Below are 144,179 nucleotides of genomic sequence, written 5' to 3' on the forward strand. Positions count from 1 at the left end.
GCCTGACTCTCTACAGACAGCCATATACTTTGTTTTGTCAGTTTTCATGTCAGTCCGATTCTCGCAGCCTCGCTTTTTTCATAGAAATAAATTACTCTTGCACTGCTCTGCGATCAACGCCAATGATCTCGATGTCGTCCCCGAAACCAAGAAACATGCGAGATCTCGTGATGATGGTTCCGATTCCTTTCACATCAGAACTTTGAAGGTAATGAAATTTAAATATGCACCTTTGAGCGCGATGTTAAACAATAGATTAAAAAATAGATGCCACACACAGAATCGCCCAGCAATACCACAAGAACGTATCTGTTCTACATTCCGCATCTTGACGCAATAGTCATGGAGGTATCAGCGTCTTGCGTATAGTGCAAGATTCACCGAGGTAGTCCTCGAGTCCTACGAATGACACAGCTATCTATGCAGCGGTTAACACCAAATCTTCGCCCGTCTAGCTATACGGATGTGGTTTATTTGGCTCCGTTTGATGTGATTGTTGGACGTCGATGTTCATCTGCTTGGTAACCCGAGCAGTACTTTTTGAGGTGACCCACGGACTGTCTGCGAAGTCTTGATTGATGACGATTCACCGGTTCATTGGCCGCTGAGGTTGGCCGATAGAATTTCTGTCCGACAATGGAACGAACTCCCTATGGGCCAGTAAGGAACTGGTGAGAGTTGAACGATCAATCTTCGTTTTGGTTCCTCATATGGGAGGGATATGAGAGCGTCTCGTTTGAACAACTAAGGATGCATTTGTTTTATACAAAAAATACACACTACTTCCATCGTGATTCCATTGTTTAGAACCAGAGAAAATACGATTGTCGCTGACGAGACATAAATCTGTTGTAAAATTAGTCCGGAAGAGAAATACAACCCGTCTCACCTTCTCCCCTAGAAAATCAGTAAGACTCTGTAAGGGTGCTTACAGAGTGGCGGCGAGAAGCTGAGCTGGGGCTGGAACTGACATTAGAATGCGAGATGCGAGAAACCAATTTCAAATATATTTTTAGTTGAGACTGTGGTCGCCGATATCACTCGGAACATTTCAGTCGTTTATATGCATGTAAGGCATATGACTTCTTGAATTTAGCGTCCAGTTAAAGTCAACTTTGATGCTAGTTTAGATTTAGTTTCTAACTGACGCCAAGATGGTGCTAGTTACTGACGAGGAGAATCCGAAACGATAAATACTAACTTCACATTAGATTGTCACGACAGCGGTAAAGTAAAGCAACGAGGAAGTGTCAGACTATAAAAAACAAATCATTTTTGATCTGCATCCTAGAAGTAGGTAAGCTGAGCAGACTAAACTTCATCTTGGATAAAATAATGATTACCTCTCTTTCGTTTCCGCGGAGCAAGGACGCGAAATTACTATGGTCCATAAAAAATATTATATTTAATCCGGATATCTACGAAAAACCGGTTGCTGCCAACTCGTAACATCCAAGTTTCGTCTTTGGATGATTCGTTGAATACGGATCCCTTCTTGAAATATTGGACATGACAGACACCAGCTTATGTATGAGTTGCCTAGAACTTTTTTTCCTTTGTGGTGTCAGAATGACAGGCTAAGATCATAGTTGATCCATCTCGCCGCCTAGAACTTTTACTAGCTTGGCTTTAGTGGGGATTAGTTTCATTGAAATTGATATTTAAAGTTTCCACAAATTTAATTACCTGTGGATATTGCAAACTAGTGTTATTTAAAAACAAATCTTAAACTCAAACTGAATGTACGAAAAACGTCCCACATCTTTCACAAAAATTATCGATCGGTAGTTCAAAATTCTATTACAGAACGCTTTGTAATGTATGTAGTTGTTGAAACTTCGGTAACAAATAACTGTAAAACTGTGTATGATCCCAATCGCAATAACGTACCACTTATTGAATTAACTTTTCCACCGGTCATTATTCTTCACGTTATTTCCATTTACCAACTCTTAACACAGAAATAGTACCACAGTTTCGTAGATTTCCTAGAGAGCACGATAACCGGAGAGCGTCCAACGCGAAGAACGACCGGCAAAAAACTATCCGCCGATTATCTACATGCAAGAGCCTCGGGAGCCTTTAAGTCCAACAAGCCAATCGCAGACACTGCCGCCTCCGCCCGCTCAGTTGCGATAAGATTACAATGTAATACATTTTCTTCGAGTATTCGTCGCGTGAGATAAACCTTACCACGAACAGACGGTAGCTACGAGATGGGTAAATATTAGGGAAATAGAGTAGAATAACGAACTGTCTAGGAATTGTGTTCGATCCCCATCACCCAGGAAGTCAGGTAGTCCTACACGCTGTTACAAATGTGTGAATAATTAAAGTTGGCCGGAATAGAAGATCAAGTTCCGAGACGAATTGTAGTACCAAAGCTTTGCTTTGATTATATATTGATAGCGCGTCCGTCCACTCAGATAAGTAATAAAATGATACAAAGTATTTCACATACCGCTGTCCAAAGTAGTGTCTCACTTTGAACACCTGTTGGGGAACCAGTATCAGTTTTTGGCATGACTTATCATAAACCCGCTGCAACGGGCTAATCGCACAATTATTGTATTCGTCAATTCAATCAGCCGATTATCAAGTTGGCTAATCCATTTCAGTTTCCCAGTTTTGTGGATGAGAATGCTTTTAGAAGTCTTTACTTTTCTATATGTTTCGTTTTGTTAGCGTTACATACAGTTTGAGTATTGATAACTTTCTCCGTGATCAATTAATTCCGGATAAATTTTTACTGATGTTTTTCTTGCAAACTCAAAACCATTCTGTTCCCTGGTAAAGCTTCTTAAGTTAAAATCACGTTTTTTGAAAAGGGCCAATAAGCATACTGTCAAAATTCACTTTGAGAGGAAATTCTGGCCAAACCATCAATCGCCGATTATTAGTGACAGCATTAAACGAAAGAGAAAACTTTCTCTTTTATAAAATGCCTACGTCAACTCTTGGCGAGTTACGGTTTGTTCAGAATATTCTCTCAAAGTGAAATTTGACAGTATGCTTATTGGCCGTTTACAAAAAACACGCGAGAAATATAAAGCTGTTCATCCGCTTGTCTCGTTTAAGAATGTAGACGATGGGTCTCTTCTGGTAACACCCGCCGAAAAGATCAATGCGCTTGAATAGCAATTTGTGCGTTCTCATAATTTAGGGTTTGCCATAGTTAATCCACACGGAAGGACGCTACTGAAGGCCGCGTTTAGCCGATCTAACCGCTTGGTTCCAGAATATTCGAGAATCACTGCGGATGAGCTGATGATTCTTGTTCAAACTTCTCGATACATGATAGCCGTTTATCAACATGAACTAAAACATTTGAGTCCCGGTTCATTTGATTTCACAGCTAAAATATTGAACCGGTAGCTTAACTACTTCCTTTCAGTAACGACGTCAGCAAAAGTTATACCACAGATAACAGACGTTTAGACTCGATTAGAAATGTATGTGAATACCCGCTACTGAAATTCCGAATAAATTAGACGTCGGAAATACGTTTGTCAAACGTTTGTAGGTAGCGCAGTTATCGATGCAATGCAGTTGGAGTGCAGCTGTCAAACACGTGTAGCAAACAGTGAACAATAGTGAAAATTTTAATATTTAATATTGATTTCCAACGAAAGTTTACAGATTTTTGACGAAACTTTGTTCTAGCCCAATTGTCTGTTAAGTGTTATAATCGTATTTGTTCGAATTTGTATGTTCAAATACGCCTATCTGTGATACTTTAAATTGTTATTGACCTGGAGAACGAATCGCGAATTCAACGATTAAAATGCGACAAAACGACATTTATAATCTAATCTGTTTTCTAATGGCCATTTGGATGGTCAATAAGTAGAAAATAATCGTAAACAATTGAGCGAGCAAAAATAATAGCAGCAAAACAGACCATGCTTGCTAGAATCCGCTTTAACTAAACCTTAGTATATAAAAACCAGACAAAATTATAGCCGATTCTTACAAAGTATTATTAGCCAATCTTAAATAGGAATTTTCGGCTGCCCTTGCGCATGAATTATTTATTTTTAGCTCGGTTTTATAAAGAAATTTCATCCTTGCCGACTTTTCCGGGACGAACTTTCTAGAGTTCAAAAAAGAAAGCGGCTTCTTTTATAACGAAAAGAGCGATATTTTTTCACACCGTTCTATCAATGCCTCGAATACATTGATTGATTTTTACGAAGATTGTGAAAAGGGCAGCAAGAAAATTGCTTTTTTCGGTTCCAGAGATGGTCGCTTTTGAGCCATTCTCAGTTAAAGCTTAAGGAATTCTCATGTTAAAAAGGACCTCAGTTTGATGTTTACACTTGAAGCTTACATACGACTTTTATATTCTAGTGTAGCTAACGCGAATCCTGCGAAGCAATTTTATTTTACGGATTCTTCAATTTTATATTAATAATTCTGTTTCGTCAGAATTATATTAATAATTCTGAACGAAGCCTAAAAGCTTTTCGGCCACTGTATTATCGAAAGAAATAACGAAATTCTTGAGAAATAATCGACATGACTTTCAAATACTTTTCATTCACGCCTAGATGTAGACCAATTAAATTTATAATGTACCCCTCGCCATTGGTCGACATAGTCGACATCCAGTATGCTAGCGAGGAAGCAAACCCGGATTATTTTCTTATTCCGTGCAGCCAGATCTGCGTGATTTAAAAAATACGCCAATAAATAGATAAAATCTCGAAAAGTAGATGATTACGGCTTAAAAGCCAACTGTCAAAATTAACTTTGAAAGGAAATTCCGGACAAACTGTTACTGGCTAAACGCGGTTCATAACAGTTAATGAAAGAGAAAACTTGTCTCTTTCGTTTACTACCAAGATCTGTGATTGGCGAATAACGATTTGTCCGGAATTTCCTTTCAAAGATAATTTTGACAGTTGGCTTTTAACCCATTCATGCCCATGTTGTTTGTAGACAACAACGTTTTTAAACAGCTATAACTTCTGATTGAGGCAAGATTAGCTCACAAAAACAAGTAATGCTAACAAATGTGACTATTGCCTTTCAGTTGAGTAATAACAGTTACAAGGATCAGCTCTAGAACTGAAGTTATTGCAATTAGTCTGGTTGGATTCCGATGGAGCAGTGCTGCCAGGGACAGTTTATGTTAACGACAGAAAATGAATTTTTCATATATCTTCGTTATAGTGCAATGCTACTGAAAACTGATAAAACTTATCAATTTAGACTGTCTTTGGCTACGTTTTCCATGCAATTGGACTATTGTAAATATTCTAGAAGAATTATATTGAGCATTAGAAGGTAAAAATTGAGCAGCTTCTAGCACTGCGCGGGAAGCACCTGTCTTTATGAAAAAAGACTTTTTGTGTTTCTTGATACCACCGTTTTCAATTAAAAATAGTTTTGAAACCCTACCTACACTAGAAAAAAGTTGGGCATGAAAGGGTTAAGCCGTAATCATATACTTTTCGAGATTTCTCGACAAACATATGATTACGGCCTAAAAGCCAACTGTCATAATCCACATTGAATGAAAATTCCGGACAAACCGTTACATGCCAATCACAGATGTTGGTAGTAAACGAAAGAGAAAAGTTTTCTCTTTCATAAACTGTTGTGAACTGTGTTCAGCTAGTAACGGTTTGTCCGGATTTCCATTAAAAGTGGATTTTGACAGTTGGCTTTTAGGCCGTAATCATATGTTTGTCGAGATTTTATCTATTTATTGGCGTATTTTTTTAAATCACGCAGATCTGGTTGCACGGAATAAGAAAATAAATTTTACCCAGTCAAAAAGGGCAAGTTGCTGGTTAACGGGGAGCTATTTGCCAACTCGGATGCGCTATTTGCCCTTCAATTTGCCAGGAAATGGCTGGCAATTAGGGGGCTATTACAAATGCAACATTTGGGCGATTTGAAGCCGTAATTTTTTTGCCCCCCCCCTAAATCGCCCCCAAATCGCCCACGGAACGCGCCATTTAATCGCCCTTAATTGTCTAATATGAAAATTTAAAATAATACTTATTTTCGGATTCATTATCTACTCACATATACTTACCAGTATACTAGGTAATCATCACCAACTTATAAGAAGGATAAAAGGTGAAATTGTTATTGCACACCAAAACTTTTCACAATCTGACGTTAATTAAGACTTTAGGTCAGATATCTTGTTCTACTATACTTACACACGATTCCACAATTTTCTACATTCGTTGGCTAAATGAAGTGCACTAAACTAACAAAATACACGTGAGAACACACCAATTGTTCAAAAAACAATTTTAAGCTTAAGCCAAACATGAACCGCCATGTTTGAAAAACACAAAAAACAACCAAGTCCGTTTCAGCCGCCAGAAAATTTGTCTATGTATTGAAATTGCCTTTAAATCGAATTCGCAAATTGCATTTGTTCCTAGGGGCAATTAGCACAGGCGAGTTGAGTCAAACGTCAAACTTTTTAAATCGCCTGACCATGTTCGTCCGCATTTTTTTTGACAGGGTATTTTCTTATTCCGTGCAGCCAGATCTGCGTGATTTAAAAAAAAATACGCCAATAAATAGATAAAATCCCGAAAAGTATATGATTACGGCTTAAAATCCAACTGTCAAAATTATCTTTGAAAGGAAATTCCGGACAAACCGTTATTCGCCAATCACAGATCTTGGTAGTAAACGAAAGAGACAAGTTTTCTTTTTCATTAACTGTTATGAACCGTGTTTAGCCAGTAACGGTTTGTCCGGAATTTCCTCTCAAAGAGAATTTAGATAGTTGGCTTTTAACCCTTTCATGCCCAACTTTTTTCTAGTGTAGGTAGGGTTTCAAAACTATTTTTAATTGAAAACGGTGGTATCAAGAAACACAAAAAGTCTTTTTTCATAAAGACAGGTGCTTCCCGCGCAGTGCTAGAAGCTGCTCAATTTTTACCTTCTAATGCTCAATATAATTCTTCTAGAATATTTACAATAGTCCAATTGCATGGAAAACGTAGCCAAAGACAGTCTAAATTGATAAGTTTTATCAGTTTTCAGTAGTATTGCACTATAACGAAGATATATGAAAAATTCATTTTCTGTCGTTAACATAAACTGTCCCTGGCAGCACTGCTCCATCGGAATCCAACCAGACTAATTGCAATAACTTCAGTTCTAGAGCTGATCCTTGTAACTGTTATTACTCAACTGAAAGGCAATAGTCACATTTGTTAGCATTACTTATTTTTGTGAGCTAATCTTGCCTCAATCAGAAGTTATAGCTGTTTAAAAACGTTGTTGTCCACAAACAACATGGGCATGAATGGGTTAAGCCGTCATCATATGTTTGTCGAGAAATACTGTACGACTACGATTTTTTTCTCGATTAATGTCATGAGAAGAGACAGAAAGACTGCTGTCAAAGTACACTAGTAAAGGGTATTCCGGACACATAAGGTAAATTTTCCTTTTGTTAGCTGTAAGCAACAGCTTAGAATGTAACAAGTCTTTTCGAATCTTCCATTTAAAATATTTTAACAGTTGATTTCTATGCCTATCCAGCTTTTTACGTGCCATAATGGCGGTCTAAATTCTTTAGTTCGTAATACGTTTAATTGCATTTTTTGACAATAATCGTTTACGTCATCCGCCCAGTAAGAGGATGGCTACGTTAGTCCAATGCGTTGGATGATTATTCAATGAACACCCGGCATCCTCAACCGGGCGTTGTCGAGCTGGCGTAAACGATTAATGCAAAAACAGGCAAATAATCGTATTACGAACTAAACATAGCTCGAGTAGCTCGTCTGGATCGTTTATCCAAAAATGAATAAAGAATTAAAATGCTAGCGAAAAATTTTAATCTGCATGTTATTTCAAAATTAGTTGGACTCGTGAGAAAAATTATGAAGAGGGGATCCAAATAGAAAACTATTTCCTCAAATTTTCATTGCATACTACTGAAAATTGAGCAAGTGAAAGTAAATCTCCGCCTCATCGAAAACTTGTTTTTCGGTGCACATCATAAATCATAATCGCAAACGGCTTTGAAATTCTGCGCAGTTCTTCCACAGTTATCATCAAAGAATTCTTTATTTTTCTCGTTTTTTTTAATTTTTCGTAGCACTTCGAAACCAAAAAGGTGATTTTCACTAAAAAATCTGTTTTCTCTTTATTATAATAATAACAATAATAATAATTTTGTTCCTGTAGCTACCTGGACAACTATGCGAAGAAAACCTACGAAATTTCAAAGCGATTGTTCCAGGAAATTTTGAGTTATGATGCACAACGCCTTTTTCGGGTACCTCCTAAAGATTTACCATCACCCGCCAAGTTTTCAATATTCTGCATTGAAAATTTAGAAGAATGTTGTTCTAATGATGCATTATTGAATGAAAATTGACTGAATAGACACTGTTTCGCCAAAACGATTTTTTTCAAGAACGATATAATTTCATTTTTTTTTAATATCACAAGATGTAAAAGTTGTATTTAACCCTTTCATGCCCAACTTTTTTCTAGTGTAGGTAGGGTTTCAAAACTATTTTTAATTGAAAACGGTGGTATCAAGAAACACAAAAAGTCTTTTTTCATAAAGACAGGTGCTTCCCGCGCAGTGCTAGAAGCTGCTCAATTTTTACCTTCTAATGCTCAATATAATTCTTCTAGAATATTTACAATAGTCCAATTGCATGGAAAACGTAGCCAAAGACAGTCTAAATTGATAAGTTTTATCAGTTTTCAGTAGTATTGCACTATAACGAAGATATATGAAAAATTCATTTTCTGTCGTTAACATAAACTGTCCCTGGCAGCACTGCTCCATCGGAATCCAACCAGACTAATTGCAATAACTTCAGTTCTAGAGCTGATCCTTGTAACTGTTATTACTCAACTGAAAGGCAATAGTCACATTTGTTAGCATTACTTGTTTTTGTGAGCTAATCTTGCCTCAATCAGAAGTTATAGCTGTTTAAAAACGTTGTTGTCTACAAACAACATGGGCATGAATGGGTTAACATCACCTGCATTGGGAAAGACCACCCACTGAGACGTCCAAAAAATTGTTTCAAAATCGTTCAACACGGGTCCAACGATGGACGTTTGTTGAACGGTTATTTGGACGCTGTCCAAATTGGTCCAACAAACGTCCTTCATTGGACAATTTTGAAACCAACCGTTCTTAGAGGGCAGAAGTTGCCAAATGGTCCATAGATTTCATCTAGGACTTCATATTCACTACTGTAACAGTAACGGTCCATTTATTCACCTGGATGAAAACCGGTTTTCGTTGAAAACCGGTTTACAGCTAATTGGTGACCAGCAACCTGAAAACTGGTTTTCAGCGAAACCGGTTTTCATCCAGTGAAAAAATTGGCCGTAAGGTAAAAAGCAGCCCACTGCTAGGCAGCCATTTTGTACTAGCCAACATCTGCCTTTGTTAAAATCAAAACAACCCAATGCTATGGCACGGGCGACGTGGGCCTAGAAGCGCCTAGGCCCATCATATGTTGACTACTGTCAAAGTCTGTATATCCCCATAGCAGATGACAGGAGTGACACCCTCCTGGTAAAAAGGCTTTGAAAGAAAATTTATTCGACAAAAAAGAATTGCGACTATGGTATACGGCAACACTGTTATCTAGTCGTTTTATCGACTCGTCACGGAACGGAATGTTTTGACGTTTGTTTTTGTCAAAACAAACATCTTCAGCAATCGACACGAACGACATGAAAATTTTAATCTCTTGTTTCCTGATTGAATATTAAAAAATGGTGCATTGAGTGATTGTATAATTTCGTATTGATCGTCCAACGAACGACCCCATCATCGAAAGATGGCCCGCCATCGGCGTACGGTGAGTGATGTGTTCAATATCGAAATGGCGAACGGGTCGGGTTCGCAGCAAGAGCAAGAACCAGTCCAACAGCAGAGAAAAATAAACTTTGCGGATATTTCCAAGTGTTCGCCTTCGTCCTCGTCCAGCGATTTCCAAAACACTAGCGATAGTAATTTTCTGCTGCGAACGGATGCGGCCTACAGACGACAGTATTGTTACGGTAGTATTGAGAAACAAAGCCAGGGTACGGAAGAAAATGTGTATGACGGCACCGAGTGCGATGATGATTACGAGACGGAGGAGGGTGAAGTCGACGAGGACGAGATACGGGATTTCGAGAGCATACGAGACAGCCAGTTTGAAACAAGTGCCGCCGATTGCAGCAAAACGAGTCGAGTGGCAGTCGATGTAAGTGTTTACTTCCGTATAGGGGAAAGGTAACTGGAGTGGTTACCACAGGAAAGGGACACCATATCTCAAAAACTGTAATGCTGGTATAATAAAAATGCGATCTTTTGAATATTTAACTAAAGTAACATTCTCTAGAACTTTTAGATCTTAACCACAATGTCTTAAAAACCAACAATCAGTCGCATGTTATTTATTGAAATATCTATCGTTTCAGAGCTTCCGTAGATGGTCGGCGAATTTTGGTAAAAGCATAAAGAACAATAAACGTAATATGTACAATAAAACAATCAGGTTTATGCCATCACGACTACAGAAAAGTAAGTACATATTGTAACATATATGAAATATTTCATCCATCTAATAGTGTATGGTACAAAATGTTACCTAAAGTTTTACATAGCTTACACTCAACATTGCTTTTTCCAGCTTTGTCCATCAATGGGGACCTTATGACGAGTACTACCTCCGATGTGGAACATATAACTATGGAACTAGAACAGAGGGAGCAACTAATGGAAGACAATCCACTGTCGGAGCAACTTCGTATAGACGCAATCAAATCAATGGCACAAACGTTATCCATCAAACGTCAGATTCGAGCCAATCTAACTCGAACGGTTACCCGTCGTTCGGTTAGCCGATCGAAATCAATGAGCTTTCTACGAAAATGCAAATACAGTAGCAAAATTTACGCTAGCCGGTTTGTCAAATTCGTCAGGCATATCATCACAAATTTCGAGTTGTTCTACGGAAGCATGAAAGAGATCGAGGGACATTTCGGCAGTCGGATCAGTGCCTACTTCAAGCTTCTCCGTTGGCTGCTGGTGCTCAATTTAATCGTGGTTATTTTCGTATTTTGGTTTGTTACATTCCCACAGATCCTTTATACAGGGGTGCAAAATTCTGAAGCACGGGTGTTGAATACAACGGTTGACGATGAAGTTGAAGCAAGAGTACTTAGAAACACTCGATCAAACTTCCAACTAACCGATATTTTTACTGGAGAGGTAAGTTGAAAATTAAATCCAACACGAACAGCTTCAATCTATAGCATTTTTGTATTTCGCAAGCTATCAAAGTTGGAAAATCTGGGTTGGTAAATGTTTGTTTGTATCCATTCAAAAACACTAAATCGTTAAAAATATTTCAGGGCTACTTCACCGATTCCATCTTGTTCTACGGTTTCTACAGCAATTCTTCCTTCACGCTGCTTCCGGGGACATCGGAGTACAGTCTGCCTCATGCTTACTTTCTTACGGTCATCATAATGTACCTGGCAACGTTTGCATTCGTTTCACTCAGCATGGCCCGTTCCTATCGGATAAGCTTCATCGAAGCTAGTGGAGCCGTGCACAATGTGCTTACACACAAAATCTTCTGCTCCTGGGACTTTGGAATAGCAAATGAGAAAGCTGCTCAACTAAAACACTCCAGCATCTATCAAGATCTTCGGGAGTATTTGACAATAATCAATCGTTCCGAGGGACCGTCTGGCAAATGGCAAAGCGTTCGAAGTTATCTATTTCATCTGACAGCTCATTTGATAGTGTTAATAATGATCACTGCCGTTGGATACGGGATATGGATGCTCCTGCAACAGTTTGGTGAAACGGAACACTTCAGTACATGGTCAGCCCTGTACGTATCAATAGCCATCAACATTACCATGTTGGTGTTTCAATACGTGTTCAAGTTTATTGCCAAGTAGGTGGTTGCGGGTCCAGTTATCGCTGGTTTCGAAATTAACTTTTTGTTGATCTTTACAGAAAAGAAGACTACCGCCGATCATCAACAGCACTGAACATCAACCTGATGCGAAATTTCCTGCTCCAGCTGTGCATCGTCAGTGTTCTCTTGTTCTATTGGTTGACGCGATCATACGAGAGTTGCTGGGAAACTTCGATCGGGCAGGAAATCTACCGGCTAGTCATCATAGACTTCATCATATCGGTCCTTTTCTTAGCCTTCCTTCAGGCATCCCGCTACGCTATAAATCGCTTGTACTGGCGCACCGTCTCCCTGCCTGAATTTTGCCTCACCAATAATAGCCTTGGCCTAGTCTACAATCAAACGTTGTTATGGTTTGGATTGCTGTTTTCCCCTCTGCTATGCATCATCGTCACTGTTAAGTTGATTATGATTTTCTACGTTAAAAAGCTTAGTTTGATCTACTTTTGCAAACCACCAATCAAGCTGTGGCGCTCAAATCAAACCCAAACCCTCTTTCTGGTGTTAGTGTTTGTATCACTTTTCGGAGTAATCGTTACGCATGGATACATAATGACGCAGGTTGCTGTGAGTGACGAATGCGGTCCGTTCCGGGACAACACCTACATGTATCAACTATTCATGCAGGGAATTCTTAAGTTAAAGGAGGAACATTTCTTTTGGAAAATTTTTATCTACATAACCAAACCTGCTATCATTGGGGGTCTTCTGCTAACGATGGCTGTAGTTGCATACTATCTGAGGGCAAAATCTAAGGCGCAGATAGCGAAAGTCAAACTGTTGAAGGAAATGCTCTGTATGGAGGCTAAGGACAAAGAGTTTCTATTGGCAAATATAAGTAAGATAACCCGTGGGAAAGGCTGGACCTTTGACAATGAACTGCTGAACGGACGAAAGAATAGTGCCGATAAGTACTCTAGTGATCCAAGTGGAACGTGGCGTTATGCCGAGAGTCCCAGAAAAATTAGCGGGAACTCGGTGGCAATGGAGCACGATGAGAATCCCAGTGGTGATGGGTATCAACGTAAGTTATCTCCTATCATCTAACTTTAAATAATTCAATGAATTCGCGTCTTTCAGGCATTGATGAATCTGGCGATGGACAAGTTCGAATGAAACGATTTTGAAGATTTTACGACACACGGTGCCAAATATTTATCCGGATATTCACTTAAGTATTATATTATGATAGTTATTGATTGGTTTATAAATAAATATTTATAACAAGCTTTCAAAAAATTTTTAAAGTATAACTCCCAATCGTGTAAATAAACACAAGTGTTATTCCGTTTTTAAGAATGCCTTTGCCTGTTTTTGCCTGAGATCAAAGTCGGTTCTGTCAGATTTAATCCTGTAAAATCATAGAACCCAACATATTTATTTTCCGAAGTAAACTGCAAGTTGAGGTACCGTGACCTGCTCTAATTCCGCGCAGCCGTCTTCTTTTTCTAGTTCTAGTTATTTTCCGGTTTTCTCTACGAGGCCAAACACCGTCGCCAGAGAGGTGACCCACTATCTGGACTAGATATCGACCCGTCAACACATGGACCGGGACCAAGGGCTTTACTTCCCTTCCGAAGGAAGGCATGACCACAGATTTTTATCACCTCAAAAAGTCTCAGCGACTTTGGCTGGGACTGAACCCAGACCAACTGGGGTGAGGGGCGGTCACGCTTACCATCCATCCACCGGCGCCGTCAGCGCATCGCTCAATACCGACTTTTTTCTAAAACTTATTGTTGTGCCATCATCATGTCCAATAATTAGAATTATTCACTTCGCAATATTATTTAATTTTCGTTGCGTTATACACAACGTCGGAGCATAGCTATTTAGACAGTTTGGTACATATTGCGCAAAGAAAAAGCATAAACAAAAATTGATGCTCCGAACTGTCAAACGTAGCCCTCTGTTTAGCAACATGGCTAAAAGCGCGTAAAAATTTCAAAGTGATTTGTCATCTATTTTTTCAGTAACTTCAAGGTTATACTGCATTTAATTCTTCTCTTGGGTAAGAATTGTTAGGTAATCATCGAATTCGTAACATTTTTAATTATTTTTGTGCTTTTTTATTAGTAGACAAATTGTCACGGAATTCGTTCTTCACCATACTAATTTATGCGTAATATCGTGGTTGAATTTTAGTTATAAAGGCTACCAAAACGTATGCTGTACCATCTGAAGCAACTATACAAAACGGCGGATAATGTGACGAAAGGTGGTTCTGTCCGTGTTGTGTCTCATTTGTGTGAAGTTCCAGATAGTACCATCCGCGAAAAAATCAAACAGCGATACGCGACTTCTACACCAGGAGCACCGCCCATCATCAGGCTTAAATATGAAAAAGGAATGAACTTTAAATAATGAATTCAAACGATGTGGTTTACATCCATAGGATGTGGATGCAGTTAACTAATCGTCACACTTGTGTAAAGTACCAACATCTATAGATACTACTTTTGAGTACAGATCAAATGGCAAATTTGCAACAAGCCACTGACGTCCAGAAAAACATGCTGATAGAAATCATGTGACACATCAGCAAGTGGACGATTTTAATCGCATTGATTTCTCCCGTGAGGGGCTGGAGATACTGAGCTTATAAAAGTCTGGCAGAGGATTAAACACGTACAAAACAATTCCCTATTGTATTGGTACCAAGACAGGTACCAGTACAGGTACAGATGCAAAAGACGAAAACCGAGTTGATAAATTTTAATTAAATCCATTTTTCCAGAATCTCTTGTCGAAACGACACCATCAGACCTATCTCATCGTCCAGTCGTGTATCTGAACGTATTGGGTGAAGTGTTTTGCTCTCCTAAAATGTTACAGAAAGCTAAATCAAAACCAAGATCGAAGCCACATTCAACCTCGGTCGCAATTAGTGTTGCTTGCGATGAGTACCTGGAAAATATCGAGAACATTAAAATGATTGAGTCAAAGGAAAAGGGAAGAAATGAAACTACGACAAATCAAGAGAAAACTGCAAGCTGACAAAAAGGCTAAACTAAAATTTAAGCGTCCAAAACTGAAGGAAAGGTATGATAAGAAATAAATTCTGTAAGTTTTCACTCAAATTTCATTATTTACACAATTATTAGTTAATTTTATGGTAGACGGTATTAGGAATTATTTTTCGTGGTATTCGGAATAATCCCTTTTATGTTCGCATTAGGCGTATTGACAAGTCGTTCTTCGACGATTTTTTTTTCAAGTGTCTACAGCAATGAGCAGTGTAACTTACTTTCAAATATATTTAATGTGAAGTGAGCTAACGCGATAGTCACATCCATTTATCAAATATTTGAATTTTTAGAATTTTACATGACACGGTCTTAAGCTCACGGTATTAGGGAATATCACGGTTCAAAATTGTTTAACCTTAACTACCATTTAAGCTCGAATCAGACGATACATCAGCTTCCGCCAAAAGGAAAGGAACGGCAACGTTACATCACCGTTTCTTCAGGATAAGTTGAATACATTACTCATGTGCTCATTCACATATTCAAACCGTTCCATGTCGTTGATGTTGTGTGAATACCTCCATTTAACTGCATATAGCTAATTTTGACGGTCTGTTACCATGCTGCACTGGTGACAGAAATCTAACGTATTGTGTAAATCGTATTACAGCGGTACAGCGCGTCAATGACAAAATGAATCGCACGCAGGTATTCACTACACAACATCAACGATAAGGAATGTGTTAATAAACACACAATAAATGCATTCAACTTATCCTGATGGAACGGTGACGTGACGTTGACGTTCTTTTCTGTTGACGGAAGCTAATATATCGTCTGAATCGGGCTTTCATTGAGCAAAGCAACCCAGCTAAATCCAGACTTTTCTACGGCACATCATATGACACAAATACTACATCACTAGCTGGTGGAAAATTATAAACAAAGACAGCAAAAGCAAATGGGATTGCTTTCAACTAATGTGGTTTTTGTTTGAGGCGAAACTGAGTCAGTTCCTAACCCCAACTGCTGTCAAAATGTATGAACTGACAGCGGTTGGGGTTAGAACCTGACTCAGGTTCAGCACAGAGAACAGATATCCATGATCGAACAAAAATATTTAAAAAACGTGTGTAAACATTTGAATTAATATACGATAAACTCTAGCGCCGCCTATCCCAACTATTCGTCAAATCCATTCCGGAACCGGTGAGAAATCCTGAATGGATTCAGTATGGAATCTTACTCAAAGAAAACAACCGATTCCGACTCTGTCGGTTGATGCATTTGAGCTGGAATTCATGCTGGAAGTCCGAACCGGCTCCGGACTAGTTTGACTGGGTAGAGGAATAACCGCTGTCAGTTCTGTCGAACTCAGCCACAAAAAACATGACGACAGTAGCGCACCTGGTTTGGATATCCCAATTACCTTCGAAACCGTTAGAGATTTTACACAAGTTGAATGCTGAAGATGGACGTCTGTTCTCTGTGGTTTCAGGTTCAAGCGAAATCGCCATAAGAAACGTCATGAGTGTTCGTAAGACCGGCCGACAAAGACTCAATTCCGGAACCGGTTCGGATATCTGTATGGAGTCAGTTTGGATTCCAACTCATATACAACAACCGATTCCGACTCAATCGGTTTCGGAATCGTGGTTGTATTTCACTCCGTTCAGGATTCTGAATCATATTCCGAATAGTGCTCTTTGTTTACTTTATTTGCTGATCAGCTGTTCACAGATTGTCTAAATAACAGCTGATCAACAATAGTAAACAAGATGGTAACAAATGTCATCCCGGTCGAGCTGAGGCTCGGAAATGTAACGCTAAGTTACACTGTGCCCCGGTCAAACTCATTCCAAAATCGATTTGAAAGAAATTGAAAGAAATCAATATAGATTCCAGCTCAAATAAAGAACCGATCCCGACCCGATCAGTTCTAGAATACTGATTCCATTCAGGATTGCGAATGATTTGAAAGTCAACCAAAGCCGTCTTATGGTGGGCTAGCATAGTATTCACAAGTTTCCTATCACATGTCGCTACGTAAGTCTATTGATGACCTTTGGTCGTTAGACCGGTGTCGACTGGGAGCTATCAGTTCTCAGCCTTCTAAAATTGTAGTAGCTGCAGTAGCGAGATCTTAATCTGCCAACGGGCGGGCTTCAAAACTCGTACCGTAAAATTTATGCCCCAATCCAAGTTGTGACGCGACCCGTGCCGTGGAATGGATGGCGAGAGGGACTCAACCCTTCGAACCCCAGCCCTACGTAAAACTAGGACTGGAATTCGAAGTGATGACAAATACGAAGCCACGCGCAGAGACTGTGTGGCACCAGGGCGTACCCCGCAGTATTTTTGCCCTTACCCTGTCAAGCGGGGCTTTGACAGAGTTGACTTTCCCTAACTATTCCTGGAAACAAACGGAAAACACTAAGAACACTGTAAACAAGAGATAAGAGGAGATTGCAGCGATGGAGGTGGAAGAGAAGAGAGATTGTGTGGAGGGGAACTGCCGTATAGTAGCTCGTCGGAGGATGTTGTATCCTGCACTTCGTCCATTCTTAACTCTACAACTACAGACGAGGATCGTCTGCAGTTGTAGAGTTGTGTCTGTGGCCAAGGAGGACACAACCTAGGCCGGTGGAACAACCGCTGGGTAGAGCTCCGAGAAAAAACAAGAGGAACACGGGGAACACGTCACATAAGCACATAACACGTCACATAAGCGGAGCGATGGGTGGCTGCTGAGAAACGGCCACAAACCCACTGAAGCGCTAGTATTGGTTAATATACCAATAGGGAAGGCCCCAGTCAAGCAACAGCGTTTCACAGACATCGAGTCGCCAAACAATACTGGCTGCAGGAAGGAAGCCCAACCGAAAAAGATCAAAGAACAGAATCCTAAACAGACCCGAAAACTGAGCAGCGCCGAACCTTTAACGAAATAGTTGCAAGTTGTACTCGATGGCCATCATTCCGGTTGGATACCCTGCAAATACTCTCAGCCATGAACAGATGAATGCTACTCGAGGCGCTCTAATCGATTGCATCATGAAGCAGAACTCAAGCCATAGTAAACCTAAGTTTAGGAGGCGCACATGCAGACAAGGGTATCTGGAAATTGCCTGTGCAGACAAAGATACAGCTAAGTGAATGCAAGATTCCACAGCTGCAATAAAGCCCTGGGAAAGCGCTAAATTGGAAGCCGTTGAAGCGGCACAATTCTAAAACAAGCGCTTTACGTCGGGTATTTTCCCGACGGCATCGACAGATTCGATGCAAACATACTTCGCTTCTTCGCCTGGTGCAGAAGCAGAACAAGTTCTGCACAAAATCTGGAGTCGTGAAGAGAAATATGGTCCCCAAAATCGTAGGAGCGGCAGATGAGGCTTCAGTGAATCCGATATCCTTCCAACACACACAGCTGAACTACAAATTCGGAAAGGCGCCACTTGAAGGGTGCCCCGGTCTTCGCCGAACGTGGAAATTCGAGGCAAGCGTGTACTAAAATATCTCCTGTTGGTGACCTAACACGGAAGACTAAAAGCAGAAGTGTCAAAGGAACATGCCCAGTTTTCTGCACTTCTGCTCGAAAATCTAGTGCACTACACCGATGCGCATCAATCGAGAAGCATATATATAACACAGTGTGTTTTGTTTCATGTGAGATCAAAAAAGTAACGCTTTTTGCTTTGAACACAATGAACACACGCCACCAAAAAACTACCTAAAATTAAGTACTTTTGACTCAATCTCGTGGTATCGTGCAGGAAGGTAAAATTAGGTAAACCGTGTTGAAGGTAGTTTCCATTTAACTACACGCTCATTGATAACCACACGTAGTCAAAAATTGAGTTTTCCTAGTTTATTCAGTTTTGAGTTTGGGACATAAATGTCAAATTTGAGCACATTTTACTCAAAAGGCAAATTCGGAAAATAATCATTCCGCATTTTTAATAAAGCTGCAAAAATATGAATTGGTATTTCAAATGTAATTTACCTGATCCTCCAGTCCGTTGTCCAGGCGTTTACGATGTCCGGAAATTTAATCTGAGGGTCTTTTTCTGCATCTATCTTGTGGAAACTGCAGAAACTAAAGAAACATAACTGAGAGTTAGAATTGAAAACAAGCGAATTTCAATCAAACTTACCTTCTAGTTTTATGAACAATCAGTGTCTTAAATTGTAAACTCTTTTTTAGTTTAAGTAGACGCCTGATTCCACACACTTTTTTGAGAGTAAGTAGTATTTTCACTCAGAAGTTTGAACATTTAATGATTACTCCAGGGATGAGTTAGTTCTACTCAAATTAAAACTCATTTTTTGACATATTGCTATTACTTTTGAAATTGAGTGCTCTGAACTCAAATTTTGAGTAGTTTTGAATGAGCGTGTACGGCAAAAATCATAACTCAACCTTGAGTTGAATTTACTTAAATTTAAGTTGAATTTACTTAATTTTGAGTATACCCCACTGAGTCGAATCTCAAGTTTTGTTTTTGACAACACTATTTAGGTGCGAAAGCGACGCGCTATAAGCGATATTTTCCGAGCCCCTGCTCGACCAGAATGATATTTGGTGGGCTCTTTGTTTACTTGGCTGATCAGCGGTTCACAGGTTTTCTAAAAAACAGCTGATCACCCAAGTAAACAAAGAGCGCACCAAATGTCACTCCAGCGTAAGCCGTGTGTTACAAGCGTTACTTTCCGAGCCCAAGCTCGACCGGAATGACATTTGATGCGCAGTCAGAAAGAAAAAAAGATAAACAAACATTGAGGTTTCAAAAATCTGTTTTCGAATATGAAAAATTTTAATTTTTTTTAATATGAATGGTGATAGGTGAACAATTGTAAATAAATATTACTGAGTTTTATCAACATCGTTGTATCTAAAACGCTCCAGTTTTGCTTTACGAGATAAAGTAAGGTATCCATACATTCTTTGTGGGAACAACATTTGATGGTTACAATTTCAATTCACAGCGCTATGTCCAAGTGTCACGTACCCAATTGTCACAACAGATCGTTCAAGAAAACCCATCATCAAACGTACCTTGACCCAGATCAGGTATCGTTTCACCGGTTTCCGTACAATGAGAAACGCAGGAAAAAATGGTTAGACTTTCTTGGTATAGATTCCTCTACTGATACCACCAATATGTTTATCTGTTCACGACACTTTCGTCGCGACTGCTTTCACGATTTGGTCTACCTTACAACGATCAAGCAACGGCGACGGATCCGATTCGATGGTAGGTATTTGAAGTGTAGACCAAAGAGTCAAAATACATCGCAAGGCTACATATTTTTACCTATTTTCAGCTATACCAACCATTCTGGAGTACGATAACAACCAGAATGTCAGTTCAAAAAACAAACTGATGGACGAAACCGATAACGAGTTCACCTATTGCGAAGTGCTTATTGAAGCAGCTGATTCGGAAGCATTCGATGGAAGTGAGTCCATTAGCTACAAAAGTGATGAGGATTTGTCCGATTCGAACGCCACAAACTGTACACTTGAAATGACATGCGAAAGTATCTCTTTATCAAAGAACAACAAGAAACGAATAAGTCCTGTAGACTGGAAGGGACGACCTCGCGAAGTAGATCCGGGACTGGGTCAATTTTTGAACAAGATAGACGAAATGCAAGCCAAACTACAAGAGGTACGTCGCCAACTGATGTAGAATATATATTTTTTCAATTGGTATATTGTACTCACTTATAAAATGAATTAAACTAGTGAAATCCAATAACTTTCTGGACCAACAACTGTTTTAATATTAACTTTTAATATAACTTTTCTGACGAATACAATAATTAGAATCATATTCGAATCGATACTAGCAGGGAACCGTAATTCATTTGTATTCTAGATTCAATCCCAGTCGGATTGAATTAACTGGGTCATTCCCTTTTATGAACGCATTTCAACCTATACCACTTTCGCTGCACTGCAGTCTCTTAAGAGTTGCATCGATCGTTCTTTTATACTATCGTGCTGACGCCACTCGGACACTAGCGATATCCACAACAGTCAAAACATCACAACAAAATATAAGCGCAGGCGTATCTCAGCACGTGACTGTTCCTTATCAACCCATGTGATAGCCTTCGAAGGGGATCGGAATGTACGTTCACGGTTGTGGGTGGTTGGTTGGGGGGAAAATCGTCGTTTTCCTGCAGCCGTCGCGTTCGAAAATTTCAGTCAACTACAGGACTTCGACTAGACAAGCTGGAAAAAGGAAAAGCTCCCATCCGCGACAAAACTGGCAGCCTTACATAATGGTGATTGTGAAAATGATGGTGGAAAATTTGAAGCGTGTTGAAGTTTAGGAGCAAAAGTTAACCATTAGTGAAAGTCCAATAGTATAGACGTTAGGAATTGTTTTATTTCTGTGCTGGAGAATTCGTGAAACGGTATTTTGTTCCGACCTATAAGCAATGTCAAGGTGTGACGAGAAGTGAATCAGTATATGGCTGAAGTGGTGAACATAGCTCAAAAAAGAGCATTTAATGCAAAGTTAACAACGCTTATCAGTTTGTAACTTATTGGCTACGGTTAGCACGTGCTACTAGAACTGGTTTCCAGCTGCGTGGGTGAGTCAATTCTCATAATTTTCTGCGAACAAAAGCACAACCAAAACGGTGAGACTTCCATGATGGCCGAATTTCTGCTTGTTCGTTTCACAGGAAAAATCGATATTTTCACTGGTCGTCAGTACTATCTCTTGCAGGTGGTGGATGTGGCTCTTTCGCTGGTGTTAGGGTGTCTCACGTAGAGATGAATTGTTCGGCTCACAGCTGAGCGTTTTAACACTTCTGTTCTGGTGGGTCGCTGCACGGCCTTGGATTGGGATTTTAGGAGAAAGAGGATGGTTTTCTATGTACAAAGGAACAAGTTACGTCCCTATTTAAGCATTTAATAAAATTTCTTACGCGAATTATGATTACCATGACTGGTTATATGAAACAAAATGCATGGTAATTGCATTTCCTTACGAGTCAAATATAACGAGTGAAATTAAATTTCAGGTTGGATTTTTTTTGCCATCGACTATACCTAAAATTGTCCATCTGCATGGTCCAATTTGAGACAACTTATTCAAGCATAAAGGTCGATTGAGACTGCCTTATCACTGAAGACCATGGACTTCGTGCAATCGCAAGAAAAATAGCTTAAAGGACCTAAAATGTCAATTCATCTATAAAAATCGTGAAATCAAATGCTCATTGAAATGAATCCATTGTTTCAAGCTCTATGTGGCAAGTTGCGTCATCTGGTTGAAACCTAAGCTAACTGGGCGGTCGATCGTCTTCAGCTCTATCACGGGTTAAAAAATGTACCAAGATTTCCACGTAAATTACGCAATTTATTAAGAACGATGCCCAATCGATTCATAACAGTTTTTACCTAGACTCTCAGCTAGAGATTTGACGTTTTGGATCGGTAAATTAATTAATTTGATATCACACCTTTGCAGTGGGATTGGAAAGAAGGGTCTATAGTAAATGATACTATCGCGTGTGACTACAACTGTTGTCAAGTAAGACCGTTAGTGTCAAATCTGTTTATTATTCCCTAGAGAATCGATAAAAAATCATTCTAGAACTCTAAGCACTAGGCGCACTGACATTCAAGTCAAGCTTTCAATGTGAGCTTGAGCGACCACCCTTGGCTGCTACTCCGTTATCGATCGGGACTAGCTGAAGCTGCACAGGGAATCAGTAGATAATTATGCTTGGGAGTAGCGAAACATCTTTCAATGTGCAACTCCTGGTAATCCTAAAGTGTTTCTGATCAATACCAGCGCCGGCCAGGCCCGAACGTAGATCGCGGAAGGAAAGGGAAGGAATGGTTAGTCCGATACTGGCTTTTGCTAGAGGCCGTATATACTACTGCGCACCACAAATATCACGGGAGGAGGATATTTTTGTTAGTAAGAGTATAGAAGTTGGATCTACTTCTTCTTTACCGACGCCAGAGAGGCGAATTCCACTACCTGGACTAGATATCGATCCACCAATTTCATGGACCGGGGACGAAAGGCTTTATTACTTCCCTTCCGAAGGAAGGCGTGACCACAGATTTTTTCACCTCAGAAAAATCTCAACGACCTCGGCTGGAATTGAATCCAGGCCAACTGGAATGAGTAGCGGTCACGCTTACCACTCAACCATCGGCGCCGTCTCCAAGTCAAGCTTTCAATGTGTGTAAGAAATAAAACTCACTTTGAAACACTATCGGCAGGTAGCAACTTGTCACTAGCCGGCGCTACGATCGCCCGGCATTCGCTATACGGACCTTGTATGCAAACTTTGATAGAATGGTGATTCCTGCATACGAACCTGGGTACGATGGTGATTTTTAACATATTTTCATTCAAACGCTTACGCAGGTTTTTGAAAAAGTTTGTTATAGCTTATATGTCTTGTGTTGTAACGGCATTTAATGAGCAAGGAACTGGAAGGTAAGTGCATTTTTCAATATTAAGAACCATAGTACTCAAGGAAGAGCAAGGAAATGAAGGAAGAAAGTTAAGAAAAGCGTGGAATACGGTCATATGAGCAAGCTTAGAGTTTAGAGTTTAGACATAGCCTACTCCGACAGAGAGTTTTCCAGCGAGTGAAGTTCTCCCGAAACCGTTGCTCGCTGTTCATCACGCCATTTCCGCTATAATTCGGTCATGATCTGCATCACGACTCTGTTGCCCGCGTCCCACGTTTTTACATCGCTTGTCTTTCTGTAGGTAACATTACACGGGTTGATGTCCTGTCCTCACTACGGTATCTACTCAACCTTCTCACACTCCGGGCACAATGATGACATTACGTGCCCGAACCGATGAAGATACTTCCGGAAGCAGCCGGGCCCGACAGGAGCGGTGTCAGGTGGAGGTTCACATTTCCGAGATTTCTATTGATCAACGTCGAAAAGTTTGGGATTATCCCATTCCTACTGCCACGTCGTCATCGAATCGATTCTCACCATCTTCCTCACGTTTCTGGTGTTTCCTCGATTGTAGCACTCGACTTCCTCCGCCTGGGTGATGCAGATGGGGGTCACTCAGCTGATAACGCATACTACCTCCGACGATATTGTTCTGTACGCGCTCGCGACTTGTACTACATTAGATAGCAGACATCTCGTGCAGCTTTTCGACCCGCCAACGTTTGGCATGATACTCGCTATTGCGTTCGTTCCCTCGCAGGCGTAATCGATGTGGTTGTTGAAGCTCAACCAGTTGTCGACTATCCCCCCAATTGCTTCAGTGCACGCTTCGATGCAATCACTTGCCCCCGAGGGTGATCTACATTTGCTGATCCGCTTTGCAGTTGTTGACCAACAACAACCTCTATCTTGTGGTGAGCTATCCGCAGCTTGACCCCGTTTATCCAGTTCCCCATCGCGTCTGTTGTCTCCTCAACCAACAACCCCAATTCATCTAGTGTCTCACCCATCACCGTTAGTGACACGTCCACGATACCCACGATTTCTTTTTTCGCAGTTTTCAGCACCACGTTTGGTATTCCATCCGGACCGGGGGCTTTCTTGATTTTGGTCGCATCGACGCTTCTTTGAACTCGTCGTTAGTCAATTTCCAATCGTCTGTGTTTGCCCCATCTTCTTCGCCGTACGGTACCGGCATGTCGCTCAACACCGGACGGGGCAAATCAGAAGGCCTGGATATAGGCTACACAAAATTTGAAGCTTTTACCACATGATGGCAGAAGAGCGCTGCTGGATAGCTTTAACGCAGCTTGGGAAGGTAGGCCCTTCCCTGACTCCTGGCGAATTTTCTTAACCGTTCCTATTCCCAAAAGGTGTCAAGGAACTATAGCACCGAGTGATTTCAAACCCATCAACCTACTCCCATGCACGGGGAAAGTAATGGCAAGGATGGTTAACAAACGCCTCACTGAATTTCTGGAGGAAAATAATCTTCTAGACCACCGCCAGTTCGCGTTTCGGAAGGGTCTTGGTACAGGAATCTATTTGGGCACTTTCCGGGAGATTGTCAGTCAGTCGGTAACAAACAGACTTCACACTGACACAGCCATCCTTGATCTCGCGAAGGCCTACAACAGTTTGTGGCGTGAGGGTGTACTTCAGCAGCTGCACCATTGGGGAGTGCGAGGGAATCTCGGTCACTTCACCAAGGAATATTTGTGTAACAGAAAATTCCGAGTCGTCATCGTAGATGCCAATCAAATCTCTTACTGAGACCAACGGGGTTCCTCAAGGATCCGTACTTGCTGTAAACCTTTGTCTCATGAGTATGAACACGCTTTTTGCTGCTCTTCCAAAAGGTGTGTACATTTTCGTGTATGCCGATGATATAGTGCTCGTTGTTACCGGAAAGACGACCGGAAAAATTAGAATCAAACTGCAAGCGGCTGTCAACGCAGTCGGCCGTAGGGCAGACTCCGTCGGTTTCAGCAGCTCCGCTGCATTGCTCATTGCTGTAACAGCCATCATATAGCCACTAGTCGACCTGTTAGCCTCACCGGAGTAACTATTCTATACAAAAAGGAATCAAAGATTCTCGGCATAACTCTAGATCGGAAGCTGACTCTCCTCCCGCATTTCAGACGAGTAAAAAAGGACTGCGAGAGTCGAAAAAAGTTAATCCGAACAATAAGTTCCCGTCATCCCGAAAGTAACAGACAAACTGTACTAAACATCAGCCAGGCGCTTATCCGCAGTCGACTCTTCTACGGCATCGAAATGACCAGTCAAAACCTAGCAGGAATAACCGACACTTTAGCACCAGTGTACCATGGCGCAGTACGATCGGCCTCGAACCTACTAACAAGCACTCCCGCTGTTTAGTAGGGAGCTGGAGCTCCCTACTAAAACTGGCACGTATTCACAGAACTAGGCCCCGGACCCGGACGGATTGAGGCCCTAATTTGGATGATAGTCTATCCAGATCAATTAGAGCAGGGCCTGGCCCTGCCCGAGCAAACTAATGGAGGAAAATAATCTTCTGCTTCTTAGCGGTGCAGGTAAGGCATTTATGTGCCTTAGTGCAACCCCGCTCTTTATGACCCTCCTCGCCGCAGCGACGACATCATTTGCTCCTGTCTATTCCCTTGCATTCGTACGGGGCCGAACTCAAGGCACCGATAGCACCTATCCACTGAAGGCGGCTGGGGTATGCGAACTGAGGTAGGCTACTTGCGTGCCAGAGAGAACCGCTCTCAAGCGCACAGAGGTCCGCTCGATTACTGCGCCACATTGTTCTGTGACGGCAGCGACGATATCGTCTGCGGGCGTGAACTCGTCCAGGTGCTTGCACTAGAGAGTCACTTCCGCCCAGTGTTACCACTATTAAATCTGTACTGGGAGTTGAAAAATCTTTTCTATCTGTACTCTTCTATAGAAAAATCTGTACCGGATTCTGTACCCAAACAATAACAAGCTTGTAAGAAAAATCATTTTTCTTAACATATTTTTCATTCGGGGATATCAAACCAGACATTCTGACTGGGTTGTTTTATTTGAGCTGGAATTCCGCAAGAAACCAGTTAGAATTCCGGATGATGAGTTTGACTGGGTAATGTAAATATCAGCTCCCGCTCAAATTCTCGTTGCGACTTTGTTTGCAACCAAAAGTGGCCAACAGAGTGGTGGCGAGAAGCTGAGATGGGGCTGGTAATATCAATAGGATGCGAGAAACTTGCTTGTAGGAATTCAAATGGAGTAGGTCAGAGTAAACGTATGCACTTCGAGAAGATTCGCTCGCCTTTCACTTAGACATCATCCCTTTGATTTGCTGAAAGCAAGTTTCTCGCATCTCTCCTAACTTAACGTTTACCTCCTGTTTACTGGGATGCATCGCAGGGTTAAATTATTTTACCTTGCTGTCTTGTAAAAAATCTGTACCAATCTGTACTTTTTTACAAAAGTCTGTAATCTGTACCGTACATAATCAGTACCAAGAATGCTTCAAAAATCTGTACCTTTCTAGATAAATCTGTACTTGTGGCATCACTGCTTCCGCCCCTAATGATCAAGGTTTAGTGCGCCGCACTAGATTGTGCGCCGCACTAGATTGTGCGCCTCGCTTCAGCACCAAGAGCATTTTGCCGGTCTTGGTGCATCTCACTCTGCGCACGCCCTGCCCAAGAGCCGAGAGGCTTTCGGCCGCCCGCATTGACCTAAGGACGTCAGCATATTTGTCCTCGTCGGTCTTCACCCACAAGGCCTCGCCTCTGTCCTTGTGGTACCTTTTTTCTGCCCGGGGGGGTCATTTGCACCCCGCTTTACATCGCCCAAACGGCGTTTGGCCGTCACGGTTACACGCCGTTTGGCGTTGCTTTTTGCACCCTCTCTTGGTGGCTTCCTAGGTCGCTTCAGGTTCGGCGCCGTTTTGCCCTTGCCCCTTCGAGGGGAAATCAACCGCCGCTTTGAACGACTTGGCTGCTCCATAGAAGGGGAAGGGGAAGGCCCCTGTCTGGGTTCCTCTGTCGGTATTCTCTCTTCCCTCCACCCTCTTGACGTATGCTTCCTGTTCTTGTCTTGCGACTCGAACAGCTTTGCGGAGCACCAACAGGTTCCGTTTCAGATCCTTGCTGATGTTTTGTTTCGCATTTGCGATGCTGTCGAATTGCTCCACAACTTTAAGCATCGCGGGTAGTGGCCCGTCCAGCGTGTTAGTAGGACTATTTCCTACCATCGCTGGGGAGTCACTGGTGCTGTCGGATGCAGCTCCCGTCGCTCCACTAACCCCCCCCCCCCCCCACTGGGGGAGACCTCGCCAAACCACCTCTGGCAAAGGGGTTCGGCACCTCCGTTTTTTGATTTTTATTTTTGTTTACTTCACTCATATTGTTCCCACGAATTGCGCGAGAAAGAAAGGTCCGCCACGCCAGAGCTCCGCAGTAACGTGGTAAGGGACGCTTACTGTGGGGGTTGCCCAGGTACCCCACAGGCTCCGTTAACGATCGAGCATCTTTTTCACCCCCTCGACCACTCATCCCTCGGCACGGATCGCTTCACGCCTTGAACTTGGGGTTATGACCGTTGTTGCTTTACGTGATGACTACGGCCTAGATCATCACAACCATCCTCCTTTACCAGGACTTTGGACCTGTAGCTCTGGTTCTCAATAGTTCCAAGTTCGTAGGTTATTACGGACATTCTACTATTGGGATCCGTCATTCGCTAGCGGAGTTGGCTCAATCTGAAGCAACTCAAGAACACACCAGACCTCCAACTCATTTTCGTCGGGTGCAGAAGATTTTAGAGAGTTTTTCCAACAACCAAGAACAAGCCAACTGCATTACAATTTATTAAGATTTAAAACAAAATGTAATCAATACCTTTTCCTTATGCGGCGAATGACCTGCTAGATTAAAGTAGCTAAATAAATAAATAAATAACAAAAAGCTCATACTTGCTTCACACATACTTTTACTAATGTACTCTTTTTTATAGACGTGTATATCACATTTTTAATAAAAAAAAGCGAAGAGAAAAGAAATTATATGGGATATCGATTTTACCCATAGTGCATGAAAGAAATCACTTTGCTTGCAGTTTTGCAACCAATATTTTTTAATCAAATTAAATTTTTGATGCGCTGACAAAATTAGATCCTGTGAAGAAATTTTTAAGGAAGAAATTTGCTCAAAAACAATATTTTTATTGGTTTTGTGGTAACTCCGAAAAAGGGTCATGCTTATGGTGTCGGTTTTAAGCATAATTCCCCTAATTGTTTTATTTATAATGCATAGACATGGTAAATGATGTTCAATGTAATAGGATAATCCGCATATGACACCTGCTATTGATCCTTTTTTATTTAGCACACCCTCTACACAGAGTGCTCGCTGTCCCTCAGATATTCTCCAATAATGAATCAAACAGGGAAAACATTCACCCGCAACAAGTTATATAAATACGGTGGAAACTCAATTGAAGTCTTCTTCTGGCCTCGCACCATACCAATACCACACCCGGGAAAATGTTAAATGTTTGCCGCACAGCATCCCCTGTTGTGGTATACACTCTAACGCAAATACTATTTACTATGTGCCCCGTGCTTCGAGTACCGTCGGTTTATGTTTCAATATTCAGACTGCGTGCTAACGACCTTGGAATTTAATCGATTTTGCTCACGACTGAATCATACCGTGCAAGCAGTGATGGCAAAATCCTACTTGAAGCTTGCTAGCATTATTGCTTACCATGTTCTCGCAATGGGGATGCGACGAATCACAAGATTTTTATGGTTCGAGGTCCGTCCGTCTTTTAATGTTGTTTGACGTTGTATAAGTAAAAAGCAGAACTTTAGTACTATATTGACCTTCTATTTTGGCCGACTTACTCCGCAGCCGATTGTTGAGTGTATATGACAATCAGACGAAGAACCCCCCCCCCCTTATTTGCGGCCCAAATATACGCGAATGTCGAAAAGCTTATCAGAAGAGTGCGAACGGTCTGAATAGCCAGACCAGGGAATATACCTATAAGTAATCCAATTAAAAAAATTACGCAATCATGCGTCTCTATGGAGGCTGCTGATGATGCCATCACATTCGAGTTCAGTTCACCTCATAATACTTAACAGTGATAGGATGGGAATGGTCCACAATGAATCCCGTGGCTCCAGTGAGCAAACAGCCATCTAACGATATTTGAGTGACAACTCAACCAAAGTGATGCTGAAAACAAAAGTTATGTAATTTAGAAAGCTCGGCGTAATGGGAGAGAAAGCGATAATCCTTGCTCGGCAGGAAGATGACGATGCCGCAAATTGTCCAACAACTGGACTTCTGTTGACATTGGAAACTACCAGAGTTTGCGCTGTAGGACGCTGTTTTTATTAGACGAAACGATTCCGTATACACTATATCAGTGTACAATGTCGAAAATGAAAGCATGTCCTTGTTTTATGGGTCAATTTTGCACAACCGAGAACATAAGAGAAGCAAGGTTAACAAACTTTCATTAGTTACGTTCAGTAGCTGAAGCTGACCATTTGCAGGAGGGTGGTTTTGGAAGAATTGCGTCTTACGGAAAAATGTTTAGCTTTCATTAAAATTATAAAACCTGTTGAGCATCACGAAAACATAAGGCACGTGTGCACATCCTTTCATCCAACCAATTTCATTTTCACAGTGTCTTCGTGTAATTGGAATATGTCGGATTGTAGTTGCAAGAAATAAAAATCCAATAATTGTCACGCACAAAAAATATCATCTTGATGAAGCAAGTTTCAAAGCGTTTACTTGTCGAATCATCTCGCTTTTAGCAGCATAGCGCAAATTAATGTGGATGCACCCGGGGTAATAAATGCCAAACTAAATAAAGTGTGTGGAAGCAAGAGAATTTGTTCCCTCCAGATCTCTCATGTAGATGGTCATCTATTTTTAACGATAAATTTGAACTGATTTTATAATAAATAACTATACAAGTTATTTGCTGGGGGAAGGGAAGGAGTATTCTGTCATCGTGGAATCCGATGTAATATGCCATGAAGAGCAACAGCTATTGACGCAACTGTACGCAACATGACAAAGTAGGGAACAGAACGACGCACGAACAATATAGATATCTCATATCATCTACATATGTCTACTATTATTGCTACCACGTAACAACTTCTACCCACGTAATATCTTCATCAAGTTTTGCTCTATTATTTTACAGATCAAGCAGATTGAACCAGAATCTTTGGATCGAAAACTGACAAAGATAATTTTTATAACGTTGGCACCGACAAGATATGGAAATTGAAGCAACAATAATTAACATGAGAGTTTTGCAGTCTTTGCTCTTCACGCCCGCATGTATGCCTTGTTCGAAAGCCAAAACGACTTATACAATGCGGGATACCTCATTTTGTTTTTGTTTAGTAATTCATGAATATATGTGTCAGCTGACGATACCGCTTTATGAGGTAACAACAAGATGAATGTTTGACGTGTTGCAGATGATATGATTTGGAACTAATGATTTTTATGCAGATTTGTTTGCCTTTCTCATAAACAGAGGGCTATGCTATCACTTTAAACTATCTAAACGAGACCGGGATGGCCTAATGACATATATCATTCCACTCAATTCGTCGAAATCGAGACATGTTTCTGGGGTTTTATGTACGTGTCAAATAATGCCCCCCAATTTTCTCAACGATGACTAATCAAATTTGCACAAACTTATGTCGTTTTCGTTTTTGACGGTGCACTACACCGGTGTAGTCAGTGCTACACTCAGTCAAACTTGGGTGTAATCAGTCTATCTCTTTTTTACACAACACCGATGCAGCACCAGGTAAAAACGAAAACGCCATTAGTTTCAAATGAACGGTGTAATGCTACCATACACAGCAAAAAAATATGAAAATTAACTTCAGCGTATTTCCTGATATCGCAGAAAAACTATTCGTGTAATTATGTTTCACGAATAAATTTCCGCTATATATCATGCACATAAAATGACCCCTGAAAATCATGCAAATCTGTATGTTCCTATGGAAATTTACACTATTCTGCTCGAGACCTGCGCGCTATTCATTCAACTTTCAGGTAAAATATCTTATTTTTACACGATTTTATACGAAAAGGTGTTGAGCAAAGAGAAAAACTAACAGCGTCATACACATACATGCACGAGCCGCAACTCAATGCGCTTGGATCGTCCACGCTCAAGCCAAGCTTATGTACGCCACTTTGCAGTCACGTTGTTATGTGTCGCTTTAGCCTAGTCCACAAAGGGGTGTCTCTGGTGAGTCAAAGATTGTCGGTTCAAGTCTTGGTATTATTTAACGGATTTGATGTCGGTATCGTCACCAATACATACGTAAGTTATTTATAGTACGATTTGTGGCCAATGTAAACCTAATCACTCGCATAATTTTACACTATTGGTGCGTTTCCTTTATGTGCAGTATAGTTAGCATAATTTTACATGATTTTTTTTTATCTGTGTAGACAGCTATTGATTTTTTTTTCGATTGATGTTCCAGTTTCAGAGTTATGAGCCACAAAGAAAATTTCAATGCAAACCGGTATCGCCTTGATATCAAGACGACGCCAAACTATTAAAAATGTGTTTAGAATTACTTGGATATGCAGGTCTCGATCACTAATAGACTACCAAAATAACTCTGACCACTTTACATTCGGTTTTGAGTATCCCTTTCAGAAACGGTGGAAAAAAGCAGTATCTAGTAATAATGTCTGGTACGACCTATTCAAACAGAGCCGTAGCAATCCTGTTTTGCGTGAGGGGGCAATTTTTTTTTATTAAACTTAACGTATATTTAAAGCAAGGGACTGGAAAAAAAAGTATTTTTAATATTTAGTGCTCAAGACGATACGGACTCCTGCGGTAGAGCACAAAAGGTTACGTCGTCAATAAACTCTAAGCTTGCTCATATGACCGTTTCCACGCTGTTCTAAACTTTCTTCCTTTATCGTCTCGCTCATTACAAGATAAAAACAATAAATTGATTTACTCTTAGTCGTTAAGAAACAAGAAAAAAGAGACCCACCCCTTGGTCAGCAGTTGCTACGTGATTTGGTATTTAATGTGGATGAAGCGGTTGCGCAATGTCACGACACGAATTCAATGTCGTGCCCCAGGAACCCAAAGCTGCAGTATTCTTTTAAGTTGACCTGTGAACTTCAGGTCATGAATGGTAACGTGCTCCCAATTCACCTGGAATTTGTGCAAAACCTGGAAGTATTCTGTGTTGCAGTGGCAACCGTAAGATGTTTACGATACCCACTTACACCTAGAGGCGACCAGTCTCAACATCACCGGGAAAAGCAAATACCTCCAGGGTAGCGGAGATTCGAGAGTCGGATCTCGAACAACTCAGTCGCTATCATTGTATCTACTGAGCTTCGCATGCTGGGAGCTTGCCAGCTGACGAAAAAACACGACACACTAATACAGTATCTTATCCAAATGACTAAGGCGTTAAACTTCTATGACCAAATCAGCCACAAGAAGCCCAATTTCAGCGAAGATCTACCCGATATCAGCGATGTTATAGCTTTTGAACCAATATTTGGGAGGTCCCCGTACAATATCGCGAAGGGCAACAATGGCTTAGGCGCTAGAAGAAATGAACAGGCGAAGAAATCGACGATATGTCAGCTGTCTCCTGTCTAACCCAATGATGAACGCGAGGGTACGCAGTATCTTAGAAATTGGGCGTTACACGAGCCCCGTTTATTGCCAGATTTCATAACCCGTGGTACCACAATTCTCAACCCCCATCAGGGCGATTGGTCGGGACTGGAGACTGCGACGAAGGTGAAATGATTCGGGATACGATTCGCGGCGAATCATATCAGTATATCGGATTCCTGCAGCTCCCCGGGATTCGCCACACCGACATCAAACTTAAGCTCCGAAATAACGTTCTTGAACCAAGTGAACTGTATCTTGAAGTCTTTCTTGAACGCGTGAAGTCAGAGTAATCAACACGTTGGCTGCCCCCGTGTTAACCTAAAGTTTCGGCATCATCAAATAGAGTTGGTCAGTTCAGCTCTGGAAAATCTCGAGAGAAAATTGAGGAAGGCGTTTAGAATCAGCGGCAATGCGCCATCCTCAGTCGGCGCTGGAAAGATTCACATTGCCACGGAATTAAGGAGGACAAGAAAAACATCCAGGCAATATGTGTAGCGCAGGTGCTACAGCTACAAGAAAACTTTGTAGAAAATACCAGCCGACATGGAGTATATCAAACAATTTGTGCTGCGGACCGCAATTATAGCGCAAGCGAACTACAATCTTAAATGCAATTTGCAGACTAAAGAGGAAAAGATTGCAGAGTGGAAGTAGATAGCTGTGCACGGTGCCCATCCACACCAGTTGAAGCAGCCGTACATCGACAAAACTGAATCTATTTTTTGAACAACTTGTGTTCACATTCGGCCCTTCATTATACAATTTGCGATATTATGACAGATCGTCTAAGCGCGGTGCTTCATGAAGCGCGGCCACTTGCGGCGATGAAATTTCGGGTCGATACTAATTACCACAGTATAAACTATACAAATGGATCTCTTGCTTTTTGATTATTCTTTAATTTCGTTCGGCGCAAAACGCGTGGGGGGCAAAGTCCCCTCTTACCCATTAGGTTGCTACGGCTCTGTATTCAAACAATTGTATATCGCATTCTTGGTCATTATATCAAACTTGTAGACCATGTTTTATAAATTAGAAACTTAGTATCGGAGCAAATCCAAAAATCAGAAGTTTATGATAAAGAATGAGAAACAATTTATAAATATTCTCTAGCCATCAGATAGTCATTCTGAAAAAGAAGCAGTCTTGAAAAAAATAAATTTTCATTTCAAGACCTAAAAATTATTGAACTCAGAAACAAAAAATCGCAAGCTTCATGACTTTATAATTCATTGTTATATTTCTTTTTTTTTGTCAGGCCACTGTGACCACTATTCATCTTTTGTGACTGCCCCTGTTTGCTCTACATGTTACAAATGGCCCGAATCCAATGTAGTAAACAGACATAACACTCTAAATTTCACCATCGCTAACATATCAAATTACAAATATGTTAGTGTGCAGGAACCACGCATAACGCTGTGGCGCCACTGTTCAATAATTGATATACGCCCGTAGTAGTCTGGAAAATATCCCGACACGAGATTGTCAAAACAAAGGTTAGTGAAAAATGCGAGAAGTCACGAAGCAAAAGTTTTCAACAGGTAATGGTATATGCCTGATACCTGATTTCAGGGTACCATTTTGTGTTAATCGTACCGTTGGTTGTGGCATTTTTTCCGTTATTAATAACGTCCGTGAGTCCCTCAAATTATGTGTCCCACCTGTTAGACATTGAACAAAGCTATTCGGATGCGTTTACGAACACAACGTTGTAGTTATGCTTGATCAGCCTAGCTTTTAATTGATACTTCTTAATACAATGTTATTTAGCAAAGCACACCCAATATAAATGAATTGTTCGTTGGTATTAGATGGAAGCGGATGCGTACTCGAGTATTGATACACAAAGAATCTACAGAAAACATCAACACATTTGATATTGGAAAAGGTTCAGCTGAGAGTACTGACTAAATTATTCCTTTATCTATTGTCATAAGGAATTCATTTTCATAACTGAAACTGCTTTCAGAGCAGCATCGATAGTTTCGCAAGGTGAAGTTTGTTGAAGAACCTTTAGCTTTGTCTGCTGCTTATCCTCGGCTTATATCCGTAATTATCTGCAGGATTTAAAGAAAACTAATATTAACATTAATTTCAATATATGTCCTACAATACCTACATCTTGCAAACAATAACTCAAAGAATTGCCAAATCTCGTTAACGTCATATTTCACATCAAGCTTTGAGTTTTGATCCAAGATATCGAAAGGCAGATTCATAGCACAAATATGTAAATATAAGGACTCTTGGCATATTATTGTTACTGTAATACAAAAGGTCCCCATTAGAGGATAAGTTATGAGTACGTATATCCATTCATGGGTAGCTCCTACTTAACGGGAAGAAGAAGATGGTAGAACTTGAATCACTTGAAACCAACTCACTATTGTATTCAAAACTTATACCTATCCTGTCAGTTGAACGAAAAAACTTACAAGCTAACAAACAACAATCTGTCAACGCTTACCGGCATCACTGTCTTCGATGAGATAATCGAAAAAGTTGAGCAGGAACGCCAGTAGATGGCGCTGATGGTGTTTAGTAGTGAACATTAGAATGTGAGCGATGAAAATCACGAATAATTCTTCGAAGAGTTATGTCTGTTTGTCTGTGGAAATAGTACTGAACAATGGAATATGTTCCGAGCTCTCGGACTCGTAGTTACAGAATTGATATATTTCCTAAAATTGAGTTATATTATTGTTATTGGTTTCTTCGTTGGAAATTTCCTTTATCCAGTTTCCTCATATCGCCAAGGGTGCCAACCTTAGTGGGTGCCAAAATCTTGGTCTGCTTTATAAAATAAGTGTTAGTTAGAGGGTTAGTAATAAAATAAGTCAGGATAGGAGTATCATCCCCAGGTACACACACAAAATTATTGTTCGAAAGTCGAACTGAAAAACTGTTTTTTTTTTTTTCATTTTCAAGGATTTTTATGAACGTGTCCACTGGAAAACAGCCAGAGAACGAATGATCGGAACGGTGAGAATGAAGAAACGGTGAAAATTTAACGGCAGACATCAACATGCCCCTCCATAGCTCTATTCACTGCCAGAAGTCTGGCGGCGACTGAGTTAGCTAAGAGGGCAAACAGTGATAATAAATATCTCAAGCCTGTGCGCTGTCCAGGACCTAAAAATAGATAACGAGAGAGATTTGGCCCGATCGATGAGAGGGAGAAGTGACGATCTGCTTATAAGAGACATTGGGGGTCGATGGGTCAATTAGGAGGTATTGGAGGCTGCGGCGGTGATCACCATACTATTGGTAATATGTGATGACATCATCACAGTTCCTCGATGGCGGAGTGGTTAACGCACCCAACTAGAGACAGGAAGATCGCAGGTTCGATTCCTGTTTGAAGACATATCTTTTCTCAGTGTTTAAAATAAAGGCGAATTTTCACCGTTTCTTCATTCTCATCGTGTTCCGGTCATTCTTTCTCTGTCTGTTTTCCAGTGAACACGTTCCTAAAAATCCTTGAAAAAAAAGCCAAAGTAGACAGCAAAAGGCGCATAACTGAGACTCTACCAAAGGCGCCAGAAGATGACGCTACGGACCTGTTAGTCCAGAATAAACAAGACTTTCAACAAAACTAGCAAAAATTATTGCAAACTTTTTGCGCTCGTTTTCCCACTTTCATAGAAATCCGGGAACGGAAATGTGGTCATAGACATAGGTCACATTTTTAATGCTGTAGCAAAGATCGTAGAGTAAGCTAGATTAATTATCATCGACCAAATAATTCCATGCGGTGCCGTGAAAATTGAAATCTCCTCGATGCCCAGAGAAGTTTCGCAATATTACAAAGTTACCCGTTCCCAACCAAGGTCCAACCTATCCTGTACTGAATCTCTGATTGAAATATCACATGAGATTTTCGGTGTTCCTAGAAGCGTTGTGGACTAGCTTCCTCTTGTTGGTATATTGACGGCCTCTCAAGAGAGAAAATTGACCGCCTCTCAAGAGAGAAAAAATATTGCTGCAAAGGCCCATTTTCTTGTAATTTGCGCAATACTACATGCATGACGCGCGGCTCAAACAACCCTGATCTAGTTTAAAGGAACACACCATTTTATGCCATCCGGTGTGATTGTCATTCAAAATCTTCGCTCGCTGAAGCAAGGGATCTTTGAAATAGTCAATCTCGTCCTTCAGTAGATCCACGCATGCCAAATCCGAATCGATAACTACACCATTGATCTTAACTTTGTGAACGGGTATGTAAACGCGTTAGTTCTTCAAAAAAGTAAGGTCACCAGTAGCGTTATTTGTTTGGTTTGGGCAATATATCACAATTCTGAACTTATCTAAGCGAACTTTCGAGATATCTGGCGTAGCGTCTTGCGGAATATTAGAATACCTAGCGGGCTATCTTTGATCCGAAAGAAGATTGGATACGGTCGAACCCAGTTCAATGTGTTTGATTTTAAATGAGAACTCGGAGTCTTTGATGACGAATCTTGTTCGACTTCCATTTTAGGATCATTTTGGTCATTCCAGGAGAGTTCATTTATGCACGGGCCTAGAGCCAGACGCAAAGTGAAAACAGTAGAATAAGCAGGAAGAGACAAAAATCACGGGGGTATAATTTGAACGACAAGTTTAAATAATGGAATAACGTGCTCATCTAAATATGACGGGATGCAACTTATTTTCTTAGAAATTGGAACGAACAATATGTGAAAAACTTAATCAGCAATAGATCATAGAAGCATCTATGGTTCACTTGCTTGTGAAAAAAGATGGGTGGGTGTTGTCTGGAATATAACCGGAATACCGTGACGGCCATTGGCCTGGTAATTCAAATCTAATGATATGTACCCTAATCAACCATCTACCAACCAGTTCAAAGTTCCTAAAATTGTCTCCTCAGTATACTTGATATACGGTAGAGTGCCAATATTTATGATCTTCCTGAATTTTCAAACCGAACACATCTCAAAAATATTGCATATGTAGGAGCGAGATAATAAACCAACAGTGTTAATAGCGACATGTGACCTCTAGTAGTTATAATCTCTTTTATTCAAACGATTACAGAGGAGGTTTTTCGTGAACGATTGTTCTAGCTTAAATGTCTGTTTGCTGTGCTTGAACTGCATTTCGCTGACAACTGTCTTTCGCATCTTATTGAGGCTCCGCTTGATGATTACCCAACATTTTTTCTAATGAACGTGTTGGGAGAGTATATCCTTGGGCATCACTTTCACGTAGTTCGTTGCGTACTACTTCATGACCTTTTTTCCGTAATGATAAATCCGACCAAAACAGAATGAAACAATTGTGTTGCTTGAGGATAGACAACAGACGTTTTTCAAGGCATTCCTGCACGTGAATTTCCTGGTTGATGATCGAGATTGTGTCGCTTTTCAAGCCACATGAACAGATGGTCTGCCATACGAGATATTTCTCTGTGAACTTCGACAACCTAATGCACTTGATAATCTCTGCCACTTCTTTCATCTTCCAGTTTGTTGTGGGCCGTGTTCGAAGGTGACCGATAGAGAAGATTACACGACCCACACGTTAAAACATATACTTTATTAAAATATTACGCGGACGAAACAGAGTGGTAAAAAATACGCGTGTTACTGCTATTGAACTATATTACATTCTGACTAGCTAACCGGATGCTGTTCGGTGCGTCAACTGAGTGACAAGCGGGCTGCCACCAGTGAGCCCAACAATTCCTATTGAGTTGTAGGGATGTCCACGTCTCCAACATCTCCCCTCCTAATACAGCTGATAGGGGTCGAACCATTGCGGAGCTCTTCGGATACGCGAAAAGCGGCGAGGTACCTGAACAGCTGAATCGGCTTCATTTGCAGATTGAAATTCTGATGTCGAACTTGGCGATGTTGAAGATGAAGAAGACGATACTGATAACTGTGACGATGACTCCGATGATAAGGTAGGCCTTCTCACCAAAGTATTTGGTGTTGACGATGGTCTCAAATTAGAGCAGCTTGTAAGAGGTGCTACTGGCGTTGAGTGTGCTAATGGATCCGTTGTGCGACGAACTGGAAGATTCCAAGCATCAAGTAGAATGTTGAGTGGAAGTTTCGTACTATCTGTCGATGTCGATACGATTGAGATACAGCGCGATCTCGAAGCTGGTTAACATGGGACCGAACAAGCCTTCTATTGTCGAGCTGAACGTTGTACATTACACGACCTATACGTGCCATTGATTTTTAACGAAGACTTTTGCGTATACCGAATCTTTAGCTTTGAACTCACGCTTCAAGGGTCGGCTCTCGCTAGGCTGTTCAAACTGCACAGAATCTGGTGGAGGACGGAGTAGATCCAAACTGGTACGGATCGGACGACCGAACATGACTTCTGCTGGTGATTTTCCATCCGGAGAAGAAAAACAAGGTGTGCTCCGGTAAGTCAGCAAAAAAGTACTGAGTGCTTCACGCATTGTCGCTCTCCCCTCCTTAATCTTCTTTATTGACCGTTTGAATGTATCCACAAACCGCTCAGCTTGACCGTTCGATTGTGGGTGAAACGGCGCAGTTGTGAGATGCTCGATACCGTTATCCGTACAGTAGGATTGAAATTCTGCACTGGTGAACTGTGAGCCATTGTCGCTCACTAGTGTCTCTGGCATTCCCAAGCGTGCGAACAGTTCTCTGATGATTTTGATTGTAGCGGCTGTAGTGATGATGCGAGTCTGCACAATCTCAGGCCACTTCGAAAAAGAATCCACGATGACCAAGTAGTATTCCCCGTCGATCGGTCCAGCATAGTCAAGATGTACACGCTGCCACGGTTTTGTTGATTTAGGCCAAGACAAAGGCGCTGACTTCGGTGGTGTTTTCGCAGTCATCGCACATTGATGGCAGGATTTAACATAATGAACAATGTCGTTATCGAGAGTTGGCCAATAAACATAAGACCTGGCAATCGCCTTCATTCGCTGGATTCCAGGGTGGCCACGATGAAGCTGCTGAAGACTGCGCTTGCGATGGGGCGAAGGAATAACAAGTCGATCGCCAAATAGTATGCAGCCTTGTACCGTGGTAAGTGACTCACGTCGTGCATAAAACCGCTTGAGCTCTGCATCAGTAACGGTCTCAGGCCAACCGTCAATCAGGTATCGATAAACTGCTTTGGTGATAGGATCGGACTGTGTAGACTGTTGTACGATTCTAAAACTCAGAGGGAGAACGGTTAGTGTATCTTGTGTAACTGACCTTAAGTCATTCTCCAAAGAGACCGAAGCAATCACGTAATCTTCCTCAGGTCTGACGTGCTGGTTGATCAGACGGGAAAGTATGTCAGCATTGCCGAATTTCGCTGTCGGGACGTACTCGATGGTGAACTCATAAAGCAATAGCGTAAGAGCCCAACGTTGTAACCGGTTCGATGTGTAAACAGGAATTCCTTTCTTCGAACTGAAAATCCTCAGCAGCGGCTCTTGATCAGTCTGAAGATGAAAGCGACGATCAAACAACATTTTGTGAAATTTAGTCACTGCAAAAATTATTGCAAGTCCTTCACGATCGGGCTGACTATAGTTTTTCTCTGCTGCTGTGAGTGCTCTGGAGGCATGCTGTACCACCTTGAGAGTACCGTCCGGAAACTTGTGTGATAATGTTGCACCGACACCAACAGACGACGCATCTGCCGACACAACTATATCAAGCGCAGGGTTGTAGTGTGTCAACAGTAGATCGGATTTCAACACTTCTTTAAATTTGTTAAATGCCGCCTGGCATTTTTCCGTCCACTCAAATTTTGCATTCGCCTTGAGCAGCTCATCAAGAGGATACCGAAGGGTGCGCATACTAGGAACAAACTTGCCGTAGTAATTTATTGCTCCTAGGAAAGAGCGAACACCGGAAACGTCAGTGGGCGGTGGCATTTCGTTGATGGCTTGAACCTTTGATGGATCCGGGCGAAGACCGTTGCGGTCAAGCAGATGACCTACATATTTAATTGGCGGCTGAGCGAATATGCACTTTTCTACACGAATGGTAAATCCAAAATCGCTGATCCTTTGAAACACTGCATGAAGGTTCGCCCAGTGATTTTCAGGATTTACACCACCAACGACGACGTCATCTAAATAACCACACGTATGAGGGAGGCCTGCCAGCATAGTATCGATAAGTTGCTGGAATGCTCCCGGTGCTGCTTTGACTCCCGGTGTCAGACGGTTGTACCGGTAAAGTCCCCGATGGGTGTTGATGGTTAACAATTCACGGCTGCTTTCGTCCACTTCTACCTGCAGAAATGCATCCGACAGATCAATTCGGCTAAACACTGTGCAATTAGCCAATTTGTTGAAAATTTCTTCCGGTAGCGGCAACGGATATTGATGCGGTTGCAGGGCATTGTTGAGACCGGTGGAATAGTCACCGCAAATACGAATAGATCCGTTCGTTTTTCGGACGACAACGATGGGAGCTGCCCAATCCGAAAAGTCTACCGGTGTGATGATTTTTGCTCGTTCCAGTCGGTCGAGTTCGTTATCCACACTGCTATGTACCGCATAAGCCACTGGACGCTTTGCACGAAAAACTGGAGTTGCACCTGGTATTAGTTCCAATTTCACTTTTGTTTTCGTACACAACCCCAGCTCGTTCCTAAACACCCTCGGGTATGCTGATTTCAGTGACTTCAAAGTGACAGAAGGAACAGTGACGTTGTTGCAGTACGTGCTAATGGGCAGTGACCAAAGATCGAATGCATCCATCAAATCGATGCCAAGAAGGTAAAGTGGTTTTTCAACAACGTAAAACTGACAGATATGTTGTTTGTCATTGAACGAAATGTCACAACTGAACTTAAACAAAAACTGCAAGCGGTCGCCTGACGCTGTTGCGGCTTGTTCGTTTGCCGGTACTGTGGGTGGTTTACCTATTTTCTCCCACAAACGTTTCGAAATGATGCTTATGTCAGATCCCGTGTCCAACTGCAGACGCACATTCACACCGTTCAACATCACTGTAACAAAACGGCGCCTTTTATCGACGGTATTAATCACAAGACTTACGCTTTTTGTAGCATACGATCCCGGGTGCTTTTTGTTTCGACTGGCTTTGGATGGTCGCTTGGCAGTAGAACAATAACCCTCACGGTGTCCGACAATACCACAATCTTTGCATTTGTGGCTCCTATGAGTGCAGTCTCGAACGAAATGCATTCCTCCACAGAACCAGCAGGGCGTTGAGGGAATGTTTTTGTCGGGTCCGGCTGTCTCCATTGGCGGTTTCTGTTGATGCTTTGAAAATTGTTGTTTTCGCTTGATGAAATTCACCGATGACAGTGATGCTGATGACTCGATCATTGCCGTGTCCCGCTTTAGGCACAACAATCGCTGACAGTCTTCCGAAAGATGATCGAGAGTGATGTCATCGCGTTCCTCAATTTTCGACAGTAGCCGCGTTCGTATTTCGCTGTCTCCTTCCGACTTTAGACCGCAAACAAACATAAGACATTTGATCTGCTCCTCGGTAAGTTTGCTTAGCTCAAATTCAACGCAGGTCTTGTTGATTCGACAAGCATATGTGACGTAATCGTCGGTCGGTTGTTTGGTAACCTGCAAACACCGATACCGTTTACTGATGACGGACTCTGCAGCGCCGAAAAGGATTTTTAGTTTTTCAACTGTATCAGTAAATTTGTAGTCCTTCGGCAATTTCGGTAGGATGTAACTCACATAACTTTCGTGCTCAGATGATCCGAGTTTTCGCATGAGCAAGCGGACTTTCGCTTCATCGTCCAGCCGTGCAGCATCTTGCTCGAACAAATCGTCGTATCTGCCGTACCATGCAGCGAAGGTTATGTTTCCATCCGGATCGTAGCGAAACTCTTTGATATTGTTTGCTAGTGAATCGAGAATCATTTCAAGGTTTGGGGGACCTGAATACTGATTGATGAGATGACACTCCGGAAGAAATCTTGCTGCTGCTGCATTAACTGTTGTTGCTGCTGCTGCATGAATACCTGTTGCTGCTGCATTAGCTGCTGAAAGAGATGGTAGGATGCTTCGGCGGAAGACGAACTGGTACTTGAAGATTGCTGCGCTGATGGTGGACCGTTGAAAAATGGAGCCGAATGCCGCTGATGATTTTGCTGCATTCCCGGGTGTTGTGGGTTTACTCCTGGCGGTAGTGGACCGCCTGGCAAGCCGTTTCCTGGCTGATGCTGCTCCGGATTGAGGTTAGATTCCGCCATGCTTCCCGTTTACACGTGGGTGATAAATATTGGCTTTCGAACGCCAATTTTACTAAATTCTCGTCGCCACTGTTGTGGGCCGTGTTCGGAGGTGACCGATAGAGAAGATTACACGACCCACATGTTAAAACATATACTTTATTAAAATATTACGCGGACGAAACAGAGTGGTAAAAAATACGCGTGTTACTGCTATTGAACTATATTACATTCTGACTAGCTAACCGGATGCTGTTCGGTGCGTCAACTGAGTGACAGGCGGGCTGCCATCAGTGAGCCCAGCAATTCCTATTGAGTTGTAGGGATGTCCACGTCTCCAACACAGTTAACGTATAGTATTCCTGTTCAGGAAAATGCTTAAAATCTGTCTTGACGTAGGCTTCGTCATCCTGTACCACGCAATCAAACTTCGTCAGCATATTCATGTACAGCTTCCGAGTTCGTTCTCTGGGCGATTTGTTTTACTTATTGTGATGATTTGGAGTCACCACCTCCTTGTAAATGAGTCGACAGTTCGGCTCATGTTATCGTGCATCGATTGTAGATCCCAACTTGCTTGCGAGGTTGGGTTGGGTTTCAACACTTTTATTACATTGGTGACCGTTGATTTGGCCACATTCAACAATTACCCAAACTTGGCGTGCGAGTTGTTCGTATTTTTGCGATGCGCGACCAAAGTTTTGCTCCGTTACTCGTCTTTCTTTGATGCCATTGTCTAAACTGAAGTTAAACGGGTATGCCCTATTCGCAGCCAAGTTAGCACTCGCTGGTCGGCCGAAATCTTGGAGATAGTTCACTTCACCGAATTGAATTTTTTTTATTTTGCGCTGTTTTACCCATCATTGATTTCGGATAGCTGTATTGATTTCACTGGCGGTAAATAAATAAAATCAGCTTAACCCTCTGGAAGTTGCGCTTATGGCCCACTTAACAAGCAGCCGCTGATGCCCTAAGACGATTTCGCTAGATTTTCAGAGCAGCGTGCATTCAGTGCACTAGCGCGACTGCCGGAAGGTTAAACTATTTGGATGTCCATTTTTGTTTCCTGAATTGCTATCAGATGCGGTCCGTTCTCACGGATCAGCTGCAGGCATTGTAATTCTTTCTCACTCACGCGAGAAGAAGCTTATCCGATGTCCAACTTTTCCGAGATAAGATGAGACGCAAAATTTTCCGTCTCCACAAATGGCATGAGAATAAATTTTCCGGATAAAGTTTTTTTTGATTTGTTCCTTCTCACCGGAGAAGGTGATAATATTTTAATTTCGTGGAAATCAATGAAACCGTCAAAATATATACTTAGTTTCAAAGAATAGCGGCAAAGAAGTACGACAGACTTGTTTTTTCGTGTTTTGGAATAGCGACAGCAAGGCAGCGAGCGCAAAAAGGATACCATGATCAACTCATTCGCTCATTCTCCAGCGGTTTTATTTATCCGGAGAAATAACACGTTATTTTTATCAGGAGAAGTTGTGTGAGTGCCAATAACTTTTCGTGTGAAAATGTGAGTTTTTATTGTCGCAGTAGCAAATTATCCGGACGCATTTACTCATATGAGCGATAAATGCAATGCCTGATCAGCTGTTTAAGCTCGTCAATGTTAGTTCGCAGGCCCCGAATAATCCTTTGAAATCCGAAGCATCTACTATCTCGACTGGCGAAAATCACAGACGAAGACAATGTTCATGACGAATGTGATGGCCAGCAAACTCTTGCTGGCTTCTTCCGCTGGTTCCAGGACGTGTTGGGATTATATCCAACTGGGAGATCGATGCTCTGATACTGCTGTTGTTGTTGCTGCGAAGTGCCTTCACCGACGGAAAACAAAGAGGGGGATGGCTACAGATAAATATCCGTGTGGCAGAGATATCCGTCTTCCCCCGGTCGATTGCTTCATTGTGAAGTTAGGAAGCTTCCTCCTCTTCGTTTCTTAATCGGTTACTTGTAAGATTCGTTCTGGATACATCTGAAACGGGAAAAGACGGTGAGCTGCAGGACGTTCATATCATCATTCTTTTGTTCTTCACAATTAGTATTATAAATCCCAATTCGGCGTCAAGATTACTGAAATATACCTATTTTTGCTTGTTCTACAGTGAGGATACACCACTATGTTGCCATAAATCAAATGTTCAAGTATTATACGATTTTCATACGATGAACCCTTAAATAATTGAATTTCGAATATCTCTCTTTCTTTCTTCCTATACAGAGTAAAAATGCGACCGGAAAACCAACGACTGTACTCTAATAATTACCACCCACCAACAAACAACGAAAACCACATATAAATCCAGCGAGGAACTACTATCACCAAATGTATATCCAATTGACATAGATATTGAAGCAGTGTCGACGACGACGACAACTGTGACACAGGACTAGGATAATAATCATCCCCAGCAGTGAGTGGAGGGCACTCGCTTGTTAACTGACGGTGGAGCGGACGGTCTGCTGATTAAATCAACCACCAGCAGACAGAAAGGATGGCCGAACAGCAGCAGCGTGATTCACTGTGTCCACGATTGATTGACTATCTGGCAATTGTGGGCGCCCGGTCGGTGGTCGCTTCTCGGCCTAGCAACGCAGCCGGGGTCCCCGGAATGCAAGCAGCTGGACCACATTCACCCCCACCGGTGCAGGTTCGTTTGCTAGGTTTGGTAATACGATTTAACTATACATAGTTGCTACGTTAAAAATTGCTTCCTATGAAAAGGATGTTTCAAAATCGTTCAATTAGGGTCATTCGTTGGACCAATGTTGAACGGCGTCCAGCAAATCGCTCAACAAGGCCATTTTGGACGGTGTTGTGATAATTGCAAACCATAATTTATATTGCAAAACCATTATTCGGACATCCCATGAAAATGTCAGGCTCTTCCAGAACGCTTTCATTGCCGAGAGCAAATTTTCCTCTTCGAAAAGAGGCGATATCACGCTTCTTGCTCTTCTTAATTTTTTGCTGCGGACAATCTGAAATTACTTGCTGTTATTCTGATGTTTGTCATTGCTCGGGTTCGCAGCACAATTGTTATTATCATAAATAATGATTAATATTATCCTTCGGGTATTACGAAATTTACTATTTTCAAGGCAACTCTCAACGGTATCCAACAGAAACATAAATTTTCATTGCCATTTTAACGGTGGAAGTGGTGAAAAGGTCGCCACACTGAATATAGATGGCTTAACGAAGCGTTCTCAAAAGGTCATTCAGTTTGTGCTAGTATGTTTAGATGAGGGATGTAATTGTAATGAAATAAAAGACCAATTAAAAAACTACGGCTAATTCAGCATTTGGCATTACAGTTCCAACAGGCTATAAATCACGCCTCTTATATATGGCGCGTTTTGTAAAATTTATACCTTTATAATACGATGAAAGCCGCTGGCTTGACCATGACACACGTTGATTCAATTAATCCTCTCCCATTTTTACTCAGATTCCAGAGCTGCTACGCCGCTATCCCCCTACGGACCACGCGGACTTTCCGCTGCCGCTGGATATGGTGTATTTTTGTCAGCCTGAAGGTTGCGTCAGTGTTGGTCCCCGGAGAACCGGTACGGCCGTAAGGGATGCGACTTCATTTGTGTTCATGCTTACCGACAAGGATTCGGGAAAAACTCGCTATGGAATTTGCGTGAATTTCTATCGACCTATGGAAAAGCATGTTCCTGGCGTTGGAGGAGGGGGCAATCCTGCCGGTGGCAGGAAAGGGCATAATTCGACCTTTCGAAGAGAGTCCTGGCGAAAAAGCATGGAGAAAAGCTCGGATTCAGCATTTTCAAGGTAGGTTAATGACATTCGATTACTTATGAAGCTCGATTGAAATACTATCATTATTCTAGTGATTATAGAAGTAGCAATATAGGACCCAGTGACTCCTCGGATCGGGATTGTCCTAGCCGGAGAGACTCGGATCCACCCAATACTTCATACTACGGAGGACCTCAACAACAGATACGACTGGGAGTGACTGGACCTTCGGCAGATTCGGAATCAGGGGGAAGTCACTCGCCGTCACCTCGTGCATCTCGTAAGCGTTCAAAAATTCGAAGTCAGTCACTCACCACTCTTTGCATTTTATCACATCATCCATTCCTGTCGACTTTCCGAGAGTGTTTGTATATTTTGAAGAAGCTTATTGACGCGAGCAATGACGCTTCAAGTCCGAAACGAGTCGGAGGCTCACGTCAAAGCGGACGGGATAGTGTGTGGAATGTCCTAACGAGTCAAGTTACGGACTCTACGCCGTCGGTTGTACTCCATGACGTGAAGGAGATTGAAACATGGATTTTGAGACTGTTATCGGCACCAGTTCCTGTGCCTGGTTCTACCAGGGTGGAGGTATACAACAATATTAATAATAACGACCGAATATATTTAAACTACTAATTTTTAACCTAGGTTGAAGTGCTGTCACCTGCGATTCATCAACCTTTAGTCTTTTCACTTCCGGATCACACCCGGTTCTCATTCGTGGACTTTCCACTTCACCTGCCCTTGGAGCTACTCGGTGTCGAAACGTGCCTCAAAGTGCTAACTCTGATCCTACTCGAGCACAAAATCATCATTCAGTCACGGGATTATAATGCTCTGTCGATGTCCGTGATGGCTTTAGTAAAACTAATTTATCCTTTGGAGTATATGTTTCCTGTGATTCCGCTGTTGCCGACCTGTATGGGAAGTGCCGAACAGCTACTGTTAGCACCAACTCCCTTCATAATCGGGCTTCCCGCTACGTTCCTACTTTATAAGAGGAATTTCAGGTACTTCTATACAATTGACCATAGAATATAACGCTGAATTTCTTTTTTTATCGGAAAAGACTTCCCGACGATGTATGGCTGGTGGATTTGGACTCGAATCGACTGACCCCCGCTTCGGGGGATGCTGAGCAAATTCCAGCTTTGCCAGAACCGGAAGGAACTGTACTAAAAAACCATTTGAAACAGGTAAGTGAACTTCTTCGAGCTCACTAGCTCTGCTACGCCTATTCCACTCGACCACCAATAGTAGACCCATGGTCAGTGCACGCAAGCTGCACAGCTGATCATCGATAGCACCTTCAGCTTTCCCACTGTCTACTTTACTCTAACCGTTTCTCATCTTCTATCCCTTTTCTGTCGCTTCCCTTTTCCGGGTACCTCAATATTCTCCATGAAAAAAACGTATGGCACCGCCAATCTTATATGTGCTTTTCGTTCTGGATATGATTACCATCTTCATCATCACTAAAATCTGTTGAAATGAGTGCAGGCTATGCAACTGATGGATCAAGCAGGAGTCGGTGTAAATATCTTGTTTTGTTGTTCTTAGATAATAGCTTATTAGCGTATGATTTCATTTAAAGACTTCGGAACCAAAGGATGGCGACAAAATTTTCAATTCTACTTTCAGTTGCCCAGTGAAATTGTTTCGATCTAATACATAGGCTTATCGGGCATTGTGGCGGGTTGAATTTTCGCCAATTAATTTGTCGAATTCGATAATGCATTTCGTCAAAAAAGCAATTCGAAGGCATGCAGAATAAGGTTGAGAGCTTCACTTCAAATGCTCTGCTAGCATGATTCTTTTGTATCTACGCAAGATTATATTGAATTTTCCATCTACCGGACGTGCATCATTGAGCTACACAAGAATGGTACATTTCTCGAGACAGTAAATCGGCCAAAATTCCGATATATAACGCATGTTGTGATAATACGATACATACAGTGCCACCTAGCGGCAAACATGCGAATTAGTGGGTTTTCTCTATGTGAATTGTCAAAAAATCCCATACAAACTTTAGACACGTTGGTCCGGTAGCTAGACTTGTCCGATTTACTTCAAATTTAGAGCAAGTACTCCTAGTGGGGCTATGAATCGAATCAGGGGTGGGCCGATTGAGTTTTCAAAAATTTATTATTTTTCCGGGCAGTCTATTTTACAGCATACTCCAATGTGCTCAGGACCAGTGCGCAGTATTAAGATTTCAGTGCATAGAAATTAACAAAATCGACTGTGTTCCCTTTAAAAAACCCAATGTTGCGAAAGCCTTCGCCATTGTTGCAGTGATGTGGCCTTCAAAACGAAGTTTTCTGTTGAATAACACTTCCAAGTCACGGATAGAATTCTCCCTCTGGATGACACAGGCTTGAATGATATAATCGCAAAAACTTAGAGTTGCAGAGCGTCGGAAACTTGTCACCTTACATTTATCGACGTTAATTTGCCGAAGTTGCCGTTGCAACAAGCACCATTCCTCTATATTGGCTATACCGTCTTGGAGCTCAACAGAATCGAGTACCGAGGCAATTGAACGAAAGATTTTCAGATCATCAGCATAGAGTAGTTGTTCAAACTTGATGCAGGTTCAGAGGTCGTTGATGAATAAGGAAAAGATCAGAGGCCCTAGGTGACTTTCTTGAGGCACACCGGTCGGTGTTTCGAATGCACTTGAGCGTGTGAAGTCAATTCTAACGAAAGCGGATCGTTGTGAGAGGTAAGAATGCAGCCATCTGGTTACCAATCCAGGGCGCTCCTGTTTCAAAATAACAATGCTTTCACGAAATCAAAATATATAGTGTCTAATTGTTGACGCTTCTTTATAACTGGAACTAGAAAGCTTGTGTACGTCATCATGTTCGAAGTGGCGGAACGTTTTTTTACAAATCCGTGTTGACGTTTGCCAATTATGCCGGAAGAAGCAGCGTACAGCGCATTGCAGACAAACTTTCCCAGAACTTTGCCCAGGCAGTTCAGCAGCGAGATTCATCTGTAGTTTTCGACATTGTGCGTAATTCTAGCCATATGAATAGGAACTATAGCAGCTTCTTTCCATACACTTGGGAAAATATTTTCTGAGATTGAACGCTGGAAAATAATACTTACTGGTGTGAAAATGTTTTATAAACGCAGGAGGCAAGTAATCCAGACCAGGTCCTTTCAACAGATCTGCGCTGGACAAAGAGCTCAATACATCGGCATCATTTACATTAGGAAATGGAAGGTCGATATTAAACGTTGACAATGTTTCAAGGTACTGTTGTGATGAACAGGAAGGTTGGTAAATATATCTCGGAGGTGATCTGCAGAAAGATCCACCGACTCGGCTGTGGACTGCGAATTTTTGTCTCGAAGATAAACATTTTCGGATATAAGACGGCGCCGGTGGTTGAGTGGTAAGCGTGACCGTCACTCATACCAATTTGCCTGGGCTCAATTCCAGCCGAGGTCGTTGAGATTTTTCTGAAAAAATCTGTGGTCACGTCTTTCTTCAGAAGGGAAGTAAAGCCGTTGGTCCCCGGTCTATGAGTTTGGTGGATCGATATCTAGTCCAGATAGTGAAGTCACCTCTCTGGCGTCGGTAAAGAAGAAGTTATCCAACTTCTTTTTTTATTTCTTATCGTCTTTGAGCAAGCTCGTACAGACTAGGTGATAACTTATATACTAATATTCATTACGGTGCAACATTATATTATACTAACAACAAAACATAACATAGTCAACAACAATTATTACGAATATCTAACACAATTCTATACCAGTAGTTGTTGAAACTCTCGAAAGTAAATTCCTTTCGGCCAAGTTGATGGATTCAGCGCTATGTCACGTAATTCCACATCAATTCCTACTTTGAACGACACATACGGCATCGTCGATGTATCCTTCCACGGTGGTACAAGTTTCTGCGCAGTAATCGTGTCTTCTATCTCCCCAATGCATTGTGAAACCATATCTATTACCTCTATCTATGGCAAGACTTTTCTACTGTTCTCTAGAAGATTTCTCGAGCCTTGTATTAGCTTAGTCGACGACAGTGGGGATGATTGAGATGAGTTTGAAACATTGAATGAGCCGGGAAAACCGGCCAGCGTTTGATGGATTCCAGCGATTTCATTCTTCAGCGCCGAAATTTCATCGTGCAAATCTGTTTCACACTTTTTAGCTCTTGGGTCAGTGTGCGTGCGGTAGCTGTGATGGCAGCGATGGTAGGAGCGGCGGTAGCAGCAACGGTGGATCGAGATGAAAAACTGGCGATATCAATTAGCTTGCGTCTATCCCGAAATACCTCCATATCGCAAACATTACACATTATTTCGCCACATGCAGTGCATAGCCAGTAGATATTGAAATTATTGTTGCAGCTGATCGCCTCAGAACCAGTGATAGAAGCGCATTTTAGATGATAAACATCTGATTCGTCCGAACAAAAGCCCTTACACACGATTGTTTCTTCATCGGGTGCGATCTTTGTGAAGCATTTGTTGCAAATTATTTTGACTCAACTGCGATTTCAAGAATGATAAAAACTGTTTTTGTAAATGCTCTTCTCTGCCACTAATGTATAATCACTTCATTGAACGTCAAAGAAATAGCAAACAGTAACAGAGTCAATTTGACAAGCAATTTTCAACAAAATTCACAGCGCGGAGCAGAAGCAAAACAATCGGGTACGAGTACGAAGAAGGGTTTACGGCGGAGGTCTACCTTCAGTATAGATGTCGGAGGCTCCATCAGTTCGAACACGTCCGTGTCGTTAACGAAAGCTGGATCGAGAGTTCGTCCATTCACATTGCTAAGAGAACAGATTTGATACAAGCCGCCAGCGACCAATGTCTCTTGCTCTGATGTTGCATTTTTAGGAAGGTAGCACTTATAATCGTCTTCGAAAATCCACCGGAAATGAGAGAGATTGTAATCACCTATAACAAATACATTGTCGCGCCTATTAGCTTTGTCCAGGCTTTGGACAGCAAAGGAGTGGACGTTGTACAAGTCAGGATCGCTGTTTGGCCTCAGATAAATGTAGCAAATATATAACGATCTACCTGACAGTTTAACGTGTACAACTTGCTCCAAACGTTCACATCCTTAGTACAATTCCAGTTACACGTTTCTTTATCGCTATAAGAACGCCACGCCTGCGCCGTATATGACTGGTAGAAGAGTTGCGATCGCATCGGTAGATTGTGTAGTTCGTCGTTAGCTCAGCGTTTAATGTATCTTCACGTAGCCAGGTTACGGTGAGAACGATAATGTCGTAGTCATAGGAAGAGAAGGCATGCAATAAGGCCTGCGTGTTTGTTCTCATTCCACGAACGTTCTGGTAGTAGACGGTCAGGAAATCGGATCTTGTACGCGACGGTGTGCTATGAACCAAGAGGATTTCAGGGATAGGATTTTCATTTGAAGCAAAATACTTGCCTGAGATGGAAGCTCGGAAGATCCCCTCACGACCTCTGAACTCAGGGCCGGGACGACTAATCTGGCTGGTAGCGCGCCTGCGTCGGAGTGCTCGAGGCCTTCCGCATTACTGTATAACAGGCGTCCCCGGTGATGGCAGCGCTGCGTGGGTTTGTAAATGTGATCTTGGCGATGGCATGGAAATTATGCTTCAGTACAAGTAACGGAAGATTACCCGAGGGCACGCTAGAAACCGAGTGGTTTTCAAAAAGCGAACTGTCATGTAAAGCAATATACTCGTCTGAGAAGGGATTTGTCGTCCAATTATCTTGAATTGTGAATTACAAAATCTTCGATACCCATATTGATAGGGTTTGGTTCACAGATTTCATCCACTTCGCTTCGAATTAAGTCTATAACAACGTATTGCTAGTGTGGTTAAAAACAATTTAATCGCTAGCTTATACCTTAATTTATTAGTATGGAAACCCAAAAAAAGCTTCGTTAAGCATGTGACAGCATCTGCCTACCGAATTATTATGGTCATAATTCTTGAATGAATATCGACACAGTTAACATATTGCGCCAATAAATCGAAAACAAACATTCTTTGCAAGAAAGCATTCAGCAGTATTCCGTTTCAAAAAGACCAATGATGCAAAAACCTGTTGTGGTAGGTGAAAGGAAGTATTCTGTCAAATCACACTTACAAGTTATAGTTAGAACCCAAACTCTCGAGGACACAGAATTGAAGGGTATATGCCCGATGCCTTAGAATTGTTGTCGCCCACAGCTCAACGCTTGCATTAAAAAGGAAATACGTTCACCGATTTTTCATGCGATTATACTAACACCGGAAAACCATCAATACATTTAATTAGGCTATATACACTAAGAAACGAAAATATGCATAGTTAGCATACTTTCTATTCCCGTCTCTTTTGTTCTGCTGTGATTTTTATGCATTTTCTAGCATATACTTTTAGTAAGCATTCAATGAGAGGATGGACCGTAACAGTTCAATGCATAAAAGGTACAGCAGAAGAAACGAGAGGCAGATAGAAAAATATGCTATCGATGACTAAACATAGTTCTGCGTGTACAGAAAACATTTGACAGCTCCATCAGTTTGTTTACAGCGGCCATGGCAAAATAAATGGAACAACTACGTTTGATGTTTTGTAATTATCATCGGTTCCATCCCGAAGCGAAGAAGTCCGTCATCGTTGCGCACTTTGTGGTTGCCGAATACAGCCGAGTACCCATATACAAAATCCTTGTAGACCTGAAGAAAGATACCTTTCGGTACCTTGCGCTGACACGAAAAACGGAATACCAGGTGACGAACTTCTTACGCGCCTTGAGCCGGAAAGTCGGTATGACCGGCCAGACAGACAAAAAATATTTGCTTAACATGGGCACCGTCACGAGGAAGCGGAAGCCGATACCGGTCGTGTCGGACGTACAAGCGAGAACCCAAAAGTACCGGCTTTAGGGTGCTAGTCAAGGATATCTTCCCTGTGAAGCGCAACGTGATTGTGATCACGAAGAGACGTACCCGACACTCGACGTCAATAACTGGTAGGGGACTACCTATTTCAAACCCCCCCCCCCCCCCAGGAGCAGTGACGCAAAGTACATCTCCCATATGAAGTTCCCAAAGAAGGTTCTCATGAAGCTGACAACCAGTGAGAAGGGGATGTCAAAGCCGCTCTTCTTTTCTTCGCAACTTGCGGTCAACAGGAATAGCGCGATATGCTTACCAGAAGTTGCGAGCTTCATTAGAAACACCACCCGAAAGACGACCCGATGTCGTGTTCTGGCTGGACCCGGCCTCGGCGCACTACGCGAAGTGGTCGCTGAAGGAGGTATGGTGTTTGAAGATCTAAGTCATCCTCAAGAATGCCAGGAACTAAATGCATTTGCTGACCACTCCTAGAGGTTCTGGAAATGTTTTAATATTCTTATCAAACCTGAAGTTGGAAAAAAATCCAAGGGTTATTTTTGATGTTTCGAATGATGAGTATTCTGAAGAAGTTACGGCAGAAAAATTCATTAAGTTTTTTTATCAACAGCTTTGAAGAGATCGACCAAGCGATTCCATCACCTAAAGGGCCATCGGTGAAAAAGAGGCAGTTATGTTCTATCTTTTGACAGTTCTATCACTGAGAACTGATATACAAGTAAAGTTTTCAACTTGTGTAAGAAATAAAACTGTCGCTTTGAAATGACAACGACAAGTGGCAAATTACAACTGGCGCTTCGATCTACCAGCAATCCCTTTTTGGAGTTGTGTGCAAACTTGGATACAATGGTGACTTACGCATGCGAACCTGTATGCGATGGTGATTTTCAACGTATTTTCATTTAATAAATACGATAAATGTTATCTTAAGCGGCAAATGACGGCAGCTGAAGCTCGTAGAGACCTTGGACTTTATAACTACAAAGGGAATAAAGTGGGGAAAGGGGGGGGGGGGTTGTTTCGACAGACATATAAAACAATGAAAAATAATATATAATTCACGTGAAATACAGTCGTGATTTTAGTTGGACCTCCGCTAGTTGGACTATTGCTCAAGTAAAAAGCATCTGAACGTCAAAATCTCATTTCAAATTGACTTTGACAATCTATCTAACAATCTTTTACACTACTAATGTCTTCTTTGGAGAGTTTTTGACATTTGTCAGTCGGTCCAACTAGCGAATTACGACTGTAGTTGCTAGTTCGCTTGAGAATTTTTGAGTAATCTAAAGAAATGTGTAAATATTTTCTTGTTTTTGAATTCAAATATAATATTTTCGAATGAGAATAAATTTACAAAGTAATTTTATTCAGATACCTGGCGTGTCTAGTCCTTTCTGAAGTTTTCCAACTTGTAGTTAAGTCATAAGGCAGTGCTTATTCTTTGCAAGTGATATTACGTAAGAGCGATTTGAACTTCCGCTGATTTTTTGAACGCTTTCTTACGAAAGCGAGAAAACTTTTTTCTTTTACCATCACCTTCAAGATTCTACTTTTTCTCGATCTGCTTTGATATACGTAAATATCGTTCTCTCCATGATTTCTTTATGGAACGTTTCTGCCAAAAGATAGAACTGATCTAGATCAGTTTCTAACAAAGTTGTCAAAATAATGCTCATTTCCATCCAAGATACTTTGCTGAAGACACTAAGCCCCCAGGATTCATACCTGGGGCGCTAGAGGTTGTGAGTGTCGAAAGTAGCATTCTGCCCCACTGTGCGTCGTCCATAAGTGAATCGAAACGAACTGTGGTAGATAATTCTAGTATAGTGCTTTCCGATAAAGCAGATTCGTATGACGCTGGACAAGTCAAAAACAAGCGTTATAATAGCCGGAGAGGTATCCGTCTCGTTTGTGGCGTTAGACGGATTGTTCGACATAGTTAAGAGATCTCATGCTTCTTGGCTTCGCGGATACCAATCATTTTAACATTTCTTAAACGCTATATTCTTGGTTCTTATAATGATGTACATTGAAGATCCAATAAATATATACTATAAAGAAGCATTCCTCTGATTCTCAATCTCATTGATTTGTTATTATTTACTATTTTTGCAGAAAATGTAAAAGGAAACTTATCAAGCACTACACACCAATTTATTTTGCTGAAACTTCTCAGCAAAACTGGATTTGCTAAGAGATCAGCTTTGAAATTTTGCTTTCGCTAATTTTTAGTAAAGCCCATTATTTTGACGAAAATCAGCAAATCTATAGAATTTGATTGCTAAAACAATCAGTGAAAGAATGGCAATTTTGCTGAGTTCCAGCAAATCAAACTGACATTTCAGCGAATTTAGACAGTTTTGAATTGCTGTAATTTCAGCGAAATATTTCCCAGTCAAAAAGGGCAAGTTGCTGGTTGACGGAGGGTTTGTGCCAACTCGGATGCGCTAATTGCCCTTCAATTTGCCAGTAAATCGTTGGCAATTAGGGGGCTATTTCAAATGCAACATTTGGGCGATTTGCCGCCGTCATTTTTTGCCGCTCTACCCGCCCTTAAATCGCCCCCAAATCCCCCCAGGGAACGCACCATTTAATCACCCTTACTCACAGAGAAAAAAATTCTTAGGAACAAATGCAATTTGCGAATGAGATTTGAAGGCAATTTCAATACTTTGACAAATTTTCTGGCGGCGGAAATGAACTTGGCTGTTTTTCGCGTTTTTTCATCATGGCGGTTCATGTTTGGCTTAAACTTAGAATTGTTTTTTTTAACAATTGGTATGTTCTCGATTGAATTTTGTTTGTTTCGTGCACTTCATTAAGCCAACGAATGTGGGAAATTGTGGAATCGTGTGTAAGTATCATAGAACAAGATCTCTGACCCAAAATCTTAATGAACGTCCGATTGTGGTAAGTTTTGGTGTGCAATATCATTTTCACCATTGATTCTTCGTATAGTTTGGTAGCGTTTCTGTGAGTAGATAATGAATCCGAAAATAAATTATTGGAATTATTTGTAATTTTCATATTAGGCAACAAAGGGCAAAAAGATGGCGCGTTCCTTGGGCGATTTGGGGCGATTTAAAGGTCGGTAGGGCGGCAAAAAAAAATGACGGCGGCGAATCACCCAAATGTTGCATTTGAAATAGCCCCCTAATTGCCAGCAATTTGCTGGCAAATTGAAGGGCAATTAGCGCATCCAAATTGGCAAATTGCCCCCCGTTAGCCAGCAACTTGCCCTTTTTGACCGGGTTTTTGCTGGAAGTATTGCTGATGTTTCAGCAGGGCAAAATTCAGCAAAATTTTGCTGATACTCGGCAATCAAAATTTAGTGTGTACTAGAAAAACTCATAGTAAGAGAACTGCGGTGAGAAAAACAGCATTTTTAGCAACGTATGTCCCGGCATTGTATGGCAACACGTCCAATGTTATATAATTGCCTATAGTGTTCGATTGGATTCGTTTTTTGACAGCTAAACGCGAATCCAATCGATTCAAAATGGAGTCTCCGCAGTTCTCTTTCTAGAGTTTTTCTAGTGTGTACATATTTAGACTCACCGTGGAAATGAGCGTGAACATGTGTTGAATAAATATCTTTCTTTGTTCTCGGTGGACGATGTCGTGAACAATTGCAGTCGCGATCAACGATATCACGCTCAACTGACAGTTTACAATTTGTCGGAATGCAATCTGGCGAACGTTCACCGTGAACAGCGAAAACATTTGTATTCACCACTCCGCATCGATTCCGTCCATTATTGCGTTGACAGTTTCGATGAACAAGGAAAATATTCACTGCAAACCTATTTCATTGGAATATTTAAAATGATCGGGGAATATGAATATTATTGCATCGATTCAATTAATTGTGCATGGATTCGCCAAGTATATTAATGTATTATTATTTAGTTCCATTTTCATCAATTTCTATGCGCCAATAAGTGAAACATCAAAAAACCAATTTGGTGCGCTTCAAGTTCACATTCATTTTCACCAAAGGTGTAAATAGGCATTAAGTAGATAAAAAGTCTACGCTAAGCGTCAACTTCTCATTTGCTGTCTTTCTTCATCGTTTCGATCCTAATTGAACTTTTTCAAGAAATTAAATCCATGATGAAAAATCGAGTGCTTTTAGTATCTTTTTCTCTTCTACATGGATTTGCTTCGTTTCATTGCAACATTGCATTGCAATTGTTTTCTAATTCAGTCACACTGTACATTGCACAGTCACACAGTACATGTTCAAAAAAAATTTAAATTATTGCAGTTGCTCACCTTCCTGATGATTACATATAAGGGAGCAGCATAAAATTAATACAAATACATATGTTAGCCGAATTTTACTTCAAGTTCCTTACAATTAACGCTATTGTTTGGAGAAAATCTTGTTCGCCATTTTGCAGTGTTTTCTTTCATTACAGTAGGTTTGAGGTAGTGTATTTAGTTGCACAATTTATTCATTTCGGCTAACAGCATTACTATATTTAATTACTGATTCAATAGAAATGTATTGCATAGAGTATTTTAGTACCACTTACTAGCTTACAATTGTTTCATACATCTACCAAAATTTTAAGTATCTAAAAAAGTCGATGCTTCCAGGCGTTGAGTTCCATGACAACAAGTCACCAAGTTGCTTCAGCACAGCCCGGTCAACTCACGCAACCAGGATCGAATCGTGAAAGTTTCAGTGGACCTAACACCGCACATCAAACGTACGATATACTTAAATTTTAATTTAATTGGCCGCTCATTAAACAAACACCATTTTTTATTGTGATTAACAGTTTTCCCCAGCCTTTACAAGTGCCCGGATCTACAAGCAATAGTCAACGGAGTTCATTCTCCGGAGCCTCGGGGACACCCCGTCAACCAAGTCCTGTTGGACAAACTCCACCGAATCCGTTTCTTTATGGCACCGATGTTGACTCGGTAGATGTAGCGACCCGCGTCGCTATGGTTCGGTTCTTCAACTCACAAAACACGCTAGCCAACTTTACGGAACATACGCGAACGCTTCGTTTATATCCCCGTCCGGTGGTGGCGTTCCAAATCAACAGCTTTCTACGTTCGCGACCAAGGGCTTCCAATTTCCTCAATAAATTTGCACGAACACAAGCCGTTGAGTGGTTAGCAGAATGGTCGTTAACTCCAACAAACGTAGCCTTCTTGAGGGTTCAAACAGGAGTGCTAGATCCAGGGCAGGTCGGCGATAAACCAAAATGGTACTCACACACTCTGACACCTATCAAATTTCCCGTATGGGATGATAACGGATCACTCAATGGTGCCCTCAAGAGTCTCCAGCAACATGAAAGTCAACCGACCGACGAAAGTGGATCTGATTCTGAGGCAGCAGAAAGCACCAGTTCTTCGTATTCTTCATTGAGTGACTTCGTTTCGGAGATGGTTTCCTCGGACCTTTCACCTAGCTTACACGATGTCTATGGAAACCAGCATCACGTGCACATAGCGCCCAAAACCATGTCATCGAATCTCGATCCGAAGCTGGTTTATCGACCGCCGAGTTCCTTGCGCTATCCGGAAGGTATGAAACCCATCAAACCCGAAACTGACGATGTCGATCGCCCGGATTCTCCGGCATCGAGCTCCTCGAGCCGTTCGGATCTCAGCAGTCCTAGCTTCAATCGAGATTCGGAGTTTGAATTCAATCCAAAGGCACGTAGTGAAGCACAGGTGATTGCTAAACCGGTAAAAGAGTCTCAAGGGAGCTTCGAAAATGAGTCGGATTCAAATTCGACAACCACGCCAAAAACTATAGTATCGAAAGAGAGTGGAGGATCGTTAGATACGGATCCGAAGAAAGGTAGGCTGGGAAAGATTCCTCCTCCATTATCCCCGAATCTTGCAAAACAGCACAGTGGAAGCAATATTCTAGCTAGAACTTCAAGTTCCGGTTCAACCGGATCGAGCAGTCATCCTCCCTCTCTGGGATCGGCTGGATCCCAGCGGCAAAGCTCACAAGGCTCTCTGTTTGAAGTATTGACCACGCAAGCGAAGGAGTTGGTTCGTGAAACTACACGGCAAAGTAGCCAGGACGGGTTATTGGCCCACGTAGACAAGGTAAGACAGCGTGGCCCACTCCAACAAGAAGCGTAGTAGTGAACTCCCTTTGTTTCATCTATTTGATGTATCTGTCTTACCTGTTAAAATACAGATTGATTTTTTTTTCTTTTTCTTTTACATTTTTACCAAAACCATCCGGTCGATGTTGTCATTTACGTTTCGTATTGATTGTTTTATTACCCGAACCTGCCACGAACATAAACAACATCATTTCCGATAACAACTGTAACATCACACATGAACAATTTTAGATCAGGGAACAAGCCAAGGAGTTCAAAGAACAAGCCGGCGAAGAAATGAAAATTCTTGCTCCTCTGGAACAGGTTTGTAAGGAGTTCGACGTTTTTTTTACCGTTTTTAGTTTGTAGACCGACCGACACATCATAATTTGAATATGTTTCAATGCATGAAATGTGTCCACTCAAGGTCCATTCTAGCAAAGGATAAACTAATATATATTCTTTCTCGATGTTTTAGCTTACTTTACAAGCAAAAAAGGCAGCAGAGGGAGCTTCAAAGCAGGCTCTGGAAGCATCCAAGCATGCCGCTGATGCAAGTAAAAATACCTTCGACGATTTGACCTACGTAGGAAAGTCTACACTGGATGATTTGACGAAAACCGCCAAAGAAGCTGCCACCAAGAAAGGTCTACTACATCAGACCGGTCCGCAGAGCTCCCAGCACCCGCAAAACGTATTACCATCAGGAAGTGCTATTGCAACCACAAATCAGTCCCTGTTTTCGTCGATTACTAGTGACTTTAACGGAATCGCCCAGTCTACATCGAGTATGTTCTCAGATTTATTCAGCACCAAACAGAACAAGCAGGCCGGTCAACAGTCAGGACAAGCGCGTACCACAACCGGGAATCAACCAACGAATCAGAACCAATCGCAGAACAAGATCAAAGACAAACTGTCCTTCGATCCGTTTCCCGGACGAAAGGGGCTGGTAGAGCGGACTCCGCTAATCAGGCACTCAGGACCCAAGCAAACACAGGAAGAGTTACAACGATTACAGAATGCAGAACGCTCCTCGAGTAATTCGGAGAATCAGGCATTCCTGAAAGATTTGGTCAACCAAGTACTCGCAGGCGAGGGCGTTGGATGGCTAAAATTGAATCGCTTGAAGAAATTGATGGAAGATGAATCTTACCGTACGTTGGTGCTTGGCAAATTGAATAAAACGCTGGACCGAAAGATAGGGCCCGATGATCATATAGACGACGTGGTAAGTTTGTTTACAGGGAAGCTACGTGATACTGTACTTTTGAAAGCTACATGTTTGCAGTGTATTACGAAACCCGTTTATAAGGGGACGCTGAAGTGTTTGCTGGCGATCACTCACGGACTTGAGAATACCGTCTCAAATTTCGGTCTTGGCGGAATGGCATCCGTATTTCAGATGATGGAAATTGCTCACACTCACTATTGGAGTAAAGATTTGACGGATAATACGACCGATATATCCCAAAGTTTGTTCTCTAGTCGGGTATGAGTCCTATTCATGTTATTGCCTGCCTGATTTTAACTTTTTTCCCTCAAATAGTCTGTCAGCCCAATGGGAAGTCGGGAAAATCTTCGATCGCCACAAAGTCCTGCAGAACCGGCTGAGTGGAGCTCCACGGTAGGCTCCCGCAAAAACTCCTCCGTTCTGAATGAACCTGTGATATCGCGTCGACCATCCGAAAATGACAACGAGAACCAATCGACTACAGAGATATTCAAGGATATGCTGTCCCTGAAGCGCAATATTCTACTCAACAAGCTGACGTCTTTCGATTCAGAGGTGAGATAGTTTATCAGTTCCATGTGCCTTTCATTGCCTGCGTTACTTGTTGTTTGAGTTGCTACAACCAAAATTGAGCATTCCTTATTTATTAGTAGTTTGTTCAATGTCGTCACTAATATCGCCAAGCTAACTATCTCCTACTTCCGGCTAGTGTGTGATCTCCAGTTGTAAATGTGTGTTTTCTTGAATGTTTGTGTTTCTTGCTCTACAAAACCACCACCACTACTGAATGCTCCCGTATAGCCTGGTGGCGGAGTTCACGGATCATCCGGAGCACTGTCGGTAGCCAGTGATGTGCTGCCACAGCATCAGTCCGGGGGTTCGTTGATACCATCGATCTCTTGCCGATCGACTGTGTCCGATACGGAATATGAGAAAGTAAGTTTGCATTATTCCGCGTTCGTTTCTCTCGGTTCCCTCATTAGTCATTGAGCGCCGTAGCACTGGAGTAAAATGGAAGATTTATACTTATTTTTAGATTATTACTAAGCGATATAAAATTAGTGAACTAGCTTTTGTAACATAGTCTGTGTACATATATCTGTTTTTCGTGGACAAAATGGTAAATACGATCACTTTTTCATCTAGCATCCGAAGGGTTCCTCAACTTTCAAAGATGCTAAAAAGATGGCCGGAGGGCTGTTTTCGGGAAAGTCATCGTTGAGTGCAGGTTTCCGCTATACTGGTGGCAATCTGATTCCAACGTCAAACTCACCATCTCCCGATGCGCCGCGGGTGTACTTGTTCGAAGGTTTGCTTGGCCGGGAGCGATCTAACGTGTGGGATCAAATGCAGTTTTGGGAAGACGCATTCCTGGATGCAGTTAGCCAGGAACGGGACATGATCGGTATGGATCAGGGTCCCGGAGAAATGATGGAACGATATAAATCTCTCTCGGATTCCGAGCGTAAACGGTTAGAGCACGACGAGGACCGGCTACTGTCCACAATGCTGTACAACTTGACGGCCATTTTAGTCATGTTGAACTGCAACAAAGTGGAGATTAAACGGAAGATCCGACGGCTTCTAGGCAAAAGTCACATCGGGTTTATCTACGCACAGGAGGTGAATCTATTGCTGGAACAGATCAATAATCTGGTAAGTGCAGCGATATTTTTAGAAAGAGTTCATAGTTTCTAAAGAGCCAATCTCTTTGTTTCAAACAGCACGGTAATGATATCGATCTGAAACCACTTGGATCTCGCCTGTTGCACCGACAAAGTTTCACTGTTCATCAAGGGGTGGATGCAACTGGCCAGTTGCGCTTCATGGAAGTACGCGATGACGGTTTGGTTTTACGGTCGGTCAACGGAACCATTGTCGAACGTTGGTGGTTCGAGCGGTTAGTCAATATGACCTATTCGCCGAAAACACGAGTATTGTGTCTTTGGCGTAGAAATGGTGGCCAAACACAGCTGTATAAATACTACACCAGGAAGGTAATATATTCGCCTTAATTTGTTGTGGCAAATTTGATAATAAGAAATGATTTTTGTAGTGCAAGGAACTTTATACCGCTATCAAAGAGGCAATGGAACGAGGCGGTTGTACTGGTCAAGGCCCTGAACTAGGGGGTGAGTTCCCTGTGCAGGATTTGAACACAGGAGAGGGTGGACTGATGCAGATCTGTTTGGAAGGTGTAGGATTGTTGTTTGCTAACAGCAAGGTAAGATGGGCAGGATTAAATTTACTGTCTACACTTTTATTACATCTCTAAAAAGCTATAATCTTATTTTATTTATGATTCTTCTCTACATCTTCTTCGTTATCGCTATTCTTATTTTATCTTTACGTATCTCCTCAGTGGTAAATGTGTCTAGTGATACTCAGATTGACAATGATTTATCTTTGAATTTATCGGTGTCTAACAAATTTCGTGACTAGACTAAACAAGGCAGTAGGCTAACAGCATAATTTCGAAATTATTTTTTCAAGGTTTAGATAATCGTAGCGCAACAAGCACGCTAGTACCAGCGCACTATTAGCGTTATGAAAACAAGAAAACTCATAGAAAGAGAACAGCGGTGACTCCATTATGAATCTTTGAATCCAGCCAAACCGGAGCCATACAAACATTTTTCGACAATCTTATGATTAAAGCGTATGAGCCAACTGTCAAAATTAACTTTGAGGGGACTTTCCGGACAAACCGTTACTCGTCAGTGTGACGAAAGAAATTTTTTTAAAGCCACGTAAATAGAAAAAGTGAAAAAATGTTACTCGTCAATCACAGCTATTGATAGTAAACAAAAGAGAAAAGTTGAATTCTGTTAACTGTGTTCGGCCAATAACGGTTTGTAGGGAGTTTCGTCTTAAATTGAAGTTTGACAGTTGGCTTATACGCCCTAATTTATCGAGGTTAAGGTTCAACTGAGAACGCCTAAATAAGCGAAAATGAAAAAGGCAGTTTTTTCTCACATTGTTGGAAAAATCTTTATGAAAATGAATCACTGTACTCGGGGTATTGGTAGAGTATTGCTGATTCATTTTCATGAAGATTTTTCCAACGGAGCGAGAAAAAAATGCATTTTTTTGTTTTCCAAGATGGCCGATTTTCTAAGCTTTCTCAGTTGAATCTTAACGATGCTCAATCTTTGAATAAAGATTTGCCATCTCAATACGTGAACCGACGTGAACCTGGGGCGACATTATGGATCGAATCGACTTTTTCGTACAAGCTTGCGTACAATAAACCTTGCGTAATGACACCCCTGCTTGTTATTTACCATTGATCTGTCAGTGTCATTCGAATCGAGCACGATGCATTTCAAAAGCATTCAACACGAGGAAAATCTCTTCGAATCCTTCTCGAACGAGGGCCATTGACAGGTCTCGCACTCGATTGGAATTTCACTGAAAGATAAATGGTGAAAAAGATAAAGATGTCAAGTCTTTACCTAGAGATTTAGCGCCATTATTTATCGTAAAAACATTGGACATGTTGCCGTACAATGCCATTGAACACAATATTAAAAACATGTTACTCTCTTCGTTGTCTTCTTACTATTATCTTTTTATTTCTAATATAAAACTAGACAAACTTATCTGTAATTAACGCTGATTTCAGTTGAAATTCAGGTTAAAAATCAGCTGTCGATTTCGGTTCAATCAATTGTGGTATCTGAGCCAAAATTCTGACATAGTGCAGATGGATATTAAAATCAAAATCTAGCTGGTCCGGCTGGGAACACTTGCGATACCAGCTTAGTAGCAAACAGCTGTAATACAAATGAGCCGTACTGCATAGCAGCGATGACCACTTATCAAGAAGACTAGAAACTGTCCAGAGCTTTGAAACAGTAACAGCTACACCTCTTCCGGGTAAAACTGGTACTTTCTATAACGATATAATCACACATACCTACTTTTATAATCAGCTTGCTACCCTTGCACAATAGAGGCTCTGTAACCTCTGTTACTTGTTATTTGGGTGGGGTAAGGTAAGAGACGTCAGTCCTGTTAATATGTAGTCTACGATAAAAGTCAACATACGCTGTTTGAGGTTATGTGCGATGCAACGACAAATATTATCGACATATTTTTTTCTTTATTTCGTTCTATGTAACTTAATAAAAATGAATTACCCTTCCATTTAACTACCCAAACTCTTAATCTTTTGCTGGGTCATGCGACAGAAACAATTATTATATTTTCGTCTTTCAATTAGCCCTCCGCAGACCATGTGGGTTTTTTTTATCGAAGGAGATTCTTCAAAAGAGACCACTACCGACTTTCCCGTAGTACTGTCGGATTGTTACTGCAGCTCTTTCTCCAGCAAGCCTACCTACCTGAACTCCTACCTATACCTTAACCTCCTGTATCTCCGTATCCGTTCGCTGAGTGGTTTTTTTTACTACCCACTTACAGCTTGTGTTACCGGTCCACCGGCGACTACCGTTCGAAACGTTGGAACCCATCGAAACGTGAACCGATCCAGAGATACCGAAAACCTAACTCGAATCCCTTCTCAACCACCCTTACAGGATTTTTTAACCGACGTGAAACTGGTTGTTGGTGAAACTGGTGTCAACTTAGTGCTCATTTCTCTTATGCGCTTGAGCTCTGACAAAACTACTGTTACAGTCATTAACTCCCAACTGTCGTTGAGCCCATTGGCCCCCTTGCATATGCGGAGCCCTTTGGCTCCTTTACGTACGTTGAGTCAGCACGCCATCCACCCCTCGCTGCGTAACCGGTCGACCCAAGGACCATCGCCAACGTCGGAATTCGTCGAGACGGTCGTGAACTAGGCAGTCCACATACGACCGTCGCAGCGCAGGAACCCATCGGTACGTGAACAGATATGTAGGAGCCAACAAATCTGGCTCGCGTCCCTTCACGGCCACACTCGCAGAGTTTATAACCGACTGGAACTACCATATCGCCCATTACTTGGTAGTTGGTGTTGCCAGCTTGCTGTTCTATTTGCTACTTTCTCTGCAGTCCCGACCGTATTAGTGTCACTACTCCGCTGACAGCATTCCAGGTGCCCTCGTCTCGGAACATCTCTGCCATAATATTTTCTACGTTAAGCGAAGGTACCTCCCTTTGCACTGCGTAAAATCTAGGACACGCGAGGACCACATTCTCCAGTGTCACCTCGACACTCAGGACAAAAGGGTGACACAGCGTGTCCGAACCGATGTAGGTCCTGTTTAAAACAACTATGATCAGACAGGCACTGCGTCAAATACAGCCTGCTATTTATCCAGGTCGAGAGAACCAGTATGAGTATGTGAGTCCACATTCCTTTTTTCCGACGAGTCCCAATCATGCTGCCATTTGGCTGTCGAGTCTCCTCTCATAGTTTTCCGCATTGCTCTGGTCCGCTTCCGCTTTTAGCATTCGTTATTTAAGATGCTGCCGATAGGGATCATTCCAGCGATAACGCAGGCTGCTTCTGATGAGATAGTCCTGTACGCGCTCGCGAGCCGCATGGCCATGAGCCTGAACGATTCCGCTATGTCTCTTGTGCAATCCAGACCGGGTCTCCGTACCTCAGTATCGATGATTATACACTAGCCAGAAGACATCTCTTGCTACTGCTTGGCCAGAAGTTGTTCGGCATGATTCTGACTAAAGCGTTTATAGCTTTGGCCGCTTTCTCGCAGCCATAGTCACATGGGTGTTGAAGCTCAATCTATCATCTATCATTACCACCAGCTGCTTCAGTGCCCGCTTCGAGACTATGGTATGCTGTCCGGCAGTGATTTCTGCTCGCTGCAGCACCAATAGTACCTCCGTTTTGTGCTTCGCTTCCTTCAGTTTCCAATCCTGTCGATCGCCGCCATCGCCAACATTTCCACCTCTTTCGGCGTCTCTCCCAGTACCATTATTACGATGTCGTCCGCGAACCCGATGATCTCTAACACCCCTAGGCTGCGTCAGTACGCCGTTATACATCCCGTTCCAAAGCGTTGGATCCAAGTTAGAGCCTTGTGGGACTCTTGCCGTAATCCTAATCGATTTTTACCCCCCGTTTGTCTCATAGGAAATAATTCCTTAGAATTCTGCATAGCTAGCTAGGGACTCTCATTTTGTGCAGTGATTCCACAAAGCTTGCGCTATTGAACGCGTTTTGACGTCTATCGTTATCACTCCACAGTATCGATTTCCTCTTCTTTTCTGCTTGCTTGCCATACTGGCTCTCTCGATCACTGTCCGAATGGCGTCCACCGTAGACTTGCCCTTCCGAAATCCTAACTGTTTTTTCGACAACCCGCTACCGCTTTCCGTAAATGTCCGTCAGCATCTTAAGGACAATCCTCTCTAAGAGTTTCCCGAGCGTATCCAGTAGGTATATACGACGATGGGTCCTTGGGGAGGTTACCTAGTTTAAGCGATAGCACTAACTTCTGTATCTTCCATTTGTCAGAAAAGTGGCCCTCGTCTAGAAGCTTTTGATACACTTTTCTGAACATATGTCTGGATTCCATCTGGTCCGGGCGCTTTCTTCACCTATAAAACCTTTGCCAATGCGACGAGGTCCTTGTTAGAGGAGATTAATATCACTTCAGCATTGTCCTGGTCTACCTCGCCATACGGTATACTGGTCCATATCATTGGATCGTACCCGGGAAAGAGTCCTTTTAAGATAATTTTCAGTTTATCAGGGCACATTTCCAAAGGCGTCATGGGCTCTCTGATCTTTGCCCCAGGGGTTGGCGTCAGCACCCTGGGACAAATCTTTAAAGCAAATCGATTTTCTTCGTTTTATCTCACGTTTCAATGCGGCCCTTACGACACGGAACACTATATTACGCTCCTTTCTGTCCTCTTTGGTGGTAGCTCTCTTGGCGTATCTTCTGGCTCGAAGGCAGCTTGCGCATAGGGCTCTCCTCGCTCCACCATTACGTACGCGCGGTCTGTTTATTGGCTCTAGTTTTCTTGGCATTATGGTGTCGCATGATCTTGCTAGCGTTTCTGTTAATTCTTCAACATCCATATCGGAGGAGCCGCTCGATGCCTGAAGTGCTTCCACAAAGAGGTCGTTATTATATGACTTCCACTTCCGTTCGCGAGCTCTCGCCCTTTTTATTGACGCTTGGTATCTTGGACCAAAACTGCACCAGATTGTTAGGTGGTCACTATGCGCGTAGTTTTCGCCAACTCTCCAGTTCATATGTTCGATGATGAATACCCGTTCATTTCTGCAGAAAGTTGTACTGGGGCCCTCATTGCATAGCATAACATCCGGTTTGGCTAGAGCTTCCAACAGGCTATACCCTCTTGTGTTGGTATGTCTGCTTCCCCACTCCACTGCCCAAGCATCGAAATCTCCTCCAGTGACTACCGGTCTTTGTCCGACCAGCTCTTCAGTAAGCTCATCTCGAATGGAACAGCTCTACCGCCCATCTATGGGATGCATATCAGCTACAAAAATTTTGGCAATCACGAAGCCTCCGTTTGAGCCACTTTCAGTATGGGGTACTTCCCGGCACATGAATTGTTGTCATTCCTGTTCTATCTACCGCCCAGTTACCGTTGTTGATAGGGATTCGACACGGTTCCGCAATAATTGCAACATCGCATTTCGTTTCTGTTGTCGGCTGCCATAACAGTTGCAGTGCAGTGTCGCAACGATTCAAATTCAACTGGGCCACCTCCATCACTTCTGGCTCTTCATAGCCTTTTTGTGCGTTGGGCATATGAAGCCTTCCGTCATGTGGTCTGTCCAACCACATCGCATGCATGCACATTGGTTACTTCAAGCAGTCTCTTGAAAAGTGTCTCTTCTTCCCACATTTTCTGCACATATCAGATCTGTCCGGGCCTTTGCAATTTTTCACCTAGTGACTAAAGCATCTCTCCATTTGTTTGGAAACTCTAGGAACATCCTTCAATGAATTCACTGACCACCAAACTTGATTCGGCCTTCTCCAACAGTTTAGTAGCTACGTGGAAAGCCCTATCGACACCGTCTGCGTACCGCCATACGCCTTCCTCATCCAGATTACCATTGGTGGACGTCCCAGTTCACATTGTTTTCTTCAGCGCACTTCTCAGCTCAGATCTCCTGTTGTTATCTCGTCCAGGTTCATCCACTCAATCACTGTCTCGTGGGCCAAGGCCCTTACGGTTGCCTCCTCGCCTAGCGACTTTTCAATGAGTGCCTTGAAGGCTACGCTCTTGATCGTCGGGTCATCCTTCAGTTGGAACCACGTGGGTTTATAGGTTGTAGGCTAGCTAGGATCTGTCCTAGTTTGCTGAGTATTATTCTTGTGATCTTTGTATCGACGATCAATCTTTGGAATTTCTGGCAAACAAGGTTTATAAACTGGCTTCCCAAAAGTCACGGCGGAAGTCTATTAACCTAAATCGGTTAAAGTCGTATTTGAATGTCAATATATCATGAAGGTGTTATTGTTATGTTATCTCAATATCCTCTCGGGGTGTTGATATATTCGCTCATCGAGAAGTATCTTTTATTCCCTTAGGAGTGAAGAATACTTCCTTATTGTCTATGTTCACTGCGTCGTTATTATTCCTATCTCTAACCTTACCACATCCCAAATCCTTCCCATCAGGAAAATATTGAGAAGTCATTGATTTCATGGATGCTGAAATTGCTGCCGAGTAAGACTGTTCATAAAAGTTCATTCATTGTGCAATTTTAATATTTTTTATACTGTTCAGTAAACATCGTAATTCCCTGAAATGCAAATTGTAATATTTGTCAATTTTTCTTATATTATATCAGATCGAAGATCGCTTGCGAAATCATTTATCCATTGGCAAACTTCGTTACTTCCTCCCGAACATCAAACTTGAACTAAGCGGTGAAGGACAGTAACACCGGAAGCTGCCGGAAGTTCTTCTGCACTTTGCACGTATGCAGTTCTTCCCAGTCCTTGGCTCTATGAACGAAAGACCTAGACAGATTCAACTTTTTAGCCACATTCCTGACTGCAGCATAGGGATTCCGCTTAAACGCTTTCACTACACACTCGTAATCCTGATCACTAATAGAACACCCACAATGGCCGCATTTCTCCTTCCGTTCGATGCTCAAAGTTTGATAGCAACGTTTAATCACACGACTCACCGTTGACTGCTCGATTCCGAGTTGTTTGCCGATGTCCCGATGAGAGAGTTAAGAGAGTCCTCTTAAATAATTGTGCAAAAAGTACCTAATGTTTGATTTTTTTAAGAAGTAAAATGACATAGACATGTGCGTTATTTTGCAAAATGTTTATTATGATTATATCTATAAAATCTAAATTTTCAAATGTAAAGTATCAAAAATGGTAGCCCTAGCAAAAAGTTTTTTGAAAACCGACCTTATCTGCGGGCAAGATACAGGTCGCAGTTTGTCGTCCACAAGAAAACAGAAAACCAAAACGATCTTGAAGCTTATGTTCCATCGAGGCGCTCCAATCTAAAAACATGAAAACATTCGTTATAGAAACAAAATGGCGGCCACTTGAAAATGAAGTATCGTTTTTTCGCATGATTTTTTCACTTTGGCCGCCTGTATAAAATCGTTAATTGTCAAAATATTGCGATTTTGTAGGTTACAGCGCCGGAGAATGTAATCTTCTTTTAGGCGATCAAAACGTGAAGTTGATTGGTTGAATGGTTCAAAAACGAGAATGCCCTCAGATTCGAAAAATCTTGTTTCGAGAAAACACGTGTCAAAGTTTAAAAACAGTTTTTCGTGTACAATTTAAGTTACTCGATCTGTTTGTCTAAGAATAAGTGAAATTACAGGTTTCTAAGATCACTAAACACGAATTTGAGGTCAAATTTGACAAATTCAAAATGGTGGACTAAAAAAGTGAAATGACATCAATGATATGTATAAGGACATTACTAAATTTGTTGGTTAGGCCATACCGGAAACTTGTAAACACACCTGCCACCTATAGCATTAATGTGGACTACCAGAGTTAACTTCGGTCGGTATAGTAACTTGTTTTAGATCGCGCGGCGACCTTGTTTCTGAGCGTTCGTCAACGCTCAGGACATAGGTCCGTTGTAAGCCGTAAAGCGACGAAAATAACTTACGGATCAAAAAAAACCTTCTACCAACATAGTCTATACACTTTCAGCCTTCGATTTATAAAATAAAGAAAATCGATTCTTTGATAAAGTTTTAGAAGAGGTGCTTGCGCAAAATCAGTTCGCTGCGTTGCTTTTCGGGTAACGCCATTTTGTACAGTTTTCGAAAAACTCTCAACGATAAAAATACAGTGTAAACAATACACTCTAAACTACTTCATATTCAAATTTTCGAGAGAAAATACACAGTGGGTTACCTATCCTATCAGAAAAATCTCTACAAAGTGGCGAATGTCGAAATCCTTCTCGAGATATAGCGAAAAACGAGATGAGAAATTGTGAGTGTTTTTTAGTTCAAATCACTGCATATTGAGATTGGCTCAAGTTATATTGATTGAAGCTCTGTTGTTTTTCTGTGTAAAGTAACGAAAAATTGCATTTTTTTCTAAATTCCTTGACCAATTTCCTTCAAAATACATCTCACCGATTGTTTCAAGAAATTACGCCGAAGATATGAAAAAAGTTTATAATTGATGCATTATTTGTATGGAATATTTTCCATGCACGATTATGACACGCCGTCATCAATACACACTTATTACATGAGTGAGTGCGAGTTTCGTTTACATTTATTGCAAAAACTCTCAATATAGTCAAGCGATCTTCGCAATAATTAAGAGATTAATACAGAATAGAAGCATCAATTGTCTTTTCTAAGCTATTTCTACCATTATGTCAGTTTCAAGCTATCTGAAATCAAACTTTAAAAATCGGAATGAGCTAAATGTCATAGGAAAGCACAGTCACGATACGTTCAATAGGCATTTTCCGTGTATTTCAGCCTCCCTTTTAAGGCTTTCAGCCTTATTAAACAAATTAAAAAAATATGCGAAAGATCTTACTTTTATTTCTCCATATTGAAGAAAATACGAGAAAGGTTCGCTAAAAGCATTAAATAGATTACTTTTTTAGGTGTTGTTCCTCAAAACATTACTTTAACATCGATTGTCTCAGCTGTTTGCATTCGATAATTAGACTAGTCGATGTTTTGTTGCATATCAACATCAAACCTCCTCAATAAATAGATGTAATAACAAAAATAGAGCATATACTAAACTAGTTTAGGGACACAAGCTCGTACTTTACTACTTTCATAATCAACAGGAAAACGTTCTTAGTATTTCAAAAAAAGCATTTATAAGCACTGTGTTGTTTTTTTCAATTCTTTTATATTTGATATCGATTTAGTTTTTTTTATTCTAATTTTGTTTGTAATTTTAAAACATATTTAGAAAATCCGATTTCCAGCAACAATGAATCGTTCTTGTCCCGAAGGACAATGCAGATTAATTCAAAAGACCTGGTCGGGTCTAGATAGTGAAACAAATGAACTTTTGAGATGGTCCTGGAGCGTATCCTTTTCAGTTTCGCTTTCCAATTTAAGTTTGCCTCGTTTTAGTTGCGTTCTCAACTCGTTCCCTGAGCGAAATAAAATGTATCTTTTATCTGTTCATTGTTTTCTTTGTTTCCAATTGTATCAACCCGATACAAAGCAGTAAACTTTCTCTACGCCGAATTATGAAGACGACCCAAGAGATACTAATCATGTTTTTATTTTTCTACTTCTCTTTTATTCCATCTGTTTACTGTCGAATAAATGAAAACAATGCCATCTATTGTCGCAAAACTAAACTGAAACGTCAATCTTGCGGCTAACGAAACGCTATACGCTTCCAAACTTGGCTTGTATTGATTACACAAAAACAAAATGGCACACAAATATCTCGTCATTTGAAAAATTTGCTTTATTGCGGATGAAAGGACTTCGAGGTACAGTTTAATTGATTTTTCCCACTAGTTATTTTAAGCCAAAAATCTGTAACCTTCAAACCACACCACACATCTACACTAAAAAAAACTGTTGAACCCGATGCAAATAAACGTTGCAAATCAATATCTTTAGCGTAATGATTGTTGCAAAATTTTTGTGTATCAGATCGAAGCTTTTTTTATTTGTTGTTTTTTTTTGTTCTGGAGGTTCACTCTTAGATTGAGATCCACACATTCGAATCTATAGATCATATGTTTTCAATTTGTTGGTTATTTCTGTAAAATGACAGTGGTAGACAGTGAAACCTTAGTTTAAAGTTTTTAGTCTTTATTTATACACCGAATTATCGTAGCTGTTTGTAGATGACTAGCGATTCTGATTTTTCCCCGTAGATTTTTATCTTGTTGCGTTTGGTGATCCCTTTTTAGATCTATCCCCCGTACCTAAAGCTAGATGTTGATTTTTCAGTTGAACTGTATAAAACAAAACTATCGAGTCGAAATGCAAACTACGTATAAATAGATTGGTTTTCCTTTGTAGTGATGCAGGCTTCTCCGGACTGTTACACCTTATGGTTTTATAATTTCGTTGGTTTTCTTTGTTGTACATAACCTAGTGCGTCTCTTGTAATTAGAAATTGAATGCTCTCAGTGACACAATTAGAACAACGTAGGCGGTAGTTTTAACATGGCAGCACATTATCACTAGTTCGCTAGACTGCGACATGACGTAGCGGCGTACGGGGTTTGTTGGCAACATTTGTTTCACTCTGGTTTCGTTTTGCATGGATAAAATTTCCTCTGTTCTAAATTTCGGTCGAGTTGCTGCGATGGACGCAACTGATCGTAGGATTGAAACACCGATGGGTTATCTAAGTTGGCGTCTCTACGCAAACCCCAAAGCCAGTGTATATTAAATTTCGTTATAAAAAATCAACAGTGCCCTACCGAGTTAGACCCGGTAAATCTACGTTAAGCTTACAGGTCCAAGGTGAGTCATACACAGGACTGATTGGCGACCCGAATAGAAATGTACAGTGACAAAGCAGTAGTCTTTACTGGGACAGTGTAGTAGTTTTACAACAATTTACAGTAATGAACAAAATTTAACGTATCTACAATAACTTTTAATATAAAGTGGACTATATTAGTGAAAAGGGGAAGTGGATATGTATCGGACCACTAAAAACTAGAATTATTTCTTACGATCCTCAGAAACAGTGATATTTGGTGTTATTTTACTGTAATTGTTACAGTAAGTTATATTGGCTACTAGAAGTACTGTGCATCAAACAATATAGAAACAGTAATTTCCATAATAATTCGTTGTTCTATGATAGTTTGCAGGGAAAATTTTATTGTTAATTTCTATTTAGAAACACTTCGAGTCCGAGACAATGAGTTTATTTTGCAGGTGAGGTACGTCCATTTCTTCAGTAACTAAGTTTACACACCAAACATATCTCGACAAAAATATGCTTACGGCGTAAAAGTCAACTGTCAAAATTCACTTTGCATGAAAGTTCCGGACAAACGGTCACTCGCCAATCACAGACGTTGATAGTAAACAAAAGAGAAAAGTTTGCTCTTGTATTTAGTGCGGTAAACGGTGTTCGGCCAGTCACGGTTTGACCGGAATTTCCCTTTAAAGAGAATTTTGACAGTTGGCTTTAACTCCGTAATCATATGTTTGTCGAGATATGGGGCCCTATTCTCACAGTCACGTCACCTAGTGACTAGAACAAAATTTACTCTAGTCACTAGGTGACGTGACTGTGAGAATAGGGCCCATGATATTTATTGGAGACGTAATCTCAAACATGTTGAAGTTCAATGGAATTCATGAAATAACAAATGATTAGCGCTTTTCATTAAATTTTCCATGAATGGTAATATAATACCGTAAGTATATTTCGTGAAATTACATTTGTTGGCAAAATAAAAATACGTCAGTATGTAGTACAACTATTCCATATCAACATTAGAATAGGGCTAATAAGATTTGCAAACAAACTTTTGTTTTGCTGATTTCTCTTAATTTGTTATATTTTCAACCCAGAAGATATTTGAAATTGATTCTACCAAGGGTAAAGATGTTGATTCATGTGTATCTCTCATGAAATTCGACTCGACAGCGCAGTAATGAGCGAAATAAGTTTGTTTATAAAAATCTCATTAGCCCTTTTGAAGAATTGATATAGTATTGAAATTAGCCATGCTAAAGTAAACAACACAATCTGTTATCAAGCTCGTATATGTTTCAAACAAACTAAATTTAGCGTTACACAATCAAAATCCGGTCTTTCTCACCTGGCAAATTAAGCTCATTGATCGCGAGTTGCTCTTATTAGGCTCGTCATTTCCAAACAAACGGTTCAGTATGCCAGTACCTGAATGGACAGATTAGTAATTCCTACTCCAGAGGAAAAAAGCAACAACATAGTTTCGATAACATTTACACATCGTGGAGATTCGAGACATTGATTGAAACGACTCAATTTCCCTTCAGTAATTCATCTTCAACAATATTTTTCCACTCGGTCTTTCCGAATATACTAACACCATCAAGGATACTGGCTTCTTTGGAATACTAATGGATTATCCTAAAATACACTCTCGTGGAAACAGTCCAAAGCAACGCACTCATGCCATAAGCCGTCTCATGCTGCTCCACTACTTTCCACACCATGAGCGTCCATTGTTCTGTCCTGTTACAACTTCATTCAGCATTCTCTGTAGCACTCACGAGTCAGCATCAATAAAGTTAATTTCCTTCTCGTTTTCGTTTTCCAACTGAAAACCTTTACCAATATTTGAGTTATTTTCTTTTTGTTTAGAGACCATCTCACAAGTACTTGTTTTGTATTGCTAATTTGATCAAGTTTCAATTCAATGAGTACACTATAATCCATGATCGATATGGGAATACGATTTCCAGGATACATTAAAAGATAGTTTTCCAATCGAGTATTTTGTAAAGCTATTCTCCACACTCATGCCTTGCCGAATGTACAAAACAGGTTTCTACAATACATGAACAACGCTGCATAATACACTGAACTTGCATCTAGCTTTAAGCGTAACATGCTTGATTTAACGACGTACTATTTATTTGAATTTTTAGTGTTCACTAATTGCTTTATTTGCCCAGCTTGTGTTTTTCTTTTGATTTTATTTCTTCCAGTCGATTTATTTACTAGGGGACAAACGTCCCTAGATGCTTCCTTTTGCTTGAGCTTTATCTGTAGCAGCGTAGAAGTGCATTTTTTAAGTTTCTGCATTTAAGGCAACGCCGAATACTTTAATGCGTAGATAATAGAAAAATCAAAAAAGGTACTTTTCGAAAGTTTTTGTTAATTTAGAACTTGTCGAGCACAAATATCACATAGAACCCTATAATAAAGCTTCTATCAAAATGCGCAGACTGTATGATACTACTTACCTGAAATGACAGAGCACATTGATAAAGCCGCTATCCAAACAAAATATGTATTCACAAACCAAACCCTAAATGCCCAAAAACAAACACACAAACCCTAGTTTTCGTTTTTCGGATGTAATTAGTAGGTACACGAACACAACATGGTGGAATAATGATTATTCTTTTCGTTTCAATTTCTGTCTACTCATTGCTAATCACAGTTTTTCATCCGTCTGGAGCATATTAAGAAGTGTTTTACTCAAAAGGGTGGAGTCTTCATACTGGAAGAGTACAGTAAGTATTCAATCACACGCAAGCAGGCAAAGGTACCGTTAGTCGTACAGTGATCTGAGTGTAAAACGTTCTGAAATTCAGGCGAAATCGCCTTACAGTCGCAGGCAGTCGCCTGAATGTAGAAAATCACGCGACTGCTGGGGGGGTTTACCTCTCGGAGCACTTATTGGGTTTGTTTGAGTACCAGGAGAAACAGTGAAGGAAATCATTCCTGTATTCTCTTCTTCTCTTTTTTCTTCTTCTTGTAGCAAACTGGAGTAAAAAGGAGCAAGTATTTTTTGCTCCTGTTTGCTGTGGAGCAACTTCCGTGTACTGAAAAAACCCTCACGAAGCCGCGTCATTATCTACATTGAGGCTACCGCTTAATGCTCTAAGACAATTTCGACTGAATTTCAAAACGTTGTGCACTAAGGGCCGATTTCTTCACCCTCGCTTAACTTTTAAACCTAGGTTCACCAGTACGTTTAAACCTGGCTTAAGCGTTAAGCGAGAGTGAAGAAATCGACCCTAAGTTCATTATACGACTTCCGGAGACTTAAATATGTTGATGGTCATACCTTTGTAAAACTAACACATTTGTTTGTATTCCAGATCCAAAGACGCGTCAACTGATCCAGAGGAAATTTATGTCGAATCTGGTAACTATCTGCTAATTTGTAGTTTCTAATTGATTTTTTGTTATCGACGTTGCAATCAAAATTTGTTTAGTGGCGTGTTTAAATTTTAGAATGATTCGTCGCATGTTTCCGTATCTGCAATGTATTAATCTTTTTTTCTATACTTTATAATTAAATGGTTGCCTTCATTACTTCGTACCCCAACAATGTTCATTTGACACGGCTCGATGCGTGAGCTTACCAGAGCCGTGTGTCTTTTATATGTTTACAACAAATTAATAATAACACAGAACATTCAAATAACGCCAATTGAATTTTTCGTACTAATCTTGCCTATGAGAGCGGAGATTCTTTTCCATCTTAGTAGAACATGTTCTGAATTGCCAGATAATGCACCATTCATAAATTACGTAACGCGAAAATTGCCCAAAATTCACTCCCCCCTCCCCCCATGTAACAAATTTTTTGTTTAGTAAAAACATGTTACGTAACGATCTAGCTTACTCGCCCTACCCCATATGCAACAACATGTCACAGCTTCTCGTACCCCCTCCCACTCTAAACGCGTTACGTAATTTATGAATGGTCCCTAAAGCCTGATGGTCATTCGCTCCAGATGCGGGCTGTTTAATCATCTATGAAAGCTGTCCTTCAATGTCAGCTTCTTTCTCCGAACAGCCTAAATAAGCCGTGTAGTGGCGGTAGTGGTTGTTACAACCGGCTAAGAATGACACAACGAACCACTTGTTTCGGTAGAAAAAAAAACCACCAAACAGGAAACCCCAATTCCATACAAGCGACAAGCGAGCCGTGCTATTGTTAAATTTTCCGAGGGGACTTAAAATATTGTCTAGCCACGAAGCCTAGGAAGAGCCGAATGAACTCCTCGCTCTACGCACCGAAATGTTTTCGCCGATGATCGGCATTATTTTGACGGCTGGAGATTTGCTGAAAAATTTGGCTGATAGTAGTTCAGTGAAGTTCCTGTCCCCATGTCGTAGGAGGCGATTACACCCTAAGTCAAGGTGTAGTTCCGTGCCGAGGACTCGATGCCAGTGCATTTTGGGTTTTTTCCTTACTGTGTTTTGCGAATCTCTGACACTGTGAACCGTTATTTTCTTCGCAAATCGTGGGTATGAAATGATCGTTTCCCATTTAAACCTGATATAATTCGCTGCACGCGTTAACTTCCCAACTTTGTTGGTGTCCTCTAGTTGTTGTGTAATATATGTTGGGAATGAAATGTACAGTTTCCTAATCAATAATAGTTAGAATAGCACAAATCAATATCCAGCATAAACGTACAGCCACTGTGAATCTATCTAGACTTATGCAGGAAGGCGAAGCTTCAATAGCATTGGTTCTAGAACCATACTTCCATGAAGGAAACTTCTATATGGAAAGGTTACTTAACACTGCCTTCATTACTTACAAGAAGACTAACCCACGTGAAATGCCTCGTGCTTGCATTCTTGCATATAAGACTATTGACGCGTATCTCATACCGGAGCTCACAACTCGCGATATCTATGCAGTCACAGTTACTTTGACTGTCAGTAACATAGACCAAAATTAGAGGCTTGTGTACAAGACACGACCACCGACATTGAAAATGCGACATGACTAGCGAACACCATGTGCACCATCATCGCGTCAATATAGCATTATTTGCCAGGGCATACACGCATTACGTTTACTTTTAATGTTATTGTTCACTGGTAAAGGTACAGAATTGATTATTAACAAGCACAAATTTAAGACAAGCTAATAAAAGGGATTTTTGCATCATGCGTGAATATTCGTTTATATTATGATTCACTGGTAAAGGTACAGAATTAACAAGCGCAAACTTAATTCAAATTAATAAAAGGAATTTTCTAATTGATATCCTTTTGCATTATGTATTCGTCCTAATAAGGACGTTTTGCAGATAAGTATGTTTTGTGATACGAGACGAGAAACCTTTGAAACGATTCGAACCTTGCCGGCGATTTCTCCTTTCGCAGATCATGTCTAATAAGCACTTTGTGAAACAAGGTGATCTCTTTTTGGTGTAGATAGAAAACCATCCTTTTGTACGACAAACCTAGAACAGGATCCACCAGCTCTGTCCCCAGTTTTTGAATCAATCCTGAACCACACTTTCTATCAGTCTCGAGCTGGTTCAGGATTGATTCAAAAACTGGGGACAGAGCTGGCGGATCCTGTTCTAGGTTTGTCGTACAAAAGGATGGTTCTCTATCCATCAGCAAACATTTGGCTTGAAAACTAAATTTACTAAAGCACTGCTGGGAAGTGTTGTCAGATATTGTAATATTAAACATAAAATGACGATTTTTACTGTGCTGTTTTTTGTGTTCTTGAGATCTCTTTTCATAACATCCATCTGTAGCCATACCGGAAACGCAATAAGCGGAAGCTTTTTGAAAGATATGATCAGTTCCGTTATTATGCGCGTAGAAACGATTGGGCTGAAAGTGCGTTTCTGCACTTTAGATTCTGTTGGATTGGAGAATGAAAGGTTCTGATGGAAAGACTTTGGTGTACATTTTTCAACGGAAATGATACTTGGATGAAGCTAAATCTGTATAAGGACATTTACAGATTTGTGTCAGATATGGCTATCGTGTCATGGAATATTCATTGTCTAGTATTTTTAGATGAAGTTTCATTTGGCAACCGTGGAATGCTTCGCAATAAAGTTTATACACCTGTTGGAGAGAAGCTGATATATTGAGGTGAATTCGTTCGTAGACCTCGATGGCCATTGCTAAGTTTGTGAGGATATAATGAAATGCTGGAAACACATTCGACAGAAGGAAAATTAACCAGGGAAAAATATTTTAGCTCTGTTTGCATATTTGCAACCGCTGAACTAGTGCAGCGAAATCCTGGAAAATACTCCGTCTGGATCCTAGATGGAGCACATATCCTTTGCCACAAATCGATAGTCGAATATCTCCAATCGTTGGGAATCGGTGGTATTCTTATCTGCGTATGCCCCATTTTATAGTCCGATCGAATTCCTATTCGGGTATTTGAAAAAATATTTGAAACGTGTTTACGTTGAAAACAATCGAGATAACCTAACTGCAGTGATTGCAGCAGCCCTTCAGCATTTCAAAACTATAATTGCTCTAAAATCTGTGCTAAGTGTGGATACTTGTAGGGAGGACAATTTGATCCAAGCTGGGGTCTTGATCAGGACATGAAACGATTTGGTTTTAAGGTATGAGTAATGATCACAAAATAAAAATAAAACTGTGATGTATTTTAATTCAATGGTTTCTGATAGACTTTAATTCAATGTATTTTATCAGTGTTGTTAAATAAAAACAAGCCCAGTAATTTCGGCCCAATTTAGAAACTCATTGGATATTCCGTTAAAAACCATCCATAGCTAAAACTCGTCGTGGTCCACATCTAAGCAGTCGGTGGCAATACGAGCCAATTCAACGGAGAATTTGGTTTCTTTCGCTGCTACAGAGCTCTTCATGGCTTACAGCATCTCATAATGCTCCTTCTGCTTTGTCTTCAGCATCAAAATCCGTTCCCCTATTATTTTAGCAACGCTAGCAATTTGTTGATGCTCATTTTTCAGTTCTCGAAGAAGGTTACGATATGCACCGTTTACTGTGTGAGCTACCTGCAAGACCAAGCCTTGCCTTCTCCAAAAGTGTGTCACTATGGACAGGAACACAGCTAAAGAGATTTTTAAGGTGCTCTGGTGGTGCTTGATTTTTCAAATAGTCGCGTTGATCGAAAAGGCTTGCACGAAATCCAACTCTCCCAGCATCCCCATTTACATTGTCTCCAGAAAGGTATCTTGCATGCGAGTTTGTGAGCTCCTCTTTAAGTTGATTGATTGATGCAACAGATTCAGCTCCTGATCGACCTTTCTCAAGAGGGCGGATGAGCTGATTTTTGACTAGATGCCATCGTTCTAGTATGCTTTCGGAGTATTTATACACGATAACTGATATATCTGGAGATAACCATTTGATTAGATTGCTGCTGTCAACTTTTTATGGCGAAATATTTCCTTTGCTTGGAAAACCAAGAATATGTCACACTCCTCAAAACAAGGCATTCTGTACTTCCATGACACTTCAGATCGTGAGTCGGTTGATTCAGTGAAACAAACAGCGCGGTGTGTGAACTTGGAGCAACAATCCCAAATCTTTGAAACAATTTCACTCACTGAATCTCCATCAACGTTTATAGCTCCACACTTCTCGTCGGATTTCTAGTTTTTGAATTTCTTTAGAAAAATGTCAGCATGGAACTTGTAGTGTTTACCGTTGCTTTTTGCAGAAACATTCTGCATTCCAGCGCGGAAACTTCGGTTTCGTTTCACCTACAAAACAAATGACTTCGTAAACTTTGATAAACAACAAAAATCTCACTTACCCTTTTTAGTGACATAGCAGCTTTGCACGTTGATGATTCACAATCGACATCCACCTGATCGTAAATTTTATCGAGGGATTCAACATCATAGTTAGCATAATTTATTAGCCCATTATTGTCGTCTTCGAGATATTCTTCAAAACCATCTTCTGGGATTCCCGGCGAATCCATTCTGGCCAATGAAACCTTCGCAACGACCAAACTTTGCGAATTGAAAATATAAACTGCAATGGAAATCACAGAATACAAAAAAAACAGATTTTCACTTTGACAGCAAGTGGAGTCACTCAACAATGATACAGTATGATGAAGTGGAGAACTCAGTAAATCAGAACCAATCTATAATCTTTATACTGTGTTTTTATACTGTGTGACTAAAGTGACTTCAAAACACTCTTGCGCTAAATGTTCGCTATCTGCTATATGACATCCAATTTACTCGTATCCTGAGCGATTATGATAAAATGCACAATATAACAGATATCCTACCAGCAGCAGTAGCGATAACCTACCTCTTTCTATCAGCAGGTATGGCAATGAAAGAATTCGGCCACGGCCAGAAACATTCATTTAGTACCAAGCGTTTTTTTTATTTTTATTAACGTGGCTTTAAATTTTTTCCATTCGTCACGCAAGCGATGAAATGTGTAAGACGTTTATGAGTGTCGTGATGAGGTCTGTGTTAGGGAAAGTGTTGCGCAAATTTGTGAAAATTGTATATGCTTTCCATATTTTTTGTAGATTTACGGATTTTTCAATAGTGTGCTTATAAAATACACAGATAATTTTGATAACAATTTTTTACTGACAATTTTCTGAATCGATTGGTGTTCGAATCATGAAAATCTATCAAAAATTAACAGAAAGTAAGTGAAAACATTGTCTGTTTTCTTACATTTTCCCAATGGAATTACAATAATACAGATTATTCAATAGTGTACAGTAAAAATATCAACTTAATGTTGCAATCAATTTTTAAGTTGGACTTCTCTAAACCGATTGGTATATAAATGACGCAAATCCATCAACAATTAACATCAAACGAACATGAAATTTGACGTATTCACAATAGAAATACGTCTAATTTCTGCACGTTTGGATACGTCAAACGCGTCTTGGCCGCACTCTAACTAGAGTACTCTATTCTGCAGTCGTTTAAAATTATGCTTATTTTCGTGACGCTTTAGATTTTAATTTTACACCCAGTCCCAGCCCCATATAGTGGAGTAAAGCATTTTCAATGCTAAAATTATGTCGTTTTCGATTGAGAACCTGGAAACTAACCCAGGTTAGTTGCTTCAAACGAACGTTTTTAATGGAACTGAGTTGGGCTCTCGTCAAACAGTGGTGGTGTGAGCGAACCCGAAATATTTTTCAGGTTAGAACCCAACCCGGTTTTCAGTTCAGTGGCGCATAACCTAGGTTCGAAACTGGCTTCAAACAAACGGTTTGACAGGAGTTGGGTCCGAAACTGAGTTATTTTCTGCCTCAAGCGAAAACGACATTAATTTTGTTTGCAGTACTCTGATCCGGGTAGTTAAAAGTGACACATATTTGGTTAACATACATCAATTTTTTGAAACGTGCAACATAATTCTCCAAATAAAGTTCTAATTGAACCGAAAGCAAGCAACTGACCGCGCTACGACGACCGATTGAGTGATGAAGCGTTACTATGGAGTTTATATCAACTCAATTAGTTTTGCATCCAATATCACAACGGGTTCCTTCAAATTGTTAAAATCGTTTAATAATCCAAGAATGAAGAAAGAATGAGGCATTTAGAAAGCTTTTCTATACCCTACTCAAATTTGAGTTTCGTAATATTTGGTAGGATTCTTTCTTATAGAAAAAAAAGTGGACATGTATATTTTTAGTTTCGTTATTAGGGTGCCTCATTGATCTGGGTAGTATTCTGAACATAAGTTAAACACTCAGTGTTTCAATTGATGACTGCAATGATTTATCAGAAGCTACCTAAGAGCTGTTTTAAAGCTGCATAAACTTTTATGGTGAAAGGGACTCTAGCTGAAGATCAATATTTTAAGTTTTACGTAAGTATATTGGGTTAGAGGACGAACCTACTAAGCCTAAAAAGTGTTCTACCTGGTTAATGTACAGCTCCCAGGCTGCAATGTATTCACAAATTTTTGCGACCAGCTGTAAGTCTTAGATTTTTTTTAGTCACAGCTGCTGTGGCTGTAGTAAACAAATAACATTTGCTCGGTAAATTTTGAAGAAACTTTTTGAGTCATTCCGCAAAGGAATATATTTTCTGTTCAGTTAATTTTCAAGACGCATGTTTTGAGATAGCGTTTTACAGAAGCGGATTTGTGTAGTGTACACAAAACATTAGAATTCGTACCATATGTATCTAATATAAGAACGATAATTACGGTAAAATTTTCTTCAATTACCCCATTGATCATAATCCAATCCAGTCAAACATTAATGTTTATTATGAAGGCAACCAACTGGTTTCACAACAATTACACTTACAGTTAATTTTCAGTTGATTCTTTTCATTTATTTCTTTCATCCCCTGACGTGCACGACGTTCTGATATTTATGTTCGATATTCCGCGCTAATCTTTCCCACTTATCATCGTCGTCTTAACAATTTAAAAAAAAATGCCAAACCAAACTGATCTGCCTCACCTGATTGGCGGTTGACGCTCAAGGCAAACGAGGCCGCCCTTTGTTTGCATCGAGTGTTCTCCGTATGCCACGCAAGGAAGCTTCTACGGGATCAGCAAACATCCACCGGGATACCCGGTCGAGTCACAGGCCTAGAAGATCCGAGTCCATGCTAGAAACACTCACGCCCACCAATGAACAATGTGTATACGTTTGGAGGATGTACCTTCAAACCTTCTCCCGCATGTTATGAGCTATTGTTCAATGTGCCTGTGTCTTTCAATTGAGTGTGAACCGATTTCTGTTTCTTTGTTACATTGTGCTGAAAGTAAGTTTATGTAGCTTTTAGATCTATATTTTTGATATTTGTTAAAATTTTGATTTTTGTATCGCTTTGCGTTAAAATGTAGTTCGACGTATTTCAAGCTACTTTTATTCAAAATGATCAGCCAAATTAATTATTGTAAGAACGTTATTGGAACTGTGGTGTTTCAATTTTTTGACCAGAAAGTTATAAAGATACATGCTGATAAAATTCAGTGTATAGGTTTTTATAACTTACCAAATGAATGTATCTATCACTACAAGGTTAATGGGACGGGACGATTGCTGATCACTATCTAAAGTTAAAATTATCACTATGTTGATTGAAAACCACTAATAAACAGCATACCCCAAATCATCACATCTAATAAAAGCTATTTCCTTTGTTCCCATGAAGGCCGACGACATATGCTATTCGGTGCTGTGCGTCTTCTCATACGTTGCCGCCGGTCAAGAATGGCAGAAGAAATACCCAGCAATCGCCACATCCGGTCCAACGGGTCCGAGCGCGCAACAGGTGTCGACCGGAACGATAGCAGCTGCCAGTCACCAACAACAACAAGTATCTCACCAACCGCCTCCAGTAGCTAAGCTTGCTACACAACCTGTCCAACCACCGACACAAAGCAATCAGCGGGTACAGCAAACGCATCTCCCACCGCAAAACTCACCCAAACTCCAAACAATCATCAGCAAACAGGTTCCTTCTCAACAACAGCAACAACAACAACAACCACAACAATCACAACCAGTTCAACAACTGTTCCAAAAAGTAACACCACAGGCAGCCCAACAACAACAACAAAAGGTGCAATCTGTCGAGGCGCCTCCAGTGAGTCCAGCTCCTCAATTGAAAAATCCACCGTCCCTTCCTGCCCGACCGGTCCTAGCTGCATCGACATCGTCAGCAGGGACTTCTCCTAACTCTTCCTCCAGCTCATCAGAACCACCGAAGATGAAAGCCCCCGTACTTCCCTCCTCTTCAGGCGGTCGTCTGCCACAACAAACATCCCTTCCGAATCGAGGCCCTCCTCCGGCGATCCCCCCGCGGATCGGCCTCGGTCAGCGTTCTGGATCGGTTCAAATTCCTTCCAGTTCGATGGCTAGTGGCCCATTTAGACAGCTGAAACGGCAAGCCTCGGCGGCATCACCGAATCAATCGCCACCAGGTGCTCATCTTCAGCAATCGTATTCGCAACGGGCGGATGCCAAAGGAACGAGCAACGATTTTCGGAGAAATTAAATCGGTTCACAGTTTTTGGATGGGGTTTCTTGTAATGCAAGATCGACATATTAGTAAGTGGGGAGTGCAATAAAGAACATATTTGATTTACGAAGATCTTCGATAAAAATAACCTTTTTATCAATGACGACAATATTGAAAATTAGTCTGAAACAAAGGTTCGAGAAAATGGAAGTTTAGCTAGTTGGGCGTCAAGTCTGCACAAAACCTGAGACCAGACCAGCTTTTAGAAAAAAAAAAAATAATATTACGTTAAACGTAGCATAGTTTTTTAGTACTGCTAGAAGCAGGTAAAAGTTTTCTTTTGGGTTTTTTGGTGTTGTTTTTTTTCGTTCAAATATGATGAAGCTAGTAAAATATTGATTTGTTCTTCTTTCTGACGACTTATATTCTTGATTAATGTATATACCGACATAATAGTAAACTCCCACATTTCTCAACGTAAACGAAGAATACCAAAATTGCATCAGAAACATTTCACGAGACACGTTCATGTAGGGCTTCATGTTTTTATTCATATGATTTGGTCACCCTATCTTAGCCCAACGAATTTGAACAAACCATATACATATAATCCAAGAGTTAAGGCTGAAAAGTTAATTGAAGGGGTTAAAAACCTCACCAGTAATATTTAATCCTGGGTTAACATTATTCATGTTCCAACAATTAGATAAATTAGCTCAGAATAACTCAAAATTTTCCTTAACCCTTAAATGCATGAAACTCATTTTTCTTTGGTACTCATTTTTCGGTATGGATACGATGTTTACCTCTTGTCGAGGCTTTATATCACAGAATTCGGTATGTTGCCAAATGGTAACAGTAGTTTAAGGGTTAAATTTTTTGATTTTAGTTTTTCGCACTTAAATTGCGTTAAATTGCCATCGTCTTACCAAGCTAGCTAAACTTCCAAATCTCATTTTAACTCCTTGGATAGGAATCGGAATCTAAAAAAGCTTAGGGTGATTTTACCCTTAAGAACAACGAAACCATCTGACTTTCTACTGAGCTCCGCCAACTTTTTTTGGGAAGTAATGTTATCACAGAGTTCAGCAACTGTAAACCATTTAGTTTCTCAGAGATTTAGGTGCTCACAAAAGCTAACCCACTTGTCGCGAAGTGTAGCATTCTGCGTGATCTGGAACATAATCTAGCCGTTCCAAAAATTGCAGCACTATAACCAGCTCCTATCGTAAGAGCTTAACTCTTAGAAATATCACCCGAATGCCACCAAGCATCTAAATTCTAGAGCATCAACATAAGCGGTTAGGTACATGGAATGTTCGATATCAAGTTACCAAAAACAAAAATACAAACTATAGACACACGTATCAATCACCTATTAAATATATTTAGCTAGAAGAACCAATAAATCAATACAAATGTAAGTTTGAAGATTGTACCCCTTTGCAGTTGATGTGCGTTTAAACGCAATGAACATCTCCATATGTATAAATGTTAGCGTACTAGAATTTAAAATTTCTATGTTTTCAGTCCGTCGCAGCATACTTTAGAGAAAAAAAAATATTTTCACTGAATCTATGGAGCAGTTAAGAGTGTATATCCCTCGTTGACCAAAGCTGTAAGTTTTTCGCTGTGTATGTAAGTACAGTTAGTATAGCAATATGTTCACGGTAACATCTAAAAATTGAGGCTAATTTACTGTCTATGGAAGATGCTTTAATGATAGAATAAGTTCGGTAATTGTTGTTTTAACAACTTTCAAGAGAAAACTGATGCTTTAATTAAGGGAGCATGTGCAAAATTAAGTATGAAGACATTTCACTTGAAGAATTGTTAACAGAAAAGACAAGCGCAAGCAAAACTAGGAACGAAATGAATGAATAGTAACAGCGGAAATATGTCTTTGTCTTATTTTGTAAAAATATCACATCATGTTTATTTTGTAGATTTTTAGCTCGTTATCTTAATGGAGCAACAAAGAAAATTCACAACTTTCTCTAGTCACTCAAGAATCGGAATCTGAGCCGTGCCCGAGAGTATGTTCAATGGTAGAATTTTGTCACCAAGAAGAGTAAAATCAATAAAGTTATCCTGTCAAATTTTTGAACCATTTACTTTTTTGATAGCAAAGCTAGTTTTTCCTAATGGAAAGATAATCTTACCCGTTTACGTTAAATTTTAACATACGCTGAACGATATTTTTTAAAATATGTCAACGAATGACTGAAACTTTTCACAAACATGACAGCTCAAGCCCTCCATTTTATTTCGTGGTACAACAATGTTTACATTCCTGCTAAATTTGACAAAACGGCCTCGAATCAAGTGGGAGTACGCATTTTGTGCGTCTCAAAATCCAACGTCCAATACCAGTTGTTTCCGAACATTAGAACGGAGCAGATCGTTTTGTTTTCACGGGTTGGCATGATTCTCAACAGTGCGAATCAAGCTCAGACTAAACCAGTACCCGGCGCGAACACCCACGGATGATCTCCCAATCCATGGTGAGACAAAAAGTACTCAGTCCGGTACACGGAAAAGTCCACTGCGTGTAAGGCCTTCCGGGACACCGGGTTGCCTGCTAGCTATCGACAGTATGCTGCCGTTCGAAACACGAATGAAAAATTTGATAAAGACCAAAAACTGCAGATATTGACGCCAGTTCGGCACAGAACTATCATCGACATTTACATGAAATTATTTTACAAGCGTATTGCGTGAGTCTCGAAGTGCGTACTCCCGTGGGAAAATCGATGTTAGGACCTTTCATATCGATTGCTCATCCGATGTACTATCTTGAACCCGTTGGTGATTGAAAACTTCGAGAGGTTCGTCTAACTCAATTCTCAAACCTGATGTAAGTTGTTGTACTTCGACTACATGGCACAGAGCATCGATCCTTTTTCGAATAATCCCAACCGTAACCGTTTCTATTACTCCTGATTCAACTGTTTTATTCGACACACTCTTGAAGTGAGATATTCGTGGAATCCCGGATCATATACGACCGCAAATGATCCCCAATATGTTCTTTAATAAATTCCGAGAAGTGGACAGCAACAAAATGTTATACACTGATAGATCAAATCTCGATGGGTCCACTAGCTCCGGAATCTTCAATGATAACATCGTTTCATTTAAGCTCAATGATCCTGCTGATACATCACAGAATTAGCTACTAATTGGTATACCCTTGGGATCACCGACACTTTGCCACAGATAACTACTTCATCATCTCGGATAGCCGCAGCTCTATTGAGGCTCTGCGTGCGATTATTGAAACATTAGAAGCACAAAAATCTTTTTTCAGTATATGCTATCAATAGACACTGAAAAACTGTCAAACATATTGGAGCAATGGGAAACTTTGACGATGGCTACATTTTTATTATTCCGGAAGTATCGCCGAAGTCTTGATTCAGGGGCATGGATGTGGGTCGGGATTTATTTCGTATAATGTCCCGGCGTAATTATCATGAAACGGAGCATATTGCATATTGCCAGGTTTCATCTACAGGTTTCTCTTCCTAGCCCGATGTAGATTACCCAATATTCTAGTTCGGGATTTCCCGGCAAATTGAGATCTTCCTAATACCTCATCTACCGTTTATGATAACGATAAATATCTCAAAATAGCTTCCCTCTTCTATTTTTCGTTCTTGGAAGTCTTCTTCACCACCTTTGTGGAGCCGACCTGTCCTAGAGTGCCATGTGGCCGCTTTTGCCCTCACCACTACGCCGACATGAACTGAATGTGAAACGAGCACGACCTGATTGTCTGACCACTATTGGAGGATTTTCCGCGGGTCCAACGAATATCACCAGATCATGATGTCACGGCAGCACGAGGTTGCAGATTACTGAAACCTGATTCTAGGAATGAGGCCGCCCAAGCAAAAAGCAAATTTGATTGTATTGTTCAATTCAATAATATCTCTTAGGGGCCGTACACTAATTACGTAAGACTTTTTAGAGCTTTTCAACCTCCCCCTCCCCCAGATAAGAGTTCGTAAGATTTTGGTGAACTCCCCCTCCCTCTACATAAGATCTTATCATGATTATCGTAATTAAAAAAAATCAAATTGTTAATTCATCAAATAATAAGATAGCGAAAACGATATGTATTGAGTTATTACAAGAAAACTCATGACAAAATTTAACTGTAATCATCTGCAGAATTTTAATTGCATGCCAATCTCGCCCAGTAGAAAGAATAACTGTTTTGAGATATTCAGGAACTCCAATTTGGTCCACATGATCTACTTTGCTATATTCCACTTCCTTTGAATCTATTTTCTTGTGATGTAGAATTTAAAAGAGTTTATAACCTCTTCTGGCATGAATTTATTCTGAGTTCCAGCTGTGACGCTTATCGTACGCATAGCTCCGAGTTAACCATCTTCGAATTTTCTTGAATTAAAATACAGTTTACACTCTGGAAATACTCGACACTCAAGATCTTTGACAATCGCATGTTGGAACATTTTCCAGATACCTTGCGGGTATGAATCGAACGTTTGAAAAGAACAAAGTCGGTCTAACAACACGAAGGGTATCAACACTTCTTAACTTGTAAGGCATATTGTGACTCCACTTCCCGAACAGAACAATGTTCAACCAAGAGCCAAAAAATTACGCATATTGTTTGATATACAAGGATTATATGGTACAAATGAAAATAGTTCCCTTTTCTTATTAAAAAGAATATTTAACTTATGGATTTAATTTTTTAAACTTGCTTTATGATATTACGTAAGAAAGGACAAACTCTCCCTCCCCCTCAGATAAGAATTTGTAAGATATTTTGAACCTCCCCTCCCCCCATATGCCCATACGTAATTAGTGTATGGCCCCTTAGTGAAAACCTGAATTACCAGTCCTACTTTATGTCTTTTTGTCCTCCCCCCCCCCCCTTTGTAAATCTAATTGTATGCCAAGTTTCAAAATAACTATGTAATTTTTCTGCTTAGATCTAATATAAATAATTATTTCAAAATTGTAATCTCCTTGTTTTAAAATATTTAAAATGTGAAAAAGAAATTGGCACCGTCAAGCTAACAAATAAAGCTATCTAAGCTATCAAATAAACGAACTGATCAAAAAAGTCCAACGTAGTACAACTTCGCCGAAAGGCTAAAACTGCCGAAGTGTTCAGTATGTGCAAAACTTTTTACCGAAATGTGCCAAACTGAGAACCGGAAGATTGGAACTGACAAATCGATAAGTGCTTTTCCCTCAGTTGTTTGAGTAACATTTTTGTATTATAATCGGCGTGAACTGTATTTGATGGAGGACTTTCAACAGTTTCCGTGCCTGGTTATTTATACTGCAGTACAAATGCCGTCATTGCGTTCCATCGGTCAAAGAAGTTGTTTAACTTCCTAAAAAAGTATTCACCATTATCAAAAAAAGATGTGCACGTTTACAGAAACGGTAGCTGCCATTTATCGACCGCCACGACACTTCAGCTCTGTTTTGGCCATTTGTCACTACACAAAAACAGCCAACGTTTAACCAAATACAAATATGTTTGTTTTGTATTTGGTTTAACACTCATTCGGCAGATGTGTATACTAGTATTCTTTCCTTGTTACGCTACACCGTGCGAGAGAATTCATCCTGCGAGCAATTTACCACTCGGATAAATAAACGAGTACCTCGTACCAGCAGTTGCTGTCGTAGTGTAAAGTCGAGAAGAGAAGATAAATCGATAAGCGGACGCACCACCTAGATTAACGTCTTAGCCTACAAGCATCCACGGATTTTAATCTATTCTAGGATAATAATTTTTTTTACATTTTAACGACATTCAATTAGCTAGAGATTACTGGGTAGGGAAAGTTATGAAACTTAGAGCCAAAGTACTTAAGTGAGAGCAAGGATGTGAAGTAAACAGATCGGAAAACTAGAAGTGGCAGGGTCATTAGAACAGGCTTAATATCGTACGGGCTTAATCTTTGTCTTCTGTTAATGAGGGTCGAGCTTAGGCAGAATAACTACGAATCACCCGAGCTCACTAACATGTGTCCTGATAAAGGTAGATTTGAGGTTTAGTTCTTCTGGAAATATTTATGGAGAATAAACTCAAAATATTATTTAGAGGCTATCTTCGAAGATACAAAAATCTTCAAATACTTACAAAAACCGATCCTGACGTACCAGAAACAAACGGAAAACGCCATTTCCATCATTTTTCATCTTCTTTCCGAAAAACGATGTGTGGTCTCAGTACACTCAAGATTTTCTGTTTTGTTGTGAAGTCTCATTTTACGAGCCTCCAATCAATTTTATCGACTCTTGAATAGTTTTGTTTGTTTTGGTAAACAGTGCAAGAAAAACGATATGAAACTAAAGTGTGCGAAATAGCCCCGCACAACGGTATGCTCAAAAATAAGGTGTAGGGCGTAAACAGGTATAAGAAATACATTTTTTATTGACGAGAATAAATGTATTATTTTGGGGTCTGATGCTATAATCAAAGACCATCCCTGCGTTAGAGCAAACAAAACAATCGAAAAATAACAGTCGTCCCAAGCCAGTGCATAGTGTGTGAACAATAAAGCAACGTTATTTTCATCGGTGCGGTATCGAACGTTTATTTCAAGATGTTTGAAATTTAACAGCAAAATTTGAACAATCTTCGGAACAATACGGTGGCCGTCTATTGTAAACAGCCCCCAATCCGCCCTAGTTTTCTCAAAGTGGAACAGTTATTAAAGCTGCAAATACAGCTTAAACCTACGGAAGTCGTCGTCATCCAATTCCACCACACTCGTAATGCTGTACTTATAACATTTAGAACTTTAGCCATGGCGGAAAATTTTGCAACGGGAAACAATATGCAACACGTCGTTGAGCATGATAATGTTAGAATCAAGATACCCGTTTATTTTTTTTCATAAAACGTTTATTTGACACGGCATTTGCAAAAGCTTTTTTACGCCGGGGTTTTTTTTTACATAACATGTTACAAAGGTTCTTAAGACTATCACGTTATAAAAAAAATTCACTTTCTAATGCTAACACTGAGGATAATCATCATTTTGAATGTTTTTAATTATACTCTATTTTCTTGAATTTCATTGTAAACCTATTGATAGTTTTTCTGTAATCTTTGTTTATTTTTTTCTTTATTTATATCGTTTTATCTAACTTAACTAACTGCGAAGAAATCTAAATTGTTTGTGGGTAGCAAGGGAAAAAACTAGAAACATTGTGGGGATAATTATATTTGAATATTTATTGTTTTCAGGAAATGATAAATATGGCTCATGTATGTAAGATCTCGTAAAGCGAGGATATCACGAACAGGTACATAGGGTGGTTTTCTACTGGCTCGTAAGGAGACTATTAATTGGGATCTGGCTTCACGATATTCAGTGCAAGACCAAACAACATGTTCGATGTCTTCGTAACCCTCTCCGCAAGCACATCGATTATCTTCTGCGATCCCAATACGGCGGAGATGCGCATTCAACGTATAATGGTTGGACATGAGTCTAGACATCACACGAATGAAGTTTCGACTTACATCCAACCCTTTGAACCATACCTTCGTTGATACTTTAGGGATAATTGAGTGCAACCACCGTCCCAGATCTCCATTGTCCCATGATGTTTGCCAACTAGTAAGCGTCCTCTGACGAGAAGCGCTATAAAATTCATTGAAGGCAATAGGTCTTCCATAGATGTAACCGTCCAGCGCCCCTATTTTGGCAAAATTATCCGCTCTCTCATTACCCGGTATGGAGCAATGAGCGGGAATCCACACTAAGGTAATTTGATAAGATTTATTTGTTAATTTAGTTAAGTATTCTCGTATCTTCTTCAAAAAGAACGGAGCGTGATTATCAAGCTTTAATGAGCGTAGTGCCTTAATTGTGCTGAGGCTATCTGTGAGGATGAAATAATGGCTCGGAAGTAAAGTATCAATTATTTCCAGACTATAGTGAACTGCTGCTAGTTCGGCTGTATAAACGGAGGCAACCTGCAAGCTTGAAAGAGATCGAGGTGTTATTGTTGAAAATACCGAAGCCAGCGGCCTCATTGATTCGTGACCCATCAGTGTAGAACATTTTATGGCAGTCAATGTATTGGTATTTACTTATGAATATTTTAGGGATCTCCAGAGAGAGCTGGTTATCCGGGATTCCACGAATTTCCTCTTGCATGGACGTGGCGAAAAATAAAGTGGAATCGGGAGTATCTAGTATACTAACACATGTCAGAACATAACTAGAAGGCGTTATTTCTTGTGACATGTGATTGAAGTACACTGTCATGAATCTGGTTTGGGATTGAAGCTCGACAAGTCTTTCGAAATTTTCGATAACAAGTGGATTCATAACCTCACATCGTATAAGTAAACGAGAGGAGAGATCCCAGAATCGATCTTTTAAGGGAAGAACTCCCGCTAGTACTTCAAGACTCATCGTATGTGTCGATTGCATGGAACCTAAGGCGATTCGTAAACAACGATACTGTATTCGTTCCAATTTAATAATGTGAGTGTTTGCAGCTGAACGGAAACAGAAGCACCCATATTCCATTACTGAAAGTATCGTTGTTTGATACAATCTTATCACGTCACATGGATGAGCACCCCACCAAGATCCGAGAAAATTTATCCTTTGTTGGCACTTCTTTATCAGATACCCAATGTGGCCTCCCCATGTACCTTTAGGATCGAACCAAATTGCGAGATATTTAAAGGTCATGACTTGGGCTATCGTTCTACCAACCAACTGAAGCTGAAGCTGAGCTGGATCACGCTTCCTTGAAAAAACAACCAACTCTGTTTTCTCCGTAGAGAAATCGATGCCCAACTTCAAAGCCCAACTTGATAAATTATCCAAACTATCTTGCAGTGGTTGTTGTAAATTTATGGCTTTTGGTCCTGTAACAGAAACCACGCCATCATCTGCAAGTTGCCTTAGAGTGCATGGGGAGATACCCGTTTATATTGACGATGATAAGATTAATGTGCGTCTCCACGATATATCCCCGCGTACTACCAATAAATTCATTTCAACCATCATGTCGGAATATGGAACGGTTAAATCCGTTAAGTTTGAAACCTGGAGAAAATTTTTTCCAGGTATTTCCAATGGTGTTCATGTCGTGAGAATTCGAGTGATAAAACCTATTCATTCCTACCCGAACTTTCAATACGAAATAGAAGGCATAACCAAATTTCAAATCATGCTGTGCACATATGAAGGACAGACCCCTACGTACTGGTTTTGTAAGAAGAAGAAACACTACGGGAAATCATGTTCAAAAACCTCTAACGCAACAACATCAACTGGAAGCGAACCTATCACAAAGCCCTCATCAACATCAACTAAATCACAAACAACCGTAGTTGCTGCTCAGGTACCAACGAAAGCTGGAACAATGGAACCTATGCACAGCGTGTCCGATCATTGTGATGCGCCTACTACTTCTCAATCAACTCCCAGCATTACCGACAATAAGGTGAATGACAAAAACACGGATACACGATCGTAAACCGCAGTTCCTCCAAACAACTCAAACCAGGTAATCGTGAAAACCCATACAACATCAATAGCGAAGATAGCATGGACGAAAACGATAAACAAAGAGAAAGCGGACTAAGTGACCCTCGAGCAACAGCAGGCGATGCAGCTAAAGGATCTCCAACAAGAAAGAAGATCTTTAATCCAATGGATATATAATAAAGTTTGATTTATTTATTATTATTTGCACATTGTAAATACTAATTAAAAGATCCACGGCTCAGTTAAGCTAACGCATTGAGCCGTGTTAAATAAACTAAATATAAAAAATAAGTTAAGATCGACTGTTAATTATGGTGGGTGAAATGTACTGGTTTGGGGTGCATTTGGAGTTCCTGGAGTGGATAACTTGTCTTCATTGAGTCTAAAATGGATCGTTTTAGTTATTTGAACATTTTGAAGTCGAATTTAAATGATAGCGCACAAAAAAGAAAAAGAAAGAAGTTTTCGTTTTCTGCATGATGACGATCCGAAGCATAGTTCAATGGTGGAACGTGTCAAAGCATAATTCGATGGGGAATGATTGCTGTAAAACTTTTAATTGACGCTTCTTCATCCTTCCCAAGATGAATGATATTTGGAATAAGTGGTCCAAATTCAATATTCCTTTAAAACAGTTTCACTGGGTCATGCAGGTGCTATCGCTGTCAAATGCACGCATGTCTTGTAATTATAAATTATAATTATAAATATGAAACAAAGATATTCTTGCTGCATAATCGATGGCTTTTTGATTCGAAGAAGAAAGGGCATGAATGTATCTTTTGCCAATAGTGTATTTTTAAAAGCGATGATTTTTAGGATCGTTGATGAACTATGGCTTACACAAATTGTTGACTGTAAAACATTCTTAGGATCCCATTAGAAGCATATCACGGATGTTTTTGATAAACCGTGGAATATGTCTGTTAAAGTCTTACTATTTATTTTTGATCATTTCTAACCCACAACCCTCAGTACGTCACCAAGCCCACTTAATCTTTGCCCAGTTCCAAAACCAAGGACACCTGGCACTAACGGTATTTCCTCATTGCATTTTCAAATTACTACACGATACTCAGTACGAAACAGTATTAATGCGATCAATTAACACAGCCACGAAGCACTCCTACTCAGAGCTAATGTTCAATGAAGCTCGTAAACAGGTGACAGACGAAAACAAAATCGTTAAGTTATTTTGGTAATCATTGTGGTTTGATTTGCAAATATGTGAACCGCGCAGTAACATCCCCAGGTAAAGATAGCACCCTAATCCAATATATCTAATAAACACTTGAAATCCCAACATCTTATGTATTGGTAAATTGTTTTTTAACTGAATCAAATCAACTCTGACTTGACATGTTGGTTGGTAGAGAGCGAGGCAAACCAAATAAAATTGAGTCCAAATGAGGACAACTACTACATAATGCTTTTTACTAATACTCCACAAATTTATTTCGTTCTCTGTAAATGAACACAAGATACGGTATATTTGGTATTTTCAACAAATTTATTCAAAATATATTATTATATTAGTTGTCTCTAAAACACCCTGAATTTCTTTGTTCGTGTACTCTACTTTAGTCTACTCAAATTTTTATTTAGTTGTAGAGTAATATTGTGAACATATCCTATAAGGAATTATGGGCTGTAAAACGACCTTCCTCATAGGTTTTATCCAAATTTCGTGGATTCGTTACACTGTGCGCCGCATCAGGGACAAGAATAAGACCAACGGGTTTCTTCGTTTTTGAGACAATACACACTAAATCGAGCGACTGTTAGCTGTTGTTTATTTTGCTCGCTTGAGGCTCTGATTCGGGCAGAAGTAGAAAGAAGCCTGTATGTATGTGTTATACCTTTTTTAAATTTATTTTTTTGACCCGGTTCCATGCGTTAACTTAACGGAGTCGTAGATCTTTTGTATATTTACAGGATGTAAAAAAAACAAGAAACAAGTTGAATTATCATATTGCCCTGAAGAATTGGTTAAATTTATGTTTTTCGTTTTGCTATCTTTATTTTCAGGTAACAGCATTTTTTTCGAGCTAACTAGTGATGTGGAAACCAACAAGCTTTAGTAAGATTAGCCATTTTTAGATAAAATAGCTAAACAAAAATCAATAATTGCAAAATAGTAATTTTTTGATTGAGGGGTTTTCGTGTACGTCTATTCCTGTCTATCACGTACGTGTATTCCTGTCCATCACATTGCATCATTTTCAGCGACAGTATCAAGCACTTGAACTTTCCAAACAAGTGAATCACTAGCTCTCAGGTGCGATATTACAGGTTTTCGCCTTGAATACAACCGATGCCGCGACTGATCGTAAAAGAGAATTAAAAACAATTGGTGATCATATGATACTAGTACAGCGATTATATTATATAGTAGGTATGGGTGTAAACAATGAAACAACTAAGTTGCAAAAGTCTAGCTTAGAATCAATTGAAGATGTCGTTACTACTGCAAGCTTATGTTCACCGCCCCTTAATGGGACACCTATTGACTGTATTGGCACTAGCGCATTCCATGACATCTTTGCAAGCAATTAATCGAGCACGTGTCAAACCAATATTTTCTTTCTCTAAAGATTCTCACCTTCGTTTCATAATACGCCAGCTGACATTGAAATTGGAAATTTGAGCCATGCCACAGCAATGTTTGTGTGTAAAGTGTTTCGCATTGCGAGCACACTTTATCGGTCAGCAATCGTCATTATGTCGTCTAAATTCGTATTTTTGCGTGGATCCATATACCTACCTGTGAACTGAGCAGCCAGGCTATTCCAATTTGGGTCCAACGTACGTGGCAGCAATTTCAATCAAAGATGACACTGCAAAACGCGGCGGCTGAAGTCCTTCCTTTGCAAGCAAAATTAAAACTTTATCACCATGATGGGATCTGTGACCAATAAAGAATGTTCAATGCTTATGATGACATCGTTTCGATCGAGAGGGGGGCAAGTGTGGATGATCGTGGTTTGAGAAATTATCACAACGCATGTAGTATTCGAATGTTACATACTGAATGAAAAGATAATAATCGCATCGTTATTGTAATGCTTACAAACAACAACAAATAGAAGCAACTAGAACTTTCAGATTTCTTTATTAATTTCTTGGAATGCTATGCATACTTCAAATACAAGCACCTACTTAATTGGTTATAGTAAATTACAGATATGTCTATTTTATTAACTTTACTAGCACATGGCTACCATAATCAAATTGCTCGCCATTAAAACAATATATTCTAATAGCGCCTAACAGATTTAGAGTGTCTCGATATATCTTTTAAAACCGATTAACGTTGATGATCGCTAGAACACGCTAGACGGCCAGCACGATGTTCGTTTTATTCTCTTCGTCCAATCACAGGAAACTACAGCACTTATTCTGTCCAACGTCCCGTGCGAGTGAAATCATCTAGTAGGCAGGTAGGTATAATACGCAAACGGCAAGTCGTTGCGACTCATTAAAATTAATTTTTCCTTTTGCAGATCAGCACCGAACCATCTCCGGTAAGTCGCGAGTGGAATTCAAGTAGGATTAACACTGCGTAAAGTTCCCCATTTCGAAATACTCTCCTGCCGGTTGACGGATTATGTTTACAGAATATCAATTAGATCAATACGTCAGAGAGTCCTACAAAAAGAAGTATCATAATCAACTGCAGAAACAAAGACGATCACGATTGTGTTGGCACCGTTCGCATTTCGTTGGAATAACATACGCCAGTCGATGTTGGATGCCATGGAAGGTGAAAATTGCACATCGATTGCACAGAGTGGAAATGTTGACGAACGAACCAGTAGTATGTTTATCGGGAAATGACCTCAATTTTAACTGTACCGAACTTTTTGTTTGACTCTGAAATTGTTGTCGCAGATCAAGTTAAGTACGTTGGGGTAATTCTGGACTCAAAACTTAATTGGACAGCTCACATCGATTTCAGAATCAAGAAAGCTTGCATGGCCTTTGACCAATGTAGACGGGTTTTCGGCAAATCTTGGGGGCGCAAACCCAAGTACATTCAGTGGATCTACACAACAATTGATAGACTGGCTCACGGGTGCCTTGTTTGGTGGCAGAAGGGAGAAGTTATGACAATCTAATCAAAGTTAAACCATCTTCAGAGAATGGTCTTGATGGCGAAGACTGGTGCGTTCTTGACAACACCTATTGTTGCTCTAGACACTCTTGAACATAAAACCATTATATGTCATTCTCAAACAAGAAACACTTACTTGTGCATACCGTCTAACGTTTACTGGGATCTGGAACAGTAACCCAATAAATCGTGCAACTAGCCACAGAAGACTGTGACCCCAAATAGTTACTTGAGATGAATATACACTTGCTCCCAGTGACCTTATACTCACACGTAGTTTTCCTTTTAAAACTTTCAATGTGATAATTTCTCCTCGCGAGGAATGGCTGTCAAGCTGGATGGAGCGACAACGTGAAGCATATGTAGTTTGTTATACTGACGCTTCTTTGTTGGAGGGCCGTGCCGGTGCTGGAGTTTATTGTCGTGAAATGAGATTAAGCCAGTCTCATTTGCTTGGTACACACTGTACCGTATTCCAAGCAGAAATCTTCGCGATTCTGTGTGGCGTACAATCGGAACTTCAACAGAGAATTTACGGTAAAAGAATCTTTTTTTGCTCTGACAGTTAAGCTGCCCTGAAAGGACTTAGTTCGATAGATTCGAGATCGAAATTAGTAATCGCATGTCGAACTTAAGTCGAAGAACATAGAATTTCAAAAGCTATCTACCTTTTATGGGTACACAGTCATTACGGTATTACTGGAAATGAATCGGCGGACGAATTGGCTAGAACGGGTGCTGTAACTGACTTCGTTGGTCCAGAACCAGTTTTGCCACTTCCGATAAGTTGGATGAAGCACAAGATTCGCTCTTGGGCCGCATCCGAACATGTCAACCATTGGCGTAGCTTGCTAACTTGCGTTCAAACAAAGACTTTACTACAGGATGTGAGTTCGAAAATGTCAAAGAATTTCCTGCATTTTTTCAATTCCAGTTGCAGTATTCTAGTCTGGGCACTGACTGGACATTGTAAACTCAATTATCACATGGCTACTATTCGGCGTGCTGAGTATTATTCGTGTGACCTTTGTGAATCCGATTATTACGCATTCGGATTTTTGGTTTTCCATACTTGGATGGACCTATGCACAGAGAGCTGAAACGCAAGGATATGCTATTGTTCATAACCCAGTGTGGTAAAGAACTATAGGTTAAGCCGTATTTGAATGACAATATTTCTTCGGGGGTGTTGTCGTCCTATTATCTCAATATACCCTCGGGGGTGTTGATATATCCGCTCATCGAAATGAGTATTTTATTCCCTTGGAAGTCAAGAATACATCCGTATTGTCTATGTACTCTGTGTCGTTATTTTCCTTATCCCCAACTTTACCACTTCCCCAATCCTTCCCATAAGGAAATGATGAAAAGACAAATTACGAGAAGGCACAAATCTCCGATCAACATGGGGAACGTGCCATTTGAGTCAGTCGCTACTGATTCCTGACTCCCTCAAGTCTCCTTCAACTTTATCGATCCACCTTGCTCCTTCCGCATCTCTACTGCTTGTATCTGTTGGATTAGCTTCGATGACCATTTTTTGTAGAAGACGAGCCACTGCGACCAGTATTTAGCTATTGTGGTAACCAATTTCACCGGTAGGCTACAAGCAACTGTTACAATTCTTGATCCATACGCCGTCTCCACATTATGTCTTCTATCTGCACCCCACCATAGATCGTTCGCATCACCTTCCGTTTGAAAACACTAAGAAGGCGTTAATCCTCCGCCAGCATAGTCCTGGTGAAGGATTAACGACTTTATGACCCTAGAAGACAATCGGCTGAAGCGATTTTTGAAGCACAAAGTAAGCACGATTACCTGCTATAACACGTCTCTGAATTTTTCTACTGATGTAATTATCGGCGGTCACTAGGGGGCCAAAATACACGAAGTCATCAACCATCTCGATATCGTCGCCATCAATCAATATACTCGGTGGAAGACGTAATGTTTCTGCCTGCGAACCTCTTACTGTATTTTGTCTTCGACGCATTTTTATCCAGTCCAATCTGCTTTAATCCAACTTTCAGTCGGACGCATGTCTCCACCATCGTCTCAAAATGACGTGCCACAATGTCAATGTCAACAACGAAGCTTGGAGCAATCGTATCAGTTTGTCTAGAAACCCGTATTCGTACGTTATATGCCATAGCAACTCTCGATCGATTTATCATATGCGGCTTTGAAATCTATACACAGGTGATGAGTGAGCATGGGCACGTTATACTCACGACATTCCTGGCGGGCGCGAATATTTGGTCCGTAGTGGCGCGCGCACCAGTAAAACAGGTTAATATTTCCCTGCGAACTCCCTCGCTAACGGTGATAATTAGTTTAAACTACTACAAAGAATTTGGGATAACATCGGCATAGGCGGCATTCAGCAATGTGATTGCTCGGTAGTTAGGATATATGAGTCATATTACTCCCTCCATTCAATGCTCCGATAGAATCTCCTTCTCCCAGATCTTTGAAATCACTTTGTGGAGGGCTCTGCCCCTCCTCCGTGTTTGAACAGCTTATAGGACACTCAATCATTGCCAGCAGCTTCGTTATTCCTCAACCATTCAATTTCCTCCAGAGCCGCAGGTAAATCCGGTGCTGGGAATCTATCGTCGGCTGCACGCGTCTCCAGGCTGATTCTTGTGCTACTCTCGCCATCTACTGCTTTGCCACATATATGTTCGTCAAAATAATGCTACCCACCATTGATCACTACACACTAGTCCGCATTAGAGCACTCTAGTTAGAATGTGGCCAAGAGGCCATGACGTATCCAAACGAACATGAAACTTGACGTATTCACAATAGAAATACGTCAGATTTCTGCTCGTTTGGATACGTCAAACGCGTCTTGGCCGCACTCTACCTACACGCTCATTGAAAATAACTCAAAAGTGAGTGACCAGCCACTCAATTCCATAAAAAGTGCACATGGTCAAAAATTGAGTTTTCCTCACTTACTCAGTTTTGAGTTCTATTTTCATTTTTTTTGTGCGGGCTGTTCCACTTCGTACGCCAGTAAGTTTTTTTTTTCACTCAAATAGTTGATAATCTCATGGTTACTCAAAAGTTCAGTCAATTCTACTCAAATCGATACTCATTTTTTGACAGTTTGCCCCAGTTTTAAAAATTGAGTAGTGGAAACTCAAATTTTGAGTAGTTTTGAATGAGCGTGTAGAGTGCTCTAGTCCGCATGTCAGATTACAGGGGTGCCAGGTTCTTTTGTGCCATATCTGCAACAAAATTTTAATAAGTCTGAAAAATGTAAATGGAGAAAATCGTACTTTAATAAAGTTTATTCAATATTTTTATTCAAATATGCGATATTACTTTGTCAATAGGTTTATATTTTGTAAATAAAGATTCATTTTGTATCAAGTGCAATTTACGGTAAAAAGAGATTCTGTGAAATAGAAAACTCTTAGTTATTTAATGATTGTTTGCGCTGCTCAAAAATTTCTGTTATTTGCATCAGTGAATCGAGTTGTTTGTTTGTGTATTTAATACTATAACCATAATGGTCATTCGCCCGTAAGATGGAAATAATTACAAAGGAATATAGTTACATAGTATTGTTATATGAGAAATTTCTGGTATACCCTGGGGAACAGTTGGTATCCGGTGGTTTGGAGCGGCGGAAAACCTCTCCAGATCCGAGAATGGCAGAAGGCCAACGGTTGGAGGATTGAGTACGGATATTCTGGCCGGTATGGCTGTTTCGGTGCGGGAGTGGAGGTTGTTCGGCTCTTATGCCATATATTGTTGTGTAGGTCCGTTTTTGGAGTGAACATGGTGGGTGTCGGTTTAAATATTGTCGAAGAGTCCGGCATCCTTTTTGAAGTTTAGGACAATTTCCTCTCTTGCTGGATCGTTGAATAGTACGTTGCGAATTGAAGGTGGGATGTCGTGCCCTATCCGAAGGTCCTGGAGCTCCAAGCAGTTAGAGAGTAGATGTTCCATTGTGTTTAGGGTCCTGCATGTGGTACAGAGGGGGAGGGTGGTACGTTGAATATTGCACTCGTGCGAAATTTTAGTATGCCCGGTCTGCAGTCTAGAGTGGGCTTTTTGTTCCTTCCAGCCCTTTCGGTCGTTCCGGTTCAAGAGGTAATACACCCCTCCGCCGAGGGTGTGGCGATTGCCAAGATCAATGGTGTGTTATATTGCAGCTGCTACGCCCCACCAAGGTGGCCAATAGAACAGTTCTACCAGATGATCGACAGGCTCTCGTCGGACCTCGTGGGCCGGAAACCGGTAGTAATAGCGGGAGACTTCAACGCTTGGGCAGTGGAGTGGGGCAGCCGCTGTACAAATAGCAGGGGTCAAGCGCTAATGGAAGCGTTTGCGAAACTCGATACTGTGCTAGCTAATGATGGCTCCGCTAGTACATTCCGTAGAAACGGAGTGGAGGCGTGGATTGATTTGACCTTTGCCAGCCCGAGTCTGGCTCCAGGCATGGAATGGAGGGTAGACGAAGGCTACACCCATAGTGATCATTTAGCAATCCGCTTTAAGATCAACTATGGTGTGCAGCATCCGAGGGCGGGAGATCCCTGTCAGGTAAGCGGATGGAAGTCCAATCACTTCGACAGCGAAGCTTTCACCGCGGCCCTGGGACTGGAGGCCAACACCGACAGTCTAAGCGGGGATGCGCTGGTAGCTGTTCTATCACGCGCGTGCGACGCCACTATGCCGAGAAAAACACTGCCAAGAAACGGCAGATGCCCGGTATACTGGTGGAGTGCCGAGATTGCAGCTCTACGGTCAGCCTGCCTCAGAGCTAGACGTAGGATGCAAAGAGCTCGCACCGAGGATGCAAGAGAGAACCGCCGTGAAGTGTTTCGAGCTGCGAAATTAGCCCTTAACAAGGCTATAAAAAGCAGCAAGAGAGCGTGTTTCGACAACCTGTGTGAGAGTGCCAACGCGAATCCGTGGGGTGACGCCTACCGGATTGTGATGGCCAAGACCAAAGGGGGCTCCTCACCCCCAGAACGGTCTCCGGACCGGTTGGCAACGATTATCGAAGTACTCTTCCCGTCTCGAGCCACAAGCCCCTGGCCACCTGCACTACGAGACAGTGCGGGCACGGTCGAAATGGTGGCTCCAGTGACGAACGAAGAACTACTCGCAGTGGCTAAATCCCTAGCAATGAACAAAGCTCCAGGGCCGGATGGAGTTCCGAACAACGCTCTCAAGGCAGCGATCATAGCGAACCCGAACATGTTCAGGCTAGCTATGCAGAGATGCCTTGACGAGTGCCGTTTCCCCGATAGATGGAAAAGGCAGAAACTGGTGCTGTTGCCGAAGCCCGGGAAGCCGCCAGGCGACCCATCGGCGTACAGACCAATCTGTCTGATAGACACGACTGGCAAACTGCTTGAGAGGATCATCCTCAACAGGCTCACCCCGTACACGGAAGGTACGGACGGTCTGTCAAGCAACCAGTTTGGCTTTCGGAAGGGTAAGTCCACAGTGGACGCTCTCAACTCAGTGATAAATACTGCCGAGATAGCGATCCAACGAAAAAGGCGAGGTATTCGATACTGTGCGTTAGTGACACTTGACGTGAAGAATGCATTCAACAGCGCAAGCTGGGATGCCATCGCGCTCTCGTTACACCGGCTTAGCCTACCGGTGGGTCTGTACCGGATCCTGGAAAGTTACTTCCAAAACCGCGTACTGCTATACGAGACCGATGCCGGTCAGAAAAGGGTTCCGATTACCGCCGGAGTCCCGCAGGGCTCGATCCTAGGCCCGGTGCTATGGAACCTCATGTATGACGGGGTTCTGAGACTGAAGTTCCCTCCTGGGGTCAAGATCGTCGGCTTTGCCGACGACGTAACCTTGGAGGTCTACGGGGAGTCAATTCCTGAGGTAGAACTAACCGCAGAACACGCGATTAGCACGGTGGAGGAATGGATGAGCGCGAGAGGCCTGGAGCTCGCTCATCATAAGACGGAGGTAGTTATCGTCAACAACCGCAAGTCGGCACAACATGCAGTTATCCATGTGGGAGAAGTCGCGATCACTTCACAGCGAAGTCTGAAGTCTCTCGGAGTCATTATAGACGACAAGCTGACCTTCGGCAGCCATGTCGACTATACGTGCAAGAGAGCGTCGACTGCTGTTGCGGCACTATCGAGAATGATGTCCAACAGCTCAAAGGTGTGCGCCAGTAGACGTAGGTTACTGGCAGGCGTTGCCGTATCTATCCTCAGGTACGGCGGCCCGTCATGGTCAAGAGCACTGAGGGTAACCAGTTACCTACAGAAACTGGAGAGCACCTACCGCGTGATGTGCCTCAGAGTGATATCTGCCTACCGCACGGTATCACACGATGCATCCTGCGTGATAGCGAGCATGATGCCAGTCGGGCTGGTCATTCGGGAAGATGAGGAGTGCTTTGAGCTACGTGGAAATAGGGGAGCCCGCGAGCGCACCAGGGTGACCTCGGTCGCCAGATGGCAGCGTGAGTGGGACAACTCCTCGAAAGGTAGGTGGACCCACCGGCTGATACCTAGCATATCGAGCTGGGTGGGAAGACCCCATGGGGAAGTTCACTTCCACCTGACACAATTCCTGTCAGGCCATGGCTGTTTCCGTCAGTACCTCCACAGGTTCGGACACGCGGAGGTCCCAGTCTGCCCGGACTGCCCAGGTGTAGACGAAACTGCCGAACACATACTGTTCGTATGTCATCGGTTCGACGTCGAAAGAAGAGCAATGCTTGACGTCTGTGGCTGGGACACAACCCCGGATACCCTTATTCAGCGGATGTGTCAAACGGTGGAGAAGTGGAACGCAGTCTCGGCTGCTACCATCCAGATTGCCAGTAGGCTACAGGTAATCTGGCGAACCGAGCAACAGACGGCGGGCACGGCTAACTAGTGATTGGTTAGTTGGAGCGAAAAAGGCCAAGCGCAAAATAAGAGAGTGAATGGTCTGTTCATGCCGAGGTAGGTTGGCGCAGCGAATGGCAACCGCGTAAGGGGTAAACCCAGCCACCCCGAAGCAAGACGGAAGAGTGAGTGTATAGGCGTATAAGTGGACTGCCTCATGCCAAGACGGGAGGGTCGTAGCGTAGTATGTTGGAACTAAGCTATCGATGCCTCATGGCGTGGCAGAGGAGTGAAAGGGTGAGCATCCAAGTCAGTCTCACACTGCATGTTAAGGGTGAGCATAAAAGTCAGCCTCACAGGTTGGTAGAGGCTAGCACAAAAGTCAGCCTAGCAAGGAATGAAAAAGGTGAGCACAAAAGTCAGCCTCGCATGGTATGTCAGAAGTGGGGCCTAAGAAAAATGTCCCACATGGGATGCCAGAGGGAGTGACAAAGGTACAATAGAGTGGCACGATTGAGAGTGAATCAGGTGATAGGGTGAGCACCCAAGTCAGCCTCACATGTATGGGTAGGGCGAGCACAAAAGTAAGCCTAGCAAGGAATGAGTAAGGTGAGCACACAAGTCAGCCTCGCATGGAACGTAAAAGGTGAGCACAAAAGTCAGCCTCATGTGGGAGTGTTTGAGAGTGAATCAAAGTGTGATTGAGAGAGCACCCAAGTAAGCCTCATACAGGATGTATGATCGCGCGAGTGAGAGTGAATGAGTACATTCAGTACAGCCATCCCCCCAGAAGTAATACCGAGAGGTAGTTCCTGGGAGGAATGATGGCGGAGCCCAATGGAGTTTAGTCGGTATTAATGGCTGGTCACCATTTGAGTCCGACACGCCCCCAGTGCACCCCGTGTGGTAGATTGGACCCTACCGTTAGCACGTGTACTGGGCTAGGACATAAAGGTCTTCTCCATTGTAAAAAAAAAAAAAAAAAAAAAAAGCCCTTTCGGTCGTCCCATTTGACGAGGAATCTCTTAATTTTCTGCAGGTGTCCCCGAGACTCGCTAGTGACCGATGTAGTTATTGTTGAGGACCTCTGCGGAATACCGGATGTTGTCCGCGGCTGGCACTTTGTTGGTGAGGGTGTGGAGAGATCTCGATTGCCTGGATGAAGAGGAATCGGGGCTGGCCGCTACCGAGAGGAAATCCGTGAATATCGTGGTTGCAATTTCTTCTGGCTTTTGAGACAGGGCCAGAGCGATGGCTGGGAATTCGGCTGTCCTGCAGCCGGCGTTGTTCGAGTATGGTGGTTCATTTTCTATTATCCATTTGCTCGAAATTATACCAATGCAGGGAAGTGAACTGATGGGCCGGAAGTCTTTAACCGTGCGAATACCCTGAACCCTTTTGGGTATCGGGACCGCCACGGCAGTTTGCCTCGAATTCGGGAGGAGCCCGCCCTCCCAGATTGTGGTGTAGCACTGGAGCATGGCTCTTTTCCGGGTGGTGGCAGGTTCTTGAGCAGACGGTATTCGATGTTGTCAATCCTTACCCCTGGCTGCAGACGTCGGTGAGTTCTGATCCGGAGAAGGACTGGTTCCAATTTGGCGACGAGTCGGGGGAAAATGTTACTGGTGCAACCTCCAGTAGGCTTTTTTGGCCTGGAACTCGCGGGGAGGGGCAAAGCGGTTGCGGAGAGCGAGGAGACGTATAGTCCCAGTTCGAGTTCTTGCACCTACAATAATTTCAACAAAACCGTTTTCGTTCTTATAACTTTTCACGAATTCTTTTGCTGAAAGAATTGCGTAATCTGTTGCGTATTTTTTTCTTGTATGTGGAAAATTTTCGCTCTATCGCAGCTGATGAGGTAACTACGCGGGTTGAAGTCTATTGAAACTACTATCCAGACAACGAGTAGATAGCAAGTCACCCAAAATTGTACTCCGTCTTCGAAAACTGTTTTAGTGTCCCAATTTATACATACTACTTCGTAGAATTCGTCATCTATATCACAAAGAATTCAAATATTTACAAAATATCTGCAGTCTGAAAAAAGCTGCAGTGTAAATTAAAAATCTACATTTTTGCAGACATATCTGCAAACCTGGTATCCCTGTGTCAGAAGTCATATTCTTACATAGCCTTTGCGCGAGTGATACACGACTACGTGGTGCAAACGAACAACATGCCCCATTACAACCGGACATCTGATCCCGAACACTGTACAATAAAAAGAACTTTATTCTGTGCGGAAAACTTCAAAATTTAAGCCTAACTTTCAAACGAATATTAAATTGTTCGGTTTGATAAAGCGCCGTTTTCATTGGCCAATTAAAACGGCGTTGGAAAAAATAGCACTCGTGATCTTTTCAAGCAACCGAGTCACGTGCTTGTAGGTGCTATATGGGCCTGCGCTTTGAATAAATCAAATCAAAGACGTAACATGCCCACAATTGCCAGTCAGCTCTTCATCTTTCTCGTGTGACTTATGAATGACCGAAACATTTCTTCCAGTGAATCGAACAAATATTGAATTGAAAACTGTAACGAATTTCTCCTACCTATTATTACCTACAATGTAATAGGAATATTGAAATTAATATACCTACTTGTATTTATGCAGCTAGTTGAAATCTAAGGAATTTCCATAACAATTATTAGACGTGATGATCATGATTTAGAAACACGCAATTGACATACAACTATCATCAGACTGGTAATTGCTACTGGATCAAATGATTAAAACCCTACAAGGATAAGCTTATTACCCTGTCAACATGTGATTAATTAAGTGCAATACTGATTGTTGATATAATAGTTCTGTCCTGATTAATAAGTAGATGTTTCACTAATCAAGTTTTTATTCCAGCTGCCTGACCTTTGGCAAAAATTAGTTATCTAGTCAAGTTCATCAAAAGAGCTTGCGTGCTGAAGTTGAATGTGATTTTCATCGAGACCAACCGATTCATATATTCTGCCACGGCAGTAAAATAAAAATGAAACAAAGTAAAATATTGGCACTACTTTATCATTCTGTTCCAGCAGACTTCATTGTCTGTATGTACATGCAAATGCAGAGGATGTTCTAAGCTCCTACTGACACTGATAATCATTCATGCGTTGAACTCGAATATATCTACTATATGCGTTGAACTCGAATATATCTACTATAAAACAACATAACTTTAAATCGAAGTCATTTGTTTACTTCCTCTCCGCTAAATACTCGGTTGCTTTTATGTTTGCATCAAAACTCCTTAAATTTCAGGCAACAACCATCGTCCTTCATAATGTACTAGAAAATTATAGGAATGTTACATTTTACGGCTCACATTCGCAGTTACGTTTTCAAAAAATATGATTGTTATAACGTCTGACTTTTAAGACTATTTCCCAACTTCAATACTACTAGACCTCACCAAGCTGAAACTCTCGGGTTCTGGGAGCAATAAACCTGACGAAGTTTTTTGCTTGATGAAGGCACCATTTCACTTCATCGCTCATTTAAAGAAAGTGAAATGTTCTTACTATCTTTTGATTTCCAACAATTGCCTTTCAAGAACGCGCGCATGGATATCGATTTTGATTAGCCAATGATTCCTAACAAAGATTTGTTTACATCAGCTGGTGAAACCACAAAATAACCACTGACCGACAGCCAGTCGGTGCCAATTCTCAACGAATTATTTGCATTCCTCCACGCGGGGTCCACACCTGGTTCCGTTACTTCGCTTAATCGTTTCATGAATGCATACACTATTACCTCATCTCTACCACATTGGCTCGCTGAGATTAGACACTGCATCGACATCGAACCTGACCGTTTTGTGTTTATGGAGAACGTTTTCAAGCGTTGAACGAACATGCAAAATAGTGCCCTTACCAGAAGTTCAAGGTCAATGCCATAAACATCGTGCAACCTGTAATTTATTCCCATAATCATCTTATAATTTAAGGTATAGTAGATAAATAATACGGAATTAGTTTTGTATCTGTGATTATGAGTTTTCACAACGAATTAAGTTTGGAGTTTAGCATAATTCTGGTGGAACATTCTACATCCGTAAAGCATAATCGCGTCGCAGGGTGAGGCTAATCGTACCATTTATTTATGGATATATTGTCCCTTATAATCATAATTAAGCAGAAAAAAATATTTTCTGACATTTTAACCAAAATCCACGTTTATTACTTCACAGTTTTAGTTAAACAAAAGTAGTAGTGGAAGTTTTAAATAAAATACATAAACATTGTTTTATTGCCAAAAAATAAAAAAAGTTTTATACACTGAAGTTTTTTTTATGCGGGGGATACGTACCGCATAAAAAAATCCGCATAAAAAACCGCATCGCTTTGAAAATCCGCATAAAAAACCGCATAACTTTGAAAATCCGCATAAAAAAACCGCATAACTTTGAAAATCCGCATAAAATAAAACCGCATAACTTTGAAAATCCGCATAAAAAAAAACTGCATGATTTTGAAAATCCGCATAAAAAACACATAAGGTGTGAAATATTTTTCAATATTAAGAGCCATAGTACTCAAGGAAGAGTAAGGATTTGAAGTAAGAAAGTTTAGAGAAAAGCGTGGAGTAGGGTCATATGAGCAAGCTTAGAGTTTCCCGGCTACTTAACTCTTTTTCTTCTGCAACGCAGGAGTCAGGATCTTGTGGCATTAAATGCGAATCACCTGAGTCTGCGGCATGTCCAGACAAGCGTAAAGTCACTTAATGACTTATGCTGTCGGAACCGTGACTCCCCGGAATCGCAAGACTAACCTCGGCACCTAACCGACCAGCATCGAGATAACGGTTTCGAGAGAAATTTCAACGTCGGGAAATTTCTCCGTCGGAGTAGACTAGGCCCACCGCCGGGGACTAGTAGAATAGATCGGGAAGTAGCTCCGGCAGATGCTCGTCGGGGCGCCTGTCAACTGGAAGTCGCCCTCCACCCAGAATCGCAGGACCGACCTCGGCATCTGCCCGGGTAGCATCGGTTTCGGAAGATCTTCCACTGCCAGGGAACTTTTCGTCGGAGTAGGAAAGATCCACCGTCGGGGACTATTCCGAATAGTCCGTAGCGAATCGCCGGCTTCAATCATCGGGGCGCCAATGAACCGGACGCAATCCTCCACCGGGAATCGCTGGACTGACCTCGGCATTCTGCCGGACTGCATCTAAGAATGAACAACGTGTCCGTTAACGGTTGCAGGAGACATTCTTTCGTCGGGGAACTCTCCGCCGAGGTAGGCTAGCTCCACTGTCGGGAACTACGCCGAGTAGCACCGAACGTGACAGATCCTGGTCGTTGGGGCACCAGTGAACCGGAAGCCACCCTCCAACCGGAATCGCCAGATTGACTACGGCATCCAACTGGTCAACGTAGAGAGGAAGGCATGTAGAATATCATGCCGTGCAGGACTGATATGGCGGTTACGAGACAAGCGAAATCTAGCACGACCAGCTAGACCTGGAATCAAGTGAAGCGCATTAGCACGCCTCCCCCCAAAGTAGTCATTTCAAATGGAATCCGGGGGATCAGGCAAATGTCGGACTTCTTAGTGGAGTTTAGAGGAATCAAGTTCAGAGTTATCTTCTCTGTTCAGAGTCCCTCACTCTGGCACACGATGGACGAAATCGGTAGTATGGTCTAACAACTGAACGTGTGCCGGGTCGGCGTAAAAGCTTTATCACCAAGTAAAAAAAATACACGCTCAGAGACTTTTTCCGATCTCGCCAAACTGAGTGAAATGGTATAAGAGATTCGGCTCTGCGGGCATCGGTTAAAAAGTCGAAATTCCGACCGATTGCATAAGTTTTATTATGAGAAAGGTAAAAAGGTATTCAGTCAGGTCAAATTAGATGAAGAGTACCGACCTTGAAGTTATTGTTTCCGGGATTGTCAGTAGCGCTCGCGGCTAAGGCTGACCGGTAACTTACACAATTCAAACTCGTATCGAAGACTACGCCATCTATTACCACTTTGCGAGATGGTACGTATACCGTTTTATTTACTGGGCAGCTGTTCAAATTATGCAGCAATAGAGGTGGAAGCATTTGTCGAAATTTTAATACTAAATTTTCGCTTGTTAAGTTAAGAACGTTAAGTAGTTAAGTTAAGACAGTTGGGACCTCATTATCAAAGAACTCAAACAAAGCTTGGTACAAATATGTTTTCATTTCCATTTTACTGCCTTTATTTGCTATCGAATAAATAATGACAGTACTCAACCACAAACAAATGTTTCCACCTTTCTTTCTGCATCATGAATTAAATATTTTACTATCGAACTCAAAAAAACTACTTTAAAAATTACTCAAAATTTGAGTTCCGAGTACGCAAATTCCTAAATCCTATCAGTCAAAAAATTTAGTTGAGTAAAGTTAACTCATCTCTTGAGTAACCGTGATGTTTTCACGTTTTTGGTGAAAAAATACTTCAACCAAGTGCATGGAATCGGACGTCGAGCCGAAATTTAAAAAAAAAACACCTTGAACCGGAAGGTTCAGGTAAATAAGATTGCAGTACACGTAGTGATCAATCACTGCAGTTATATTTTAAATGCAGAATGGTTTTCCCATATTCTGTTTTTGAGTGAAAAGTACTCAAATTTTGACATTTTCAGCCAGAACTCAAAACTGAGTAAACGAGAAAAACTCGCCTTTTGACTATGTGCACTTTTTTATGAAAATAAGTGGCAGGCTACTCACTTTTGAGCTATTCTGAACTAGCGTGCAGAGCGTTTTTTGGAAATAAGCTTTGAACTGACATATATTAACAAAAAGTTTTAAAAAGCACTAAAATGAACATGCTCCAATATAAACAGATGAGCGAATCGTCTGCCATAGTTCGATTGTTTTTTAATGCATCACACGCAGCTGCGAGTACGGGGCGGCGGCAGCACTTAGTGTGCATTGAATACCAACTAGAAGCGCGATTTGCCCTGGGCCTTGCTTCTTGTAGTTAGGTACTATATGGCGTTGCGCGTTAGTGGCACTGAAAAATATGAAGTCACATGGACGCTATCAAACCCGCATCAGTCTCGGTTCGGCTATCGATTGAATAACGTACGTTCTGAATCGCGGCGGAGTGTACAACCGCACGGAGAGTCGGGGAAATCAGTTACTATCCAAAGGATTTCCACAAGTTCACATCGCGTTTGACAGCAACTGACATAATTCAGTGAAAGTTAATAAAGTACTTAAGGGAAGACTTTTCAAGGAAGCATGACACGATTGAAACCTACAAAGGTTGCGACATCAGCAGTGTCAATCAGCATTGCGAAGTGAAAAAATTCTGGAATAGCTGGAATGATAGTTCTATCACTTGTTTAGAACGATTAGGTGACTAAATGGTGTAGCAAAGTGTCTGACGATGTACGTTAACATAATTTTCTCGCTTGTGGGTTTGGCAACTTTTGCCACCACGTCCATCGGAGAAACGTTGCACCAGTGCAACAGTTCACCGGATCAGTGTTCTAAGCAAGTACAAAGATCGAGAGATGAAACTGAACGAAACCGAACACCTGTCAGTACGAAGGCCGTGGGAAACTGGAGCTCCCTGCTGGCAGGAAATAAAACAGTGCAAAGTGGAAATTTGAGTGAAATTGATGAGTATTTATTGAGTAGTGTGAGACATAAATTTAGGACAGAGTTCGCAGGAATGGATACACAAACGATCGAGAATGAGTTGGAAATAGGTCCGGACGAGGCAGGTAAGGCATTGCATGCATCGGTTTTCGGAGTCTGATTCTAGTAAAAAAAATCCGCGCTATAGATTCAATATACAAATGCAGTTACTTTGTAGTTACATGAAGCATACATTTTTCCTGATTTTGGTAGATACTTTGCTTTAGTAATGCCAAAGTGACACTGAAAGCAAGCACGGAAGTTCTGGTTTGCTGATGAGAAAGCGGAATCCAAAACAATTCTAGAGAAAATTTTCAATAGGACGTAAGTAACATTGAGAGCCTCTCTTTGTTTACTTTCTCTTTCGTTTATTACGACGTCATTACAACACTTTGCACTATTTTTCCAGTACATATCGAAAGCCGACGGTTTTTACTAGAATATTATGCAAAGAGTAGAGTAGTAAATGTTGAAATGACCGAGTAATGAACAGAAGAGAAAGACCCCAAAGAGAATCTCTCATTGTTACTTACGTCCTATTGACAATTTTCTCTAGAATTGCTTGCCTTCAGAGACATCACTCGGAACCAGCCAGTTGTATTTATTTCTCCGTAGTCGAGTAAAGATAGATGGTTTTGAACAATTTTCTCCTCAGTGGAGAATAAATAGTTTTTCGACTAAGAAGAAATATAGCATAGTGCATATTGCATTGATTTGCTAAGTCTAACCAAGTTTCGATTTAATTAATTCTGATCAGCTAAATCAGATCTGCTTTTCTTGCAGGACATAACGTAGGGTTGGGTGTTTGCTCAGAAACACAGTGTTTTCATTTTTTGGAGCTAGCGACATTCCTAAGCTAGCGTGCTGTCACTACGTTAGTGTCGGATTCTGATGAGACGAAGTCAAAATGCAAATTCCATGACTAATTCAGTTGTATTGGTTCATGCAAGACGCATGGCTTTTTGAATTTGGCGTCTAACTCACTCAAAAAAGGATTAATTCTAAAAATTCTATTTCGAATATTAATTATGTAGCTTTATTAACACTTAACCCCAAACCCAAAAAAGTTACACGGAGCCCCAAGCTTCAAAATTAGTCGAAGCAATAATTTGAAATGCTATATCCACACTTTTTTCCAACAAATCAGAAAATTTATGATACATTAGAATAGCCCCAAGTTTGAAGAGGTGCAGGTGTTTAGATGACTGAAGATTGAAAAACCTATTTTAATCCACCTAGCGGTGCAATTGTGCCTTTCTCAATCATGAATCACGAGAATGTGTGCGTTGTTTATATTCATTAAAAGCTTTTAAATGCATATATTACATTTTATTATTATACATCACATGACGACTATATACATTATTTTGAAAAAGAAAAAACAGCTACGGTAATATTGAACTGAAAAAAGGTGCGAAATCGGCAAAGTCCCAAAAAGTCGATTTTTATAAAAAAAATGTTTTTCGAGATAACATAAAATCTCGACGTTTCATGCATTTTAAAGATGTTTGGCATCAAAAATACGAATTCGATTTCTGAAATTTCATGAGGTCCCCCCTTTGAAAAAAAAATTTGAGTTCCGGCTTATATGGGAATTTCATATGTGACCGGACGATTTAGTCTATATTTCCGGACCCATATAAGCGATCCGCGCGAAATTTTATTGATATCTATGGAGATATTATAGCTATCATTTGGGACTAAGTTTGTGAAAATCGGCCCAACCATTTTCGGGAAACTGATGTGAGTTCGTAAATTTTGAAAGATGGCCGCTTTTCCCGGGCACTTCTGGAACCGTCTATGGTGGTCAAAGTAGTCAACGAAAGTTTGGTTGGCCGTCGGTGACCTAGAACAGCAAATTTAAGTTGTTTGAGAGACATTTTAGCGAAATTTTTACCTTTTTTGCTTTCATCGGAGTATCGGTTTGAATCACAATTTGCTATGTGATCGCACGCCACAACCTGTAACTCCGGAACCGGAAGTCGGATCGGGATGAAATTAAATAGCCATTTACGGGGACGCAATACCTTTCATTTGAGGCCAAGTTTAGTCGAATCGGTCTAGCCATCTCCGAGAAACCGATGTGACTGTTATTCTGAATTTAGATACTTCCGCCGGGGCTTCCGGAACCGATGATGGTAGACTTTGAATGGATGTTAGTGACCTAATACTACAAATCGAAGCAGTTGTGGTCATATTTTGGAAAAAAAATCACCTTTATACATTCATTGCAGAATTTATTAAAATCGACATTTTCTGCGTGTTCGTACTCATCACCCTGTAATTCCGGAACCGGAAGTCGGATCCATTAGAAATTCAATAGCAGCCTATGGGAACGTTGCACCTTTCATTTGAGACTAAGTTTGTCAAAATCGGTTCAGCCATCTCTGAGAAAAACGAGTGACATTTTTGGTCACATACACACACACATACGCACACACACATACATACATACATACACACACAGACATTTGCCGAACTCGACGAACTGAATCGAATGGTAAATGTCACTCGGCCCTCCGGGCCTCCATTAAATAGTCGGTTGTCAGAGCAATTGCAATACCTTTCTATTGAGAAAGGCAAAACGGTTAATAACACTAATTTTGGTAAATTTTGGGTCGCTGAACACGAAAATCATATTCATTTTCTTTTTCAAAGAATTATTTTTAAGATTTTTTGAAAAGCGTGTATTTGAGCACATTTTGCAGTTATTGGTCAATATCTCAGGAATAAATCTGCCGATCGTCATAATCGACATGTTTAGAAAAAGTAAATGAGTATGATTCTCGTATTTAGCGACCCAAAATAGTCTAGAAAACACTTTTTCTTCATGTTTCTTGTAAGTTAGTGTAATTAACATAAAAATTCGATTTTCCCGTGAAAGTTTTTTTCCAGTATTCATGAAACGCACAATTAATTTTCCAGCGGAACATGGGCATTGCATACATACAGTTGATTTTGTGGATAAAAAAACTTGTCACTGGAAAGTTGATTTTTCATGTTAGTTATTAAACGATTTTCAATCTTGTGCTTAGCTTAGTTGGCTGCCCGTGAGTTTCCCGGGATTGATCAAAGCCTATTGAAATTGCATTTTGAACCAATTGTATGACATTTGGGACTAGTACATCGCAGGAGAGGATTGGTGTTAGTAGGTAGGGAATTTAATCACGATATATCTTGGTAGATATTGTGATAAAGCTAAGTACTCGCACTTTGTCTTTTTATTTTAAATCAAAGTTTTCAGGTGTGCGACCCCCAGTAAAAATATGAATGCCGTTCGAATACGCATTTTACTAATTATACTTCGGTACGCGATTGACGACTACCTGCCATTCTCATCAACTGAGGTTGAAGGTCATTCAAGCCTAATTCCAATACCCTGGTTTAAGATTTAATTAAAAAATCTGTACGACGAGGTACTGATGAAGTTCGATGGATCCCTACACACCTAGAAAAAATCGTGTAAATTTACGTCTCCTGACCCTGACATATACGAGCATCAAAAAAGACTTAATTATATATTTGAATTTAAATTTACATGACGTTAAATTTCGTAAATCACGCAATTTTACTCTACCTATGGCGTTTGTTCTGAATTTAACCCTTTCATGCCCAACTTTTTTTTCGTGCATGTAGGGTTTCAAAACTATTTTTCCTTGAACACGGTGGGGTCAAGAAACACGAAAAGCTTTTTTTTCATAAAGATAGGTGCTTCCCTCGCAGTGCTAGAAGCTGCTCAGTTTTTATCTTCCAATGCTCAATGCAATTCTCCTAGAATATTTACAATAGTCCAATTGCGTGGAAAATGTAGCCAAAGACAGTCTAAATCGATAAGTTTTATTAATTTTCAATAATATTGCAACATAACGAAGATATATGAAAAATTCATTTTCCGTCGTCAACGTAAACTTTTCTTGGCAGCACTGCTCTATCGGAATCCAATCAGACTAATTGCAATAACTTCAGTTCTAGAGCTGGTACTTGAAACTATTAATACTCAAATGAAAGGCAATAGTCACATTTATTAGCCTTACTTGTTTTTGTGAGCAAATTTTGCCTTAATCAAAAGATATAGCTGTTTAAAAACGTTGTTGTCCACAAACAACATGGGCATGAATGGGTTAAGTAAGTGTAATTTTATGTCATTGCGCATGTAAAGTATAAGTTTCATGTAAAATTAAATGGAATACGGTTATTTTGTGAACTACGGTTTATTAAATTGTGTCATATTTGCAATTATGTCAACGATAAAATTCATATTTTTGGTGTGTAGTAACAATTGAAGTTTTATGGTAGTTTTATAGCTCTGCATAAAACTTAGATTGCATTTGAATTAACCTTCAACTGTTACTTGGGATGTGTCTGCATCGACAATGAACAAGCTATGGGAATTTCCATCATATCCTAGGACTCAAATTCTGCAAGGCTCACGGTAAAGTTCCTAAAAGACTCAAATTTATTTTCGTTTGTTCACGAAAGATATATGATTTAGCAAGGGATCTGTTCCTTCGGCGAAACAACCAGCGTTTTATGACGTAAAAAGCAATGAATTTGGAAGTAGAGTAGAATGGGGTCAAATAGATATGGGGGTACAATAGGTATAGGGCATTATTATCTTTGCTATGTTATTGCAGAGGTCGCTCATGTTGCGTGAATTAGATACACGGTAAAGAACATCGTTGACGATTGTCATTTTGGCGTGTTGTTCTGCGAAAATGCATTAGCTTTTATCCTCAGTACAGTACATTAAATTTTAATCATTGTAAAAAAGTCAAGTGATTTTTTTCTTACGTGAATATTAATGTTGAACACGAGTATTGTGTTCACACTTAATCTTGTACTACCGAATCCCAGCTTTTTTCGTTATTTTTACCGAGTTTTGCACAGCTGAGCACTCAGCTAACAAAGCTTTTATCAAGATCTCAGCAGAAGTGACGTTTGTTTTGAATAAACTCGGTAAATATATTGCTGAAAATCAGTAAATTACCGCCACTTTGCTGAGCTATCAGTTGAAAAATTTTACCGGAAATTACCGAACTGAATTGAGTGTGTTGGTTTTTCGATATTTTTATGTTTGAAAAAATACGGATAGCAGCATGAAACATCCGCTTGGGGACAGGATTTGGTTGTCGTTTTCAGCAAAACTTTGCTGAACATTCATCAACTGAAATTTCCGAAAATTTAATATGCTGAAACTTCAGCAATTTGAATTGAATCCACTCCACCTTTCACTTTACCGAAAATTCTGAAATTCAAATTGTCAAATTGACAGCGCGAGCACCGAATTCACTGTAATACAGCCTGAAATACTGAGAAGTCCGCGATTGTGCTGTCAATTTGACAATCTCAATTGTCGACCCTCGGCAAAGTGAATCTGTCAAATGGATTCAATTCAAATTGCTGAACCTTCGGCATCTCAGATTACTGCAACTTTCAGCTGATGAAAATTCAGTAAAATGTTGCTGACTTTTGGCGGAAAAAATAGGTTAAGCTATGTATGGAGAACCAAAAAGCCGGACACGTAATTGCATTACTACAGGGCAGTTGCATATCGAATGAAATGATGTTCCGTAGTCGGATTCACAAAGATACCATGAATAATACTCAGCTTGCTGAATAGAAACCATGTGATAATTGAGTTTTCAATGTCCAGTCAGTGCCCTGACTAGAATGCAGTTGTGCTTGGAAAAATGCAACAAATTCTTTCACGTTTCCGGACTCACATCCGGCAGAAAAATCTTTGTTTGAACGCAAGTTAGCAAGCTACGGTTGGCATGTTCGGATGCAGCCCAAGAGCGAATCTTGTGCTTTATCCAATTTATCGACAGTCCAGTGGTAGAACTGGTTCTGGACCAACGAAGTCAGTCGCAACGCCAGCTCTAGCTAATTCGTCCGCCCATTCTTTTACAGTAATACCGGAATGACCGGGTACCCATAGAAGGTAGATAGCATTTGAAATGCCAAGTCGTCGCCTGGCTGTCAGAGCAAAAAGTAGATTCTTTTACTGCAAATATCCTGTCGAAGTGCTGATTGTGAGTCACACAGAATCGCAAAGATTTCTGCTTGGAATACACTGCAGTATCTACCAAGCGAATGAGATTGGTTTAATCTTATTTCATGGCAATAGACACCAGCACCGGCTCGACCATCCAACAAAGAACCGTCAGTATAACAAACTACGTATTCTTCAACTTGTCGTTCCATCCAGCCATTCCTCGCGATGAGAAATTCTCACATTGAAAGTTCTAAAAGGAAAACATTAAGTTTCCTCAACAAACCATTGGCGACAAGGTTCCAGAGAAATGGTGACAGCACACCACCTTGAGGACATTAGCGAACACTCAATTTCCTTATCTCTACTTGTCTTAACGATGAGCACAGATGTCGGTTGCTAAGCATTGCGTGTATCCAGTTCGTAATATAAGAAGGTACTCCATGACCTCGTGCAGCTTCCAAAATGGATTCGAAAGACACGTTGTCAAAAGCATCTTCAATATCGAGAAAAACTCCTAAACATGATTGCTTTTGTGAAAAATCTTTTTCAATGTTGTAGACAACATTGTGTAACAGGGTGGTACTAGACTACCCCGCTGATATGTATGTTGCATTGCATGCAGCGGGTGCTCGCTCAAACTAACATCCCGAATGTAGTGGTCGATTAAACTTTCCACTGATTTAAGAAGGAAGGAGGTCAGACTGATGGGTCTAAAGCTCTTTGCCTCCTCATAACTGACGCGGCCACCTTTGGGAATGAATTTTACAGTTATTTCCCGCCACGCTAATGAAATGTATCCTGTCGCAAGACTACATGTAAGAACTTTTTTCAAAATATGCTTGAAGTGTTCTTACCCTTTTTGTAGAGTAGAACTGGAATGATTCCATTTTTTTCTTATACTTATACGAAGCAAAACTTCCAATCGCCTATTTGATCGATTCGGTTGTCACAATTCTACGAGCAAATGCCCAAGAATCAGAACTACCTAAAAAGAACTCAAGGGCAGTCATCAGTGATGGCTCGCCGTACAGCCTGGAAAATGGGTGTCAAAAAGACAGTTGAGTACTACATCTTCGCCAGATGAGTATTCTCCATTAGCAGTTCTAACTAAACTGACATGAAAGTCTTTCGATTTCGAAAGTAATTGATATCTGAGCTGCCCCAAATTATGTGGTGGGCATTTGCATCATCTCATAAGCAATAAAAAGATAAAATTCTACGTACGTCGCTAGAGAAAAAAAATTCGAATATGCTGTGAAAATTTCAAAACTATCAAAAATCAGTTGTTCGAGTTACATTTTCAGCCAACTCTAAAAAAGTTGTTTCGAGAAAACGCGGTTAAAATTTTCCGTACACTCGGGGCATACATAAGAGGCGCAGAAATGAATATTTAAATATTTTTGTATTGCTTTCCTCTTCAATGTTTTGGGATATAAATTTTAACATCCTAAAGCACATTTTAGACTAATAAATAAAAAATCCATTTTCATAATTCTACATTGGTGTAATCCCTTAACTGCTGCATAATTGGGTTAAATGAGAAACTTCCAGGCTCCATTCATTAATTATCTGTGTAATTTTGCTTGCCATGGTCAATTACCAAGTAGCATCTACGAACTGTACAGACATTTTGCCCCTGCTCAATCAATTTATTTGACACAGCTCATTGTGGCAGCCTAACTGAGCCATGAGTCTTTTATATATTTACTATAAGTAAAAAATAAAACTGTACAGACACAAATATTATTAAGAATCTGTCGGATCTCGGGCGCATAACTTGCATCATGAATGTCCAGGGCCGGCGTAAAGCGTGGGTAGTATGGGTAGTACTACCCATACCGAAAATAACCGAGTGGGTAATAACCCACTCGAAATTTTGAACCATTTCAAAAAATTTTGATGCGCAACGCATGTATCTCGCACTACACACATTTGAAAACATCGATGTACCACAATTCCATTTGCATAAACGAACGTGATTTAATGTGAATGTAATGTAAGCGTGTGTATTGCGAAAAGGGAAAAATCGTTACCAATGGACCCCTCACCCTATGCTTTCTACCCACTCGGGCGTAAAGTTTTTCGCCGCCCCTGTGAATGTCATTCAGTTTTCACTTGTTGCCATTCACGCCAACGCCACCTTCTCTAAAGCTGCCTTGACGCTTGCGATCAGACGTTCTTCTATACCTCTTGCACTAACGGGTCACTAGTATAAACCCACCTTCATTGATATTAGCGATTTAAGGGCGCTGGACACTGCTTTCGCAGGTGTTATTGTAGTCTGGACAGCAGCCAGAAATTTAACAATCGTTTCTATTCTAACCTTTACACAGCCAGTATTGAAAAGCATCCTGTAAAACACTGAAGTTATTCTTTAGTGTCTTTCTTGTCAACATTAATATTTGAAGCATATTATAATATGTCGCAAATATTAAAACGGCCAGGCCTACTGTGCCGAGTTGGGTTGTAAATGTTTCAATATTATACGGCAATTGAATTATCCATTTAATGAACAATTCAACCAACGAATCGTTTTGAAACTTGAATGAGGAAGAAATGAGGACAACCGTACCGGCCGTTTCAGTTTATAGGGGGTTAGAATAAAACGTTGGGAGTGACTTTGCTAAGAAGGTTAATGTCACTCCTTTGGTCCTTTGGAATGGGACAGAGGTATTTACACCTTGCCCTGGCTCATTAAGCCTAGGTTAAAGCACCTTTGCTCGCTCTCCTCCAAACTAATGCTGACTTCGGTCCTAGACCCGAGTCGCTCGAGGTCCGCTCTAATATTTATTAAAGCCATTTAAAAATGACAGTTCAGAGCGAACCTAGAATGACTCCTATCCAAAAACAAGATCAGTATTAGCATGCACTTGTGTCACGCGGTGTGCAATTAGTGTTTTATTTTTACATAACCCCATTATTTTCCCCCGCAATGGTATTCTGGAAATTGGTTGATAGTAAACTCTTGCACTACGGGTATCAACATTCTGGTGTGTCATCTAGTTACAGTACTAGCACAATGGAATTCGCCCTTATTGGGCGCATAGCGTGGTTTTCGACCTGCATTCTTACCTCAAAACGCCGTTAAGACTACCTAAGATGAAGTTTATCCAACTGTCCGGTGTAGCGTATTCCACTTCTCCATATTACAAAATGCATTTTAATGAACTTGGGGCTTTAACTTTTTATTTTTATTTTACGCGGTGCAAATCATGTAATCGTTTTTTTGTTTTGTCATATTTTAATCACATCACCCTGATCAGCTCAAAATACTTAGTAGTCCCTGTTTAACTATGTGATATCAATTTTTTTTTTTCTCGATTTAATATAATCGAATGGTATGCACGAGACATCACTGTAAACGATTTACAGCGATATTAATATGCAACTCAGCGAAGTCTATTTGTGCCCATTAGTGTGTGGCAAGAAAATGACATGACACTTTGCCAATGAGACAAAAGTATGATTACGTGCATTTTCAATTGCCACGCTCGGCTAGATAAATTTCCGGTGAAGAGAATGCTCGGTTGCAATTTCCAATTCGAATGACACGACGTGCCGTATAACCATTTCGCACAATAATACACACTTGTTTTTAAATATTTCACTGTCAAAAATTATCAATCTTGTGCAACCCTTACTGTCTTTAATTCATTCAATTCAAGATTAATTACGCTCGTTAATGAGAAAAGCGTATTGCTTCATCAAGAGATTTCAATGCTTATACAAGTACGAACCTGATATTGTATGGACAAAAAACATTTGCTTATGTTGCATTGTGCTTTAGTTAACTAGACAGAGCTTCGACACTCTACAACCCCTTTGGGGAGTTTTCGCCCCCCTCGCAGTCGATTCTATAGATACTGAGAACTGGTTCAGAACTGGTTGGGGCTCGAATAACTGACACAAATTTGACCTTGACCTGCAATCGATATGCGAACAATTCGCATTTTCCATTACCACCTCAATGCCTAAACCATAAGCTACCCTCGTTAAATTTTCCCTTTATCTATATCTGCTTTTCCCCAGAGCCTATGTTTAAGCTGATCGAGCCGTTTTTCTCGATTCACTCCCCCTTCAACCCCGCCTACAGCAAGCGGGTATCGGCGGAATGTAGCCGCGCAGCGAAATCGTACCTAACTGCTCTCCGTTCCATGGAGCTATGGGCTCTCCGAAGTAAGTACATATCCGTCACTCTAATCCATACAAATCTTACTACTGAGTACAATCGAATACAATCACCATAGTGCACGATGCCAACGGCAAACTGAGCTCCGGTATTCTCAATGGAAACATCAACCAGTACGGCGATTACGACCAGTGCATGAAGGTTCGGGGCGGCGCAAAAATCCAAACCGATCATCTCCAAGGTCGATATTGTCTCGCCGGTATACAACCGAAGGTTATTTCCAGCACGCCATTCCTACGGCACATTTTCAACCTGGTGCAGTCTCATGGGATACTGAAAAGCGAACTGGCCGATGTAAGTATATTATCGTATTATTATGTCCCATCAATTCCATCTTATAAAAGAACAGCAGCTAGCTATAGAAGATGATATAGGTACACGTGTGGTTAGTTTGTAATCCGGTATCGCTCATCCCAAACAACCCGTCGTCGGCCGGTTGTGCTAGCAAAACATAATACCGGTTCAATCGCAGTCGTGTGAATCTATTAAAGGTTACATTTTTCAAGATCAAGCAAACCGCTCAGGGGCTCGTCTAGTACATGGTGCACATGAGCAAGCTAAGCTGCCAGGGAACTTTTCTTCGTTGCGTCATTTGTTGATAAGCAGGTATAAATACTTGTGAGCTTTTGTAACTGCTGGTTGATTTACTTGCACGTGTTATTTGTTTCAAATGGCGCAATAAATTAAGAGATAAGGTTCTTTTGCGATTCCTTAGATTTTTCTGCAGATTATATTCTTTATTTAGTTAGAAAAAATCAAATCCAATGCTTGGGTTAGGAACAAAACACAGGGTAGTTGCATGCAAGGCAATTGGCTTATCTACAACGCCATGTACACCCGTAAGATTACATCCTACCATGTTAATGTAAGAAGTGCAAAATGAATCAGAAGTATTGTGCACAAAATACCATTACAGCAGGTACACTGGTTGTCGTTAAATAAACAAAAATAAGATAAACTAGTCTGACAACATCAAGTATAGTTGCGCGGTTTTCCCCGTGTTTTGGATGTTCACTGTACAAAATACAAACATTCGTAAATTTTGAACTCTTTGACCCTCGTAAGAATTGCTTATGTGCTTATCACAAGCAATGGAAAGATGATGCTGGATTAGCCCCAATAAAAGTAAATTTACCGACAAAGTAATTAAATGAAAATAAGCTTAAAGTAGCCTTTGTACTGTTGAATAATTGTAGGTAGCTTGCTTTGTCTGATAATGACAGTAGGGGAGAGTGGGATGGCGTTTACCTAGAGGATATTTCTTTCCCTAGCCAAACTTCAAAAAATAAGAACATAACGTTATCACATTATGCGTAAAACTACAAATTTGGGTAGTTACTGTTCAACAGAGATACAATGATGACGATGGTCCACTAGTAGATTGATCGCAGTATATGGTTTTCCTCCGAACTCCGAACGAAAATTATTCTAGAGCTGTGGTCAAAGGTTAAAGTATCTCCGTCAAAAATTGATCCACTGGATCCTCGTCTAATGTCGTTGAAGACGACAGAAACCAGAGGGCCTAACGCAGCGGATAGCTCTATATCGAAGACTGAATGTCTGGAGGAATAAAAATATGCCAACCGCTAACGAAGTACATATTGTGAACCTTTGCTTTGCTGTGTTAGGCAAATCTCCGACACAATGGATATTTGCTTCTTTGCAAATCGTGGGATTCAAATGATGATCATGGCTCTAATTGACCATTCGAAGTTCCCAATAGGCGTTTATCATGGGTGGAAGAACGAGAGGGCTCGTGGCGTTATCAATCGTCTTTGTTTTTTTGGAATTCGAGTAGCTTCACATGCCTATTTCTAAGTGAGCAAATGTTTCAATTGAGTAGCCCGATCAAACGAAAAGGCCATAATGCTCATGGTCCAAATTCACCCCCACTGCATAGTGTTTTGAAAGTGTTTGGAATGAGTTCAACCCATGAAAACACCATCGCCATGGTCCAGAAGATCCCATTTAAAAACCGTATTTAAAGACTTTTTTTCATTAGGTCCAATCTGCAAAAGAGAACCCTCTTTTTCGCTTTCTCTTTCGATTATTACTGCAAAACCATAAAACTTTTCAAACATTTATCAATATGTTTCGAAAGACCAAGGTTTTTACTAGCTTATTACGCTAACAGTTGAAGGGAAATCAGAAAGGTGACCGAGTAATTCGCGGAAGAGAAAGTAAACAAAGAGAGGCTCTCTTTTGTAGATTGGACCTTTGAAAAAAATTACTTCATTTATGGGTTTTCGAGACCATTTCATGGTGTTGCAATGGTTGTAGAATTTGGCGTGGACCATATTCATGGTATTTTCATGGGGTTATATGGTGTTTGAACCCATGAGAATTTGATCGGGATGTTGTCCTTACCTTTCTACCCATATTTAGTAATGAAGCTGCCGTAGCTTGGAGCTGCTGGGTTGCCCTATTTGATTAGCTGGAAATGACGAATGACTATCCTGGGGTTGCTATAACTGAGGAATTCCACGAAGATCCGCGCGAAAATCTCTAAAATCATGATCAACCATCTTAAATTACGATGAAACTTTACACGTTTCACCAGCATGGAAGGCTAAAAGTTTTCCGCAGTCAATAAGATGATTATGACTCAAGAGCATTTTTTTAAAAAGGACGTAGACGCTTCTACGTGCATTTATTTCAAAAAAAATTTCGTCGGAATATTCTATCACAGATAACAGACGTTTAGGCTCGATTTGAATCGTGTGTAAATACCCGCTGCTGAAATTCCGAATAAATCAGACATCTGAAACATATTTGGCAAACGTTTGCAGATGGCGTAGTAATCACTACAATGCAGTTAGAGTGCAGCTGTCAAACACGTGTAGCAAACAGTTGTGCAGATGGCAATAGTGAAACACGGATTTTCAACGTATATCAATTTGAAAGTTTACATAGGTTTTTGAAGAAATTTTGTTCTAGCCTAAACGTCTGTTATCTGTGATTCTATTTTATACAGCAAAACTATCTGAGAACGAGTTACAGAGAATGAATACTTCGACGAGAAGATTTCAAATGGGCCGATAAACAAAACGTAAACAATTCCGGTTAATACTTACTTCAAATGGACACTAACAAAGCTTTAAACACACCTTAACTAAGTCGATTCTGAAGCCAGGCTGTTAGCGAAATAATAGATTATCGAAAAGGCACATAGGCAAAATAACTTGTTTTGCTTATGTTCCCTTTCACTTCCCCTCAAAAATTAACGGTTCATATACACCAAACAACAAAACGGAAAAATTTGTTTATGGGCGTTTATGCTTAATGAAAAAGACTATACTTGAAAAGGGAACAAAAACATCGCAACACCAAGAAAGGGATCAAAATAAACGTCACATAATCATTTGCTGTAAACAAAAGGGCTCACCAGCACGCACTATAAGCTAACGTCTCGACGAAAAGGGATTATAGGAGAGGGCACAAAATCAGTGCGATATTTCAAAAGGGACCAAAACATTTATCTGCAAAAATCGTTCAGAATACAATTTTTTAAGAAAATCTGGTATATTATTCGGAAAGAATGGTTAATTTAACACGGCATTGAGTTGTTTGGTCCTTAAATCAAGCTCCTGTTCATAAATGGGAATATAAAGCACGAGATAATTTTTCAGACGCCATTTTCTCAACATGAGCATATTGTATATGTCTTATGAAATGTTGACGTCGATCTTCACGACAAAAATATGCACTGAAAAAAATGTTGTGTCATTTTCCACAAAAACAAAAATTTATGTTAAAAATTTAAATTGCAAAAAAAACATTTTTTTTTTGATTTTTTATATTTTGTCAACAAAAACCTAAAGAGTAAAGAAACATTTTAAATATGATTGCGTGATCAAGAACTTATCGGTAAAAAAGTTTTTCTAACAATAATTTTATAGATATTTTTAAATTTCATACTAATTGACATACAAAACTGTAATTTTATTACAAAATATTATTCTAAGTACCATTTTAAATCAAAATTCATTTAACAAAAATCTTCCAAAATGCGATAGTTTTCGAGATATTTAAATTTTGCTCCAACAAAAACAATTAATTCGTGTAGTTATGCCCTTTTTAAAAGTTATTGGCGTTACCTCATTATAAAATGTCGACAATCTAATGTTTATCGTTTTAACGTAAGTCGTAAAGACGTAAAAGAAACTTTTTCAGTGTATTTGGATCATGAAGAAGATTTCAATAAAAAAGTTTTCCTAACCACTACTTTTGACATATATTCCTAATTCATACTATTTGTAGTCAAAAATACAATTTTATTGTTGAATATGATTCTAAACGCCATAAATCAAAATACTCAAAACAAAAAAAAATTCTGAAATGTAGTAGTTCTCGAGATATTTTAAATTTTGTTTTTACAACACAATTATGGATTTTTCAAAATGCCTGTAACATTTCCTGTAACATTCCCATTGACATCAAGATGACATTGTAAACCATTTGAAAGCTTCATTAAAACAACCAAAATATGACTCAACTATATAGTTTAATCATCAGATCCCATGGTTAAACAATATTTTGATTGTTTTTGTATAGCTTTCAAATGGTTTCCAATATCGCCTTGATGTCAATGGAAAGTTACAGGAAATGTTATGGGCCTTTTTAAAAACCTATTGTTGTTGATGGAGAAAAGCGAATAACTTATGAAAAGGTCGTAATAAAACAAAATAATTGTGTTGTTAAAACTAAATTTAAAATATCTTGAGAACTACTACATTTCAGAAAATTTTAAATAAAATTTTATTTTTGACTGCAAATAGTATGAATTAGAAAAATATGTCAAAAGTTGTTTTAGGAAAACTTTTTAGTGAAAGCTTCTCCATGATCCAAATACACTGAAAAAGTTTCTTTTGCGTCTTTAAAACGATAAATATTAGATTGGCGACATTTTATAATGGGGTAATGCGAATAACTTTTAAAAAGGGCATAATTACACGAATTGTTTTTGTTGGAGCAAAATTCAAATATTTCGAAAACTATAGCATTTTGGAAGATCTTTGTTTAATGCATTTTTATTTAAAAGGAAAAAAATACAGTTTTGTATGTCAATTAGTATGAAATTTAAAAACATGAATAAAGTTATTGTTAGAAAAAGTTTTTTACCAATAAGTTCTCCATCAGTCAATTACCTTCAAAATGTTTTTTTTCTTTTTAGGTTTTTTTTTTGACAAAATATAAAAAAATTATAAAAATGGGTTTTTTGCAAGTTAAATTTTTAATTTAAATTTTTGTTTTTGTAAAAAAATGACACAATATTTTTTGCAGTTTTCCCTATAACTCATTCTCAGTAAGTTTTGCTGTATAAAATAGAATAACCAGACAAACAAATTTTGAAATTAATGCACATAGAACGTCTACGCCCTTTTAAAAAGTTGCGCTTTAGTCAAAATAATCTTATTGACTGCGGAAAATGTTTAGTCTTCCATGCCGATGAAACCTGTAAAGTTTCATCGGAATATAAAATGGTCGGTCGCGATTTTCGATATTTTCGGACGGATCTTCGTGGAATTCCTCAATTGAAACACTGGGAAAATCTGGGGTATACAAAATATCATGTTCTCATTGTGATAAAATTTATATTGAACAAACTAATAGAACACTGGAAGTTCGGTATAAAGAGCAGAAGCAGGTGTCAAAATTGGCGTGGGGTACAATTGTACCCCAGTGTGCGTAGGGTTCGCAGCACCGACCATTTCCAGCGAGAACCGGTTCCGCGGTACTGAAACCCTCAGTACCGGTAGTACCGGTAAACTACCGGTACTCGAACTTTTTTCCAAATGAGCGAAAACACTCCAGAGTGAAATTGGACGTTCAAAATCATGATTTCATTAATCAAGTTAACATATCTTCAGATCAACAAATGATACCACTTCCTTTGGAGCAATGTTTCACATTTTCGCAATATAGCACCTTTTATTCCGAGATTTGCTTTGAAATCAATTGCTTTTCAGCAGCGCAGTTTATTCAGATTCGATAGCTGCTAGATACTCGAAACAAGGATTCTTTCTTCTACCACCTCTCGAGCACAAATCAGTACAAGGCCGAATGCAACAGTACCGTATACCTGCTCCTCTGTTTTGAACACCATGGCTCCTTCCTCTTATGTACACCTGCTCTTTTCACGCCACTCGAAACGATTCATGTGCATTTTAAATTGGTTCTGAAACGGCGTTCGTTCTTTTATAGATAAAAATTAAACGGTATTACAGACGTGACGAAAGGGAACTAATCGGAACATTGTTTAATCTGATGACATAAAAATGCCAAAACTTTCATGTTATCCGTTATTTTCTACTCGTTGTAAATGCTTTGAAATTTTAGAGTGAAACTGTGCTATAATGATAGTTTCCAGTTCGTAAGTTGCTAGCTTACATCTCTACGCTATATAGGAATGTACTACACGAATAACTGAAGTAACAGTTCTCTTTCCGTTCAATTTCTGTAAGACGACGTAATCATAACATTTGCCATATGTAAGTTTTGTATCGTTTCAAATTGATGCTTCTGTCACAATATGTCCCACTCCAACTACATGTCGCTTCTGAGCTCTCTTTCTTCATACAATTTTGAGTGTTTAGTGTGGATTGGAGAACCGGATACAAATTACAACAGCGATATTGTCGTGATTTGTATTTATTTATATTGTGTCATTTTTCTGATTAGTCTGTCGTTTGACTCCCGTGATTATCGAATAGATAGCTTGAGATCATGGCATTTGATTCTTGTGACGTTTCAGCTCTAGGTGAGCTATATATTTTATAAAAAAATTTCATGGTACCGAAGATACCGGTACTTATTCATATTCAGTACCGGTATTTCGATACCAAAAATGGGTAGGTATTCCCGGGATGTTCGGTACCGACACTACCGGTACCACAACCGTAAGTGTGCGGTTATCGTTTCGTCAGGTTTCGTGCTGTCAGTGGAAATGTGACTCCTGACAATAACAGTTTAAATACTGGTTGTTGTACTACGCAAGTAATAATTAATGTTATATAATCGTTTTTAATCATTTATTCAATTAATTTGATTTAATTTTGAAGTAGAAAAAAATCGTTCTCAACTTTGCTGATTTTTATTGGTTATATTTTACAGTTTTTCGAAACAATGGCTCGCAAGTATAATTTGCACACAGTAACTGCTGTAACAGTAAAGTTACTTGTTACTGATCAGAAATATTTTTTTCATTTCGATTTCCACCCCATTTCGTGGTATTTTCCAAAACCCGATTTTTAAACTTTCACTCTTCCAAATATTTTTTTTATTTCGTTTATTTGATAGGCACACATGCGTTTGCTTGGCGGTGCCAAATTCTTTTGTTTTTACATTATATATCTTAAATATATAATATATCTTAAAACTAAAAGGTTACAATGTTGATTTTTTTATAAAAGAGAAAAATTTTACAGCTATCTTAAGACTAGAAATAAGGTTCTATATATAAGAGAGGGGACAAAATATTTTTTTTATGAAAAATTTTACAACAAGAAATTCAATAGTAATAGTTTTTTACGAAATATTTTACAGTTATCTTAAAACTAACAATATAGTTTGGTACACAAAAGGGGGAACAAATATTTATGAGAAATTTCGCAGATTTTTTTAAAACTAGGGATACAATTCTATTTACAAGATGGGCGACAATAGTTTTAACAAAGAGTAAAAATTACAACTATCTTAAAACTAGGAATACGGAATACAAATTTGATTTTTTATCGGAGACTTATCCTTGGTCAGGATATTCAGAGGGGGGCTTATTACTGTTCCAAATAATTGCACTTTTTCAAAAATATCGAAATTCCATTTTATACCGTTTCTAGACCATTCTTTCAACTTTTAGAATCATTTGATTTTTTTCTAATCGGTTGAAAATTTGTAAAGTTATAGTAATTTTTTTATGAAAAAAGTCAATACCGCGCTTTTTTTTCAAACCAATTGATGTATAATTGATTCAATAAATTTCGTACTTTTACTTACACAGCTGTATTTGCAATTAAAAAATGAAGAAAATGATGCATTATACATTTCTTTTGTTTGAATTTTTACCTGCGAAAATTGCGATCAAACGCGTGGAGTACGTTTGTACCTCAGTGCAACGTTCTAGGGTAGAAAACGCAAGTGCAGCGTTCTAGGGTTAAAGATGTACCATTCCATTTCAAATCTTAGGTAGCAGAACATGCGTTTTTTGAACAACATGATCTTACTACCGAAGATATAAAAATTCAACGTCAAACTACTAATCCATGAAAATTTATTAATGTAGCTGAGAGCTTGGAAATTTTCAAAAAAACCCCTCCGTCTTTACTTAATCGAGATCAAGGTAACGGATATACATGGCTTTTCCAAATATTACCCGCACGCAAACGATCATCGTCACACACCTAGGTTACCTAATCCTACTTGTTTTCAGTACATAAGGCAGTACAGAGTGAATCTTCTTCATACAAAAAATAGTGGAATTAAACTGAAGAAATCATGAAACAGTGTTTAATATAACATTCCACCAAGTCGCTCAAAACAGTGATTTTTAAAGTGAAATTTTACAGCTATCTTATACATACACAAAAGGGGATAATATAACTTTCGTAACAATATGGCACCATTTAATGTTTTTTTAATATCGTTCTTAATAGTAACACTTTGGGATTTTTAGCATTTAATTATTAACTAAGTGGAACATTTTACAACCATATTAAAACTAGGAATAACTACTATATCAATTTTATTGAGATTAGAGGGGGTTAATAAGGGCTATTTTATGAGTAGTAGTACAGTTGAGTATTTCTTAACGAGATTATGTATTTAACAACTAAAACTAGAAAAGACAAGGGCAAGTAGGTGTTGGGAAGATAACCTGTGTCCTTTTGTCGGATTATCTGTCAAAAATGTTAACCCATGTAGCTAAAACCGTTGTCAAGCCAGACCGCTAATGTCAAAGAACTTCTTACATTTTCTTAGAAACTCAATAAAAATTGTTCTGTAGTTTTCAGGGTTGGCCACATTTAGAAAGTCCATTTATGTAATAAAAGAAAAATTTAATGACTCAATTGGTGTGACAGGCAGAAAGTTATTAGGATTCAAAGTGCACCTAAAGCTTCCGCTTTGAAAAAGTTGAAATGACAACTGGTATAGCAAATAAACGCGTAGGGTAAGAAGGCTATTTTTGCTGTATTGAAGAGAGATCCGCACGATTTCATTAATTACTCGGCCTACAATCAAGAATTAACATCAATATATCTGATGACCCAATAACCAATAATGATCTGCAAATTATGAAATTTTCTTGTTTGAGTGCATAATTGCGTAAGTTCGAATCTATTGCCCCAATTACCACCCTACCATCTGGGCCAACATGTTAGACATTTATGACCGACGCTGCTCTAACCAATGACTTTAAATGGGTAGGGCACAAATATGAAGCTCAAAATCATATTAATTAAAGTCCAACATCAAAACTGCATGATAAATAATTCTACAGTTTCACGTATAGAGAACAATCTACTAGACGACGTAAGCCATCTGTTGTAATAAAAATGCGCGACGGAAAAAGTAGGTCTTTAGGTCAGTGGTACCTACTAAACTAGGCGTGAACGAATTAACTAAAGTGTCAAGGTGGTCAGCAGATCACCGGACCCTTATCATTGAAACTCTAGTCTTGTGACTAGTGCAACAACTGCGCTTTGCAATGTAGGCGCAACTTACAAACGACAGCAGGGCTCGTAATTTACATGGGGACGCAACTCGTCGACGACGGGTTATCAGCTTTCCAATATAATATTTATTGTATACTTCCATATGGAATGCGTATTGATGTATACCAGCCAGCCCTCTGGCAACCCTATACCATCATATGGAGTTTGACAGCGACCTACATATATGGGGCGTTATCGCTATAAAGCCCCAAACAAAGAATTATGTTCGGCACTATACACGACATTCAAGCATTCCACACGACGTTTTGCACCTTGTGGGATGATTTAACACCGTATTATTCAGAAAAACTACGTTTAGTAACTAATTACAGCTTTAATCAATCGATTCAAAGTTAATGTTTTGGTTTGTATGGCAGTGATGCTGGCTGCACAGGGACGTCGTCCTTGACAGGGGGCTGATACCAGCTACATAACTGACAAGAATTACCACTCTCCCTGTTGAAAAATATGTTATTACTAGTAGCTACAAAACTGTTTCGCATATCCCACCAGAGCAAAGATTATTTTAGTTTTAATATAGTAAGCCATTCCATATTTCAATGTTTATTAGATTGTTAGATTTAGATTAGAATTTTCCCAAATCTTCGTAACTTCACAGTGCGCGTCTCCTAGTGACTCACTTCTATCTTTGCCGGAATGAACCACAACTTCGAAATTCACAGTACACTGCAACGAGAAAATGTGCGAAATTCGGCTAATTTATGTCCAGTTCGAACAGAGTTACGTGTTACGGTAATTTCATGCTCACCCTTTAAAACACTCTGGAAATATAATCGATAGTTTGGCCTAGAGCTTAACCTGGAATGAATTTAGTTTTGGGTATTTCTGATCACTCTTTTCAAAGTTGTCTAGATTGTATATTAGAGTGACAGAAAAAAAAATGACCCCCATCGGCCCACCCCTGAGTCGATTCCTAGTCCCACCAGGAGTGTCTGCTCCAAATTTGAGCCAAATCGAACAAGTCTAGCTACCGGACCAACGTGCTTGAAGTTTGTATGGGATTTTTCGACAATTTACATGGAGAAAACCCTCTTGCTCACATTTTCGCCGCTAGGTGGCACTGTATACATCAGATTATCACCAAAAGTGAAACTTACGAAGATAATTTTATTATCTACAACTTTGTTGAAGACTGCAAAGCGATCCGACTCCAACAGGAAAAGTTATTAAACTTTTAACGAAGTGATGTCTGAGCCAGTTTTGCATGGGGCCTAGCAGTGCATGATAGTGTATCAGTACTAGGTTCTAACAAACTAAACATTTTTATGGAATAATGGTTAGATTTAGCTGAATAGTATGTTCGGAAGAATTGTAGTACATAATACGAGTTATGTTTTGGTTAGAAAATTGTAGTTCCAGATCTGACCGCATAGATGGCGCCAACACTAACTTTTCAACGAAGAGAGATAGAAATTAGGTGTCTTCTACAAAGTTGTAGAACAAGAATATTGCAGTAATTCTTCCAAACATCTCGATATTCTATCTCTCTCTGTTGAAAAGTTAGTGTTGGCGCCATCTATACGGTCACAGATTGAACTAAAATTTTCTAACCAAAACATAACTCGTATTATGTACTGCAATTCTTCCGAACATACTATTCAGCTAAATCTAACCATTAATCCACAAAAATGTTTAGTTTGTTAAAACCTAGTACTGATACACTATCATGCACTGCTAGGCCCCATGCAAAACAGACTCAGACATCACTTCGTTAAAAGTGTAATAACTTTTTCTATTCGAGTCGGATCGCTTTGCAGTCTTCAACAAATATGTAGAAAATAGAATTATCTTCTTAAGTTTCACTTTTGGTGATAATCTTATGTATACAGTGCCACCTAGCGGCGAAAATGTGAGCAAGAGGGTTTTCTCCATGTAAATTGTCGAAAAATCCCAAACAAACTTCAAGCACGTTGGTCCGGTAGCTAGACTTGTCCGATTTGCTTTAAATTTGGAGCAAGTACTCCTGATGGGACTAGGAATCGACTCAGGGGTGGGCCGATTGAGTTTTCAAAAATTCATTATTTTTCTGGGCAGTCTATTGTATATCTCACTCGATTCACCCGTGAATGTAATTTTGTCACAAGATAACAGGAAAGCGCTGAATTAAGTTTTTTTTTTCATTTCAGCCAGGACACCGCGTACCACGCTTCTCCACCATCAACTGGGCATTATGCGTGCCAGCCAGTTGCACTCCTCGAGACGTACAACTTTCGTTAGCAGAATTCCTCAAAAATACAGTCGATGGTACCGGTTTACAGTTGAATGTGAATATTGAACCCGAACTGTGTGAGATCAAAAATTCCATTTGGGACAAGTACTACACACCGGCGACAGCGAAAGTTTGGATCGGTTTTATGATATATTTAATGATTGTAATACTCTCAACAGCTTACGAGCACAAGTCCGAACGAAAAAGTAAGTTGAAAGATGAAAAATTCTAAGGCAAAATTTATTTCGACGAGTTTAAATTTCTTCCCTAGACAAATGGCTAACGGCGTTTTCGCTGATTAGGAACACTCGAACGATTTTCTGCGTTAAGGATGATCCCAACGATGTGGCGTGTGTCCATGGTATACGATTTTTGAACGCTTTACTACTAGTCATTGCCCATAAATCGATGGCACTGTTCTTCAATCCATATGTTAACCGAACCGATATGAGCGAGGTGAGTTTCATCCGTATATTTGTTAGATATTTTTACAGCAACAAGTTCTACAGAAAAACAATGTAAAACTTCACAGACCCTAGGTCAGCCGTGGACGGTAGTGGGACGAGCGGCGTCTATCTTTACCGATCCGTTCATCATGTTCAGTGGATTCCTCACAACATATTCGCTCATCGGCCGACTCATGCGGAACCAGCGAATCAAGCTGTATCAGGATTATATTGGACGAATTCTCCGAATAGCTCCTCCACTAGGGGCGTTGATACTATTCTGTACCTTTGTGTTGCCATTCTTGGGCAGCGGACCGCAATGGAATCTCGTCGTTAGCAATCACGGTGACATTTGCAAAAAATACTGGTGGCGCAATATGCTCTTCATTCACAACTACTTCGGATTCAAGAACATGTGCCTCACCCATACGCATCACGTTGGCATCGATACGGAGCTGTTCTTCGTGTCGCCATTGTTCATCTGGTTGATTTGGAAGTGGCCAAGGAAAGGTGGTATGGCCCTGATTGTACTAGCGCTGGTTTCCACTGTGCACAGGTTCTACATAACTTATAAGTTGCGGTTGTCCAACTATGTGTATTTTGGCACGTCGTAAGTTTAGCTGTTTATTATATAACCATGGAGAACGTTTTCAATAGGACGTAAGTATCTTTGAGAGCTACGCTTCGATTGTTTTATTTCGATTGTCACGGATCGAAAGACGGTGGTTTTTACCAGTATCTTATGCCAAGAATTAAAGAAACCAAGTTGTTAACGGAGAAAAATAAACGTAGAAAATCCCTCATTTTTACTTATATCCTAATGAAAATTTCCTTCAAATTGATGCCGTTTTTACTTGACCCAGAAACTGAGTCAGGCTCCAACCCCAACCGCTATCAGCTCATACATTTTGAAAGCAATTAGGGTTAGAACTTGACTCAGTTTCGCCTCAAGTAAAAACCACAATAATTGGTGGGTATTGATTGTCATTTTCTCTCCACGCGACCACGCACGTTTTCAGAGTCAAACAACTGTTCGACACGGCGGACAACATGTACATTCTACCGTATTACCGGCTAACCGTGTACCTGATGGGTGTCATGCTGGGCTACGCGTGTCGTGTCTACAAATCGATCAGCCTAACACCGGTAAGTAGAACACTGATCAGTGCGAAATGAGCTTTTGTGATTTCACCTGTGTAGGGTGATTAGCATATGATTAGTTTCAATGGGAATTTTATGCTAAACAGATGAAAAGACGTCACACGGTTGTAGAGCACGTTTTAACCGATGCTCACGAGTGCGGTTTTCATGATCTATTGTTATGGGTTGATATCAAAGTTTATTAACCTCCACTACGTTGACAGTAAGTATAACAATGATGACACACAAATGATAAATCTATTTTTTTGTTTCTGACAGAATCAACTCCGGCTTGGATGGTACGCAAGCATCCTGCTGTTAGCACTAGCCTTCTTTGGCCCCGCCCCGATGGGTTCGATGCACTACGTGTATGACCCACTGCATGCCGCTAACTATGCCGCATTTTCGCCGATCGCGTGGTGCATCTTCTTTGCGTGGACTGTTTTTACCTCGCATTTAGGATATAGAAGTATGGTCCACGGGTTTACGGAATAGATTTGATTAATCTTCTCTAATCATTTCAGATAAACTAATCGATGTGTTCTCCTGGTCCGGATTCCGAGTGACGACGAAAATCTCTTACGCCATCTATCTAACGCAATTCCCCATCTTTTTTTACAATGTGGGGCGAGTTCGTAACGCGCAACATTACAGCTTTATAACGTCAGTTTTGGTATGTTAGGAGCCATGTTTAACCTTTACCGACTACAATACTTATTATGTTTTATCTCTGGAAATTTGTTGCTCAAACGCAATAATAATAACGAGAGAACCAAATACGTTTAACCTTCTGTTACCACAATTGCACAGTTGTGATTCGCTGGTTAATCACTTTTTAACTGGACCGCTTTTTAGTTGGACCTCCACTAGTTGGACCATTGTCCAACTAAAAAGCATCTGAATGTCAAAATCTCGTGTCAAATTCACTTTGACAATCAAACTGATATTAGTTAGAGATGTGAGCAAATACATTTTTGGTCCAACTAGCGAGTCAAATTGGTTAGTTGCACAGAGGGTGTGGCCTAACCAGCGAATCACGACTGTATTTCCTATCTCAACTATTCAAAATAGCGTTTATTTTTTCAAATATCAGATCGTCAGCAATAACCTAACCAATAACAAAATAGAAAAAAGAAGACCACCTAATCGAATTCGCACTAAATTCTTCATTTTATTTCAGTTGGACTTCAACGAATACATTGTAATTTTCGTGGCGTCCTTTCTACTAACTGTTCTTTTCGAGACTCCATTTAGCAACATTAAAAAACTTCTCTTCGGTAACAAGAGAACACGGAGTAATGCCAAAGAACTCGTTAGTACATCTACAATGGAACAACCGGAAAGTGGAAGTTCGTGTGATATCAACGAGAATAGCAATAAAACGATCGTCTATCCTTTCAATCAGGCTAAAGACTTGAATGAATGATGTATATATGCTACAAGCTATTTAGAATGTTTTAGTATTTAAGGAAACCAGAATATAGAGATAAAAGATTATTTATACCAAATAAATCGAATTCAATAAGACTGTGCGCTGCTGATTTTTGAAAAATATGATTATAAGTTTTATAATAATATTTTCAATGAGGCCTATGTAAAGCAGGCACAAGTTAAATAAATAAAATTATGGGATGTCTCTTCAATTGTGTTTTATATACAATTTCTTTGTTTAACAATTATTACATCATGTGATATTTTTACCCCCCCCCCCCTTTTTCAGACGATTTCGCTATATTTTCAAAGCAGCGTGCACTCAGTGCACTAGTGCGACTGCCGGAAGGTAAAGACAACATTGATTTTTTACCAATCCTCTTAAGGCTGTTATCACAGTGAAGTTACATGTAGATATTACATGTAACATCATAGTTAAGTTACAGATTGATAACATAATTTTGGCCTTGAATTGTTTCGTTCTTGATATGGTCACAGAGAACAGACATCCATGATCGAACAAATAATATATTTAAAAAACTTGTGTAAACGTTTGAATTAATATACGATAAAACACTAGCGCCGCCACACCAGTGATCTCAACTAACCGTCAAACCTATTCCGGAACCGGTTCGGAATCCTCAATGAATTCAGTATGGATTGCAGCTCAATGGATACAACCGATTTCGACTTATTCGGTTGATGCATTTGAGCTGAAATCTACTCAGAATTCCGAACCGGTTCCAGACTGGGTAGAGGTATAACCGCTGTCAATTCAGTCGAACTCAGCTACTAAAAAACATAACAGACATTTGGCATAACGAACATTTGGCATAATGGGCATTTGGAATAACGAACATTTGGCATAACGGACATTTGGCATAGTTTTGCTAAGTGATCTCACTGAAAGTCATTTGGCATAACATACGAATGTGTAGTTTATCAGGTGAATGACTTATAAGGTTAAAGCTGCACTAAGCAATAATAATAATAATGTGTTATCTATTACCTAATATTGATTATAGTTCGAGTGAATTTTTAACATTTTATAACTGATTTTGCCTTCTTTTAAATATGAGCAGTTCTTTTGAGTTTCATTTTTGAAATTTTTGTGCTTGTTCATTCTTGCAATGGATTCTTTGCTATGACATAGGGGACCGCGGGGCAAGTCCGACACCTTAAGCGCAATAATTTTTCTAAAATTCCACAAAGCTCCTAAAATTGTATATTCTGTGCATAATTCTTGTTTAGGTAGTTCTTAAAATATAATTTTTTCAGCGTTTCAAAAAATTGAATTCATTAAAAATTATTGGTTGCCAAAAAATGGAGAAAAATGACATTTTAAAAACGCTGCGGGTAAGACCGACACCCCAAAGGGGCAAGAGCGACCCCCTTTTGAACTTTCTTTTTGTCCATTTTTTTCCATTAAAAATGTATTGTGTATGTGTGATAAAGTGCAATTATGTGTATATGAGTATGTGTGATGCAAACGCATGGTTTTTGTAGTTTCATCGCGTAGCAAGAGGAAGAACATTCGAATGCGTGGTGTTATGAATAAATAATGTTTAACGCATGGTTTATATTATGGTACGGATTTTCTCAAGTAATTCTTTCGAGCTTTATTGCCACTTGTATAGCAATTATAACGAAGAAGAGCTGTTCTGCAAGCAGATTATATACGCTGTTACTAGGACTCATTCATTTAAAAGTGACGCACGCTTCGTAGTAAGCTATCCGGTTCGTGTTGTAATTTTTCGGAACACTGTTGATCAATAATCCGACGGTCAATGAAAATTTTTCATCAATATTATTTGAAAATCTCATATTAGATTATACTTTTCATTCCTTTTTGTAATATTCATAGTTATATTACAAAAGGAAATGAAATGTATAATTTAATATGAGATTTTCAAATAGAATTGATGAAAAATTTTCATTGACCGTCGGATTATTGATCAACAGTGTTCCGAAAAATCACAACACGAACCGGATAGCTTACTACGAAGCGTGCGTCACGTTCAATTTAATTCTTATTTTTTTTTTGGTCGGCTTGAGATAATACTGAAAAATAAATGCAAAAAACATAGTTTCCGTGTATTCTGATTGTTAACATGACGTAATTATAGTATAATTGAATACAACAAATATACCGAGTCGTTTGTATCGAATCAAAAACGAACCCAATCATCTAAACACCGTGTTGGTCTTACCCCACCCAAAAACTGTCGGTCTTACCCCAACAGCATTTTTGTTAAATGCTCAATTAACAGTATTGAAATACTCAAACATAAGATATGTTTACACACAAATAACGATATGGAGAGTAGAATAGAATGTGTGACACAAAAACTGGTTATTTTCAAAGCTTTTGTGTTATTAAAACCTTAAAATGTATCAACTAAAAATAACATCCAAAAGCGCATCAACTTTGCTTTCGCTTGTTTTGTTTATTTCGTTGACGTTTAATGAACCCATATGGCATCGATGTGTATCGAAATGCCTAAAATAATGGTACTAATAATATCCTGTCATTATTGTATGATTTAAAATTTGATATCTGGGAAAAGTCGTGGGGTGTCGGACTTACCCAGGGTGTCGGGCTTACCCCCAGTTCCCCTACGTTTTAGTAAAGTATAGTGTAGAACTGCGATCCACCCGACGTATGTTTTGTTTTGGCCATTATTATTATGATCGCCAATGAGTTTTGGTTTTCCATACAATGTTACAATTCATCAAGTTGTCCTTATTATCTTTCTTTATATCATGAGCTGTTCTTTCGAACTATTTACTTTATCATTTGTGGATTTCATCATATTTTTCAAACGATGATTTATTGAATGAACCTACATATATTAAACCGTCGGTTGTTACACTGCTCTAGCACTTAGGGCGAAGCCAGTACAAAGCGATTTTGCCGCATAACCGAGACCAAGGATTCGAAGCGGCGCAAAGCCGCTGAGGATTCACTGGACGAGGTGGCCGCCGACCCGCCGTCGAAAGCGGCGAACCCCTCGCAATCAAAAATGTGATCCACTCGTTTGCCCGGATTACTCAAACATAGGGGCTATAAATTAGTTTAATTCCGACGGAGCGACAGCGATGTCGGACAGCACGCGACTTGAAGCGATGTGGCTTAGCAGCAATAGTAGTAAATGTTGTTGTATTAATTGGTAAAGAAGAATTAAAGTCATTTGAATATTTAGGTAGTTGCCGTTATGCTCAAACCTGTGATCAACACGTCAGCTGCTTACAACTGCATAACTAACTTTCCCTCAAACGATGAACGTTATTGTCAACATACAATCGAAATACATAATACATACAAGAAAGGATATACTCAAAAACATCCTGGTAATCAATAACTTTATGACTACATATACATATGCTAAACGACCGTAATGCTAAATTACTGTTTTCCTTAACATAAAAATATTTGTACGGAAAGACCTTCATCAGTAGCATGGCTTAAAATTATGCCTGCCTTCTCGAACAGTTTTAAATTATGTGTTTCCCCTGTAGTTGAAAAAATGGTAAATGACTCCCAGTGTGATCACTTCTAAAAATTCTCAATTCTCAAAATTATGCCAAATGACCGTTATGCCAAATATCCGTTATGCCAAATGACCTGCAGTGTGATCAATTCTCAAAATTATGCTAAATGACCATTATGCCAAATGACCGTTATGCCAAATGTCCGTTATGCCAAATGACCTTCAGTGTACAGTCGTGATTCGCTGGTTGGACCACACCTCTGTCCAACTAACGAATTTGATTCGTTAGTTGGACCGACTGACAAATGTCAAAAACTCTCCAAAGGAGACGTTAGTAGTGTAATTTCATCTATTCACATCTCTAATAATTGTCAGATTGATTGTCAAAGTAAATTTGACATAAGATTTTGAAATTCAGATGCTTTTTAGTTGGACAATGGTCCAACTAGCGGAGGTCCAACCAAAAAGCAGTCCAGTTAAAAAGTGTCCAACCAGCGAATCACGACTGTAATCAATTCTCAAAATTATGCCAAATGACCATTATTCCAAATAACCGTTATGCCAAATGTCCGTTATGCCAAATGACCTTATGCCAATTGACCCAGACCCGGAGCTATGGCCCATCCTCCGAAGCGTGTATTTTGGCTGAGGTTTGCGGTGAACGCTCTCCAAGCCGAACCGCTCAACTGAAATCCATAAACTAAAAAGATCATTGAAGAAAAATGTACTATGGTGTACTTAAACGGATCGATCTCCCAATAATTTTTATTTTGGAAAAAAACATGTTGACCAAGAAATTGAGTTTTGTCTTGTTCAAAATTTCAAACTAAAATTCTTTGCAAAAAATTAAATTTTTTTGATCAATAAGGAAACCATTCAAGTACACAAGAATGTAAATACAAACAATTAAAAAACATTTTTTTGAAGATCGGACGAATAGTTTTTGAGATATTAAGTTCACTGCAACGATACTTTTCAAAAAACTTCATTCCGAGATAATTGCGTTTAAAGTTTTGTGTCCCCTCCATTCGTAGAAAAACCAGCGCGCTGCAAACGATTATAATTTAAAATCTGATGCTCCGACCCGGATGACATTTCTCGCAGATATTTTCAAAAGTATGTACTTTTAAAATATTCAATAATTTTTTTTGATTTTTTTAGTTCCAACCTTGCATATAACCGAAGACTGCATATCAAGAAGACTGGCAATTCTGTCCAGAATCTGGAGACAGCAACAGCAACGCCACTTGCGGGTAAAGGTGGTACTTCCCATAGTGATGAACACACTCATATACACTTTTACATAAAGCTTCCTACCTTCCTCCAATAGAGGCGCTGTAACCTCTGTCGCTTCTCGTTTGTATGGGGGAAGGAAAGAGATATCAGTCTTCTTAATATGTAGTCTTCGATATAACCCCTTAA

At 40.3% G+C, this 144,179-nt stretch overlaps 7 protein-coding genes across 12 annotated transcripts in view; 4 read left to right on the forward strand and 3 right to left on the reverse strand.

Moving 5' to 3' along the window:
- The window catches only part of LOC131678946 (NPC intracellular cholesterol transporter 1 homolog 1b), an 8,949-nt gene extending 6,887 nt beyond the window's left edge, over positions 1–2,062 (reverse strand). Inside the window, exon 1 of the mRNA XM_058959404.1 lies at positions 1,891–2,062. Coding sequence (XP_058815387.1) covers positions 1,891–1,921 — 31 coding nt within the window. The 5' untranslated portion in view covers positions 1,922–2,062. The remainder of the gene's footprint in view (positions 1–1,890) is intronic.
- A 7,584-nt stretch (positions 2,063–9,646) lies between these two features.
- On the forward strand, positions 9,647–13,176 carry LOC131678960 (transmembrane channel-like protein 7). The gene is made up of 6 exons (XM_058959426.1): positions 9,647–10,214; positions 10,432–10,534; positions 10,644–11,224; positions 11,368–11,921; positions 11,984–12,969; positions 13,026–13,176. The coding sequence occupies exons 1-6, from the start codon at positions 9,804–9,806 to the stop codon at positions 13,070–13,072; spliced, it is 2,682 nt and encodes an 893-aa protein (XP_058815409.1). The 5' UTR covers positions 9,647–9,803; the 3' UTR covers positions 13,073–13,176.
- A 6,512-nt stretch (positions 13,177–19,688) lies between these two features.
- Positions 19,689–20,683, forward strand: LOC131676390 (THAP domain-containing protein 5-like). Its single transcript, XM_058955457.1, has 3 exons — positions 19,689–19,839; positions 19,901–20,169; positions 20,240–20,683. The coding sequence occupies exons 2-3, from the start codon at positions 19,905–19,907 to the stop codon at positions 20,605–20,607; spliced, it is 633 nt and encodes a 210-aa protein (XP_058811440.1). The 5' UTR covers positions 19,689–19,839; positions 19,901–19,904; the 3' UTR covers positions 20,608–20,683.
- A 421-nt stretch (positions 20,684–21,104) lies between these two features.
- LOC131678967 (MAP kinase-activating death domain protein) lies at positions 21,105–88,126 on the forward strand. Of its 5 annotated transcripts, none has more exons than XM_058959439.1 (21): positions 21,105–21,520; positions 45,481–45,910; positions 46,712–47,058; positions 47,118–47,616; positions 47,677–48,038; positions 48,098–48,224; positions 48,529–48,561; positions 58,511–58,623; positions 58,696–59,992; positions 60,247–60,318; positions 60,473–61,225; positions 61,286–61,486; positions 61,544–61,783; positions 62,030–62,164; positions 62,375–62,884; positions 62,953–63,225; positions 63,285–63,452; positions 73,109–73,117; positions 76,760–76,832; positions 77,424–77,470; positions 85,218–88,126. In XM_058959439.1, exons 2-21 carry the CDS (start codon positions 45,755–45,757, stop codon positions 86,061–86,063), a joined length of 6,261 nt encoding a protein of 2,086 aa, XP_058815422.1. In that variant the 5' UTR covers positions 21,105–21,520; positions 45,481–45,754; the 3' UTR covers positions 86,064–88,126. The 5 variants fall into 5 exon arrangements, with proteins under 5 accessions (XP_058815422.1, XP_058815433.1, XP_058815459.1 ...); XM_058959450.1 differs by having other exon boundaries at positions 47,127–47,616; XM_058959476.1 differs by lacking the exon at positions 60,247–60,318.
- Positions 39,256–42,097, reverse strand: LOC131676044 (uncharacterized protein K02A2.6-like). The gene has a single exon (XM_058955172.1). The coding sequence runs from the start codon at positions 42,031–42,033 to the stop codon at positions 39,256–39,258; it is 2,778 nt and encodes a 925-aa protein (XP_058811155.1). The 5' UTR covers positions 42,034–42,097.
- LOC131676045 (uncharacterized) lies at positions 42,164–43,268 on the reverse strand. The gene is made up of 3 exons (XM_058955173.1): positions 42,962–43,268; positions 42,233–42,917; positions 42,164–42,188 (listed from the first exon to the last, which is right to left on the reverse strand). Exons 1-3 carry the CDS (start codon positions 43,266–43,268, stop codon positions 42,164–42,166), a joined length of 1,017 nt encoding a protein of 338 aa, XP_058811156.1.
- An 11,041-nt stretch (positions 88,127–99,167) lies between the features above and the next one.
- Positions 99,168–139,478, forward strand: LOC131678983 (O-acyltransferase like protein). Of its 2 annotated transcripts, none has more exons than XM_058959496.1 (10): positions 99,168–99,311; positions 124,150–124,296; positions 124,368–124,603; positions 136,167–136,455; positions 136,521–136,705; positions 136,782–137,305; positions 137,715–137,841; positions 138,115–138,304; positions 138,360–138,508; positions 139,016–139,478. In XM_058959496.1, exons 1-10 carry the CDS (start codon positions 99,293–99,295, stop codon positions 139,259–139,261), a joined length of 2,112 nt encoding a protein of 703 aa, XP_058815479.1. In that variant the 5' UTR covers positions 99,168–99,292; the 3' UTR covers positions 139,262–139,478. The 2 variants fall into 2 exon arrangements, with proteins under 2 accessions (XP_058815479.1, XP_058815470.1); XM_058959487.1 differs by lacking the exon at positions 99,168–99,311 and adding an exon at positions 113,423–114,211.
- The last annotated feature ends 4,701 nt before the right edge of the window (positions 139,479–144,179 follow it).

This window comes from Topomyia yanbarensis, chromosome 1, assembly GCF_030247195.1.
Source record: "Topomyia yanbarensis strain Yona2022 chromosome 1, ASM3024719v1, whole genome shotgun sequence".
Lineage (NCBI taxonomy): Eukaryota > Metazoa > Arthropoda > Insecta > Diptera > Culicidae > Topomyia > Topomyia yanbarensis.

Bases quoted from the DNA above. Each gene is read 5' to 3' on its own strand.
- LOC131678960 (XM_058959426.1), top strand. From the start codon at position 9,804: ATGGCCCGCCATCGGCGTACGGTGAGTGATGTGTTCAATATCGAAATG. The intron at 10,215-10,431 runs GTAAGTGTTTAC...CTATCGTTTCAG, and splicing joins CGAGTCGAGTGGCAGTCGAT to AGCTTCCGTAGATGGTCGGC. The intron at 12,970-13,025 runs GTAAGTTATCTC...CGCGTCTTTCAG, and splicing joins CAGTGGTGATGGGTATCAAC to GCATTGATGAATCTGGCGAT.
- LOC131676390 (XM_058955457.1), top strand. From the start codon at position 19,905: ATGTCCAAGTGTCACGTACCCAATTGTCACAACAGATCGTTCAAGAAA. The intron at 20,170-20,239 runs GTAGGTATTTGA...ACCTATTTTCAG, and splicing joins GCGACGGATCCGATTCGATG to CTATACCAACCATTCTGGAG.
- LOC131676044 (XM_058955172.1), bottom strand. From the start codon at position 42,033: ATGTTGAACGGTGTGAATGTGCGTCTGCAGTTGGACACGGGATCTGAC.
- LOC131676045 (XM_058955173.1), bottom strand. From the start codon at position 43,268: ATGGCGGAATCTAACCTCAATCCGGAGCAGCATCAGCCAGGAAACGGC. The intron at 42,918-42,961 runs GTATTCAGGTCC...TCGATTCACTAG, and splicing joins GAGTGTCATCTCATCAATCA to CAAACAATATCAAAGAGTTT. The intron at 42,189-42,232 runs GCATTTCGTTCG...ACAAATGCAAAG, and splicing joins TGCTGGTTCTGTGGAGGAAT to ATTGTGGTATTGTCGGACAC.
- LOC131678967 (XM_058959439.1), top strand. From the start codon at position 45,755: ATGGCCGAACAGCAGCAGCGTGATTCACTGTGTCCACGATTGATTGAC. The intron at 60,319-60,472 runs GTTTGTAAGGAG...TCGATGTTTTAG, and splicing joins TTCTTGCTCCTCTGGAACAG to CTTACTTTACAAGCAAAAAA. The intron at 76,833-77,423 runs GTAAGTATTCAA...TTTGTATTCCAG, and splicing joins CTTCATACTGGAAGAGTACA to ATCCAAAGACGCGTCAACTG.
- LOC131678983 (XM_058959487.1), top strand. From the start codon at position 113,872: ATGTACGTTAACATAATTTTCTCGCTTGTGGGTTTGGCAACTTTTGCC. The intron at 136,456-136,520 runs GTAAGTTGAAAG...TTTCTTCCCTAG, and splicing joins GCACAAGTCCGAACGAAAAA to ACAAATGGCTAACGGCGTTT. The intron at 137,842-138,114 runs GTAAGTAGAACA...TGTTTCTGACAG, and splicing joins AATCGATCAGCCTAACACCG to AATCAACTCCGGCTTGGATG.